This window comes from Bos taurus, chromosome 15 (assembly GCF_002263795.3).
Source record: "Bos taurus isolate L1 Dominette 01449 registration number 42190680 breed Hereford chromosome 15, ARS-UCD2.0, whole genome shotgun sequence".
In the NCBI taxonomy this organism is placed as follows: domain Eukaryota; kingdom Metazoa; phylum Chordata; class Mammalia; order Artiodactyla; family Bovidae; genus Bos; species Bos taurus.
In genome coordinates, this window is record NC_037342.1 from 56,042,293 (window position 1) to 56,173,853 (window position 131,561).

A 131,561-nucleotide genomic window follows, 5' to 3' on the forward strand; every position below is an offset into this window, starting at 1 on the left:
CGGGCACCCACTCCCTGCCCTCTAGACTTTGCCTCAGTGCCCCCTCACCGGACTCCCACCCCCACCCCAGGTGAGGTGGCTCTTGTTGCTTCCCCTAGACCCCACAGCCCACACTCTCACCCTCCAATTCCCTTCTAGGAACCATGAATGTTCTTCTTCTGACCCCTCTTGATTTCTTCCAAGTTCAACCTTGAGCAGCCTGGCTGCTCACTCTCAATCCTCCAGCCCCTGGGAGATCTTTAACTCTCTAGCTGGGGAGGCCTTTGGGTGTCAAGGTAGCAGGGCTGGATGCTCAGGAAGGTCTGGGGCTGGAGACAGAGATGTAGGCATCATCAGAGTGATGGGGCAGCCACATCAGTGAGGGTGATGATGTTCCTGGGAGAAGAGTCCTTCTGATTGCCTTTCTGATGGCTTGAGGAAGATGAGCACACCGCGAAGCCCCAAAAGGAGTGGCATCTAGGGTCCTAGATGTCAGGGGAGTGTGATTGGGGGATAGAGGCGGGCCCCACAGTGCACGGGTCAGGGAGACATGGTCTGAAAAGCGCAACCTTGGTGACCTCAGCCCTGGGTTGGGGAGATTGCTGGGAGCAGCTGGAAGTGGCCTGGAATAGATTAGGATGGAGGGGAGGGAGGGGAAGCTACTTTACTGAGAAGTTTACCCATGATGTCCGGAAAGGAAGGGGAAAGTGGTTTAAGGGTCTTCGTACTGTTTTTAAGATGGGCAAGACTTGAGCACAGCTGAAATCTGCGAGGAAGACAGAAGCAGAGAGGAGAGGCTGAAGGGAGCGCAAAGTGAGAAAATAAATGAGTGAGAGAGGACAGGACATGCCCAGGACATGCTGCCTCTGGACAGGGTGGGGAGCGGGTATAGAGGAAGCACTCGAATGGAGCTGCAGAGAGAGAGAGGTACTAACAGGCTCCTGCTGGAAGTCACCGTTTTCTTCGCAGATGGGGAGCGGCGTTTGCCAAGTGTGAGGAGACAGAGGTGTGGCAGGGGCATGATGGTGGCTGAGGCACCAAGGGTCAAGATGGTGAGACCCAGGGCCTCAGTCTCCCACCCAGTGGTCCTCCGCCTGTCTCCCCAGGGGTCTGCCATGAGGCTTCAAAGCCTGGAAGGGAAGTAGAGGAGGGCAGGGTTCCAGTGGATGCAAAGATTCCCAGCAGCAAGGAGGAGGCCGGCAGGCTGCACCATTTCTCCAAAATCATTTTTAATACATTCATGTGGGTTAAACAAAGAGCGGGTCCTGAGGCCTGGGTTGTGGCCTGGCTCCCGGGAGGTGAAAGCAGCATCCTGTAGTGTTTTCAAAGATCAGGCGAGAAGGGGCCCACGCCTTGCCCTCAGGCCTGAGGAAGAGTGTTTGTGTGCACTGAGCACCTGTGGTCATGATCCCGAACAGGACTGGACCCACCAGCTGCCCCATTCGCCACCAGGGCCCCCGGCTGGGGCCAGGCCACCAGGCCAGGTTCTGGCCCTGCTCTGCCATGGACTCCCTGAGTCTTTGACCCTCTCTCAGCCTCAGTTTTCTCATCTGTGAAATGGGGTGGACAGAGGGCCATTTTCATCATCTCATACTTTACCGAGCACCATCGTGAGCCTGAGTGCAGGCCAAACACAGTAAGAAGGTGAAGACCATGACACAGAGTCCTGGGCTTGTCCCAGGGCTTCCTTTGTCCCCAGACAGCCCACGATTCCATGGGCTATATCTGCATGGGATTTTTCTATGCATTTTTCTAGGGGGAAAAATTCCCTGCATGACAAGGACCAGAAAGGGAGGTTGGAGCCAGCATCATCTTGTGATGTGACAGCTGAGAGAGAGAAGGAAACTGCCCAGGTCCAACCCCCAAGCCCCCCAACCCTGACTCCCTCAGTGAGGTCTGAAATCTGAATCTACCTTTTTTCACAGGCTCTGTCCTGACTTGAGCAGCTCTGAGCAAGTTCCAGTCTCTTCCTAAGTCTCAGCTGTTCTATCTATGTACCAGGGAGGTTGGACTCAATGGTCTCAAATTCCAGGCTATGTTCAACAGAGGGAGAAGGAGGGAGGGAATTCTAGGGCTAGATGAGAAAAGGAGAGCCCACCTAGTCAGCAAAGGATGGAATAAGAGAAACAGAGGCACAGGAGGAGGAGCGGGCCTGTGGCTGCCCGTCTTCTCTCTGCCCGCCTGGGAGAGAGGAAGGAGAAGAGTGGGTGGGTGTGCCCAGATGCTCCCTGGCCCCGTTCCAGCCATATGGGGCCATTTCCTGTCCTTCTTACAGCCTGCAGCCCCTGCAGTGGCCAAGCTCAGGCTCTGGACGCAGGAGGATGTGAGCCTGGAGCTCAGTTCTGGCATTTCTTAGCTGGAGATCCCTGGAGGGAGACTTTCAGAGCCTCTAGTTAAACGGGATAATATACCAACCTCAGAGGGTTGTCATAAAGAGGCAAATGCAGGCTTGGGTTTGTCACTGCTGCCAAGTGTGGTGTAAAACAGAACCAGAAACCTAAGGGTCTCACTCCTGGCTCACTGGCCAGGATGGGGCTGAGCTGGAGCAGCAGGCCCGAGCAGGACCTGGACAGGGAATGGGCGGTGGGGTGGGGCGGGGGGGGGGGGGGGGGCGGGGCGCGAGGCTAGGGCAGTTATCTGGACCCATGTGTGCAACCTGAGGGTGCCAGGTAGGAAAGCGCCTGTGCAGAGCAGGAAACAGACCAGTCCAGTGCTGGGCCAGAGCCCAGGGAGACTGCCTCTTAACTGACCCTGCCAGAGCTGCCGCAGCCTGCCTAACAACACTGGATCCAAGCCTTACTCAAGTGGCTCCAGCTTTCTTCCGGTCACAAGCTCTTCATGTTTCAGAGAAGCTGAAAGTCATTATCAGAAGATGTGACAAATAGTCTGCTTGGAAATGTCTCAGACAAATCCTCTTGGTCTTGCCCCTTTCTTGCCCTGGCCCAGCCAGGGAAGGACTATCCACATTCAGCCAGCTGGGGCTGCAGAACTTTGGAGCCCTGGCTTTCACACTCCACGTGGTGACCGCACACTCTGTAACCACCTGCCCACTCAGACTGGGCAATGCTGAGGGAAGGGATGTGTCTCATTCCCCGGCGCCCCCAGTGCCCAGGGCAGGATGTGGCACAAAACAGATGCTTGGCAAAGATCTGTAGATCTGATGGGATCAGCCTTACACTCTGTCACTCCTGAAACTGCCCAACTTCTGGCTTCCACAGCTGGACTACATGATGTGCGGCCTGAGAAGTGGGTCACCTACTGGTGCAGCAGGACACGGGGAAAGGAGCCCTGGGCTGGGACCGAGAGCCCGAGGGTCTTGGACCCTGGCTTACTGTGTGATCATGGGTCAGTCCCCACCCTTCTCCATGCCTCTGGCTCCCCCACTGCCCCAGCAGGGTCTCCGGACAGAGCCCGTGTGTGGCCTCCAAACTCTCTAGGCTTTGTACTGTTGGCTGAACTTCTGCCGCCGCACACAGCAGCAGGTGGCCAGCGTGGTGAGCAGGATGGCGGACACCACTGCAAAGGTGAGAATGATGATGAGGTTGATATTCTTGAGACCCCCCTTCTCACAGTCCTCGGGACGCACGTGACTCAGGGACACCTCCTCCTGAGAGCCAAAGCGGCAGATCAGGTCCTGGGTGGCATCCACGTCCACACGGCCCTGGTGCAGCTGGGCCGCCAGCCAGCCATTGCCGCAGCAGCTGAGCGGGTTCCCCTGCAGGTAGAGGCGCCGCAGGCTGTTTTCCAGGCCGCCCATGGCACTGCCCGGAAGGAGGCTGAAGCTGTTGTTCCTCAGATCCAGCACCTCCAGGGACACGGCCTGTGTCCAGGCAGGTAGGCGGCTCAGGCGGTTCTCAGCCAGATTGAGCCGCTTGAGGCAGCTGAAGCAGGGCAGGTCCACCTGCAGGACGGCCAGCCCATTGCCCTGCAGGGCCAGGACCTCCAAGGAGCCCTCCAGGCCCGCCAAGGCCCCTGGGGCCACATCCAGCCCAGGGTTAGAGGAGAGGTCCAGCTCGGCCAGTGGCGTGTGGAGGAAGGCACCTGCCTGCAGTATCTCCATCTCATTGTCCGCCAGGTTCAGGACACGGAGGGAGGAGATACCAGAGAAGGCCACGCAACCCGAGGGTCCAGGTTCAGCTGGGCCCCCGCAGGGGCTGAGCCGGTTCCCCTGCAAGTTAAGCCTCTGCAGACTGGCCAGGCTGGTGAAGGTGTACAGGGGCAGGTCCCGCAGGGCATTGTCCTGTAAAAGCAGCGTCCGCAGGGACCCCAGGGCCCTGGCGCCCAGCTCCAGAGTCTCCAGCGCATTGTGGCTGATGTCCAGAAGCGTCAGGCAGGGCAGGGAGCCGGGCTGGGCCTCAAAGGCCCGCAAACAGTTCCGGCTGAGGTTCAGGGAGCGCAGTGAGGTCAGGGGCTCAAGAAAGCCCTCCGGGACGAGCTCAATCTCATTGTAGCTCAAATCCAGATTCAAGAGCTGGGAGAGGGGTTGGGTGCTGGTATTGCGGCTGGGGTTGGAGAGGGGCAAGGATGACCAGCCCTCGGAAGGCGCATGGAGGCCCTCGGCTCCACCCCGGGGTGGCTCCGCAGGGAGCCGGATGAGGTTGTTGGACGCGTTCAGGTAAATGAGTCTCGGGAGTGCGCTCAGGTCGGGAAAGTGGAGCAGTTTGTTCTCCCGCAGGTCGAGCCAGGCGAGCTGGTACTCGGCCCTCGGCTCCGCCGTCTGAAAGGCCTCAATACTGTTGCAGCTCAGATCCAGGACGCGCAGCTGCTGGAGGCTGAAATCGGAGATGCAGGTGAGGGAGTTCCTGGAGAGGTTGAGGTGCACCAGGCGGGGCAAGGCCTCAAAGGCACCGTCTTCGATGTCCATCAGCACGTTGCTGTGAAGGTCCAGCCGCTCCAGCGCGGGTGTGCTCAAGAAGGTGCGGCGGCCCAGGCGCGTCAGGCTGTTCTCCGCCAGTGAGAGAGTGCGCAGGGCGGGCGCCTCCCCCAGCAGCTGCTCCACCAGGCCGCTGTACAGGCTGTTCCCCGACAGGTCCAAGGACGTCAGGTGCAGCAGGGGGCCCAGTCCCCCAGTATTCAGCGCTGTGCCCACCGCCAGGTGGTTGTGGGCCAGGTTGAGGTGCTCCAGGTGGGGCAGGGCCTGGAAGACCCCTGGCTGGAGGAAGCTGATCTCGTTGGCGCTCAGGTCCAGGTGACGAAGTGCCGTGTAGAAGCCCAGGGGCAAGGCCAGGATGCTCCGCAGCTGGTTCCTAGATAAGTTGAGGACCTCGATGTCCCGTGAGAGCACCGAGGGGACCTGGAGCAGGCCACGGCCCTGGCACCAGACCTCCTTGTCCACCTGGGGAGGGTGGGAGGGCAGGGAGAGCAATGGCATTAGTGCATGCCCTAGGAGGTAGAACCCGACACTCGCCTCTAGGAAGGATGACTTGAGCCCCCACCAGGCTTGGCTAGGACTCTCTTCTGTCCTCCCAGCATGATTCAGGTCCTCCACCCCAGCCTAACCCGCCTAGGTCTGCATGATCCCCACCCTGCTCCCTGCCGCTGTCTTTGGTACACGATAGAGCAGTGCTTCCCTGGTGGCTCAGACGGTAAAGTGTCTGACTGCAATGCGGAGACCCGGGTTCAATCCCTGGGTCAGGAATAGCCCCTGGGGGAAGAAATGGCAACCCACTCCAGTACTCTTGCCTGGAGAATTCTATGGACAGAGGAGCCTGGTGGGCTACAGTCCATGGGGTCGCAAAGAGTCGGACACGACTGAGTGACTTCACTTCACAGCAGTGCTGGCATCAGGGAGGGACTCAAGGAAGCTTTGATGGGTAGACAATACAGATGATAGGCAGAAGGAAAAATGTACTAACAAAAAAATTCTGTACTGACTATTATCCTATTTTACAGGAAACTAAGCCACGTATCATTTAGAGTGAGCCAGAGCCAGTGAGGAGCAGGGCCACGCTGGGACCCAGGCCTCCTCGTTCTACATCCCAAGTTCCTTCTATGGACCCACAGAGTTAAACTTACCCAGCTGATGTTAGATTAGAAACCACTTTGGGAGAAATGTTTCCAAAAACGAAAAATGCTCTTTCCACTCTAGTCCTCTGTTTTAATTCTGGTCTCGCACCCTCAGATCTCATTCGAACCCTCACTCCATGGGGCACAACTCTGGTTCCAGAGCCTGCCTTCCTTGCTGACACTCCCTAGATGTGACCTCTTTCCTGCTGCTCCATCTACCCCACCCCACCCCCACCCCATCAGTGGCTTCAGTTCCCATGGTCCAGTCCAGATGGGCCCCCAGAGATGGGGTTGGGGCCGGGAAAAAGATGACCAGAGTCCCAACCCATATTCTTTGTTAACAAGAGCTGATTTTGCTGTGTGAGCTCCATCTGGTTCTGATCCAGAATGTAACTCATCCTTCCCCAATGCCTCTTCAGCATTTTATATTTTATTTCACATTTTCAGACCCATAGTCTCATTGGATTGTCATGGTAGCCTGCCCATCAAACATGATCACCCCTCTTTAAGAAACTCAAGCTCAGAGAGGGGAAGAGAGGGTCTAGGATCACCCAGCTGGTGAGGAACAGAGCTAGTAGCTTTTGAACCCCAGTCTCCTAACAACTGAAGACCCCACTTTTGTCCTCCACCACATGTGCCTTCAGGGGCCAGAATTCTTTCCATGTGAATGCGGTCTCCCTCTGTCATTTCCGGCACACCAGGAACCCCAGCCTTTCCCAGCAAAGGCTCTGACTTCCATAAGCACCCAGCTCAGGCCCACTCCACCCCAGCCTCTCTGTCTTCACTGACCCCTTCTGACGGGTCTGCCAGCCGAATGCCTGGAAACTGTCAGAAACTCCACTCTGACCATGCTGCCCTTGACTTAAACCCCTTCCAGGCAGAGCCAGGACCCTAAGCAGGGCTCAACATTGTTTGTGGCCCCTGCTCATCTTCTCCCAACCCACCCTAGCCCAGCCCACACCTGACCACGGCCCACTGCACCCTCCCACACCCACCTCTCAGCCTCCTTCCCGCTGCTCCATGTGCTGGCTGTGCTCTGCCCAACCAGAGCAGGATCGCGAACTCTGTGTGCTGAGCACCAGGGTCTCCTCCACCCAGGAGACCTCCCTAAATGCTGGGCAGGTCAGGGCCTCCCCTGGGCTCTCACAGTCCCTGTGCTTCCCTTTGTTTCTCCCTGTGACTATCTGTGTGTGGACCGGCTAGAAAGTGAGCTCAGGGCAAAGGGTTTGATTGACTGGATATTTGGACCTGGCCTTTCTGAGCACCAGAAAGTGCTCAGTACATTTTTCAGTAGATGGAAGACATCATCAGCTTAATACAGGTCTGAGGGACTGACTCAATCAAGGGATGATCCATTCATTCAGGGTTTCCCAGATGGCGCTAGTGGTAATCAACCCGCCTGCCAATGCAGGAGATAGGGTTTGATCCCTGGGTTGGGAAGATCTCCTGGAGGAGGAAATGGCAACCCATTTCAGTATTCTTGCCTGGGAAATCCCATGAACAGAGGAGCCTGGCAGGCTACAGTCCGTGTGGTCACAAGAGTCGGACACGACTGAACACGATCCATTTATTCAGACCAGAGTCAAAGACTATTAGAGCGCAAAGGGTTCAGCCCACCCCCTTCCCAGATGGGGAGACCAAGCCTAAAGATGGCAGTAACTTGAATGAGGTCACAAATCAGCAGCTGGGCCGACAGGGTAGGAATACAGCCTGGGTGTTCCCTGCCTGGCCCAGCTCTCAGCTTCCTCCCAAGAGCCCAAGGTAGGGGGAGGGATGCGAGGAGGAACCGGCTGTCTTCCATCAGGCATGTGTGACTCTTCCAAGTCCACACGGCACAGTGACCGGCATTACTCAGAGGCCCAGGGACAACCCCTGCCATTGGGGCCCAGTGCAAAGTAGCATCCTCATACTCTAGCCACCTTGCCAGACCTGCCTGGCTCCTTGCTCCCCCCTCCCTCACAACTTCTCTGCCAGCTGGGGCTACTGGGCATAGACTCCTCATCCATATTCTCAGCTCCCTGAACCATCCTGATTAAAGAAGAAACAACAAAATGAACACAGACATAACATGTGTTGTGTGGGGTGGGGAGTGCTTACCCCATGTATAAGCCCAGCTCCATTTCACCTCTGGATACTCAAAGGTCCTCTGTGGCACCAGCCCCTGAGAGTTGAGCCAGGACACGAAGCTGGCCCAGTCCAGCACCCAATCCTGCTTTCTGCCCAGTGCCCAGAACCCCTGTCACAGAGGCCCAGAGGGGACCGCCACGAGGCAGGACTGCTCAGCTCTCCAGTTCAGTCCAGGAAGGAGCTTGAAGGCCAGGGCAGCTCTCAGGACACCATTTGTGAGGCACCCACTGCTCCCTGATCTCCGAGCCCCCAGCATGAGTGACTTATGTGGGGAGGGATCTTGGGAGTGTCCACCCTTAGTCAGGTTCTGAGCTTCCCCTGATGACCCCCTATCCACTCTCTCTGATGTGCCAGGATGCCATTGCCCAGGTTCTTTTTTTTTTTTTTTAGGAGGGAAGAGGGTGCCACTCAACCCCATCATACTATCTGCACACAGAAGGGAAGCAGAGCAGGGAGAGTCACCCGGCAGTGGACACCATGAACTTTGGGAGGGAGGGGTCCAAATCTGTTACTTCCTGTCTGTATGACCTTGGGGGTCACATCTTTTCTCTCAGCCTAAGTTTCCTCAGCTGAAAAGAGAAGTTCCGGGCAGGACAAAATGAGAGATGGTCCTTAGTGTAGAGCAGGCCCCTTGCTAGCCCTCGGCATGTGGCCATTTCTTTTTACTACTGAAAAGCATCATAATGCCTTCTGTGGGAGTTCAGAAAGTCCATTCCTGCCTGTTACCTCCTTTGCCCCAAATCCAAAGCTCACCCAGTTCCCTTCTGCCTGTTGCATGGCCCAGGCCCTTCCTCCCTCCCTCTGAGCTTTGTGCCCCAGGAAGGATGTGGGGCTGCATGTGGTGATGTCTGAGTCCTTCTCTGCCCATTATTCTGGATTCTGGGAACCCTGGAAGGGCTCCAAGGAGCACGAGTGAGGTGGCCACAGCAGACACTGCAAACCCCAGGGAAGTGCTGCTGGCCCTGGCTGCTAGCACATGTACCTCCCAAAGCAGCTGCCCACCCTGTGTCACTAGGGCTTCCCCAGTGGCTCAGCAGTAAAGAATCTTCCTGCAATGCAGGAGATGCAAGTTCGGTCCCTTGGTTGGGAAGATCCCCTGGAGAAAGGAAATGGCAGCGCATTCCACTATTCTTGCCTGGGAAAATCCCAATCCACGGGGTCACAAAAGAGTCAGACACGACTGGGTGACTAAAACACCACCAACTCTGTGTCATGAGCTCCCAGTCCCAGGTCCAAATGAGGCTACTGGAGGGCCTGTCCCTTCCCCAGCCCAAGCTCTGGCCTTGACCTCAGTGACTGTCCAGCTGTCCAGTTAGACTAGATAAGCTCTTTTCTCTGTATCCCACAGGGTCACAGTAACCTCAGAGCGTTTCCCAGACTCTAGGAAAATGGGACAAAATGGATCAAACCTTGTCACTACCCTTGAGGAACTCTTGGTCTGGTAGCTGAGTCAGCCGTGGACCCATTTACCAACTACCCCATGTGCTCAGTGTTGAGAAGGAGGGAGGCTTAGGACTGTGGGAGCCCAGAAGAGGGATGGCCTGGGAGGGGTCAGGGAAAGCTTCTTGGAGAAGGCGGCATTTGACCTGGGCAGTACTAAGTGAGAGGCATCACAGCAGGAATACGGCAGTTGGGCTCAAGTTAAGGAGCCCAGTTAGGGAGGGGATTTGTCCCCAGGAGGGGCCCAGGACAGAAGAGCCTTTCCCAGCTGCCCACCCCAGGTTCCCCACACATACACATGTTCTTCAGGGCGTCACATGTGGCACTAGTAGTAAAGAACCTGGCTGCCAGTGCAGGAGTTGTAAGAGATGTGGGTTCGATCCCTGGGTTGGGAAGATCTCCAGGAAGAAGGCATGGCAACCCACTCCGGTATTCTTGCCTGGAGAATCCCCATGGACAGAGGAGCCTGGTCCTACAGTCCATGGGGTCACAAAAAGTTGGACACGGCTGAAGTGACTTAGCACTCACGCACACATATTCTTCAGCAACCAGCTGGACCCACTGACCTGTGGGGATGGCCTGAGGAAATAGAGTCCCTACTGAAGTGAATGACCTCGGACAAGGCTAACTTCTCCAAGCCGGTTTCCAATTCTCTAAAACTGGAATGATTATACTTACCTGGCAGGATTAATAGTAAACAGGGCATTTAGACATTCTAGTAGGTGCTCAGTAAATGCGAGCTTTAATGGCATTAAGTGGATCCCCTTTCCTCTTCTGAGCCCTCTAGCCTCTGGCTTCTGGGCCAGTAGGACCCCCGGGGGCAGGGGATATGAGGAACTCTCCCTGATGAGGCAGAGCGTCTTACCTTCCTACAGGGCACCTTGTCTCGGTGTTGGGAGGTAGCCAGGCCCAGGGTCAGCACGGCCAGAAGCAGCAGAATCTGGTGGCTCATGGCTCTGCAGAGGGCAGGAAGAAAGGGGAAGATGGTAAGACTGCAGGCTCCTTCCCACCGCGGGCTCCCACTGCCCTCTCCTGTCTGCAGCTGCCCTCAGGGAACCCCAGACCACAGCGGGAGCTGGACTGAAGGTGCTGTGAACAGGGCCCCTTGTGAAGGTGGTGGGAAACAGGGCTGTAGCCCATCACAAACGGCCTTCAGTGCCAGATGGAGGGGCTAAGCCATTACCTTGGATAGGAGTTTTTAAGCAGTGGGTGACACGGTCAGATTTGGGCTTCAAAAGGCCCCATCAGGCAGAAGACAGCATGGAGGAGGTGAGCAGGAGGCAGACAGGCCTCAAGGGCTGCCCTGGGCCAAGCTCAGGACTCCAGGTCCACACAGGCCACAAGCAGGCCCCCCATCTGAGCTCAAGTTCCAAACGGAATTCCTCAATCCCCCCACCCGCAGAACTTTATTTTGCCCTTTCTCTTTTGATTTTCTGATCCCCGAGTCCCTGCCATTGTTTGAAGGCTGGGCCTGGAGCCTTGACAGGAAGCCCCGCCAGGAGGCCTGCCCTGCCCCCAGCACTGTGGCCCGTGGACTTCCCCAGGAACAGGCTGCCAGGCCCTTAACTTTCACTGAAGCCACCGCCTGCACAGTGGGACACCCAGGCCTGCTGGGCCAGCCCTTCTCTCATGAGCAGCCTGGTTGAGGTTGAGGGCGACCACAAAGCCCCCAGACAGGTCGCATCCCAGTGCTGCTAGGGGCTCATTCACTGAGAACCTGGGCCAAGTGCTGGTAACACACAGCTCAGTCGGTCAGTTTCATTCATTCAGTCATTCATTCACCCACATCTTACTGAATGCCTCTTCATGTCTGGCTCTGTACTGGGAACTGGGGACACAGATAAAGGCCCAGAAGTGACCATAATATAAATACCTACAAAACATTAACAAGGAGAGACATAATGCTCTCCAAGAGCACTGGACTCAGAGTCACCCACACCAGACTGCTTCCTCTGTCTCCTCCACTTACCTGCTGTGTGACTTTGTACAAGTCACTTCACCTCTCTGAGCCTCAGTTTCCTCTTCTGAGGCTAATGCCAACCTCGCCAAGTTTTGTTAAAGATCAAATGAGACATATTCTATGAAAGTGTCGCACACAGAGCTCTCATGTACTAGGCACTCTTCTCCACACTTTACAGCTATGAACTCTTTAATTCCTTCCAATAATTCAGTGACTTGGTTTTATGATCACCATTCCCACTGTGCAGACAGGAAAATGGAGGCTCAGAGAAATTAAGCAACATGCCCAAGGTCACACAACTAACAAGGGACAGACCCAGGAAGGTGGGCTTCTGGATCTGTGCCCTTAACCTCTAGCTATAAGGTCTCCTGCAGGTGCTCAATTAGTAAGTGCTGAATTGTGAATCTGAGGGATGCTTTAGAAGATGCATTTATAGAACCTTTATGGGCTGAGTCCTTACTGTTAGAACCTGTTAAACATCCTTGCTATGATTTGTAAATGAAGGCGGGTGCTCTGAGGTCCTTCCTTGTTCAGATAGGCAAAGAACGCAGTGGTGTCTTTTAAGCCCTGTTCCCTGGGTTCCCCCGGGGCCATGGGCCCCCTGCCCCACAGCTGTTCTTCCTCTCACCTGCGTTACAGGTTGGGCTTTTACAGGAAATTCTGTTCTGCTGTTTAAAAAGCAGAACATCACCACCCTTTCGAAAGCCAGTATACTCAGAATTGAGTGGAAACCCCTCAGCAGGCCTTCGAGGCCCTTGCGGAGCGTGCCTGCCTCGCCAACTCTTCCCTCCAGCTTCATTTCTCACTGTCCCTTCTCCTATTCTGTGTTCTGAAAGCCTCAAATTCCCTTCAGTTCTCTAAGCATCTTTTCACTGCCCCTAACCTTCACTTCCTCCCCTCTATTGTGCTGAATACCTCCTCATTCTTTGGGTCTCAGCCTAGATGTTACCTCCTCCAAGAAGCCCTCTCTGGTTCTCCGAGTCTGGGCTCTATATTGGTGCCAAGCGTCCCATCAGCCCCTGGTTCCCTTCCCTTTGCCCCCTCCCCCATCACCATGGGCCGCGTCCCCAGGGCAAAGGGGCCTTACTCTCCACTGGGCCCCATCTCACACTGTGCAGGTCGGGGAAGGCAGTGAGAATCGGCACGCGGTGGCGCCTCGCTGACATGGTGACGCTGGAGAAAGCAGTTTCTCTCCTGGACTCTCTCTTTACCTCCCTGCCACACTCCCTCCCCTCATCAGCAGGTTCTGTCTGCTCTTCCTAAAAAACCAGATTCTGGATCTGCCCACCGCCCCACAGACTGAGGCACCACCACGACCCTGGGCCTCGATCCCAGCAACACCTTGTTTCCACCTTGATCTCTTGCAGTCTGCCCTAAACATAGTAGCCTGAGTGATGTCTTTAAATCATGTATCAGACCATGAATCTCACTGCTTGAAAACCTCCCATAAAATTCAGATGTACACAACCTCCTCTCTAACTCCATCTACCATTTGCCCTTTCCTCACCGACTCCTAGCTTTCTCGCCATTCCTCAAGCAAGTGCCCTCCTGCCTCAGGGCCTTTGCCCTGCTTGCTCCCTCCACCTCCCCAGATCTGCATATGTTTTACTGTTTTCCTCATTTTGGTTGTTTCCTAATATTTATTCCTTATTCTGAGAACAGGGGTCTAATAAGCAGTACTCACTAAAGATCTATTGAATAAACAGAAAAGTGAGGAGTAGCAGTCCACTGCAAAGGGCTGAGTGGTAAGGATAAGGTAGGTAAGGATAAGGTAAGGATATCTTACCTTATCAAGGTAAGGATAAGAGAGGACCTGGGTTAGTTCTGAACCTTCTCAAAGGGGCTCTTGTTTCCTGTTCCCCTGCCAAATCCCATCCTATCTCCCAGGTGGGCAGCTGAACATCCAGGGGGGCCCTTCCCTGCAGCACGTGGAACTCTGCCCTGCCATCCAAAGGAGAGGGGCCCCTTGATGGTGGGCACCCTTCAGCAGTGCCCAGACAGTGCGTAGAATTTGAGGGCTACTCACTCTCAAAAGGGAGGACTGGGTTCACTGAGACCCAGGCTCCCATCCTGACTCTACTCCTCACCAGCCCTGTGCCCTGGGGCACGTCCCTTCACCTTTCAGGGTCTCCATGTCCCATCTGTAGAGCAAGTAGCCTGGTTCCTGTTTTGCCACTGTTTGCCTCCAGTGGTTGTGATGATCAAGCATAGAACGGCCGTGAAGGTACCCTGGACACATACTGTCTTTCCCAGCAGGGATAAACTCGCAGGGCTGAGCAGCCCAGGCGAGGCAAGGAGTGCTCAAGAGGAAAGCCCCCGGCCTGCAGACAAGTGGCCCAGGGAAGAGGAGGCAAAAAAACATCTTAGGACTCTGGGAGGAGAAGTGCCAAAAAAATGTGTAGGTGTGTGTGAAAGTGTGTGTGTGTGTATGTGTGAGAGAGGGAGAGAGAGAGATGAGGTGGAGGGGCACTACTAATATTAAGCCCATCTCTAGTGTTTAAGGATGTTAGATACTCTTCTTAGCACTTGACATATATCATTTCATTTAATTCTCACAACAACCCAGTGAATCAGTTACTATAATTTCCATTTTACATATGAGAACACTGAGACTCAGAAAGGTGAAGTGACTTACCCCAGAGTTACCCAGCTCATAAGTGTTTTGGGATTTAGCCCAGATCTGTGTGTTGTGTTTTTTCCAGCAGGTGCTGAGCTGCCTGCCTCCTAGAGAATTTGCCCACGAGGAGAACCAGGCTCAGGGAGATGACTTACCCAAGGTCACATAGGCAGTTAATGGCAAAGTCGAGATCAGAATCCAGTCTGTCTGCCTCCTAAAGCAAGTGTTTCCACAACACTAAGCCAAGATCTCCTTTCTAATCCACTCCACACATCCCCCAACCCCAACACACACAGCAGCAGACAGGCTCACAGTGCCGGGCTTCGGGGTGCTCCTCTCCCTCCTCTCAGCCTGGATCACGGGCAGAGTCGGGTCCTGGGAGAGCTGCTGTAGATGTTCCCAGCCAGCAGTGAATCACTAAGGGCAAGCCCCGTTCTGGAGACATGTGCAGCCCACGGGGGAATTAGACCTTAACCCAAAGGAATGTGTCTGTGATGGCGGAATTTCAGGCAGCTGAGGGTGGGGGTGGGGGTCCCTCACGTCCTACCACCCATTAAGAGGGCTGGCTGAGGAAACCCTAGGAGAGAGGTGGGTGCCTCACCCTCTGCACCCCTAGAGATGGGCAGGCTATCTGGTGCGGTGGGATGCGAAGACCCGCCCCCAGCCCCCGCCCCCTCGCCAGGGTTAGAGGGCAGTAGGAGACCAGAGACAAATCCTGAACTGCCCTTGACTGGCTTGTGTGTTCCCTGGGCAAGTGCCGGCCTTTCTGCGGTTGTTTTCCCATCTGTCAAATGGGAACGCCGGCCTCGCCCTGCCCTTCGCAGGAAAGATCCGCTGAGCTAGGAGCCTGGAGCCGAGGCAGGGTCAACCCTGGCCCCACGCACAAAGTATTGGAGGGGGATTGTTGAGGATCAGTTTCTCGATGAACCAGCCCCAGCTCAGCTCCGCGCCGGGTGCTCGAGAGGGGCTCGGGACCGCCAGTTCCCCGAGGGGCCGGCCAGCCTCGCCCGCTGGGCGGCTCCTACCTGGCTCAGCGCGGCCGCCGCTCCTCTCCCGGGCAGCCCCGGCACATTTTGCGCAAACCTGCCCTCCCCGTCCCACCCCGCGCCAGACCCCGGGGTCACGGCCCGAGGAGGCGCACGGCCGCTCCACCGCCCCACGGGAGCCCGACCCACGAGAGGGCGACCGGGGCTCCAATTTAAATACCTCTCCCGCCGACCCGCCCCACCACGCCCCCCCCTGGGCCCGGCCGCGGGGTCCTAGCGCCCGGCCGGCGCGCCCCCGCGTGACTCGGTTTATCCGGAACCCGCGAGGGGAGGAAGCATTTTCTCGCGGCCGAAACCGCGAGGCTGGGGAGGGGCGGGTCGAAGAGGACAGGGTGAAAGGACGGGGAAGGAGAGGGGTCCCTAAGGAAGGGCTGTGCCACCGAGGCCGCCGCCGCACGTGCAGTTCGTGGCCCCGCGGGGTCCGGAGGGGCGGGTGGCTCTAGCAGCCGCAGGTCCGCAGAGGAAATCCGGCCTGGCCCCGATTTCTCCCGCTGTTGGCGCCGCCGCACTTAGGGGAGGCAAACAGGAGAGGTGACGGCGGGGCTGAACACGGAAGGAAATGACCCTTCACTGGCCCTGGAGCGGCCACAAAGGGGGTTCCCCCACACCGCAGCCATCCCCTCTGGTGGGTCCACAGTCCCCTCTCTGGTTGTGCTGTAGTGTTCAGAGCCTCCTCCAGCGTCTCCTGGACCCTCAAGCAGCTGTGGAAAGGTACCATCTAAGTCTCCAGAATTCAGGTGGAGAAACAAGTTAAGGATGGGGTCGTCGAGTATAAATAAAAATCACCTGTCTGGGACTAGTAAGGTCCCCTTTTGGGGAAACTGAGTCTCAGAGAGGTTAAGTGGCACATCCAAAGTCACACTGACTCTAAGAGACAGGGATTTCAGCCCAGTCTTCACAAAGCTAGCTGTGCTGTGCTTAGTCGCTCATCCATGGCCTATCTTTGTGACCCCATGGACTGTAGCCCGCCAGGCTCCTCTGTCCATGGGATCCTCCAGGCAAGAATACTGGAGTGGGTTGCCAAGCTCTCCTCCAGGGGATCATCCCAACCCTGGCCAAACTGAATCCCCGTTTCCAGCACCACGTTACTCAGGTTGTCTTCAAGTGCTGTTCAAAAAGCAGCACAGTGGTATCATTGTCTTTTACACATCTTCCCCAAAGCCACCTCCTCTTCTAGATGCCTCGACCCTGCCAAATCACAGCTGCCCTGCCCTGCTGAGTATGGACCCTAGGGAGGGATGCCAAGCGGAAGAGGGTCACAGCTATCCTCCAGACCCCGGTTCCAAGGATCGTAGAGAATTCCTCTTCCACATGTTTCTCTTCCCTGATGGTCACCAGCCCTGAGAGTAGCACAGGGTGCCCCATTTTACAGATGGGGAAGGGACCACCCAAAGCCTTGTGGTAAATCAGGGTGAAGCTGGACTTAACAAGCTGAGTTCCTTGAATTCTCAATGGCATCTGCCTTTCCTTCCTCCCATCTGGCTCACTGTGGGTACAGGCCTGGGCAGATGGGGACAGCTCAGAGATGACAATCTGTGAGCACCAGGGGAACAGGGTGGGGATGGGGCAGGGCCTAATGTAGACTCAGAGGAAGAGATCGGCAAAGCTTTGCTAAGAGGGGGCCTGAGCTGCTAGGAGAGCATGGGTAGGAAAGGTCACAAGACCTGAAAAGGGTGTCCACACCTTCTTCTCCTTCCTCGCCACCAGGAACCTCAGATCTATGCTGACGGAGGGCCCTGCTGGTCATCACTAATATTCCCCCCACCTGCCCCCAGCTCTAGTCCTCATCTCATCCAACCTCAGTTTCCCCATCAGTAGAGTGAGAAAGATAGTAGCTTCTTCTCAGGTTGGTGCCTAAACTGAGAATAACGGACCCAGCCTGGGGCCTGTACCCAGTGGTTGTTGGGCAACTTCTGGCTGTCTTTATTGTGCTGATTAATGATGCTTCTGCCACTCCCTGTGGGCTTCCTTTTCCAGATCCTTGTCCAAGGGGCCAAATGCCCGGGAAGTACCTCACAGCAGCCCTGCAGCATTGGCAGAACATGGCTGAGCTGGAATCAGACAGTTCTCAGGCTCTCCCACCCAACCTGCTCCCCCCACATCCAGCACCACTTCACTTTTCTCTGAGCTGCTGCCAAGCAGAAACTGCTGGGCTGGCACAGAGCTTTGGCTGGGGCTGGGGTAGGGCGGGGCTGGGGCTATGGCGGGCTGGGGGAGAGCCACTCTCCTCCTCCCACACACCTCCAAAGACTGTGGTTGTGGTTAGTCAGTTCACAGGGGTCCACCTCACTCAGTGCCTAGATGGGGCTCCCCAGGAGTTGGAGACAGATGGGCAACCAAGCGAGCCTACCCGCTGCAGATGCCTCTGGGGACCAGGGCCTGAAAGCGGGAACCCCATGTGCTCAGTGCCCCTTCCTTCATCTCTTCATGTCTTCAGCGATCACATTGAGTGTGACTTTTGGCATATTGCTTGATCTTTCTGACCTCAGTTTGCTGATCTTCAAAGTGAGAATAATAGTAACACCTGATGTTCTGGCTTATTGTGAAGCCCAAATTGCAGAAACGTGTGTAAACATCTGATGGGGGCCTGGCCTGTGATCCTTGCCCAGAAAGCCTAACCTCCTTTCTATGGCAGGTCCCAGAATCAAAATGTCCAGGACCTACCCTTGTAGAGCCCCCAGACCAGATGAGAGGCAAATGAGAATGTAGGATGATGGAGTCCAGAAGACTCACAGGCCAAGTCCAGGAGTCGAAACTGGATCTGAAGGGAAAGGATAGGGTGGGACTGAGCAGGGTTGGATTTTCGTGGCAGCCATGTGGAGGGTGGTTTTCTTTTAAAGGCCACCAAAGCCAACATTCCATCCAATGTTGCTTAGTGCCTACTTGCACCCCTCCAGCAATTCTCCCAGACAGCCCTTCCATGGGAGGCTCAACTTCAGTGTGTTGGTATTTTTGTGGAAATGCTTCTGTTCCCCCAAGCATCTGTCAGTGAAGACAGGAGACACATCTTTTCTTGTGTCTCTAGGATTACCATTCTGAGATGAGAAAACTCTCTCAGGCAACAAGGCAGGATCAAAGTTCCCTGGGAGGGTTTCTGAGACCAAGGATCCCAAGTAGGAGTGAGTGGCCCAGGAAGGCAATGCTGTGCACAACCTGTGTGACCTTGGACAAGTCTCTAAACCTCTCTGAGCCTTTCTGGCCTCATCTAACCATAGAAACGGGGTGGGAAGGACTGTGGCACCCTGGACCCCCAACTTAGTTTCTGCTGCCCTTTTTACTGAACACCTGCTGCAGGCCAGTCCTTCATGTCCTGTGGCAAATGAGGGTAAAGATAACCACAGACAGCCTCAGGTATCTTTAGTCTCAACTACTGACTTGGAAACTGAGGCTCAGAGAGGTTAAATAACTGGCCCACGTCACACAGCTTGGGAGCCAGGAATTGAATCTGGATCTCCAGACTCCCAGACCAGATTTCAGTGCAAGAGTGTGGCTCTCCTCACTCTCTGCCCTGCCCAGCACCTCTGTGGGCCCTGGGGAGTCAGGGAGTTCCCTCATCAGCCCCTTTTGGGGCCTTGCTTTCTGTGGGAAAACCCTGGGTTCCCCAGTTCTTCTTTGCCCACCCCCCACCAGCTTCGTAAGGCAGCTAGGCTTAGAGTGTACCAGCTATGGGCCACCTCCCAGAGGGACAGTAGCATAGGAGAGAAAATGCTGGGGGGTGTCAGCTGTAGGGAGTCTGTGAGCCAAAAGAAGACGTAGGGTGCTTCGGAAACAAATCCTGATAAAGAGACAGCTGGAGTGTCCCTTCCGCTGAACACTAGCCTACGTGTTTAACGGGAATAACGAGGGCTTGCGGGGCCGGGCGTGGCGCCAGGTACTTTACTGTGTCGTCTCCTCCTCACAGCCACCTGGCAAAAGGAGGACAATGGTTGCTCCCTTTTCACAGAAGAGAGACCGAGGCTCAGAGGGATTCTGTGACTTGCCCATGGTCACACAGCTAGTAGGGCGGGGCATGACAGCCCTTCCCATCGAGTCCTCAGACTCCAGGGCCCCCTTGTGTGGCCAGCTGGGCTGCTTGTCTGCTTGGAGCCACCTGTGGGGGAAACAGGTGCTGGGAGCACCCCATATACTCTGCGGCCACCACACAGGAGGCTCCTGGCTCTGACTCCAGTCAGCGAGAACCAGGGCTGGGGATCTGGAGGCCCACAGAGACCCCGAGGAAGAGACGGGGATGTTAGGTGAGAAAATTTGAGAGTGAGTGAAGCCGGCAGGGCAGGATCAGCTGCCACAGCTTGACTGTGCTGCTCTGTGGACCATGAAACCACAGCTTTCTGCAGGCCTCGGGCTGCTGGGAACCTGAGGGTTTGTCCCTTTGAGCTTTTTCATCTGTTTTAACCGTTTGAAGGTTAAATCGCATGAACCCTTTTCTTGAGGATCCAGAGTTACCAGGACAGGCCTTGGTTAGGGTCTGTAATGTCATAAAGTGTCATGTCCAAGTTAACACATCAGGAACAGAACCAAGCCCGGGTGAGACAGCTGCAAACACATGAGTGCCCCAAAGGCAGCATTAATAAGTGGCAAGGCTGCTGTGGGGCAGCCCCCTCACCCAACAAGGGAGCTTGCAGTCATTCTATCTTGGCAGTCTCGATTTCTCATCTGTCAAATGGGGACAGTCATTCTGATCACTTCAAAGGGGTGTTGAGAGGATGACTTGTAGAAAGCCATGGAGTGGGGGCCGGGTCAACGTGACTGACATGGTCTTCCTCACATAAAAGTCTGTGGAAGATTGAAAGGATCTGTGGACCAATGGAGCACCCAGCGGTGGGAGGCAATGATGGGGAGGGCCTGCGTTGGAGGGACTACAGCACTGTGGGCTCAGGACCCAGGCAGAGGTGTGCCCCGACCCTCAGGTGTGCCCTGACCCCGACCCTGACCCACTGTGGCTAGGATAGGATGAGCCATAGTCGGGGAACCCTGCCTCTCGGGGTTCTCTGGAGGTCCCTTTCCAGATTTGCAGCTGTCTCAGACTTTGGGTTCCCCACTGTGCTGAACCCCTGCCGGCTGTGGACTCTCAACTTCCTCTAGGTGGTCAAAGTCCCAGGGCCTGGCAGAACTCAGAAACTGGCTCACCTGGACCCTGACGATTCCCACGGATAATGGTCACCTCCCGAAGTTTCAGAGAATTCTGCTTGCCTCCTGTACTATCACTCCTGGAAGGAGAGCAGATTCTAGGCCCAGAGAGTGTGAGGATGTGGGCTGAGGTCACACGTGAGCTGAGGGGGGTGATCCCCCTCCCCCACTCCACTTTCCTTCACTTGCCTCACGTGAGGTATTTCTGGTTCAGCAATCTCTTCAGAGGCCTTGCCCAGTTCCTCTTAGAGTATTAGAATCATCTCTGAGGGCTTGTGAGGAGATTGCCCCGGAGAGTCTGCTTCAGTTAGGTCTGAGCTGGGGCCTGGAACCTCATCTTGAGCCACCTCCCAGGGGTGCCAATACTGCCAGTGCAGGCGCCCTTTGAAAAGCCCTGAGTGGGCATGGGGCAGGCGGGCTGTCCCCTCACTGTGGTGCTACCTTCACCTCTCTGTGAAATGAAGGTAACACCAGCCCCTCCCCACTGAGTTGCAGAAATGAAGGGTTGAAATATAAAGGTTATGGTTAACAGGATTTTGAAGCTTTCTCACCAGGAGTGAAATTCTGAGACGGGTGTGAGGCCTCTGTACTTTTGAGAAGGGGATGGGCTGGCCCGGGCAGCTTTCTCAGGAAACTTTCATATTGTAACCCATTTAATCCTACAACATTCAGTGAGGTAGATATGGTTATTATTATTATTACCTCCATTTTACAGACGACATGTGAGAAAACCCAGAGAGGTTAGGTAATTAACTCTAATTTGCACAGCCAGTTTTGGATGAGTACACTCAGTGGGACTCTAGGGTCCACCCACTTAATACTCCATTGTATTGTCACCTAGTGGAGTGTTTATTAGCCAAAAGAGCATGTCATCTAGAATTCTTAAAATTTATCATGACGTCCCCCATGTGTGTCGAGTTATATATTCCCTCCTCTTGGGTGGGGCAAGGAGGGACGCGAAGAGGGCAGAACTGAGGAAGAGAAGCAGCCCAGGTTTCAGAGAGGGACTTGAAACGTGGGTTCCTGTCCTCACTGTTCTGTGCACGGCTGTGGGACTCTGGGCTCGTGGCCTCACCACTCTGAACCCATTCCATGTCTAAAGCGGAGCAAACGTGGATGGACAACTAGGGCTGTTGGGAGAGAAAGCCCCTTGATGTCAAGTGCCCGCCCCCCCGTGACACTCGCCCGTTTGTGGAACTACTTGTGATTCGTAACCGGGCGTTGTTTTCCATTAAGGGCAGCAGCTGTATTTTCTTCACACTAGTTTAGTTCAGGGCGGGAGTCAAGTGGTTCAGGAAGCTTCTCCAATCTGTGCTCGAGGGATGTGAGGAGGAGACCTGCCTAAAATGTAGCTGTGGCTGCCCGTCTGGGGCAGTGCAAGGAGGTGGCAGTCGGCACAGGCAGGGCCCCCGGGGGCTGGGCAAGGGGGTGGAGGCCTGGCCACATCCCGGGCTGTCACGGGGAACGTCCTCCTCCTCAGTATAAATCTATGTGATCCCTTCTTGTCCTGCTCACGTTGCCTTCCTCCTGAAGACCATAGGGCTTTCCTAAAATTCACCAGGTACTGGTCTTTAGTGGGAATCTTAGGCTTGAGGGGGCAGTAACTAGCTCAGGTCACCCAACCAGGAGATGGTGAACCGAGTGCTGGAACTCTGCCCCTTCTGCTGTGTAGGGCTGTCACATCTCCCCCCGTGACATCCCTCCTCACACACACTCCCTCCATAGACACAGACACCTGCAAAAGCACACTCTCCCTTCAACACACACACACAACCTTCATAAATACCCTCAAAGACAATACGGACGCACAGGGCCACAACTCCTGAAAACAGGAAGCATGCCTCCACCTCACACAAAAATGTTACACGGACACAAATATTTCAGACATTTCAGAGACACCCTCAAAAGTCACACAGCCACCACACCCAGGCACAACCCCCCACAAATTCAACACTCAGATATCTACCATGCATGCCACATCACAAGCCTGCACACTGAACATCCATGGTGTGTGCACAGCACGTGTACCTCCCGTGCAAACACCAGTCACAAGCACTCCACACACACACTTCATATCCCAAGTATACAGCTCAGAGTTGGAATACCCAGATTCCCAAACTCAGTGTGCACACACAGGACACAGTGCACAGATAAACACACCATATGTGTGTGTGGAGGTGCCCATACACAGACCCAAGCTCCCACGTGTGCATACACGCATGGAGCAAGACTGTGATCTCAAGTTGCTCACGACACTGATGTTCTCAGAAGCAGACCACACACAAGTCGAGTGGCTCCCAAGAGTGCCAGTTCCCGGGGGTGAAAGTGAAGAAGGGGAAAGGGTACGGTGAGACAGCCGTGGCGCCCCAGGGATCCTGTGACTCATCCCTGTGGGACGCTGTGGCCTCGGAGCTCTAGGAACTTGGAGGCTGGGCTGGGGCTCCAGCGTGCAGAGGGCTGGATCCTCTCTCCTGAGGGAATGCCCTGCCCTGTTTCCAAAGCCAGCCCCTCTCTCTAGGTCTGGAAACTTGGGAATGGGTGTTCAGCCTTATAGACTCCTGCTCTCTGGCCTTCCTCTGGGCTGTGTGGCTTCTTCCCGCTCGCCATCTCTATCCAGGCGGGTAGGAGAATTAGGTTTGAGAGCTCAACTAGACCCTAAAAATCAAACTCACCTCTCCTGCATCAGGGCCCATGTGGCCTCCTGGGGGATGGGCTGTGCTCTCTGCTGGCAGAGGCTGCCTCTTGGGAAATCTGAACAGCCCCTCTCCCTGCAGGAGTCCCATCAACATGGACACCCCCTTATTTCACAACTCCCTGTTCCAATCCAAAAGAGGGGCAATGCCAAAGAATGTTCAAACTACCATATATAATTGCGCTTATTTCATATCCTAGCAAGGTAATGCTCAAAATCCTTCAAGCTAGGCTTCAGCAGTAAATGAATAGAGAACGTCCAGATGTATAAGCTGGATTTAGAAAAGGCAGAGGAACCAGAGGTCACATTGCCAACAACTGTTGGATCATAGGAAAAAGCAAGGGAATTCTGGAAAAAATCTCATCTGCTTCAAAGGCTAAAGCCTTTGACTGTGTGGATCACAAGACACTGGAAAATTCTTAAAGAAATGGGAATACCAGACCATCTTATCTCTCTCCTGAAAAACCTGTATGCAGGTCAAGAAGCAATAGTTAGAACCTGACATGGGACAACCGACTGGTTCAAAATTGGGAAAAGAGTACATCAAGGCTGTATATTGTCACCTTGCTTATTTAACTGATATGTAGAGTACATCATGCAAGATGCCAGGCTGGATGAATCACAAGCTGGAATCAAGATTGCCGGGAGAAATATCAACAACCTCTGATATGCAAACGATACCACTCTAGTGGCAGAAAGAAAAGAGGAACTAAAGAGTCTCTTGATGAGGGTGAAAGAGGAGTGAGAAAAAAGCTGGTTTAAAACTCAGCATTCAAAAAACTAAGATCATGGCATCCAGTCCCATCACTTCAGGGCAAATAGAAGGGGAAAAACTGGAAACAGTGACAGATTTTATTTTCTTTGGTTCCAAAATCACTGCAGTGACTGTAGCTATGCAGTTAAAAGACGCTTGCTCCTTGGAAGAAAAGTTATGACAAACCTAGACAGAATATTAAAAAGCAGAGACATCACTTTACCGACAAAGGTCCATATAGTCAAAGTTTTGTTTTTTTCCAGTAGTCATATATGCATGTGAGAGTTGGACCATAAAGAAGGTTGATGCTTTTGAACTGTGGTGATGGCAAAGACTCTTGAGAGTCCCTTGGACAGCAAGGAGATCAAACCAGTCAATACTAAAGGAAATCAACCCTGAACATTCATTGGAAGGACTGGTGATGAAGCTGAATCTCCAATACTTTGGTCACTTGATGCAAAGAATGGACTCATTAGAAAAGACTCTGATGCTGGGAAAGATTGAAGGCAGGAGGTGAAAGGGACGACAGAGGATGGCATCATTGACTCAGTGGACACGAGTTTGAGCAAACTCCAGTAGATAGTGAAGGACAGGGAAGCCTGGCATGCTGCAGTTCATGGGATGGCAGAGTTGGACTCAACTTAGCAACTAAACAGCAACAACTACAGGCCTCTCAGATCCCTGCCAGCCACTGCCCACCCTTCCTCTAGTCTCCTCCTGGCTGAACCTATCAAGGCTGTTGTCTACTCTTGTGACCTCCATTTCCCCCACTCACTTCACTGCTTTCTCCACTGTCTCCAGCCCTATCATTCCATCCAGCTTTCCCCCAGCCTCCACATCTGGAACTGATACGGACATACACTCTTCTGTCCCCAGCTCCTTTGGTCACTTGGCTGCATTCTTCTCTGCTGCCTGCTAGAGTGGCTCCTTGTAACACCCTCTCCTGGTCCTCTTCCCGCCTCCCCATCACCACCTCCTGTATCCTTTTGTGGCAACTCACCCCCACCACCTCCTCCTCCTGGTCTTTAAATGGGTCTCCCTCCTCCTTGGCCTTGCTCATTTCTCTTCTCACCCTTCTCTCAGGAGAGCTTCCTGCCTCAGGGTCTCCTTTTCCTGTTCATCCAGCCAGCCATTCACCCGCCACATTGTGGCCAGATGGAATCTCTCTAAAACACAGGTTTGACCAGGTCACTCTGCTGCTTAAAACTCTTTGATGGCCCTGGGGATCCAAGCATATGTCACATTTCCCGTTTTCCTGTCTCTTTCACTACTCGTGAGGCCAGAGTCCCTATCAAGCGGCCACATACATCCTCCATTGTCCCCTCTCTCCTTTCCGGTTTTCCCAACTCTGTGTAGTCATCTGTCAAACTCCCTATCCTCGCCTCTCTCTTCTCCCTTCTCCCTGCCGCTTCCATCTCTCCCCTCTGTCTCTGTCTCCATTAAAGAGCTGGTAGAGGGGAGGACTATAAGAACTAGTTAAGGGGCTCCCATACAAAAAGAAGGGGCTTCCCAGGGGCACAGTGGTCAAGAATCTGCCTGTCAGTATAGGAGACGTGGATTCGATCCCTGGGATCAGGAAGATCCCCTGGAGCAGGAAATGCCAACTCACTCCAGTATTCTTGCCTGGAAATTCCATGGACAGAGGAGACTGGTGGGCTACAGCCCATGGGGTCACAAAGAGTCAGACATGAATAAGCATGCACACATGCATACAAAAAGAAAAGGGGAAAAAAAAGGCTAAGCCTTCTGACTGAGAGGGTGCTTCATGTCCATGAAATACAAGTCCAGGGGCCAAGAGAGGAGATATTGTGGCCACAGACGTGAGAAACCCATGCTCCCTTGGGCTGCTCACAAGGGGAGCCTTGAAGACATCCTGTCCAGTGACCAAACTGGCTCTTTAAAAGGCTTTTGGATGGTCAGAGTTAATTCACTCTCCCACTGCCCCACTCACACTGCAGGTTCCAACCTCGACCTCTGTCCACAAAACACGCAGCTCCTCCATCCACCATCCAGGCCCCTGGCTGTTGGTCTTGGCTTCACCCGGGTCCCCAGCCTCAGCTGCCTGCCCCTCCGGACCTCACCCCAGGACTCACACCACTTCCTTTGGTTGGTCTCACCCCGCGGCTGGTGGCTGAGGCTGTCACTGTGTGTGCGTCACTTTTTTCCGTGTAGTGTGTGGCTGCGGCTGACAAGTAAACCAGGATGGCGTGTGTTCCGGGGGCTTTGGAGTTAAGGTCCAGTCCCACCACTGACTTGCTGGGTGACCTTGGGCTGATTTCAGGAGCTTCATCGAAAATACGAGGGGAATGTGTCTATCTTGCATGACTGCCTCAGGTCCTTCTTTACAGTGAAGTACAGCATATTAAAAAGCAGAGACATTACTTTGCCAACAAAGGTCCATCTAGTCAAAGCTATGGTTTTTTCCAGTAGTCATGTATGGATGTGAGAGTTGGACTATAAAGAAAGCTAAGCGCTGAAGAATTGATGCTTTTGAACTATGGTGTTAGAGAAGACACTTGAGAGTCCCTTGGACAGTAAGGAGATCCAACCAATCCATCCTAAAGGGGATCAGTCCTGAATATTCATTGGAAGGACTGAGGCTGAAACTACAATACTCTGGCCACCTGATGCAAAGAACTGACTCATTGGAAAAGACCCTGATGCTGGGAACGATTGAAGGCAGGAAGAGAAGGGGACAACAGAGGATGAGATGGTTTGGTGGCATCACCAACTCAATGGCCATGAGTTTGAGTAAGCTCTGGGGGTTGGTGATGGACAGGGAAGCCTGGCATGCTGCAGTCCACGGGGTCGCAAAGAGCTGGACAATGAGCGACTGAACTGAACTGAACTGAAAGACCCTCCTATGGGCTGCCTGCAGGGGGAGCCTTGAAGACCTCCCCAGTGTTTAGAAGGCCTGAATCAGCCCTTCAGAAAGGCTCCAGGCTCTGGTCCTTTGATCAATCCTGCAGTTGCTCTTTGGGTAACTACCAATGGAGCAGGAAGCTGAGACTAGGTGCGGTTGACTGGGAGCAACAGAGGGTGACAGGGAGGGACAGCGGGAAGAGCAGGCAGCTGCCAGGGAGGGGCCTGGGAGAGAGAACTGAGGTTCAGAGGAGTTCATGAAGCTTGGCTGCATGAAGGGTGAGGACATACTCTCTTCTGTGGCTCCCAGGAAATCTCCCGCAAACTCCACATGTCTCATTGCTGCACTGGGAGGTTGGGCCTGATTTTAGGGCTGTATCAAGTACTGAGCATGGGCTCAAGGTGGACAAGCAGAAGAATAGAGCCTGTGCCATGACCTAGCTCCCCCCGCCCAGGCCAGGCACCTAAAGACAACTCTGGAAATGGGCCAAGTGGTTATTGTGATGTTCCTCAGACTGGAAGGGTTTTGCCCCTGGACACAGTGGTGACAGGGCAAGGTTACACAGTTTCCAGACTATTGCTCCCCAGTCTTAGGGGCATTATTATAATGATTAAAAGGAATGCGTTTACAGTAAAGATCCTCTAGGTTGAAAGTGGGGGTCTGAGCAGTTTAAGGGGACAAGACAGGACTGGGCATGGGGGTGGGAAAGTCTGGGCATTGGGGGAGGTGGTGGGAGGGTCCACTGGCAGGAGTTCAAGGAAGGCCCTGGTCATCAGCAGTGGGGGGCATGCTAAGTAGGAAAGCGACATGGCGAGGGCTGCCCGGGGGGTCAACTGGGGCCGGCACGGGCTAGTGGGGATGGAGGCCAGAGAAAGACGGGGAGGCTGCGGCAGTGCCAAGGACCTAGATGATGGAGCCTAGACTAAGGCAGACTTCATCATAGTAGGTGGGACTTGAGGATTGATTATGGGGGGTGAGGCAAAGGGTCATGGGAAGGACAGGGAAGCGAGGGTGGTCATCCGTGGTCCTGAGCAGGGAACAGGGAAGGGTATAGTCAGGGTGATCTGCGGCTCACTGGGGAGATGCCCAACAGGTGGCCAGGCACTAAGCTGGAGCTCAGAAGGAAGGCCTAAGTCAGCAGTGGAAGAGAGCTGCCAGAATTGCCACTCACTCTCATCTGAGGGCGTGGTAGGCTGCAAGAGGCCGCATCCAAAAGAGCCCTGGATGAGGTTATCATCAACTTTGTGTTATTTAACAAGAAATGCAAATGGCTAGAGACCAGACAAACCTCTGGCACATGCTGACTTGGGCTGGGCCTTTCTGATAGTGACAGATGCTGAGATCTGTTGTCCCGTCCATCCGTCCTCAAGCACGGCTCCTCGGTGTGGTGGCGCCCCGCCCATCACTCCCTCCTGGGCTGGAGAACTAAGCCCAGGGACCCTGAGGGCTTGGGGAAGGGCTAGGAATCTTGGGGATGCAGCAGGGGCTCTGGTTCTTTTGGGAACAGCTTGCCTGCCCCCTAGTGGACTTCTGAAGAGTCTTGAGGACTCAGGGAAACTTCTGGGAAAGGAGTCCACCTGTCCATGTCTTGACGGGGAGACTGGAGCCCAAAGTAGGAGTGGCTTCTACAAGCAAGTCTGGAGGCAGAGCCGGGACAAGAGGCAGCATGGCCGGCCCCCCAGAAAGTACCCGAGCTTTGTCATCCCACAGCCCCAGATGAACTCAACAGCCACTGTGGTGAAGGCACCCATTTGCTAGGGCTGCGAGGACAGCTCCCTGAGACAGTGCACACACAACAGGCCAAGTACGTGAGGCCCTTCCCGCCGCTCTGTCACTTCACCCCCCACCCCCTTGTAAGGGTGTAGACTCATCTCTACACTTTGAATGAATATGAATTTGCAGGCAGGTATATTTCCTTAAAGCAATGCTCACCCGCCATCACTGTGGCCTTCTTTACCTCCCCTGCCCTGTTATATTTCTTCTTCCACTGAAGTCACAGAAAGGGGTTTCAACCCAGCCCTGCCCTCAGGAGGCCCCCCATATGCAAGGACAGGGCTGGACAGGGTGACTTGAGGGGTGCTAAGAGGGCAGAGGAGGTGCCCTTCCTACAGTACACAGGGGTGGAAGGGAGGGTTTCAGGGAAGGCTTCCTGGAGGAAGTGGCAGAGGAGCAGAGGCATGGAGGGTTCAGAGGAGCTGACCAGAAGGGGTGGGAAGCAGAGGGGCTGGGGAAGAGCACCCAGGCCAGAGCAGAGGCTGGAGGTGGGGAAGAGAGACAGGGCAGCCAGGGAAGCCATGGGCTGACACACTGGCCATACCCACAGCCCAGAGGCAGAAAGAGCAGAGGAGAAACGAGGCAGGAGACTTGGGAGCTGGTATTGCAGGAGCAGAGACTGTTCATTGAAATCTTTGGGCTAACTAGTTCATTAGTTCATTCATTCATCAATTCAGCCTCCCAGTGCACACCCTGGCCATTAGAGTAAAGCAATGAGCTAGATAAGGTTCCTACTGATGTGAAGGTCAGGCGAGGCAACTACTAATTACATACAGAGGGAAGTTGGGAAAACGTTCTAGCTTTTTTTTTTTTTTTTGCCAGGCCACACAGCCTGTGGAATCTTAGTTCCCCCACCAGGGGTTGAACCTGGGCCCTCAACAGTGAGAGTGTGGATTCCTAACAACTGGGCATCTTGGGAATTTCCAGGAGATAGCTTTTAAAGGATGTGTTCACCAAATGTTGAGAAAGAAATAAGGTCATTTAGATACAGAAAACACGTGGTGGCATCGTGAAGGGTTTGGGGAGAGTAAGAGGCCTGATGTGGCCAGAGTGTCAGAGCACAGGGAGCTGATGAGCTAAAGGCAGCGTGAGGAGAGCCTTGAATGCCAGGCTAAAGCATTTGTTGTTTCCAAGGAGACCATCCCAAACTGTGCCAGCCTGAAGGACCATGAACTGAACCACTCCAGACCAGGCCCCGCAAGGACCTTCCAGACCCCTGTGGCCCTATCTGTCATATCAAGAACCCCAGTCCCCAGAGAGGCCAGGGGTGTCCCATTGCTGGGAACCGACCCCGAGGGACAGGAGGATGGCCCCAGTCTGGTGGAGGAGAGTAGGGGACTTCATGGGGACCAGCTGGCACTGATTCATCTTGAAAGTCATGACTTGAGGCCCCATCTCTGGCGTTCCATCTGAGCTTATGCACGGAAGCCCCATGCAGATGCTAGGCCAGCTCCTCAAGGGGGAAGGGCCAGCTCCAAGCGCCTCCTCAGCCTCAGCTCTTTCACAGAGACAGTCGCTTGCCCCTGAGGGCACCCCTTCTGCATGTTCTCTCCTGGCTTCTGTAGCAGCTGTGCAGCCGCCTTGAATCAGGAGACAGAGGTGGCATGGATAGGTCCTTTCACTCCTCTGAGCCTCTGTTTTTACTTCTAAAAAGTGGGTAAACACCTCCTATCCCAAGAGTGGCTGTGGTTAAGATAATGTGTGTGGAAGGTCCAGGCATAGGGGCTGGCCCACAGCAGGCAGCTCTTGACTGTAAAGTAAATAAGCCCCAAAGGCTCTGGGACAGAGGCCCATCCCAGGAGGGACCACAGCACAGGAGCCAGATGGGCACTGGCTGTCCCCCTGGGTGACCGCCTCCTCTACTAATGGGGGGAGGCTAGGGAGAGATGAGGACCCCAGAGTCGCGGGGTCTATTCTTAGACAGTGTGTTGGCTTTAGCACCAGAGTTTCTCCCTGGAGCCCCCAGGTTCTACCCTGGAGGGTCTGAGTAGAGGCCTCTGAGAACAGAGCCACCTTAGCCCTTCTCAGCACAGGCAGTTCTGCTCTTCTCACACTACCATCCTGGAGGGCAGAGCGAGGACACTCACCCACAGCCGGATCCAGACACCCCTGGACACACACCCACATACACACAAGGCAACACACACCACACCTGCAGACCCACATTGTGGGCATGGACACAAATATTGGAAGCTTGGCCACTATTCCCAGACTTTGGTGCCCAGAGAGACACAGACACATGATGTACATAGCTAAGGCAGCATACGTGCAGACATACCAAGGCGCACACATATATCAGTTCTCATGTACACGGATGCACAGCACACACACAGACGTCTGTAGACAAGCACACACATGCAGACACAGTCACGTGCATGGAAACACGGCCACCTGCCTGCTCGGGGCCCCCGAGCGCTGACATCCACACGATGTACACGAAGCCACCAGGTCTGTTCGCACACGTGCACCCTGAGTCACGGCTGCAGCACCCTCCCAGGGACACTAAGCTTTCACTGCTGCCTCCTTTGACCTTCAGCTGCCCTGTAAGGCAGGTGGGGCCACGAGCTGATCCCCAATGTGCAGTGAGGAGCTAGGGGCATAGAAGCGCCCACAGACCAGCTCCTGGGAGGAAAGTGGAACAGAATCCTGGTTTGAATTCTGGTCTGTGTCTGCCCACTGCTAGCTCTCCACTGACCACCTGTGTGCCCATGGGTACGCACAGAGGCTCACGCCGAGGGGCCTCATGGCGATTAGAGCAGAAGCTTTTTACAGATGAAGAGGCTGAGGCCTGGAGAGAAATCCCTCAGGCCTTCTGGTCGCTGTGGAGAGTTCAGTAGAGGAACCAGGGCCATGCTTCTGGCCAGGCCACAGGGGCACGGCACGCGGAGACACAATTATGCACAGAGTCCTGGGCACGTCCCAGGATGGGCACGTGGATGCCCTCCCTTCTCAACGTGGACACCACAGGCTTGCTGGGGCCCAGCTGTGGTGTTTCCAGTCCTTTCCATGAATCCTCACAACAACATGGGGGGTAAGGGTGACCCATCCCACTTGGCATTTGAGGAAATTGAGGAGTAAAAAGATTAGGCCCAAAGCTGTGCAGGTCAGGATGGCAGGGGCATCTCTCACAGTGGAGTCTAACACTTTCCACCACACAGCAGCTCATGGCTCCACACACATCACCCACACCCCTCTCACATCTACACACACACACACACACACACTCGGCACAGCCCCCAGTAGAACATTCTCCCCACTACTCCCAGTTCAGCTTTAGTACCAGCTCCGCCCTCCCAAGGGGTCTCTTGAAGAAGGACGAGTTTGTTCAGGGCTTAACCTGTCCCCTGGCCCCCACCCTCTCCCCTCAGTCAAGGAAATGAATTCCATGTGTGTCTGGTCCGGCTGCTCTGAAATCAGCCTCGGGGATTTGGAAAGTAACCCTTTGATGTTGGAAGCCAGTTTAATGAGCTAGTTGTGGGTTTTTTTTTTTTTTTTTCTGTAAGACAGAAGTCTCATTTTCCTAACACCCCAGGAATTATCACTCCCCTCCTTACCCTTCCCTGAGATCTTGGGAGCCCAAGACCTGGACTCTCAACACAGTGCTCACAGAGGTTAGGCCAGCTAGGGAGGAGAGGCGGGGAAGGAGGAAGCTCGCTCTGAACATTTGCTGTGGACGGAGCCCTGTGTTAGGATCAAGCCTCGGGTGGGCCCTCTCCAAACCCATTTTAGAGATGACAAAACAGAGGCTCGAGAAGTGATGACAGGAGAGGATGACCTCCTCTCTGGGCCCGGGCACCGCGACTGTACAACAGGGACAGCGTTCTCGATGGAAGGAATAGTGAGCTCTATAATGAGCTCTGAGAGTCAGAACCGTTTGTCAAGAACAAAGCACAACATGAAAGGAAGGGACTATTTCTATGTTTTTTATTGTTTCTGTGTCAAGAGGCAAGTTTACCCGTAGGATTCACAGAGGAAAGCATCAGTGACTATTGCCCTAGGGCACATATTAATGAGAGCCAGTTGGCTGCCAGAGAACTCAGCAAGGGAGCTTGTTGCAGGGAGTGGAGGAGGGAGAGGGCCTGGGAGTGTCCAAGCACAGGAGTCTCTGGGCTGGTGCTGGCCCCTGCCCCACTCCATCCTGCTCCTCAGGGCCTGGCCAAGGCCCTCCCCGCACCCCAGGGCCCCGCTGGGCTCTGGAGGGCTTTGGCAAAGGCCACCTTGATCTCTTGGTTTATGAGCTCCTGCCAGGCATCCCTAGAGGAAAAGGATAGACAAGAATAATAAATGCACCACCCAGAACAACAGTGGTGGGCATTCAGAGCCCACAGCTGATTACAAGGAGCCCCCTCACTGTCCTTGGAGTCTCCTGATTCCCGCAGCAGCCCAGCCACAGGCACACCACTGCTGTCCACACTTATATCTGTAGGGGACGGGGCCCAGAGAGGTGAAGAGCCGCTCACTCCTTTACGTGTGGGTCCAGAGGCCTCCCAGGAGTTGGGCAGCTAGTCCCAGCTCTGTGCCTAACGCTCTGGGGTGAGGAGCTCTGTGGCTCTGGGGTTTTAACACAAGTCAGAGCAGTGACACTGGCTCCCTAGCCTACACACACTTTCATTTTCTCACCGGCTTCCCACATATGCCCAGAGGAGTGTGGAATGGTGTTATTGCCTGTGCACAGAGAAGGGAGCAACGTGGTGAGTGGCAGCCAGGGCCTTACAGCAGCTTGGCAGAGCTACTTCTGAGCACAGTTGTCAGGGGCAGAGTGGAAAACGGGTCCCGGTGTGGAGTGTCTCTGTGACAGGTGACGGGAGGCCCTTCTTTGGGTTCTGCTGCCTAGGTCATGGTTATACCAAATCACGAGGTAGGGGATTCCCCATCCCCTGATCTCGACCAGCTTCCCCAAACAGCACTCAAAATAAAGATAAGTAACTTCAGCAGATATGGCAAATACAGAAAGTAAGGATAAAAGCATTGTTAGAAAACTTGACTTAAAAATCAAACTATTAAAAAAAGAAATCAAGTTACAGCATACAGTTCAAGCAAAGATTTGGTAACTGCCTCATAAACACAAGTCCAAGACAAGTTCCCACCCAGCTGGTCCTTCCTGCAGAGATTCTGTGTGTCTGTCTAAGCATCTCTCCGTGGGTCTATGGGTCTGTCTGTCTGTGATCTCACGCCCCAGTAAACAGAGGGGCACGTGGTGGTGTTTCCGCGTGCATACGTATCTGATGCTCATGCAGGGTGGAGGGTGTGTGTACACAGGCGGGTGCACTTGTGTGCTTGGACTCCCGTTCCCCCACCTGCTGTATCTAAGTCCGTGGGCCTAAGTGGATGTGAGATTCTTCTGTGCTTCCGAGAGTCCTGGGAGGCTCCCAGGTCAGGTCAAGCTTGCTGGGCCTAATCTCCGCTCTCTTTCCTCCCTGAGCCAAGAAGATGAAAACGTTGCTGGCAGTTTCTAAAGTTCCTGGCCTGGAATGGAAAAGTCATCAGCTGAGAGAGCTCGGGGTGACACATAGCTGCCAGACCTGCTGGCTCCCACTCCCAGGATGGGGCAGAGGGGTCGGGAGAGAGAGAAGATGAGAGCTCACCTCCCTGGGAGTCTGTCACCTGCAGACCTGCAGGCGGATCAGCCAGCCAGCCAGACCCTCCTGGGGGAGGTTCCATAAATGCATCAGCAAGGAAAATCAAGGAGTAACAAGTGCTTCAGGGACACAAGGCTGGGAGATGGGGTGGGACGGCGACAGGACTCTGATTAGAGTGTGTGGTGAGAGCCTCTTCGCGAAGGAGGCAGCAACAAAGCTGAGACCTGCAGTACAGGAAAGGACCAGGCACAGGGCACAGAGAGAGTGAAGGCCCTGAGGCGGGAAGCTCAGTCAGTGAGTCTTAAGGGGCAGGAGGGAGGCCCCGAGGTGGTAACTCACAGTACAAGGTGCTAGAAAACTGAGCCCACGGGGCAGGCCCAGGCCCGACAGAGCAGGGCCTCAGAGGGAGCATGAAAGAGTTCAGGTAGGAAGACCCAGAGGGTGTTAAACAGGGAACCGCCATGTGAATCACGTGTGTGCTGTTATTTAACGATCACGCTGGCTACTGGGCAAAGATGGATAAGGGTGAAAGCTGAGAAGCTCCTGCAGCGGCCAGGAGAGAGGAGGTGATGGAGAAGCCATCTGGCTGAAGTCTCCGGGACAGGGACTGGCTTTCTGACTGTGGATGGTGAGGCCACCCACCAGAAGAGAACTCTGGGGGAGGCCAGGCCTCCGGTGGACCTGGCGAGTCTGAGGTCCTCTGATAGCTCCAGAAGAAACTGTTGAGGGGGCAGCGAGAGCTCCACGGGCTTGGAGCTCAGAGCGGGTTGGGGGCCGAGGCCCAGAGGGGAGGGGGGCGTCAGTGTCAGGAGAGGAAGGGCCGCCTCAGGGAGGAGCTCTGTCCAGCCCCAGCGTGGAAGGGCTGGGGAGAGGAGAGGAGCGGCGGGGAGCCGGGGGAGGAGGAGATGGAGATCGGGGTGCACAGGCAGGGTGCTGAGGCCGCCTTTGGAGAGCCTTTCTAGGAAGAGGGAGGCGGGGGAAACGCTACTGCGCAGTCAGGTTGGGAACTAAAACTGCCCACGATGCTGGTGACACGGATGCAGGTCACCAGTGACCTCACGGAGCCTTCTGGGCGGACTGGGGCAGAAGTCAGGCTGCGGGGGCCGGCGGGAGTGGGCGATGAGGAAGTGAGGTCAGCGTCAGCAGACGGGCCTTCTGAGAGAAGTGTCTGCGCGTGGAAGCAGAAACGGGCCGCTGCTGAGGATAGTAAGCTCAGAGGACAGTGGCTCTTGGGGGCTGGAGAGGCGGCTGGAGTAGAGGACCTGGAGGGATTGAGCAGGGCCAGGGGGCTGCAGCCACTTGCCTAGGGGAAGGCCCTGGGAGGTCAAGAGCCTACTCCGGGTCACAGAGCCTGGCCGGAGCCTGGTCCTCACCCAGCAAGCCTTCTGCCAAGTTGAAGGACCCAGGGCTCTGTGGAGGCTTCTGTGAACACAAGCTGGTTTTGCACCCAGCAGTCTGGAGTGTCCTTATTATTTTTTTTTAAAGGGTACACCTGTGTGTGTTCTGCACATTGAGGGCTTCTCCAGATGCCACTGTGTGTGTCCCCCTCTTCCTTCCTCACTGGACCCCAGGGATGGAGATGAATGGGGCACTGTCTGCCCCCGGGCACAGCCCTGCCTGGGCTCCCTGGGGTCCCAAGACCTGGGACACCCCAGCAGTGGGGGTAGGAAATGGCCACTCTGACTGCCCTCAGCCCCTGTCCACACCAGTCCTTCCACGTGGGGGATGTGCTGCTGAGGCTGCTTGAGCACTGGTCTTTTCCCAGGAAGCCCATGTCTGCCCTACATGGGGTTTCTCATCTTTGAGAGATAGCAGGAGGGCAGCCTGGGATGGGGCCTGTCCTGGAAATGCTGAGAGGAGCCAGTTGGAAGTTTTAATGAAGGAAAGGCCCCACTCAGGAAGCTCTGATGTGGTTGTGCTGTGGACCCCTGATGGGGCTCTGTCCATCCCCAGGCTAGCTGCCCACTTGTAGAATGAGCCCATGGGCCCCTATGGTCCCTAGGTCCTCCTCATTTCTAGGAAACTAATTCTCAACAAGAGGCAGCACTTCCTGCAGATGAGGAAGTCTCCAGAGGCTGCAGAGGCTGCAGAGGCCTCAGTCTGCAGAGGCCAGGTTGGCATGCTGCCCTCCCCACTCCCACTCTGCGTCCCCTCCCGTCATCAGAATCCTCCGCTCCTCAGGACTGCTAGCACCCACTCCCCTGAACAAGACATGCCTGCCTTACTCCAGCTCACTCTCTCATAACCTCAGCCTCCAGAGCAAAGTGTTCCACTTACACTGGCCCTCTCAGGCTATGTGACCCTGGGCAAGTTACTGCTCGTCTCTGAGCTGCACTTTCCTTCTCTGACATCTCACTGTGTGATGAAGTCAGTCCCGTGGGGCACCCAGTTGGTGGGGCCCAGTCACAGCCCTCAGCCTTTAAATGCCTTGGCTGCTTCAGTCACTCAGTAGGCCCGGCCGTACCTGAGGAATTGGGGAAACGAAAGAGGGTAGGGTAGGAAGAAAAGTCATTCATAGGATGGTACCATTATTAAATGTGATATTAAAAAAAAAAGGAATACAGAGGTGACAGAACAATCCCTGCCTTTTCAAGGCTGAAGGGCAGGGACACCCAGCATCACTCTACAACAGCAGAGGGTCAGCCATGGGACTGGTGGGTGCACAGAGAAGACAGGATAGTTATTGTTGGGGGAAAGGAAGAAGAAGAGTATTCCTGGATCAGGGCAGGCTTCAGTGAGAGCTGAGGTCTGCGCTAAGGTTCTGAAGGATGAGTAGGAGCCCAACAGTGCTATGGAGAAGGCACAGGCTTTGGAGCCACCAGATCTAAGACCAACTCTGTGACTTTGGACAAATCTCTTTGCATCTCTAATTTAATTTCCTCAACTATACAGTAGGGATATGGAGCCTCCTTTCATCATTCCTGTGGTAATAAATATGTTAATATCTGTTGGGCATCAGTATGCTGCCCGGGTAGGCCATCAGTAGAAGTAACTTCTCTGCCCTGGCACTTATCCTCATGAGGAGCCAGATGAGGGTGTGGCTCCCAGGAAGAAACGTTTCCGCAGAACTAGGGGAATAAGGAGGACACGGAGGGCGATCAGCTCCCAGGCTGGCCTTGCTTCAGCGACATCAGTCAGGTGAGAATCTCTCCCACTGCCCACAGAAGCTGGACCTCTGAAGACGTTTCCAGTCAATCCCAGGAAAGCAAGTCTCTCATCTTTATCTCAGTCTGCCCTCTGATGTCAATTTTGTAGCCTTCATCCAGGCTGAGCAATGTCTGGATGGTGCTCCTGCTGACATGAATTCTGTACGCTGAGGAGAAAGGAAGGTAATAGTCAAGTTATTACCTGGAGAGAGCATACCTAGTGTTTGGTAAAATCACTGAGCGCCTGTAACAGCCCCCAGTTCCAGCCAGCAAGGCACACAATTCTGATTCATGCAATGCCCTTTGCCTGGCCTTCTTGTCCCCCAGTAGATTGTTGGGCACTAAAGCAACAGTTTCAAGGCAAAGCAAATTACATGGATTGAGGTTAAGAAGAACAGAAGCTGAAGTCAAAACACAAGCTGAAGTCTGAATGTAATCTCTACTTGTAGGGAAGTCTTTGAAGGCTGATCAATGCAGATAAGCAGTTATTTTACCTTTAAGGGCAGGACTCCCCACTAAGGCCACCACATCTGGTTAAGCACGATATGTATGGAGCAACATCAGAGAGCACACCATCTGTGCAGCCAGAGCAGAGGCTGAGCTTTTTCACTGCTATAATCAAGCCATCAGAGTGGCTCCTGCTGCCAGCAAGTGGCTAACATGGCATTTTAAAAATTGAAAGGGGTCCACTCACTGTGTGTGTGTGTGTGTGTGTGTGTGTATGTGTGTGTGTGCGCGTGCGCGCACGCGCGCACTCAGTCGTTTCTGACTCTGTGCGACCCTATGGGCTGTAGCCCTCCTGGCTCCTCTGTCCACAGGATTTCCCAGGTAAGAATACTGGAGTGGGTTACCATTTCCTTCTGCAGGGGATCTTCTTGACCCCAGGATCGAACCCACGTCTCCTACAGCGCAGGCAGATTCTTTACCACTGAGCCACCTGGGAAGCCCATTCATTTTAAAGATGGGGAAACCAAGGCCTAGAGGAGCATTTTGGCTCAAGGACACTGAGGATGCTAGGTCCAGCTGGGGACCCAGGTTTCCTGCCCCTCAAGCCATTGTTTTCCCTGCTAATTCTCTCATGAGATCATGACAAAAGCCCTGTGCTAAGTTGTTTTTTTTTTTTTTAAATAAGCGACATCCATCATCTCCTTATACCGCAGTGGCTTTACTGGTGACTAGGGCACGCTGCCATCAGGTGGTGGCTTGGTTACTAAGCACTGGTTCAAACAGCCAGGCTGTAGCGGTTATTGAGAGAGTCCCTCCCTGGACAGGATAGAAGTATGAGACACTCACGCAGCCCTGTAGACTCCATCCAGGATGCGGTGTTAACGGTGTCCCCAAAGAGGCAATACCGAGGCATGGTGAGACCCATGACCCCTGCCACGCAGGGCCCTGAAACTCAAATGTGCCCAGTGAGCTCCTAGACCCAAGAGAAGACCCTGCAACAGTCTCGTCCTTCTCACCCTTCCGCCTAAACTGCTGTCCCCACCCTACATTTTGGGCTCCAGCTACAGGGTGAAGATGAAGCTGTATGGCATCTCCAACAACACCCAGAGAAGAGGTGACATCTGTGCCTGGCTCTGGGCTGGGGGTAGGAGGACACAGAAAAATCTAGGCTCTGCTCTTAGGGAGCTCTCAGCCTGGCAGGGGGAGATGTGTAAACTATAACCAGTGTCATGAAGAGGGAAGCACCAGAGCTGTGCCAGTCCAGAAAGGGGACTCTGACCCAACCCTGAAGACTTCCTGGAGGAAGCGGTATATAAACTGTGTCTTGAAGGATAAGAAAATGAGTGGGCAGGGAACAGCAGGTGCAAAGCCACAGAAGCAGAGAGCCCACATGCCTGTGGGAAACTGCAAGTGGCTGAGTATGGATGGAATACCAAGTGGGAGATGAGGCTACAGAGATTAGCAAGGGTCTTGGAGGCTATGTGGGGCTGAGGAGTTTGGACTTTATGGGGTAGGAGCATGAGAAAGATATACTATAGTAGAGACCCCAAGGCATCTCCTAGTCCCCAACCCGCAGAAACTTAGTTGTCTGCCTGACCACAGAAGGTGTCTGTCCTGCCTCTTCTGTCAGCTTCTCACCAGGGACTTAGATGCCCTTGACAGATGCTGAGACCGAAAAAAAAAAAATGTGAATCTAAGCAAAACAGATTGTTTGATTTATAATATCTTAGAAGCTTAAAATAATAGAATAAAATTGTTTAAAAATTATATTATGGAGTTTTAGAATCTCAGAATTTCAGAATCCTTTGGGTTGCCCCAGCCAGCACCTTAGGCAGGGCTGGGAGGCTCCCACAGCCCCAAGTCCTTACCTGAGTGCAGGCCAGCCCTGATGCGAATGGGCACAGTGGGCACATGCCTCATCCGGAAGTCACCCACAGAGCTGAGGATGTCCAGGGCCATGTTGACCATCTCAGCAGCGTGCCGGCTCCCGTTGTGCCTGGGCACTCCCGAGGCCACCATGTAAGCATCTCCGATGGTCTCCACCTAGAAGTCATAGCCTTCATGCTCCAGTACAAGCACTCCCCTCCCTGGACTGATCCACGTGCCACACAAGGCTGCCTCTCAAGAACCCCTGGCCCACCCCTCAAATCTCTGGCCCACAGTGGCATCTTTCCTAGCCTCTCTAACAATGATTAAATCTGCATGTTTAAGATCACCTTTGTCTGAATTGAAGGTAACCGTGCCTGTCTCATCTCCTTTGAGCCCAGGCCATGAGCATCTTGGCAGCAGAGCTGGGTGTCCCAACTGCACAACGCTGCAGGCAGATCAGGGCTTCATCTGGAGAGAAGCGCAGGTATATTGGATACATTAGCCTACTTCCCCAACCCTTGATCTTCCAAGGTGTACTCCAAGAATGCAGAGTTTGAAATCTGATAGATGGATATAAACCCTGGGTCTGCCATTTACCCTAGTCTGGCCGCTTCACTTGTGTGAGCCTCTGTTCCTCTTACATGAAATGCATATTAAAGATACAGTAATAAAGAGCCAGTTTCATCATAGATGTTCAATAAGCAGAGACTTCAGTCTTTACCATCATCATCATCACCACCATCATCATTTCCTGCACTAACAGTTTTGGAGACAACAGAATCCCAGAGTCTTAGAACCAGGAGGGACTTTAAAAGGCCACCCATCTGCCTTTCCAGTGGCTGTCTGGGCCTGTTCACATCTCCTTCTTGAGGTGGCTGCTTCTCCCTCTAGGCAACTCTAATTTATAAAAGTTGAGTTGAATGGCAATTGCCTTTCACCTGCTGGCTCCAGCTCTACCTTCTGAACTCAAGCCGCAAACCTTTCCTATTCTCAAGCTCATTCTCTATTCTGAAGACATCTTTTCAGTTCCTGGGGACACAGATGTGTGCCATGGCCTTCTCCCCCCTCACAGGCCAGGCCAGCCAAGCTTGAAGGTAGCAACTCTACTTCTCAGTCTTCCCATTTGCAGGTTAAAGAGCCCGGCTCCTGCACTGCCCCTCCTCAGCATCACTGGACCTGAAGAGCAGAACCTTCTCTTAGGCCAAGTGTGTGCACTCTCCCTTAGAACCTGGGACATAGAATAACAGACTGGTTCCAAATCGGGAAAGGAGTACATCAAGGCTGTATATTGTCACCAGGCTTATTTAATTTATATGCAGAGTACATCATGAGAAACGCTAGGCTGGATGAAGCACAAGCTGGAATCAAGATTGCCGGGAAAAATATCAATAACCTCAGATATGCAGATGACACCACCCTTATGGCAGAAAGTGAAGAGGAACTAAGGAGCCACTTGATAAAAGTGAAAGAGGAGGGTGAAAAAGTTGGCTTAAACTCAACATTCAGAAAACAAAGATCATGGCATCCAGTCCCATCACTTCATGGCAAATAGATGGGGAAACAGTGGAAACAGTAAGAGGCTTTACTTTTGGGGGCTCCAAAATCACTGCAGATGGCGGCTGCAGCTGTGAAACTAAAAGACGCTTACTCCTTGGAAGGAAAGTTATGACCAACCTAGACAGCATATTAAAAAGCAGAGACATTACTTTGCCAACAAAGGCCCATCTAATCAAAGCCATGGTTTTTCCAATAGTCATGTATGGATGTGAGATTTGGACTATGAAGAAAGCTGAGCACCAAAGAATTGATGCTTTTGAACTGTGATGTTGGAGAAGACTTTTGAGGATCCCTTGGACTGCAAGGACATCCAACCAGTTCATCCTAAAGGAGATCAGTCCTGGGTGTTCATTGGAAGGACTGATGCTGAGGCTGAAACTCCAATACTTTGGCCACCTCATGTGAAGAGTTGACTCACTGGGAAAGACCCCGATGCTGGGAAAGATTGAGGGCGGGAGAAGAATGGGACAACAGAGGATGAGATGGTTGGATGGCATCACCAACTCGATTGACATGGGTTTGGGTAGACTCCGGGAGTTGGTGATGGACAGGGAGGCCTAGTGTGCTGCAGTCCATGGGGTCACAAAGTGTCGGACACAACTGAGCGACTGAACTTAACTGAACTGAGACAGTGATAATAATGATGATGCTTCTCATGTCCACAGGGGGTGCTGTAACTCAGTGCATCTCCTTCCCCATCATTAGCTGTGGACTGTGCCCTCCTAGCTCTGTCCCCAACTTTCCCTCTCCCTCACTTGGGATATCTCTGCCCCAGTACCCAGAAGTGATCTGCCCTAATCACGCCTTACTGAGCTCAGATACTTAAATTTGCTCCCTACAGCCAATGGCTTAAAATTCACTCCCCATGGAGCTAGCGATCAGGGATTCCCATGATTTCTAGAATTCCCTGACTTACTCCTAACAATTGCTACTGGTTTTCCATGCTTCAGCCAAATGGGAACCTTTTGCTCTCCACAGAGACACTCAGCGCTTGCTCACCTCCAGGCCCTGATCGCCCCTGAAATGTTCTCTATCTGTTGAGATCTGGGCCCTCCATCAGCCCAGTTCACGTTGTATTGAGACCATAAAGTCTCCCTCATCATCAGCTGGGAAACACGTTTCCTTCTTCGGGGCTGTGCCCTCTATCTCCCTTCCATCATTCACTGTCGCCCACCCAGCACTTACTTGTGGGCTGGCATGAATGCGCCAGGGACAGTACACAGCTGCCCCCCTACTGTGTACATTTCCACAGAGGAGAGCCCTCCCACCTCACAGCCCAGAGGGAAGAATACGAGCAAGCCCTGGCTTTCCCTCTGCCCACACACTTCTTCCTCACAGGAGGATGAGCACATTATCTGACTGGCAAGATGGGAAGAAGCACTAAGTAAGTGCTCCTTTAAATACTTATACAGCAGTCATTACATGCCAGACACAATTCCAAACCTTTTACAAATATTAATGCTTTTGATCTTCACAAAAATTCTGTGAGGCAGCTATTGCCATTTTGCAAACAGAAAACTGGGCCAAAGAGGTTAAGTCACTCGCCACCATCACACAGCACAGATGTGAGCTTGTTCAGAGCAAATCCAGAGCCCATGTTCTATGCTGCCTCTTGATGCACGCGGCTTGGGCCCTTTCTCTCTCTCTTGTGGGGAGAATCTGCCTGCTACGTGGGGTTCCCTCTTTCCTGCCCTGCACATGGTTAGCACATGTGTCTGGGCCAAGTCCTGCCTCCAGAGGCAGCCCAAGAGTCCTACTGCTCGCTAGCCCCACTCCCAGCTCACCAGGTGTGCAGGGGCAGTGCAGGAACAGTACACTCGCTCTAGGCACCCAGCGCTGCCTCAGATGGGTGACCCAAAGTCCAAACTGGCGTGGAGGAACAGGAGAAAGCCCCAAGGTGGCCGCACATCCAGACTACCTTCTCCAAGTCGCTAAGCTAAATTCTAGCCCTCCACCTGCCTGCCACCTGAGCAAGAAGGGAGAGTTTGATGTAATTAATAACCATCCTACAACCCTAACAGCAGAAAGGTGACCAGGCACAGGCTCTGCTCTCTAGGAGCTCAGACTCCCAAAGATGATCACCAGAGATTTCTGTCGCAGGGGGCACTCAGCTGCAACTGAGAGCTGCAGCTCCTTGTACACAGGTGTAGTCCTTTAGCAGTGGAGAGAACACAGCCAGAGGAGAGGCTTCCATACTAACAGACACAGACATGAATTGCTGTGTGACCTTGGGTGAGTCATCTACCTCTCTGAGCCTGTATCCTTATCTGTACAGTCAGAATAATAATCCATCCCTCTGAGGGGCACTGCGAGGATTAAATGAGATATCCTGTGACAATCCCTAGGCCAGGTCAGTCCTCTGTTGATGCTTAACTGGTGCATCTGCGTGAGTTCAGTTGCTCAGTCATGTCTGACTGTTTGTGACTCCATGGATTACAGTCCACCAATCTCCTCTGCCCATGGGATTTTCCAGGCAAGAATACTGAGGGCATGGGTTGCCATGCCCTCCTCCACAAGATCTTCCCAATCCAGGGATAGAACCCACATGTCTTGCATGCCCTGCGTTTGGCAGGCAGATTCTTTACCACTAGCGCCACGTCCCCCTATTCTGTACTTTCAGGAGGAGGCCTCAATGCCAGTACATGCTGTGCTCATCATTGTGTTGGTGTGAACGTCAGCACCTTCTCTCACATTCTGCTCAATCTGCTGGATCACCCTAAGCCAGAGTCACTTTCACCTCTCTTTTACAAATGGAAGCTTGAGGCTCAGAGAGGTGAAGTGATGTGCTCAGAGTGGCTCAGCCATGTGGGTGGGGCCAAGCTCACCCTCTGGGTTGAGAACTGGAGTAAAAGCCCTTTCCTCCCCACTCCTCCTCCATACCTCCGCATGCAACCCCACCCCCACCCCCCAGCCGTCACCCCCTACCCGGCAGCCCAGAGGGCCCTGCTGTGGAGCTCTGTCCATGAAAGTGCTCTCTCAGTATCTGCTGGGAGGGAATCGCAGACCCCTTGGGAACCAGGAAATGATCGCCTGGCTGCCTCCCAGCCCAGACTGGATTAAAGAGCAGTAACCAGATCCTGCTGGAATGGAGGGGAACCCAAGGCAGCTGAGTGAGCGACGAGAGAGGCGCCTGCACTTGGGAAGGACCCGGCCTCCGGTTTCCCCACATCTGGACGGGTGTGCAGGCCTTGTTTTATTTCATTCCGTTCTGCCAGAAAGATGCAGACCTCCTGGCCAGAGTTCAGAGCAGATCAGAAAGCGTGATTCAGAGCTGAGAGGGACACATGTGTGAGAAAAGACTAGCAGGAGAGGAAGAGACAAGGCCAGGGGTGACTCAGGGCACATCAGAGCTGCAGGGCCCAGCACGAGGAGATGAGGAATCTTTTCCTAGGCTCTGGAGGCAAGAGGGGAACACAGCCAGCATGACAGAGAATGCCTCAGGCCGTGGGCTGGGGCAGGAACGTGGGAAACCGGAGGGAAGCTGAGTGCTAGGAATGTCAGCAGCTCAGGTCTCCGCTGGTCAGTGTGGGGCAGTGAACAGATCTGGGCAGTGGTGGTGGCCTTGGCAGGCTCCTGTCCTGGCTCTGTCACCTATCGGCTGTGTGATCTCGGGCAAGTCGTTTCCCTCTCTGGGCCTTAGTGAGCTCCTCATTTAGTCAACACGTATTTTCTGAGGACCCACCACACGTTGGACATTGGACATTGCCAAGCACTGGGGACAGAGTGGTTTAGGTTGGAACCGACCCGTCCGGGGGTTGTTATGCGAGCATCACACAAGAGCTCCTAACCACGTGTGCGAGGGCAGGGCAGCTAACCTGACACCAGGAGGGAGCAGAAGAGGAGGGTAGGCAGGGTTCCAGGAGGAGGGAACAGCATGTGTGAAGACCTCAAGGCTAGAGGGAGCAAGAGAGCAAAGCCTGTGTGAGGAACGCAGAGGGCGCAGAGGCAGAGTGAGAGTCACTGGGGAAGAAAGTGGGGCCCACTCCTGGAGGGCCGGCTGTGAACCTGTGGCTTTATCCTGAGGAGGTCTGGGTCCTGGGAGGACCATGACCCCTGAGGAAGCTAGTTTTCAGAATGTCCAAGTTCAAGTCTCAGCTTCATGTCCTGCTGAGACCAGCTGCTCAACCCCTTGTTTCTTCATCCGACGGGGTGCTAGTACCTACCTCACAGCTTGTTATGTTGTTATGATGATCAAATGGCACGATACATATAAGGCATCTAGACTGCATACCTGGAGAAGGCAATGGCACCCACTCCAGTACTCTTGCCTGGAAAATCCCATGACGGAGGAGCCTGGTAGGCTGCAGTCCATGGGGTCGCTAAGAGTCGGACACAACTGAGTGACTTAGCAGCAGCAGCAGCAGCAGACTGCATACCAGTGTGCGGTATACAGTAAGCACTCAATAAATACTGGTGACTACTGCTGCCTGGATACTGTGTGTAATGCTATCAGCAGGTTACCTGGCACCTCAAAGAGTTAGTTCTCACCTCTGAAACTTCCTGCCCATGCACCCTTCCCTTCCTGGCTTCAGCCCAGCCCAGGGCCTGGCCCTCTCCAGCCCCAGTCTTCCTGGAGGGCTGTGGCAGGAAGGGGGCTGGCAGGTCACAAGTGAAGGTGAAGAGCAGGGGAGCCAGGGTATGGCTGTCTCCTGGGAGCTCCTCCCCACCTCCTCCACCATGTCTGAGGCTGATCTGGGACCCCCAACAATGGGATCAGAATAGGGGCAGGGTTGAGTTGGGAAGGCCCCCGTGGCAGGCAGAGAGGGCAGAAGGCTATTCACTTTCACAGGGTCACAGCTTTACACAGAATTTCTACCAGGGGGAGAAAATCTGCCCATGGTCTATGAATCCCCTGGGACAGGAATCATTATTCCTGTTTTATATTAATAGATAAGGAAACAGAGGCCCAGAGAGGGGAAACCAAAGTGACACAGAAGCTGGTGTCCAGGGTGGGACTCAAACCCAGGATTGAGAGGTACACAGGGACTAGATCATGGAGGGGTTGATGGCTCTGCCAAGGCCCCTGCTGCCCCCTCCAGGGTTTCCCACCCACTTCCACTGATGGCCCACTTCATGTCCAGCCATCAAAGCACATTTAGCATTTCTCACACTTACTAGGGCCACCCTCTCAAGCCTCAAAATTTAGTACATTATTACCCCATTGCTTGCTCAGAGCAACCACACCCAGGATGGACAATGCTAGGAAGACAGCACCTCTTCCAGGAAGACTTCCTTGCTCTTTACTCTAAACATCTACTCCCAGCTGGATTAGAGGCCCTCTCAGCCTCCTCTGCCTCCCCAGATCATCAATTTCATAGTTGTCTTCCTCTTTTACAGACAGCACTGAGAGCTCCCTGTGGGCAGGCACAGAAGCTGATTCATCTGTCGACCCTCACCTGGAACAAGTAGACTTTATTTTCCTACCTCTTGAATCTGGGCTGGTCTTTTGACTTACTTTGACCTATAGAATATGTCAGAAATAATGTACCCAATTTCAGCTTAGACTTCAAAAGACTTCTGAACTTCTGCTTTCTCTCTCAGAACTCTGCCACACCTTTTAAATAATACCAACTCACCTGCTGGAGGGTGAGGTACCATGTGGACCAGAACTGAGTTGTCTCAGCCAAGGCACCCAGAGTCCAGCCAAAATCAGCAGAGCTTCCTCTCACCCACACTGACCACAGATGTATGAGTGAGCCCAGCCGAATCCAGAGAATTTTCTAGCTGGACCTATAGGCTTGTGAACAAGAATAGATGTGTATTGCTTTACACTATTGGGTTTGGGGGTTGTTTGTTACACAGCAATAGCTTACTGATAGACGATGCATAAGCAAATGACTGGAAATACAGGTGTGATGCAAACACGATGTAGAAGAGAGAGGGATGGAATGCCTGCCTCCTGGTCCTCTTACCCTATACATGTCACGGTTGCCCAGAACCTCATCAAACAATGTGTAGAGGTCACTGAGCAAGCCCACCACCTCAACGGGCTCACTCAGGGCTGCGACGGTGGTAAAGCCCACAAGTCACTGAAGTGTATGGTAACCTGATCAAAGTACTCTGGCTCCATGGCTGCCCCCATTTTCAGAGCTTCAGTCACAGACCCGAAGGGATAGGAAGGGCCAAAGTCACAAGTGGAAGGACCCTCTCTCCACAGTTGGAAGTGAGGGAGGGGTATCTGTGGGAAAGTCCTGGGATGAGTGTCTGGGGGTCTGGGATAGGTGTGCTGTGTGCTGGTTCCCCTCTCTGGACGTTGCTTCCTCAGAAGTCAGATGGGAACACTGTACCTTGTCCTTGTTCCCAAAGGAAAGAGGCAGCAGAAATTCAATACTCATGTGCACAGCACAGTGCCTAATGCATGCAAGGGCTCTATGAAAATATGATGGGTAAATAAACAACAAATGAATCAATTCATGGAACCCAGCTTTACCGAGTACCTGCTTTGTCCCAGCTCCCCAGGTACCATGCTCAGAGGCACTGAGGCCAGAGGCACAATCAGGTCCACTCACGGGGGCAGCATCCGAGAGAGCAACCTTTCTGTCCTGTCTCTCCAGCTCCAGCTCCTCAGTCCGCTCCTGGGTCAGGTCCTCCAAGCTTTGGGAATACTTCTCCAGCATCCGCAGCATAGGGTCAGCAACACTGGTCTTCTTGCCTTGGTTGATGCTTTCGAACTGAAAATGGAATGAAAATCCCAATTTATCCATGAAGATCAGCAGAGCACTTGGCCCTCACGTTGAGAATCTAGGCCATGGGAATGAACCAGATATAGTCCCTGCCCAGAAGAGTTGGATGGTGGGGAGTAGGTAGGTAATAGGCAAGGGGTGGCAGCTCTGACAAGGGGAAGCAGAGACAGCAGGGAGGAAAAATGGGCTAGTTCTCTGTGAGGCAGACAGGCATGGAGAGGACTTTGCAAAGGAACCCATTCCCAGCATTGTATCACCATTAACAAACACTTTGGTTCTTACAAAAACACTGTGGAATAGACATTCTTTGTTCTCAAAGATAAGTTGGTTGGGTGAATGGATAGATGGGTAGATACACAGAAGCATTATATGTAGACTGCTCATATATATAATCTATTTCTACCTCTTTATTTCTCTCTTTGTTCAAAAATTTTTTTTACAAAACAAAATTATAAATATGTAAGGGCACTGAGACCAAAGGAAAGCAAAAGCTAAAGAAGTCAATCCAGGAGTGAGGTCTATATGTAAAATGCAGGCTACAACTTGGTCACAATTTTGGATATGAGCTCTCTAGCAACAAAGAAAAGAGGGAAACAGCGATTACATAATATATGGAGTCCATGAGACAATGGAGCATTAAACTAGTTTCCCAGAAGGAATACAAACTGCTGGTGCTGAGCAGAGATAAGTACCTCTCCTAGGTCTTTGTAAGATGATGTTATAAACTGTACCTTCAACAATAACCTTAGCCTTGTTTTCTAAAGAGACTTACTGGAACTTTTCCCAGTGTGGTTTGTACCTTACCAAAGTGCAATCAGCAGGAAAATCAAATTAATGATGATCAAAGTGGAGGAGTTTATTCCTGTCTAAATCCAGCATCTTGACCTGTATGTGTGTGTGTATGTGTGTGTAGGTGTTTATATCCAACCTTCATTAATACTGCTTTTCTCAGGCAAATGTCTGTAAGGTGGGGAGTGTCAGCAGCCCCTGAAAAGCACATATTTTGTATTGCCCATTAGAAGCAGAGGCACAAGCTTCAGGGCAGCTGCCATGGGTGTGACAGCTGCTGACCCTGAGACAGCAATATGGACAAGAAGAGGACTGTAAGATCGACTCTGCAAGGAGGGCTCCCATTTATAATGAAGAAACAAGGGATCTGAGAAGTGCAACTTGCTGAGAACGACGCAATGGTGGAACTGCATTTCAAACAGGGGTCTGTTATATATTAATTCTATCACCAGCCACCCCACTGAATTATTTCATCATTTGGAGTGTGTTTTCCATTGCTTCCCTTGAATTGCCCAGGAACGAAATCATAGAATATGCAAACACAATTATTTTTTTCTTTGTTGTTGCTGTTTAGCTTCTCAGTCACGTCAGGTTCTTGCAACCCCATGGACTGTAACCTGCCAGGCTCCTCCATCCATGGGACTTCCCAGGCAAGAATACTGGAGTGGGTTGCCATTTCCTTCTCCAAGGGATCTTCCTGACCCAGGGATCAAACCCAAGTCTCCTGCATTGGCAGGCAGATTCTTTACCACTAAACCACGAGGGAAGCCCATTTTCTTCTTCCTTTACAACTTTCATTTTCTTGCTTAATTACACTGGCTGATACTCCCAGAACAATCTTATATGAACACAGTTTAAGTCTTTCAACTTCAGGGTCAGTGCTCTTTCTCCTCATTCTCTCCTCAGAAAAAATACTTTTTTTTTTGCTTAGTTATTTCACTTGATGGTCACACCAGTGTGTCCAGTTGGATCAGAGTTAGTCCTTTTAGACATCACCTAAGGAAATCTGAGGCTCAGCAGTGGAAGTGATTTGGCCAAGGTCAAGTAGTAGGTAAGTGGCTCTGGTTTTTCCTGTGGTCATGTATGGGTGTGAGAGTTGGACTGTGAAGAAGGCTGAGCGCTGAAGAATTGGTGCTTTTGAACTGTGGTGTTGGAGAAGACTCTTGAGAGTCCCCTGGACTGCAAGGAGATCCAACCAGTCTATTCTGAAGGAGATCAGCCCTGGGATTTCTTTGGAAGGAATGATGCTAAAGCTGAAACTCCAGTACTTTGGCCACCTCATGTGGAGTTGACTCATTGGAAAAGACTCTGATGCTGGGAGGGATTGGGGGCAAGAGGAGAAGGGGACAACAGAGGATGAGATGGCTGGATGGCATCACTGACTCGATGGACGTAAGTCTGAGTGAACTCTGGGAGTTGGTGTTGGACAGGGAGGCCTGGCGTGCTGCGATTCATGGGGTTGCAAAGAGTCGGACACGACTGAGCGACTGATCTGATCTGATCTGATCTGAAGTGGAAGCATAGATCTGAATGCAGGCTGTCTGACCCTTAGCCTCCCCACAGTGTGATATGGTTCTCATCTTCTGCATGTGGAGTCCATCATGTGCCAGTCTCTGCCTTCTCTGCCACTGAACCTGAGGCAGGCTTTCCCCACAGTCGCCCCTCACTCAGGCTAAGATCCTTCTTCCCCACCTCATTAGCCACGGCAATCTCTAACCCCTGGAAAGATTCTAGGCTGGTGTTTTAAGAACTGATTTTTTGGCCTAGCTCTGCCACCCACCCTCACAGGGGCCACTGAGAGCTCATTCACTCTGAGGTCCACATTTCCCATAGGATGCCTGTATGTTTCTCCTGTCTTCCTATCTCCCACTCCCTCATCACCCGTCTGGATGCCCCTCTGGCTCACTGAACCTCCCCTTGGCAAAATTCCACTGTGGCTGGGGAGTGGAGGGCAGGAAACGGGAAGCACAAAAGCTGTCACCACAGGCTCAATGAGTCGGCCCTGTGAGAGCCGTTAGCCAGCTCAGTCAGGCCCACACACAGCACGTCCGCCCAGCAAACCCGTCCAGGCTTGCCTCACCCCTCCCGGTACAGTCCGCAAGGCAGGCCGGGGATGGGAGCGGCAGTCCCCCTCACACCTTCCACTCCCTGATGCAGGAACCAGCGCTGCCTCCATGACCGCAAATGGCCCCTCTGCTCTGGTGCCAGGAGGCCTGGCGTGGGGTCGGGGTTCCTAGCATCAATGCTGCAGAGACAAACCTAGGTCTGTGTTCCAGCCCCACATTTCACTTCCTTGGTTACCTTTGGCAAGTCCCATCACCTCGCCATGCCTCAGTTTCTCTCTTGTAAAGCCCAGATAATAGCAATGCTTCCTTGGAGGGCTATCAGGAGGGTTAAATATAAGCATAGGACTTAGCATGGAGCTTGGCACTCAGGAAGGAAGTGTCTATGAACCCAGAGTTCTAAGAAAGATTCCCGCAGATGGTAGGCCTCAGGTTCCACCCTCAGGGGTGATGATGCTGGCCCATTGCCCCCTCTATGCACAGGGTTTCCAGGCCCCTGGGATAGGGGGGCCCCCACTGGGCAAAGTGAGGTGAACTGATTCGCTGTTTCTTGTGAGTAGCCAGCTCCTCTGGTGGCACTGGCCTGGCTATAGATCTGGTCCAGATTGGGTCTGTCCTCTGGAGCCTCCTCCCAGCACTGCTTCATTAGCTGGATGCACTCAGGTGGCCCATGGTCAGGGGACACCAGGGGCTGGCTCAGGGGAGGGGGGGATACCACCTTCCTGATTTCTGCAACAAACACAGACGCGCCAGTGGGGCTGAGGTCCCCAGGATGGCTGGTGGTGAGGCATGGGCCTGGGATCCTGAGATGGAGGGCAGGCTGGGCCTGTGGGGTGTGGATACCAGGCCACGAGAGTGTTCCTCAGCCTCTTGTTCTCTGCTCCAGGGCATGCTGGCCAGTGGTCCAGGATTGCTGTTTTCCTGGGCCCATTCCATAGTGTGGCGGGGAAAAGGGTCTCAGCTCGGAGCTTGAAGAATGGGGCCTGAATTCTGGATCCACCACCACCTGTCTGTGAGATGGTGAACAACACAGCCATCTCTCTGAGCCTTGGTCTCCCCGTCTATGAAGTGAGCTTAACAAACTGCCTTCGTGAGATGAGTGCTGAGGAAGGAAATGACAGATGCTAGATTTGGGGGTGCTAGGTTCACCCCAGCCCGTGAACCCTGCACAACTTGCTGCTGCTCTGTTGCCAGCAATGTCCAAGAATGTGCTCACAACCTGGGCACTGCAGATCTGTCTGGCAGCCCCACCACCCGGAGGCCATCTGGGGTCGACTCTGCACAACTGTGAGGCAGGACTCTCTGCTTTGCATGTTCGCCATCATCATGACTCTTTTCCCAGGACAGTCCCTGCTGTGGATCTTCCTGTGCCCGTTCCACATGATAAAGACCACAGACTGAGTCGAGATCTGATGGATCAGCGATCCAGCTCCATCTCTGTCACTTGTCATCACTCTGTGCCTTGGTTTTCCCACCTGGGTCAGCCCTAGGGGTGCCTCAGGGAGCTGAGAGATTCATGGGCACACCAGGAGGTTGAGAGGCTGGGTACAAAGCTCAGGCCTTCAGCGGCACAGGAGGAGATGTCAAGATTATCCTTCTAATCCTGTGCAAGCTATGCTATGTTCTGAACTTCAGTCTCCTCACCTAATGATAATAGGACAGACCTCACAGGGCCATTAGGGGTGGAACAGGAGGGCTGGGACCCTCCTCAGAGGAGGCAAAGAGGTGGGTTCCTTGGAGAGAAAGTTCCCTGGAGAGTGAAGAGAAGCTTCTCTCTGGATTTCCCTTTGCCGACCTCCTTGTTGGGGGAAGCCCATGATTCACTGTCCCATTTTACAGACAGGGAAACTGAGGTTCTGAGGAGGTGGTAACATCGGTCAACTGAGCCACAGGGCCAGTAAAAAGTAGATGCTAGAACTGGGCTTGATAGCCTCCCAGCCTGCACTTTTTTCTCTGCCCAGAGGATCCCAGTCTGTAGGCGTTAGGCCCTGAGGGCCTCTGAGTAGAGGGTCTAGGAAGCTATATATGCTTATAAAGGAGTGTGCACAGATGGAGCTCATAATATATCTCACACACACACACACACACACATGTCCAGCTCTTTTTCAAAAGCATTCTAATGGTGTGATGAATAAAATACAGATCCATTTCAAAGCGTTGCTTATTTCAGAGCAGGTTTTTGTCTCTGGGTATTTTCTCAGTCACCAGATACTAAAAGTCAGATAGTAGCATGTGAGGCTCCAAACTTTTTTGTCATTAAAGTAGAGTTCTCACAGGTGGTCATGTTGGGAACCCATAGCCCAGGCCAGGCCAGATCTCCTTTTCCCTCCCCATGCTGAGCCCACTGTCCACATCCAGCCCATCACTGGGATGGATCAGTCCTGCTGGCCGCTGACCAAGAGCCTGTACATCCAGCTCCATGGAAGATGCTTTCTGGATGACTCCAGGAGATTTTAGGCCAATACCATTGAGCCCACTGGGATCCCAGACCACAGCTTCCCGCTGGGAAGTCCTGCCCCTCTCTGAGCCTCACTGCTTCATCTCTGAAGAGTGCACTTACCACCTCACAGCACTGTCCATTGGCATAACACAGATGACAGTGCTTAGGAAACCACACGTGTCCACCCCGCCACAGAATCTTAAAAAGATGCTACTTCTGGGACTTCCTTGGTGGTCCAGTGGTTAAGGATCTGCCAGCCACTGCAGGGGACACAGGTTCCATCCCTGGTCAGGGAAGATTCCACATGCTGCAGAGCAGTTAAGCCCAAGCACCATGACTGCCGAGCCCAAGCTCTAGAGCCCATGAGTCACAATTACTGAGCACCCCAACAAAGAGTAGTCCCCCACTCACCACAGCTAGAGACAAGCCCACTCACAGCAACGAAGACCCAGCACAGCCAAAAATAAATAAATAAAAATTAATTAATTGTTTTTTCAAAGATGCTATTTCTTAGAGCAAAGAGGTCCGCTTCTCAGTAGGAGAGTGGGAAAAACCTGGGCTCTTCCCCAGTCGCATACCCCTAAAACCACCCAGGGTCTAGCATGTGCCAGGCTCTTGTCTAAAGCATTTCACTGAATCCTCACAAATACTCTTGGAGCTAGGCATCATGGTCCCTGTTTTACAAATGAACAAACAAGCTCAGAGTCTGAAAGAGATTTACTCAGAGTCATGAGGTGAACTGGTGTAGAGCTGGGCTCAAGTCCATGTCCCCCAAAGGCTGTGCTCTGGACATTTCACTCCCTGAGACCAGGAAAAGTGCAGCCAGGGAGTAGCAGGTCCGGATTGACAGCCCAATGCAGGGGCGACCCTGGGGTCCCTGAAGTCTCAGGAGCACTGGCCTGAAGGGCCCTGCACAGCAGCAAGACTCACAAACCCCATCTGGCTGTTTGCCTTCCCACCCCCTCAGCAGGCAGATGTCAGCAAGTTGGAGGTGGGGGGGAGCAGCCAAGGAGAGTTGAACAAATGGTGTGACCAAGCCCTTCCCCTTCCCACTCCTCCACCCCATAAATTTGGGACCTGGAATGCTCATGATTCATGGAGCAATACTTTGGTGGAGAAAAGAAGTGAGGCCAGGCCTCCCTGTGAGGTACAGATTCTCCATCTGGGGTGGGAGGAAAGGGGGCTCCATCACTCCATTACTGCCTGTGCTGTGGGCTGAAATGCAGGGTATCCGTGGGACAGGTCCCCGGGATTGGACAGAAGCAGCCGGGGGGCAGGGGGGCACAGGCTACTGAAAGAGCAGCACAGAGCCCAGGGAGCCCTGAGAGAGAACAGACTCAGAGGTGGTGTTTCTGAAGCTGGGCCCTGGCACTGGGGTCTGAAGAGAAAAAAATGTGTAAGACCAGGTGCTGATGGGGAAGGTGTGAGTGATTACCCCAGAAGCACAAAGATGTGCTTCGAGGAGCCCCACTCAAGCAGAAGACCAAGTCCCCAAACACCCAGAAGATTGGTGACATCTGACAGGGATTGGATGCCTGACATTTTAAAATTTAATCCTCACTCTAAAGATGGGAAAACTGAGGCCGAGAGAGGGTAAGTAATTAGTGTACGGTCATGCAGTAAGTGATCCAGGGGAAGAACTGAGGTCTCCATAGATGCGAAATCTGTGCTGGGCAGCTGGATGGTTAGGGCATAACCACCTCTGGACATGGCAATAACATTGGGAGAGGAAGAAAGGGGTTTGGCTTTCACCCAGAAACCAATGTTTTTAGTTCTAGAAATGGTGAGCTGCCATTTTGGTAGCTGCTAAAGGCTGCTTGGCTTAAGCCAAAGAAACCCATTTCTTGTCATCAAATCAGGCATGTGTGTCTCTGTGGTTATTTTCAGGCCCTGATTTCCTGATGCTCACAGAGCTACTCAACTATGTGGGGACTCTGCCAAAGACAGGCCGAGGAAAGAGGAGGAGGATGATGTACCTTCCTCTGGGAGCCCCGAGGAACCGTAGGGCAGGCCTCGAGTCAGCACCTCCTGCAGGACAATGCCGATGCTGAAGGTGTCTCCTCTGAGGGTGCCCCGCCTGGGTTCTCTGGGTCCCCACAGTAGCTCTGGAGCTGTCCACAGCAGCTCTGCAGTCACAAGGCAGGACCACACGGCCGTCACTGGCGGACCATCCAAGCTGGCCAAGCTGGGTGGGTGCTTCACACATGTTGTGCCATTGCTCTGTCCCTACAGTCTCAGAGGAGGGAGGTGCTTCTGCCCTCCCCCATTCACAGGTAAGAGTCCTGAGGCTCAGAGAGAAAAAGCCATCCACTCCAGGTCACACCACAGGAAGTGCTGGAGGACCAGGCATCTCCCCCTCTCCCCTTCCCTCCAAGCGCCGGGCTTAAACAGAGGCCTCAGCACCTACTGGCAGCCCCCTGCCCACCCCTGAGCTGACCTTCTGGGGCTGGCTGGGGGCGGGGAGCCCTCTGAGCATCCAGGAGCTCTGCATAACCGTGGTCAGTGACCTTCAGCACAAAGCACCCACCCACCACGCAGTTTTGGGACTTGAGGCGGCCATGAGGGAAACGCTGATGGTGTAGATACCGCACCCCTAGTAGAGTGGAATCATGAGGGTCCCTTAGGACTGTGGTGAATGAGAAGGACTCCTGCTTCTCTCAGAATTCCCAGGAAATCTCCCTGCGTCCCTTCACCCTTTGCCACACTGTTCAGATTTTTCTCAATAAGACAAAGTGGAAAATGAGGCCTGGGAAATGAGCCTCTCTTGTCTCCCTTCCCTCCCTGTTGCCCCCACAGCTCCAGGCCTGGGAAGGGGTCTCACATGGATCAAATCCAGCAGCAGGGAGGCCTTGAAGGTCCAGTCCAGCCGCAGAGCCTCATTCCTCAGCAGGTCCTCCAGGTTGCCCAGAGCACAGTGCTCCAACACCAGACCACTAACCCAGGGGCCACGAAGAAGCCCTGGAAGGTGGTGATGTTCTCATGCTGCAGCTCCCACATCTTCCAGCACAAGGGCACCTTAGCAGCCCCTGGGGACTCTCAAAGGGTGGACATCTGGCCCCCTGTATTTAGAACCCAGCACAGGGCTGAACACAGAGAGGCCTCAGAAATGTTGGATGGAAGTGATGGGTGGATGGATGAATGAATGGATGGTACAGATAAAAGATGAGTGGATGGATGATGGATGAATGACAAATGTGTAGACTGATGATGAATGTGTGGATGGATGATGGATGGAGGGATGGACAGATGGATGAGCCAGTGAAATGAGGGCGTGGAAGCATCATGGATAAATAACTCAATACACCACAGAATATGGATCTAGGCCTATTCTCCACCTAAGTGACATTATGGCCTGTAAAACTGTAAAATCTCTCCCCAAGACTCAGAGACAGATGAGGAGAAGAACCGAAGGGATCAGGAACAAGCAGAAAGCAGCCCAGCAGGTCAGAGAACTCAAACCCCGCCAGCTAGGCTAGCATTTGCCCGAGCAGGAAAGAGGGAAACATTGTCTGGCATGGCTCTCCTCTCAAATACAGTTCAGGGATCAGCTAAGTGAGGGAAACCTGAATACTCTCCCTACCTCCTTAGGGATTTGCATGCTTATTAGTATATGTGATGAGGTAAGAATGGCTTCAAATCCTTTAACCCTGCTGCCAGCAAGAGGTTGGGCCTCTGACCCCTCCCTTTGAATCCGCGTTGGCCAGTAGAACATGGTGGAAGTGAACTTGTGTGTTTTGGGTCTAGGTCTTAAGAGACTGACAGCTTCCATTTCCTGTTTCTTGGAGCCCTCTTTGTTGGAGGACTAAATGTTCATAAAAAGTCCCTCCATCCCAAGTCACCCCACGGGTGAGATCATATGGAGAGGCCCTGAGACTATACTGAGTGGAGAAGCAGGTTCTGTTGAGTACGCTTTTCCAATTGCCCAGCCAAGGCATCAAGAAACCACCGAGAAACCCCCAGTCAAGGCCAAGTGGAACAGAAGAACTGCTTGGCTGAGCCCTGCTCAAATTTCCTACCACAAAATTGTAAGATATTGTAAAATGGTTGATGTTTTAAGCCGCTAATTTTGGGATAAGTTGTTACACAGTCACAGATAACTGAAACAGACTTATTAAATGTTCTGAGAAGTTCTGTGCCTAAGCCAAGCAATTTCTAAACTCATTTGACCACATATAGGACCTTTTCTTTCAAGAAACATCTACACGTCTCAGTTGTAAGATTCCCACTGGGGAATGTCTAAACTAATCTCTAATCAATTAATCTCTCTGAATTTGATTTCAGATGACATGATGTTGGAAATATTAATAAAATTCACCATTTACTAAAGGTACTCTTCTTGCCAGAGACAGTTCTAGGTTATTCTATATACTCTCTCTGTGTGTGCTAAGTCGCTTCAGTTGTGTCCGACTTTTTGTGACCCCAAGGACTGTAGCTTGCCAGGCTCCACTGTCCATGGATTCTCCAGGCAAGAATATTGGAGTGGGTTGCCATTCCCTTCTCTAGGGGATCTTCTCGACCCAGGGATTGAACCCAGGACTCCTGCGTTCCAGCCCTCCTAATTCCCATTTTATTAGCTCCATTTTACAGGAAAACTAAGTGTCCCAGGCAGAATTCCATCTGGGATCTTCCTGACTCAAATCTTATGCTCTGCCCTCCATCCCACAGTGCTTCTCAGGATGGTGATAATCTCAGAGGTGAAGGGGCTTATGTGAGTAGTGATGACAAGTGGCTGGAAGTTCCCCGAGGGAAGGGATCCTGTCTCTCTTCTCCACTGCTGTGTATCCAAAGCCCAGAGCATAGAAGGTGCTCAAAAAACAGTGGACAGATGAACAGATATGTGGAGGGATGAAGGGTGCAAGATGAGGTCCTTTAGCGGTGCTGATTGTACCCTGTGATGATAGTGGTGGAGATGGCTGTGCCCTGGTTGTCACGATGATGAGCATATGGGGTGGGGGTGTGACATGGGGGATGCTGGTGTGGGATGGTGACAGCGATGGTGCATATCTGTCATGACAATGGGCCAGTGATCATGATAATAGTAAGTCCTTCCTTTTTGGAGGCTAGGAGCTTCTGCATTGAGTAGGGACCAATCCAGACCAGTAGAGGTCTCCTGACAGCACCCCTCCACAGCCCACCCTCCACGCCCTCTGCCCTACCTTTCTGAGGACTCTAAGGCAGCTTGGCCGCAGCTCAGGGGCTGTGTCACCTTCAAATCTCTTTAGCCACACCAACTCTCCCTGTTTAAGAAAAGACAGCAAAAGTTTATCCACTGCTGGTCCCCAACTGGAGTCAACTCCTCCACCGCTCTCAGCCTCGGCTTCTTCCCCATATGTGTGTTCTTTCTGTGTGCTCCAAGCCAGGAAGAGCCTGGCCATTGGAAACAAAAAGTTAGACTCTGTCTTCTTCAGCTGACAGACCCAAGATCCAGTCCTTACTCCACCACTTTCTAGCTCGGTGACGTTGGACAAGGGACTTCAGTTCTCTGAGCCTCATGTCCCAGCTCTGTAAAGCCAGGATGATATCCTCACCTACATGAAGAAGGCTAACAAGATCGTGGAGAGAAAACATGTTAGCTCCTGGCCTTGGGCACCTGCAACATTCCAAACCCAGCAAAGTGAGGGGAGCTCTGAGACCCAGAGACCCTAGGGGAGGAGGGGAGGGTGAGAGAGGCAGAGCCCCTCAAGCTGGGGCTCAGTCCTCGCCCAGAACTTTCTGTAACCTTCGCCCTCTCTCCTCTCATCACTGGTGGATTCCTGCCTCCTCAGTCTGGCCTGAAGTGCTTTCGTGGAGCAGTCAAAACATGTTTTGTACACCCTTAAAGCCTCCTTTCAGCAGAAGAGAAAAAAGATGGGATTCTCCGAGGGAGAAGGTGGAAAGAAGGAGCACGAGCCTCATGTGGCTTCCCGTAGAAGCTATTAACCTGGTTCATCCACCATGAGACACAGAACAGGAGAGTCAGAGATCAGTTAATTGCTGGATTTGAGAAGCCAGCTCTAGAGAAATCATAGTGTCCTCAGCAACTTTAGTATCTGACTGGTCTCACCTCTGTCCTGCAAGCTGGTGACCCAAGCTCTGCCCAGAGGCTGTCCTGGGCCTGGGTGCTGCCCCACACTCAGGGCCTTGGGGACCCCGGACCGCACCACCCCTTTCCAAAGCCCAGTTAGCCCAGTGCTGAGAGAGGTCCTGGGCCGGACTCATACCAGCACTGCCCGGGTCCAAGTGGCCGGGGACTGGTTGTTTCCCAAGGTCAGGTCACAAAACATGGGTGACTGGGAGTTGGAAGCCCTGCTTCCCACTTCTAGCCCTGCCACCGACTTGCTGTGAGACCCAGAAAAGTCACTGTCTGTCCCTCAGCCTCGGTTTCCTACGCCATAGCAGGAATGGGGCATACAGAGATGCTCTGGGTTCCCTCAGCTTCTCCCAAACTGACAAGAGCTCTCAAAACCTGGGCCTGGGGGTGGCAGGGGCCCTCACCTGGTTACAGAGCCATGTTGGCCGGCTCCTGGGGGGCCTGTAGGCTCCTTGCTGACCACTGGGCCATAGACCTCAGGCTCCTGCCGTCTGCCATACTTCTTGATTTGCTCACACTGTCCATGTGCAGCCTCTGGAGGCAGTAGGTGTGGTCAAGAGCTAGAGCAGCTCTGCCCACGCCCTGCCCACTCCCCAGCCTGGTGCCCGCCTCCCCCCAGCCTGGTGCCTGCACCCCTCAGCCTAGTGCCTGCTGCTGCAGCCTGGTGCCTGCCCACCCACCCATCTGCTGGATGAAGGTGAGCTCCTGGGCCATCAGCAGGATCCGGTGGGGGCCCCGCATCAGCTGCAGCTGCCGGATTCTCCATCTGGAGGTGAGCAAAGTGCAGGACAGAGAAGATGGAGCTGTCGTCACTCCCCCCATCTGGCTCCTCAGAGCTGCCTCTGATCCAGAGCCCTCCTGGTCCTCCCTGTTTCCCTGCCTGTCTGCCCCATCAGTCCCTGCTGGGCTGAGAAGGCACCACTGAGCACTGTCCCCTCAGAGCCCCTAGGTCCGGCTCAGGGCTGGATGCACCCCAGGCCTGATGTGTCTTCTGGTCCCCAGCTTCGGTGTTTCCAACCCACCTAGGGGCAGAGGGCTATCCCTCTTGGATGTCACTGAGACTCAGGGAACACAGAGGACTTCAGACCCAGATGATTGTTTTCAAAGCTGAAGAACTCTGAGGTCATCCTGACCAAGCCCTCAATGCACAGGTGTGTAGCCTGAGCTTCAGGAAGGATGGAGTCTTGTCCGAGGTCCCAGGCTTCTTCCTCAGGTCTCTAAGGACCTCCCAAGAGGCATGCCTACCTTGACAGGGCCCTGACCGAGGCTCTAGGATGGACAGGAGGGCGGGCGGTCCTGAGGTTGGGATGAAGGTTGGGATGAAGCTCCCTGCAGATGCCAGGGCTGTATACACAGCCAGGAGGCCCAGCGGAGTCAGGAGCACAGAGGGCAGATGAAGACTCAGGAGACCAGGATCTTACCTAATGAGGCAAGTGAGGGCCCCACCGGCCAGCACCCGGACACAGGCCAGGGCCAGCGTGAGGAGGCCTCCAGGGGGCTGCTGACCTGTGTGGGAAGCAGGGGCGGCATGAGTCCCAACAGTAATTAACAACCACACAGGAGCTCAGCCCCTTCACTCAGCTCCTGCACCTACTGGCACATGGGGACACTCTCCTGCCCAGTGCCAGCCCTCCCGGGGAAGGCACAGAATGGCCCCGGACTGTGGCCTGGCCATCACACACGCGTTTGATTCCCAGCACTGCTCTTAGGGTTCTCACTTCAGGCTCCTGGCCACAGGGGCCCCACAGACCCTGCACAGACCCCATGACTGTCTACACTCTGGCCCTCATCTGCCAGGATGCTGGGCTCTTCCCACTAGACTGAGAGCAGCTGGACAGTAGGGCCTGTTTCTTATTCAACTTGGGGCCCCTGGGCACCTTACACAGGGGCTAGACAGGCAAGATATTGAATAAAAATGGTAGATCCCTATCAATGATTATTCTGCTTCTTACATAACCCCCACCATGGGCTGCTCGTTATCTATTTCAGCAGCCATTTTCAGTGTCATTCACTTTGATTGTTAGAGGAACCTGAATCTTAACACTGAATGTTAATCTCTCTAGCTCTCATATCAGGATTGAGTGTGTAAAGTCTTCTTGGGACTGGTGGGCAAGGTGGGGAGGGCCACTTGGGCAACTCTGGCATCAGCCTGGGCTGGCAAGATGGCAAAATGCCAGGCCCTATTCTGGAGAGAGGACAATGATCTCCACTGTCACACAAGTGGGGGGATCATCTCTTCTTCCTTCCTTGCCTCCTTCCCTTCCTTCCTTTTGCTGAAGGACAGCACTGTCCGTCTGCCCTCTGATGAGATGAGCTTCCTCCAATTTTGTCCCGATAATAATAACAGCAGCAAATAGCTTGTAGCACATATTATTCTGTTGTTTAGTCGCTAAGTTTCGTCCAACACTTTCGCAACCCCATGGGACTGTAGCCTGTCAGGCTCTTCTGTCCATGGGATTCTCCAGGCAAGAATACTGAAGTGGGTTGCCATTTCCTTGTCCAGGGGAATCTTCCTGCCCCAGGGATTGAACCCATATCTCTAGTATTAACAGGTGGATTCTTTACCACTGAGCCACCAGGGAAGCCCATTTATTGTACTCCTGTATATTGTATTGCACTAAACACCTGTTCTAAGGATGTCACATATTTCAACTGAGTTATTCTGCACAGTGACCTCTGGAAGTAGGTATGATCATGATTCCATGGAAGAGGAAACAGAAAGACAGGCAACTGTCTCTGAGTGGCAGAGCCTAGGTTCCCAACCACCGCCCGCCCTGCCCCTCACCCAGGAAGGAGGCTTGACTCCTGATCTGGAGGAGGTAAGAGAGGAAGCATAGACAAGAAAGTAGTCAGCAAACACAAAGAAACAGGAACGTGGCTGGTGTGTTCAATGGGAGGAAGACGGAGGGCAGGGAGCCGAGGGTGGCAAGGGTTCTGGCTGTACTCTGGGGAGGCAAGCCTCTGCAGGCTCTGAGCAGGGGAAAGCCCGCTCTATTAAAATATTTTCCAAGGATCTTCCAACTGCCATGGTGAGGTCCAGAGACAAGGGCGGGAGCACAGAGGCCTGCTGGGAGGCTGCTGTGGTAATCCAGCAAGAGATAATGGGGTCTGGACCAGGGAGGAGGCAGGGGAGTGGTGAGCAGGGCTCTGCTTCTGGGCAAATTCTAAAGATGGAGCCCCCAGGGTGTTCTGATAGGCTGGGCCTTGGGTGTGGGGAGACGAGGGTGCCTGAGCCTTAGGGAGGATGGGGTTGCTGTCACCTGCAGTGGGAAATGCTGGGGAGGAGAATGGGAGGAGGCTGGGGGCAGATCCAGAGTTCAGTTTCAGACAACGTCAAGTTGAAGACGCCATCTAGGCATCCAGGCAAGAGGGGCTGCTGAGCGGTGGCAGAAACCTGAATGAAGCCTCGTCCCTCCCTCATAGAGCAGATGTTCTTGAAGACCAGCCCCAAGCTACACTCTCCGGGGGCTTCTGTCTGGTGGCAGAGACAGGGACAGCAGAGATAACACCACACAATGTGGCCGAAACTGTGACAAGGGCAGCCAGAGGCTGATGGAGGTCTTCATAAACACCTCCACCAGCCCTGGCTCACAGACTTTACCCTCTGACAGGAGTTTGCTCATTCATTCAATGAATCCCTCCGCAAACATTTCTAGAGCACTGTGTGCTGAGTTCAATGCCAAGAACTGAAGATACAACAGCAGATAAGATTCAGAGTCACTACCAGCATCGTGATGGAGCTCACCGGGGGAGGAAGGCAGGTGCGCTAAGCCAGTGCAGGGACAATGTTTCATTCATTCGTCCTTCCCTGGGGCTGAGCACAGTAAATCTTCAGTCAATATTTGTAGAAGAAAGGAGGCAAAGAAACAACTGGGTGAAACTTTCTTTGTTGACCTCCTATTATTAGCCTGGGGACAGATGGCACTGGTCTCCCCAACACAGGACACACACCCTAGGAAGCTATGCCCCCAGACACTGTGGGGAGCACCGCGGTAGCACACACACCCCGCCCCCTCCACCCGCCATGGCTCAGACTGGAGAGTTATTCTGGAAGGAAAAAAAGGATTTAGCCAGGCAAGGCCAGAGCATTCCAGGATGAGGAAAACACACATGTTTAGGGAGGCTGGAAAGGGTGGCATGTGTTTAGGGGAAAGACAAAGAGGAACAGTATCAGGAGATGGGGCAGGAAGGACAGCAGGGTCTGGGTCGTGGGGTAGGGGAGTGGCTGCTGAAGGTTTGGGGCAGGCAGGGATGTCAGCAAGCCTGGTCAGACCTGAATTTACCCCCAACAGCAGCCACTGCAACTAGGAGTGCATGAGGAGCTGCGGGTGCACTCGGTACACACGTAGGAGTGTGCTCATCTCCACCTGTGCGCTTGTGTGTCAGTGCAGTTTCATCAGCGATCAACGCCTGGGTGGGTGAATCTCAGAAATGAGAATGTGTGGGTCTCGTGTCTCACACTCCCCAGTGGTCATAAGGTAAAGGGGATCTTGCCCTTGGAGGTGATGGACTTGGGGCCCCCTGTGTAACCTTAGGCAAGTTACCTAAACTTTCTGAGCTTCAGTTCTCCACTGGGGCCCATAGAGGATAGTGTCCCTGTCACAAAGCTGTGGCGAAGTTTAGGAGAGCTGAGAGGTGGGAACGTGCTCTACACATGCTTTAGCTTGCTGGGCTGAGGGGTGGCCTTGCTAGGCTTCCCTGGAGCTTCACAACCCCTGGTTCAGTCTTTTCAGTGGCTGTTCAAGTCTCTTCCTTGTTCCTGCTCCTCACATGACTGTCCACATGGAGAGCCTTGATGAATGATGGATGAGTGAATGAATGATGGATGGATTGTGGAGAAATGGATGAATGGATGGACAGATGGATGGATGGGTGGACAGATGGATGGATGGGTGGATGGATAGATGATGAATTACCTCTTATGCATAGTGCATTAGGGTCAAACCAGCAGTTGGAGTTGTGAGCTGGAGGGGCTCCTCCTGGAAAGTGGACAGCTCAGTTCAGGGGCTTCACTTGCCATGGGTCTGTGTCCAGGATGTGGGTGGGAACCAGCTGGCTTCCCTGACCATCTGTGTCCAAAATGACGTACTGAGCCAGCCTCCTCCCCTTCCCATCTATCCGGATCCTCTGGCTAAAGCCAGCCACATCCAGAGGCCCTGTGTGGTCCCCCAAGTGGGCCCTGAGAGTCCTGCCCCATGGATCTCAGAGCGGTTCAGGGCGTGGGCCAGCAGGACAACAGCATCAGAGATGGTTCCAAAGAGCAGGGACACCTGAGGGAGAGACGCTCTTTCAGCTCCATAAGTCCCCGTCATAGCCTCCCAGATATTTCTGAGTCCTGGCCCTCCTGCCCTCAGCAGTTGTTTGAATCACCATCCCCTTTCCCCATCCACAACACAGTCCTCTCTTCAGTCCCACCATTACCTCAGTCCCCACTCAGAAGCCTCAGCATCTCCATGGCCACCACCATCATGCCGGCTGCCACCACCACCCTCGCCACTCACCTAATACTTCTAAAACAAACTCCCAATTCTGAACGGTTCTTCATGGCCCTACTGCACCAAACCCCATTCCTCCCAAATTTGAAGAACTGGAACTACCACCTGTCCAGTTTCTCAAGCCTAGGCTTGATTCCCAATTCCTGTCTCTTTCTCTCTTCAGTTCATCATCAAATCTTTTTAGGTTTATATCAGAATTTGTTTCCAGTCTAACTGACTTTTCACCACTTCTACTCCTGCCCTCTGGGTCCAAACCCCCTTCACTGTTTACCTGAACCACACAGGAACCTCGTAAGGGCCTCCCAAGGGCCTCCCTGCTTCATCCAGCCCTCTTCAGACCACTCGCCACAAAGCAAGCAAACCATGTTTTCTTACTTAAACCTTGCTGGTTTTCTCCCATTTCACTTATGATAACTTCAGATGCCTTACCCAGTTTACAAAGCCTCACACGATTGGGCCCCAAGCTCACCTCGGAGCCCTCTCCCCATCACTCATGACAGTCCCACCACTCCACACTCCCACAACTGTTCCTCTGGCCCCTGATGCTCACTCTGCCTCTGGGCCTTTGCACTTGCTGTTTGCCCTGCTTGGTTGCTTGCCATTCAGATCTTCACCTGACTGCCTCGTTATCATTCAAAACTCAGCTCAAGTGCTCCTCCTCACGTGAACTTCTCTGCCGGTCCTGTCTCTCGTTGCCACTACTCCATCCCAGTTACTCTCTGTCACTCTATCCTGTTTTACTTTCTTGATGACACAGTCACTACTTGAAGTTGTTTATTAAGTTGCTTGGTTAGTGTCAGTCTCACTCTAACAGAATGGAAGCTTCTTGAAGGCCAAGGCTGTCTACCCATCCTCACAGCCTTGATGCCTGGCACAGAGCCATGTGAAAGGGACTCAACCCACATTTGTCAGATGAATGACTGGTTGAATGACCCTCCATCATCATCCACATTCCCATCACCACCTCCAGGCACTACTGGCTTCTTATCACCAGGAAGTAGCCATTCTGGGAGAGACTCAGGCAGCTGAGTCCTAGGAACCAAAACTGAGCCGGCAGCCACGTCCCCAACCACCCATACTCTTCAGATCCACAGCAGTGACTTCAGAAACCCTTCCCGCTCTCCCATACTTCCATCACTCTCTCTTTCTGACCTCCACAGTGTGTTAGAGAAATGTGGGGAAAGGAGAGGAAGAATGTGTGTGAGAGAAAGAGCAGATGGGCTGGAGATGGGAATCAGAGAAACCGAGTTGAAGACAGAAAAATGGAGGCAAGAGAGACACAAGAGAAGGAGAATCAACAAAGTGGCCAAGAGAGTGAGAGACACGAGAAAGAAATGAGATGGACAGACACACACACACACGCTCACACACACACACACACTCATACACACACATGCACACACACGCTCACACACACACACGCTCACACACACACACGCTCACACACACACATAAAAGAGATAGAAAGAGACAGACAGAGCAAGACATTTTGTCAGATAAGGGACAGGCCATGTGCCCACAGTGGGGAAGGAACCGGTTGGCCGGGTGGGTGAGGGACATTCGCGCCGGCCTGCACCCTTGCCCCTTGGATCCCGTGAGGGTCTGAGCCAACCAGCCTGCTGGCTCCAGATACACAGCTGCCTCTCCATCTGCCCCAGAAGCTTCAAAGGCCTTGTCTCTGAGGCTGGACTCCAAGCTGACGGTCAGCACTGCATCGCACGCCTCCTGCAGGGGCCCACCAGCGCCCAGGGCCCGATAGGAGCGGTCACAGGCGGGCAAGGTGAAGAGCAGCGTGTCGTAGGACAGGAAGACCAGCCTCCCCGTCTGTCAGGCCCTGGGCCCACGCCCTGCTCAGCAGGGCAGTCTGCTCAGAGCCGCCCAGGAGCGCTGAGTGCATGCACAGCACCACAGCTGGGGGAGAGGCCGGGGCTCACCCTCCAGGCCTTCCCCAAGCTTCTGTGGCCCTGGAGAGCAACGGCAACTCGAAGATCCAGCCGGCCCCCCTTGCTGCCCCTCCCTTCCTCCCACTGCCTCAGTCCGGTGCTTAGTTGCTCAGTCATGTCCGACTTAGCAACCTTATGGACTGTAGCCCGCCAGGCTCCTCTGTCCATGGGGATTCTCCAGGCAACAATACTGGAGTAGGTTGCTATGCCCTCCTCCAGGAGGATCTTCCCAACCCAGGAATCGAACCCAGGTCTCTTATACTGCAGGCGGATTCTTTACCGTTTAAGCCACCAGGAAAGCCTCAGTCTGGGGGAAGAGGGATTTTCCCTTTATCTGATGCCCCCGCAACAGTAACAGCTAAGACTGATAAATCCGGGTTTAATCTGGTGAAAAAAAATCCCCTCATCTGAGGATAAATTTATATTAATATGTACCTTCCAATCTTCCCACCGAGTAATTCTGATCAAATTTTCACCCTCCCTGTGCCACTGGCTCTGAAAATTGCTAATATTTATTGACATCTTGTAATGTGTTGTCCTAAAGTACTTTAACAAACATTTACTCGTTCAATTAACAACAAAACGAAGAAGTATGTTTAGGACTTCCCTGGTGGTCGAGTGCCGAAGATGCCGTGGTCCCAGTGCGACAGCCCAGGTCCTCATAGGCCACAGCTAAGACCCAGCACGGCCAAATAAACAAATAAAACTAAATATTAAAAAAAGAAGTATGTTCATCATTATCTCTACTCTCAGATGAGTAAACCAAGGCACAGAGAGGTTAAGGACTTTCCCCAGGATACACAGCTACCAGGGTGATAGAGCCAGTCCTGGAACTCAGGAAGGCTGGCTTCCAACTTATAATCTTTCTATATTTTAACATTTTCTAAAATTTTAGATAATTCATATATCATAAAATTCACCTTTTAAAAAGGGTATAACTCAGGAGTTTTATGCATAAGGTTATGAAACCACTGCCACTATTTAATTTTAGAACATTTTCATCACTCAGAAAGAAATCCTATACCCAATACCGGTTACTCCCTATTTCTCTTTCCTCCTAACCCCAGGCAACCACTAATCTACTTTCTCTCTCTATGAATATGCCTCTTCTGGACATTTCATGTAAATAGAATTGTACAATATGCAGCCTTTTATGTCTGGCCTCTTTCAGTTAGCATAATGTTTTCCAGGCTCACCCATATGATAGCCTGTATCAGTACTTCATTCATTTTTACTGTTGCACAATATTCCATTGTATAAACATTTTGTTTATCCATTTATCATTGGCTTGTAATCTCAACGGTGGATGAGGGCATCCTCAAGGTCTGAGAAAACATGAATACATTCCCCTTGGCCTGTGTAACAGAAACGAAGCCCATGATCATAAAGCAGGCAATTCCATCCCCAAGCATCCAGGACAGAAGAGAATCCTGCCCCAAATAAGGGCCCCATGTAGTTGCCCAAGTAAAGGTTTTTGCATCTTGGGTTCCTGACAAAGGTTGCAACCCCTGCCAAAAAAGGGCCACCACTTGTTTTAGCTGGGGCCAGGTTCCTACTGAAATTGCTTCTCCAGAAAAATCCAGGAATATGGAGCAATCAAGAAAGGCCAAGGGTCTCCATGGTGAGGAGGGATTCCTATCCAGGAATAGGGGGCCTTCGTAAAGAAGACGGAGCCAGGAACCCTGGACTCTGCTGACTCCTAGGTGGCCATGATATGTGGGCTATGGCCTCGAGCCACCCCTCTCTGCCCCCCAAATAGTGGGTAGGGCCCTGGGAGAAAGATCCACCAGGACTGAATGGAAACAAAACCGGGACTATCTTGGTCCCCTCCCCTCTGCCGTGCTTCTCCTTTCTCTTGAGGCGCTTTTCTTCATTTGGCCACAAGGGGGAGCTAATCCACACAACAGATCAGATCAGATCGGTCGCTCAGTCATGTCCGACTCTTTGCGACCCCGTGAATCGCAGCACGCCAGGCCTCCCTGTCCATCACCAACTTCCGGAGTTCACTCAGACTCACGTCCATCGAGTCAGTGATGCCATCCAGCCATCTCATCCTCTGTCGTCCCTTCTCCTCCTGCCCCCAATCCCTCCCAGCATCAGAGTCTTTTCCAATAAGTCAACTCTTCGCATGAGGTGGCCAAAGTATTGGAGTTTCAGCTTTAGCATCATTCCTTCCAAAGAAATCCCAGGGCTGATCTCCTTCAGAATGGACTGGTTGGATCTCCTTGCAGTCCAAGGGACTCTCAAGAGTCTTCTCCAACACCACAGTTCAAAAGCATCAATTCTTCAGCGCTCAGCCTTCTTCACAGTCCAACTCTCACATCCATATATGGATAGCCTTGACTAGACGGACCTTTGTTGGCAAAGTAATGTCTCTGCTTTTCAATATGCTGTCTAGGTTGGTCATAACCTTCCTTCCAAGGAGTAAGCATCTTTTAATTTCATGGCTGCAGTCACCATCTGCAGTGATTTTGGAGCCCAGAAAAATAAAGTCTGACACTGTTTCCACTGTTTCCCCATCTATTTCCCATGAAGTCATGGGACCAGATGCCATGATCTTCGTTTTCTGAATGTTGAGCTTTAAGCCAACTTTTCCCTCTCCACTTTCACTTTCATCAAGAGGCTTTTGAGTTCCTCTTCCCTTTCTGCCATAAGGGTGGTGTCATCTGCATATCTGAGGTTATTGATATTTCTCCCGGCAATCTTGATTCCAGCTTGTGTTTCTTCCAGTCCAGCGTTTCTCATGATGTACTCTGCATATAAGTTAAATAAACAGGGTGACAATATACAGCCTTGACGAACTCCTTTTCCTATTTGGAACCAGTCTGTTGTTCCATGTCCAGTTCTAACTGTTGCTTCCTGACCTGCATACAAATTTCTCAAGAGGCAGATCAGGTGGTCTGGTATTCCTATCTCTTTCAGAATTTTCCACAGTTTATTGTGATCCACACAGTCAAAGGCTTTGGCATAGTCAATAAAGCAGAAATAGATGTTTTTCTGGAACTCTCTTGCTTTTTCCATGATCCAGCGGATGTTGGCAATTTGATCTCTGGTTCCTCTGCCCTTTTTAAAACCAGCTTGAACATCAGGAAGTTCACGGTTCACATATTGCTGAAGCCTGGCTTGGAGAATTTTGAGCATTACTTTACTAGCATGTGAGATGAGTGCAATTGTGCAGTAGTTTGAGCATTCTTTGGCATTGTCTTTCTTTGGGATTGGAATGAAAACTGACCTTTTCCAGTCCTGTGGCCACTGCTGAGTTTTCCAAATTTGCTGGCATATTGAGTGCAGCACTTTCACAGCATCATCTTTTAGGATTTGGAATAGCTCAACTGGAATTCTATCACCTCCACTAGCTTTGTTCATAGTGATGCTTTCTAAGGCCCACTTGACTTCACATTCCAGGATGTCAGGAGGTCAGTGATCACACCATCGTGATTATCTGGGTCATGAAGATCTTTTTTGTACAGTTCTTCTGTGTATTCTTGCCATCTCTTCTTAATATCTTCTGCTTCTGTTAGGTCCATACCATTTCCGTCCTTTATCGAGCCCGTCTTTGCATGAAATGTTCTTTGGTATCTCTGATTTTCTTGAAGAGATCCCTAGTCTTTCCCATTCTGTTGTTTTCCTCTATTTCTTTGCACTGATCGCTGAAGAAGGCTTTCTTGTCTCTTCTTGCTATTCTTTTGAACTCTGCATTCAGATGTTTATATCTTTCCTTTTCTCCTTTGCTTAGGGGGGGTTAAAAAAATCAAAGTCCACGTTGATTACAGTCAAGCCCTTTACCTGCAATAGTCCATCTCATTTTCACAACCCCATGAAGTAAGGGCTTTCATTAAAGTCATGTCACTGACAAGGAAACTACAGCACAGAGAGGTTTAGTGACTTGCCTGAGGTCGCACAGCTGGTAGGAAATGGGTCCAGGAGAGGGATCTCGGTAATCTGATATCAGAGAATGTGCACCTAACTGCTCTGGCTTCTGGTTACCACCATGGCTGGAACTCAACCCCTACAACAGGGGTGGAACAAGAGTCTACTGAGGTTTCCCCCATCCACTTCCGCCATGCTCCAGCCACACAGAAGAGAACTTGCTCGTCCCCTTAACCCTGCTACCAGGCTACCTCCATTCCTCTGCTCTAGCCAACCTCTCTGTCAGTAGTTCCTCTGCCATCAACTTCCATTTCAGGCCCTCCCCTGGCGTCACCTCCTCTGGGAAGCCCTGCCCACACCCCTGCAGATCATTCCCCCTAGGCTCTGGGCTCCTCTGTTCCCGTATGCACATCTGTCTTCCGCCAGACTCAGCTCACCCTGCTGGTGCCCGGCCAGTTCCTCTCTGTGTCCCCAGAGCCCAGCGAGGATCATGCAAAGTAGTGCTCTGTGACCGTGTTGGAATGCAGTGGGTACAGAGCACTCGACCCTGTGAAATAGGTCTCATTAGCCCATTTCCCCTCCTGTCAAACTGGGCTCAGTTGAGGGGCGGTGGGCACATGTGGGCCAGGCCTCCTCCTCCACTCATCTCTAATTCACTACAGGCCTCACGAGCTCAGAGGCTGCCCACCCTGGCCCTCCTCACTGGCACTGGCCTCGCATTCCAGACAGAAAGAACCCAGCGCTTGGTCTTTGTGGCTCTCAAACTGTTGCCAGCGCTGCAGTAAGAAGCGCATTTTAGCTTGGCGTGCTCTGAAAGCTGGGTATAGGAAAGGAGCGGCCCAGGAAACTGGAAGTTTCACAGAGTGACACTTTCCCCAGCTGTCTGCCCGCCGTTCTCACCTTCAGCACTTTTATCCTCCCCTAGTCAGTTCCGTTCTTGTCCCTCCCTTTCTATTTCAGTCGCTTCCTCTTTTTTTTTGTAATGCTTGTCTTTTTTTTTTTTTTTTTTTTAGATTTTAATTAATTTCTATTAGATTCACTTTGTACTATATTTTTTTTAATTCTTTTTAAATTTTTTTGTGATGCCACATGGCCTGTGGGACTAGGGATCAAACCCGCATCCCCTGCATTGGAAGCACTTAATCACTGGACCACCAGGGAAGTCTCCTGCAATGCTAGGCTTGATTCACTAAACTGGTTTCTTGACCAAATGGGCCATGACCCACAGTTTGGAAAAGCTCTAGTTCAGATGAACACTAAGCATCTTCTGTCTTCCAGAGGCTGCCACTCCCCTATACCCCACCCCACTGTGACTCTCCATGCCCAGCTACTTCCTTAAAGACAGGTCAAATGCCACCTCCTCCAAGAAGCCTCCTCAGATTCCCCCAGGGCCCAGCCGCATACTCCTGTTGCTCTCCAGGCCTCCACTCCCTGGGGTGACCGTGACCTCTATCATAATCTCCTGCTTATACACCTGTGTCTCCATCACTCAGTCATCCCCTAGAGAAGGCACTATTTATCCCGTTCATCAGGCAGCCCAGCTCCCAGCAGAGCAGGGACTTGATGAATGCAGGAAGTCTTCCATCAGTCAACAAATCCATGAAGGTTCTGACTCTAACTTCAAGAAACTAAGAATGGCTCTAACACCCTTCCTGGGGCTCAGGTCCTACTACACTATCTTTTTCTTCACTCTACCAGGAACCAAGAAAGCCCTTGGCCCCCACTCCTCAACTGACACATACACTGGAGCTCAAAATCCAGCTGTGCTGCTTGCCAGCTGTGTGACTTGGGTCTGCTACATACTTTTTCTGAGCTGCAAAGTGCAGACCGCAGCAGAACTATTAATAGCTCACAGGGCTGCTCTGGGGTAAAATGTGGGCCTGTTGTCAAGGGCTCAGCCTAGTGTCTGATACAAGAAAACTCCCCATCACCAGCCATGTGCAGTCTGGGCTAGGGTAGGAGGAAGGCACCCACATACACTTACTTTTTAGGCCATCCACACTGCAAAGCTGCTTCAGGACCTCCGTGGCCCCCTGCTCCCTGAGTCCCAGAGAGATCACCAGCCCCACGGGCAGCCCGTGTGTCCTGAGAGTCATGGCCACCTGCCGGGCAGTAGCCAGCTAGATGTCCTGGTGGGAGGACACAATGGCCACACGAGCCCAGGCAAAGTGTTTCATGACAGAGAGCAGCATGTGGGCAGCCAAAGGCAAGGTGGGCACCAGCCCACCTCCTCCCCCTGCATCCCCACACGCCCAGGAGAAGAGGGTCTTGCCGCAGCCTTGGGCCAGCAGAGCTGCAGCTGGGCAGTAACCAGGATTGACAGGGCCCACAAAAGCAGCCGTGGTGTTCTTGTGGGCCAGGAATGTGGCCAGGGCACTAGGGCTGTCACAACCCATGGGAAGAACCATGGAAGCCAGGCGTGAGCCCAGCATCAGTGAGGGGTCCTAGTTGGCTCGGTCCACAGCCAGCTGGGCAGCCACACTGGGGAGGGCCTGGGCAAAGATGGAGTCGCAGCCCCAGGGACACAGCACCCCCAGAGTGAAGGTCTCTGTCCCCTAGGCCAGATCAGGGAGGGAGCCAGCCCACAGGAGAGCACCCCAAAGTGGCACAGAGAGAAGTGGCAGGGAAGGGACTGTGCTCAGAAGGCTGAGAGTGGACCCCCACAGGCCCGGGTGGGGTTGGTGGGCCTTTACATGCAGCAGCATCTGAGACCAATCTTCAGGATAAGGCCTTCCCACAGTCCTGGAAAAGAGGGGTAAAGTCAAGGCTTGCTTTCTAGCATTCTCTGCCAGTGTTTCCTGCATGGCTTTGAGGCAGACACCCCTCCTGCCCCCAGAACCTCATCCTCTTCATTGGTAAAAATGAGGGATTCAGATCCTTGATGCCCAAAGACCCCCAGATCTGGGGACCTAAACCTCCTTCCCAGAACTGGCTCACAGTCTGCAATGCTCACACTCAGTCCTAGGCTGGAGTGTGGACTCCGGACTCAGAGCCAGCCAGACCCATTCACTGTTTCCCATCCTTGTGGCTAGGCCAATCTCTGAAGTTCCTGAGCTTCATTTTTCTCTTCTGTAGAATTCGGATAATGAAACCTACCTTGTGGAGTTGTTGTGATGATTAAATGATGCAAGGTGAGGCATTTAGCACCGTCCCTGGTACTTATATGTTCAATAAATCTTACCTCTTTCAACCTATTATTATTTCTTCCTTCACTCGTCCTCCAAAGCGGGCCAAGTTCTCCCTCTGAACCTCCCCTGCCTCTTACCTCTCAAACCCAGCACCATCCATAGCACTTAACTCTGCAGGACTCCGAGGGCCCCACAGCACAAGCAGCGCCTGGGTCTGGGTAGCATCCCCATTGTGTGTTTGTGGCTCGAGGGGCTACAGTGGGGATGGTCATGGCAGTGAGTAGGTAGGTGAGTAGGCACTTATTAAATGGAATAGTTGTCATTATCACCACCACTATCATCACCATCGTTGATCTCTGAGGGGAGGCAAATGTACCATGGGGTAGAGAGAGTTGGGCAAAGGAGTGAAGGCCTGAGTTTCAGTCCTGCCCCTGCCCCATTCAAAACCTCAGCCTCGCCATCTGTAGAAGACAGTTGCCAGGTGGCCAGCTCTGAGCCCTTCTGGCTTGTGATGCTACATTTCTCCCATCTCAGAGGCTGGTGACTCGGGGACGGCTGCTCGTCTGCCAGTCTCTGAGGGACCCTCTGTACACTCCCTCCTCTTCCGCTGTGATTCTCTAAGTGGTCTCTCTCTTAGCATCTTGCCCCAAGGGACGAACCCCTTGGAGCAGCTAGCTTGTCCTGGGCTCACAAACAGCGAATCATTTTCTGGTGGGAACATAGACATATGCTTCCAATACTGATGACAGGCACCTCTCCCTTCAATTTCTACCTCCCAAAGCACCTGTGATCCACTGCTTTGCCTGGTGCTTCTAGAGGCCCTGAGGAGAGATCACTCATCCTCCTTTTGGGCGGGGATGGGGGACTGACTCTGGGCAGGGCAGCGACTCGCCCAAAGGCAAAGGCAAAGCACACCTCGGTCGTGTCCGACTCTCTGCGACCCCGTGGACTGCAGCCCACCAGGCTCCTCCGTCCGTGGGGTTCTCCAGGCAAGAGTACTGGAGTGGGTTGCCATTTCCTTCTCCAGGAGATCTTCCCAACCCAGGGATCGAACCTGGGTCTCCCGCATTACAGGCAGACGTTTTACCGTCTGAGCCACCAGGGAAGCTCAAGCGACTTGCCCAAATTCTCATCAAAAGTTAAGACTGAGTTGAGACTGGAGCCAGGCTCCCAACTCCTAGTCAAAGACAAAAATCATCTCTTTTATTGAACACTTAGAACATCAGAGCTGAAGAATCCTAGAGATCTAAGCGTCTGAAGCAACTCCTCTATGCACAGACAGGGAACTGGGTACAGAAGGGGTGTGGACTTCTCCATCCCACAAAGCAGCTGCAGGCTCCCCTGGCCGTTCAGCCCTGTTGATCCTGCTCAGTGTCATGGAAATCCTGCAGCCAGTGGCCTGTAGGGGGTCACAGAAGGCTTAGGTCCTTAGCGAGGCCAGCCTCTGGCCAAGGCAGAAGCTGACTTTAGCCCCAGCTCCACCTCTGACTCATGAGATAGAATTCACATCCTTTTCTGTACCATCTGTACAGGGAGGGCTTAGTTAGATATTTAGGTCTCCAAAGATCCTTCATCTCCAATGTTTTAGTTGTCAGTAGAAACCAGGAAACAGGTGACTTTCATCTCTGAAGGTGGCCGCATCCCCTCTCCAGCCCTTCCCCCAGGAATGTGTGAGCTGCCAGTGCTCCCACCTCTAACACAATAGGTTCATGCACCACCCTCCTAGGGGAGACCATTTGTAGTTTTAGTCTCAAGGAAGTGGACACCAAGGATTAGCCACAGTGTGGCTCATAGAGCCAAGTGTATGAAGCTAGTAAACTCCATACTACCATAACCTAAAAAGATGAAGCTACCTTTAGCTACATTAACAGACAAGTGACCAACATATTCCAGGGAAGAGGGGTGGGTGATTCCTGTCAAAGCTGGGGTTTCTTAGACCCCAGTATCCAAAGGTCACCCTCCTGCCTCCCAACCTGGTCTTTCTTGCCTTCATTCAGGGAAACTTCCCCAAAGACCCACCTGCCATGCTGTGCTGTTGGGCATGACTCACTGTCTCTTTGCAGATCCTGAGGCTCTTGAATGAGATCCTCAGATGTCAAGCTCTCCAAGCAGACTCTGTCCTAGGACACCACCCCACCCCCACCCTCACCCTGAATCCCCTCCATTCCCACCTTGGCCTACACAGTCACACAGTCACCACTCTTGCTTCCTGTCATCTTTCCAAGACTTCTGCCAGTGGAGAGGGCCTCATATATGGTTCATTCCCTCCTGTTCCCCTCAGGGGCTTGAAGAAGTCACTTGGAAAATTCGATTTGTTCAGACCCTAGGGCTCTGGGGAGCCAAGCACAGAAAGGAAGGAGGGAATGCAGGAGAGAGGACCTGAGGGAGGGATGTACGGAAGGAAGCAAGGAGGTAGGGAGGATGTCTTCAGCACTCCGGACAGCTCCACACCTGGCCAGGACTCCCAGGAGGGAAAAAGGATGGGCGAGCCCTACAGAAACTGGTCTTATTGAGCATCCACCACGTGCCGAGCCCTGTACTGGGCACTATTTGCACAACGAACTGAGACAGGTATTATCATTATTATTTCTACTTTATATATAAGGAAAGGACAGCCTGGAGAGTTAATTTGACCAAGGCCACAGAGCTAGTAAGTGGTAGGGCTGCCTATGGGTCCAGGTTTCTGCTCATCATACCACATGGATTCTTTGGGAATTATAATAGAGGTTGTTCTATCTTCTGTTTTAATGTGGACCTTATGTGGAGATTCTTTACCAACTGAGCTATCAGAGAAGTCCTTGAGAATCTCCACATAAGGTCCACATTAAAAGAGAAGACAGAAAAACCTCTATTATAATTCGGGGCTTCCCTCATAACTCAGTAAAGAATCCACCTGCAAAGCAGGAGACCAGGGTTCGATTCCTGGGTCAGGAAGATCCCCTGGAGAAGGGATAGGCTACCCACTCCAGTATTCTTGGGCTTCCCTTGTGGCTCAGCTGGTAAAGAATCTGCCTGCAGTATGGGAGACATGGGTTTAATCTCTGGGTTGGAAAGATCCCCTGGAGAAGGGAAAGGCTACCCACTCCAGTATTCTGGCCTGGAGAATTCCATGGACTATACATGGAGTCGCAAACAGTCGGACACAACTGAACAACTTTTACTTTCACTTATGTGGAGATAGACACCAGAATCCAATGGACTTTTAGCCCTTCCTTTGCCACCTGCTTTCTCCTACCAAGGCAAAGTTGACCTTTATTAAGTACACCAAGTATCTACCTTGTGCTAGGGATTGAACATACCCCATACAACCTCTCTGGGCTGTATATGGTGGGATGCTCAGTGATGTTGATTTCCCTAGCGCTCATCCATTCTTTTTTCCTCTCAGGAGTGTCCCAGAAATCATTGTTTCTGACGGTTAAGTGCTGCCATCTACCTGGCCTCCTGTTATCCACACCACCATCCCCCCCACCCAATGGCCATCTCTGGCCTACAAAGGACAACCAACATAGAGGTCTTCAAGGATGGGGAGTCCTGTGAATGCATTCCTTAATTCTTGAGTAAAAAGAGTGTCCTCCATGGAGAAAAAAATGGCAATCCACTCCAGTATTCTTGCCTGGGAAGTCCCATGGACAGAGGAGCTGGCGAGCTACAGTCCATGGGGTCGCAAAAGAGTCAGACACAACTTAGCGAGTAAACAGCAACAACGCTGAAATGTTTAGGAGTGAAGTGTACTGATGATGAAAATTTCTTTGAAATGTATTAGAAAATTAAATGGACTAGTAGAAAGATGGATGATTAGTGATAAAGAATAGTAAAGAATAGAACAGTAAAATGATCATAGGTAGAATCTAGGTGATAAGCATATAGATGTTAGCTGAAAAATTTTTTCAAGTTGATATCTGAAAACTTTAAAAGTAAAATCTTGGGAGGAAACAAGAAAGAGAAGCAAGCTGGATATTGCCTAGACAAAATATGATTAACCACTTTAACGTATACAATTAGATGACTTTAGTGCATTCAAAATGTTGTACAGCCACCACCTCTTTCCAGTTTCAAAACTTCATCACCAGTGGGATTTTGATAGAGTTACATTTATTCCTAAGTATTTTAATCTTTTTAATGCTATTGTAAGTGGAATTGTTTTCTCAATTATCCTTTTGGTTTGTTCATTGCTAGTATATAGAAATGCAACTATTTTTGTTTGTTGATTTTGTCTTGGAACTTTGCTGAATTCATTTATTAGCTCTAACTTTGTGTGTGGGGGGGTAATCTTTAGGTTTTTCTAGATATGAGATCATATCATCTCTGAATAGAGATAATTTTACATCTTCCTTTCTAATTTGAATGTCTTATTTCTTTTTCTTGCCTACTCACTCTGGCTAGAACCACTAAGATATTATTGACTAGAAGTGGCAAAATGGGTATTGTTCCTAATTCTAGGGGGAAAGCTTTCAGTCTTTCACCACTGAATATGTTTGCTGTTAGTTATGGGTTTTTTATATATGGCCTTTATCATAGTAAGCTTCCTTCTATTTCTAGCGTTAAGTGTTTTTATCGTGAAAGGGTGTGGGATTTTGTCAAATTCTTTTACTGCATCAACTGAGGTGATTTTGGTTTTATTTTTTTTCCCTTAATTCTGTGGTGATATATCATGATGATTAATTTTTGTCTGTTGACCCACTCTTTAATACCAGGAATAAATCCCACTTGGTCATAGTATATAACACTTTTAAAGGGTTTGCTTTTAAATCAAGCCTTGGTTTGCTCATATTTTGTTCAGAGTTATGATGTCAATATTCATAAAGGTATTTGTAATTTTATTTTAGTGTCTTTGCCTGACTTTGGTATCAGTGTAAAAGTTTTCAAAATATATTTGGGATGCAAATTCCTTTTCAGATCTATGAATTGCTCCCATTTTGTGGATTGTTTTCTCACTGTCTTCACAGTGTCCTTTGAAGCACAAAGTGGTTTTTAGTATTTTTTTTTTGGCCAAGCTGCCTGGCATGTGGGATCTTAGTTCCCCGACCAGGGACAGAACCCAGGCCACACCAGTGAAAGCACAAGTCCTAGCCGCTGGCCCACCAGGAAACTCTCCCAAAGTTTTGATTTTGATGGAATTAGTTTTTTTCTGTTATCACTTGTGTTTTTGGTGTCACAGCTGAGTAACCATCACCTAATCCAAGATCACAAACAATATGCTTATGTTTTAAGTTTGATACCTTTAGCTATTGCATTTAGTTCTATGGTTCATTTTGAATTAATTTTTTATATGATTAAAGGTAAAGGTCCAACTTCTTTCTAAAAAAAAAAAAAAAGAGTGAGAGAGAGAGTCCTCTGGCTTCTCCCAGGGGTATGGGCAGGTTGCATATAATAGATCTACTTCAGTGTGCCCACTTTCCTGAGGCCTCAGACTCTCCTACACAGTACTCCAAGGAAGTTCTGGACTCCTTCAGTGAGGCCATCATTGTTTCCAGGCTTCAGTTAGTCAAATGATTAAAACCACTCCTGGGTGATTAAGTCAAATTATTAAATTCCATACCCTAGACTAGGGCACCCATGTCAGTGAATGTGGCCCAGTCGAATCCTAATTCTTCCCCTTGGTCTAACGCCTTTGGAATCCACTCCCGCAGGCTCTGGCTGATACAGACGGACAGAATCTTAGGAGTATTTCACTATCTAGATGATCTTCTCATAGTTCAGGTTTTGCATTTCACCTCCAGGCTACACTGGGACTGAGCACTGGTCATGGGCTTGTAGGCAATGAAGCTGATGAGAGTGTTCTGCAGAGCATAGCTATTAACTTACAGAGTTACTGCTCCCAGGGTGACCACTGAAAGGCTTTCATGGAGAGGAGGGGCTGCCTCTGCTGGTGAAGGAGGTTTAGGGGAGTCAGCAGATCAAAATTCTCAGCCCCACCCATGTCTCCCCAAGTCTCCACCTTCTGTCTTGGAGTCCCAGTCTTTCCCTATTAGTGTCTCTCCTTCAGTATAAGAGATTTGGGGCAGAGATTCAGCAACCTTGCAACTTTTGTCATCAGACCCCAAGTGTGGTCTCAGTTAGACCTTCTTAGCACTCACAGGACATGAGGGGCTCCTTCAAGTTCTCATGGACAGCTTCTGTTGTTCACACACATTTTCAATTTTATGATCATAATTTTTAATTTATGGCATATATATATGTGTGTGTGTATATATGCACATACATTCTCTCTCTCTCTCTCTCTCTCTCTCTCTCTCTCTCTCTCTCTCGCAGGCTATAGGAAGAAGCCAAGTACCTCCGCTGTCTTTATAACCAGTACTGTTGCCACCGAGCAAAGCACCACAGCCATTTGCTATGCCGAAGTATGGCCTTCCAACCTGCACTGAGTCCCCTGCTACTACCCGTTGATCAACTGAGTAACTGTGCTAACTGTGCTACTACTAGATGCCATGAATTACTTGCATCCTGGTTCCCCCAGCAGGAGATTATCCCCATGTTGCTCAAATACAGTGAAAGTGAAGTCTCTCAGTCGTGTCCGACTCTTTGCGATCCCCACGGACTGTAGCCTACCAGGCTCCTCAGTCCATGGAAATTTTCCAGGCAAGAGTACTGGAGTGGGTTGCCATTTCCTTCTCCAGGGGATCTTCCCAACCCAGAGATCAAACCCAGGTCTCGCACCTTGCAGGCAGACGCTTTACGGTCTGAGCCACCAGGGAAGCCCTGCTCAAATACAGGACCAACCCAATTCCAGAATCCTATTTGGAGGATCAGGTTCCTAAGGCCACTCCTGGCACCAGACAGAGTCCCAGCAAGAAACTGAGGGCAGACTCAAATTAGGATAACTCTGGGAGGGTTGGGAGTGTTGGGGGAGTTGTTTACAAAGGCCTGTCCTAAAGGTGGGAGCAGAGGTATCTAAAGAATATTGCAGCAACTTGAGAGCAATGGTAGCAGAACTATTGTCTCCCCAGGCCCAAAGAGATGAGGAAAAGAGTATTCTGGAGCCCAGAAGGCAGCTGACTGTCTTGAAAGCTGAAAGGACACATCCAGACTATGGTGTCCCTACAGGGAGGAATCCAGGGAAGTGGAAACCCCATCCCACATGTCTTACTCTCTGACTGCCGCTAGGGCTTCTCATGGGCCAAACCCAACCAGAGTCCAGACTCTCTCCAGGGATGCTAGATGTTTCTCTGCCCCCTGGAGAAACAGAAGCTCTTAGTGAAGAAGGAGACTTAAGTTGCTTCTGTGCCACCTCTCAGACAGGACAGGAACTCCACGTACCTCCAACCACGTTTGCACACCTCCACTCATTATTGGCCACTCACTGCTCCTTGGGCCACTGCCCTGCTGTGAGCCACTCAGCTGCTAAATCTCCTGTCCTGTTGCACTGAGAAACCCATGTCCCTCTGACCTCCACTTCCCTGTTCTACACTCTCTGCCAACAGGGCGAGCCTGCCCCCTCTGGTGGTCATCAAATCCAGGCAGTCAAGTTGTTCAGTAGATAAGTTCTGTCTGACTCTTTGTGACCCCTTGGACTGCAGCATGCCAGGCTTCCTTGTCCTTCACTATCTCCTGGAGACAGTCAAACACAAAATACTGGTAAACATCATCCACAGAGCCTTTGCAACAACTCGAGATAGTCATAATAGCAAGCACGTTACGCTCAGGACCATTATAGGTGTCTGGCATATAATGATTCATTGCATCATCATGTTCCTATGAAATAGGACAGGCCTTCCCTGTCTTGTTCATTTCTGGGTCCTTAAGACTCTCCCCGGCACTTATTAGATATGCAATAAGTATGTGTTGTATCACTATCTCCATTTTGCTGCTGCAGGTCACAAAGCTCAAAGAGGCAGAGCTGGGACTTAGAACCAGGTGATGAAGCTCCAGACCCTATGCCCTCAACCCCAGAATGTGCAGCTTTTTTTTTTTTTTGTAATATAATGTCAAGGATTTCCTCATCTTTATTTTCCCCAAGAAAGCGTCTCCAAAGCCTTTCACATTTCTCCCATAGGCAATGACACGAAATGACATAAAGGGCACTTAGGTGGCACTGTGGTATATTCTCACTTCATTTAAGCCTCTTTATAACTTCACAGTGTAAAGCTTGAAGGGGCAGATGCCTCTTCAGTCTGATTCATTGCTGCAGCCCCAAAGCCAAGACTGGCACAGAGCATATGCACGTTGAATATCAGTTGGGTGAGTTAACTTCACAGAGAAGGAATTGAGGTTCATAAAGCTTAATATACCTGCTGAGGGTGATGCTTCCAGACATTGGTGAAACTGAGATGGTTGGAGGTGGGTGCATGGGTGGATGGGTAGAAGATGGGTGGATGGGTAGAAGATGGGTGGATGGATGAATGGAAAAAAATGCCATTTTGGAAAAGATGTTAATTTAACAGTGTAGACTTGGACTGGTCTTCCAGTCTTTATCCAGCAGAGGGCACCAAGGCTCCAATAATTGGCTTAGACAATACTTTGGCCACCTGATGGGAAGAACTGACTCATTGGAAAAGACCCTGATGCTGGGAAAGATTGAAGGCAGGAGAAGGGGACGACAGAAGATAAGGTGGATGGATGGCATCACCAACTCAATGGACATGAGTGTGAGCAAGCTCCAGGAGTTGCTGATAGACAGGGAAGCCTGGCGTGCTGCAGTCCATGGAGTCGCAAAGAGTCGGACACACCTGAGCAACTGAACTGAACTGAATGGAAAGCTTCCTGGCAATAAAAAGCCTCTTGTGGGGTCGGGGTGGGGGTGAACTGTAGCCAGCCCTGGTCGTGGTCTGTACATCTTGGCAGCTCTGGCAGGTGAAAGAATAGAAGACCAGGTCAGAGACCATGGGGTTCGGGGTGAGGCTCTAAGCGCACAGGCTTAGAGACAAACCCTCACACCTGCATCCAGTAATAACGGGCCTTGGGGAGAACACTTCACACACAAGAGCCCAGTTGCCTTTTGTGAACTTGGGAAATAAGTATACCTTTTAGATTTGTCATGAGGATTAAATGAGGTATAGCAGAGAGTGCTCAGTATGCTGGACACCCTCAACACTTACAAAGAATGTGTTCATTGCCCAGAATAGTTGTTTCACTTACTCATGGCCACCCAGCAAGTATGAAATGGGAAAAAAACATGATCTTTAAGGACCTTGGGCTTCCCTGGTGGCTCAGAGAGTAAAGAATGTGCCTGCAGTGCAGGAGACCCAGATTCAATCCTGGGTCAGGAAGACCCCCTGGAGGAGGACATGGCAACCCACTCCAGTATTCTTGGCCTGAGAATCCCATGGACAGAGGAGCCTGGCCGGCTACTGTCCATGGGGTCACAAAGAGTCTGATATGACTGAGCAACTAACACCAAGGACCCTGATGTGACTACAGAAATTTCTGTTAGGATCAATGTGGTTCTGGGGGATGGAGACAGTTCCAGTTGAGAGTGGAAGTCTTGAGGGTGGAAGCTGCTCTGAGGCCGAGGAAGATTCTTAGAGACAAGGGCTGAGTTAAGTGAACTGATACTGCCACCTGGGGTGGCATACCAAATAACCACTTACCAGCCTGCCCAGGAACTCCTGGTGCACCTCTGTAATGCAGGAAATTGACATTTTAACGTGGAACTTGACTCGCGTCTCCTCAGGCTGCTGGGTGTAAATGTGCCATCTGTTTCAGAAGGCTGACTTTTTCCCTAGGCATTTATTTTATGTGTTGTTGTCATTTGTGATCCTTGCCAGGGATTTATCACAGGGACCAGGCCTGGCTTGAATTACCCTGGAATGAGCTTGTCGGCTGGCGGCAACCTGCAGAAAGCCAAGACCTTAAAAAAATGAACAGAAAACCAATGTCGTGTTTCGCTGGAGCAAGTGGAGAGTTCTGCATGGAGCACAAAAGAGTGAGAGGTCTTTGATCATGAACTGGTCCCCTGACCCTGATCCTGAGGAGGAAGGTCTAAAGCAGTGCTCCTGTTTTAGAAAGTGACTTGTAAAGGGTGCGGCTTCCTTGAGACTGGACGAGGACCCCAAGGAGAAGAGGGGGTGATTTATTTGCCTTTTTCCTTCCGGTAAGGCAGTATCTAGAACCTGCCAAGATGCTGCAGGCCAGTGTAGACTTGAGTGGGGCCATACTGAGAGAGTCAGTTCCTAGGTAGGTTGATAAGAAGTCTGGAGTCCCAAGAAGGAAACAGGGGTCTGGAATTCTTAAGGAAGAGGAAAAGACAAACCTTTGTTTCTACATTGCTTTGTCTTAGTCAATATAGCAATGTATCTTGCTTGAGGACATGTTTCTTCCTAAGACCCTTTTGACTAATCCTACCAGACCACCTGATCTGCCTCTTGAGAAATCTGTATGCAGGTCAGGAAGCAACAGTTAGAACTGGACATGGAACAACAGACTGGTTCCAAATAGGAAAAGGAGTTCGTCAAGGCTGTATATTGTCACCCTGCTTATTTAACTTATATGCAGAGTACATCATGAGAAACGCTGGACTGGAAGAAACACAAGCTGGAATCAAGATTGCCGGGAGAAATATCAATAACCTCAGATATGCAGATGACACCACCCTTATGGCAGAAAGGGAAGAGGAACTCAAAAGCCTCTTGATGAAAGTGAAAGTGGAGAGGGAAAAGTTGGCTTAAAGCTCAACATTCAGAAAACGAAGATCATGGCATCTTGTCCCATGACTTCATGGGAAATAGATGGGGAAACAGTGGAAACAGTGTCAGACTTTATTTTTCTGGGCTCCAAAATCACTACAGATGGTGACTGCAGCCATGAAATTAAAAGACGCTTACTCCTTGGAAGGAAGGTTATGACCAACCTAGATAGCATATTGAAAAGCAGAGACATTACTTTGCCAACAAAGGTTCATCCAGTCAAGGCTATGGTTTTTCCTATGGTCACGTATGGATGTGAGAGTTGGACTGTGAAGAAGGCTGAGCGCTGAAGAATTGATGCTTTTGAACTGTGGTGTTAGAGAAGACTCTTGAGAGTCCCTTGGACTGCAAGGAGATCCAACCAGTCCATTCTGAAGGAGATCAGCCCTGGGATTTCTTTGGAAGAAATGATGCTGAAGCTGAAACTCCAGTACTTTGGCCACCTCATGCAAAGAGTTGACTCATTGGAAAAGACTCTGATGCTGGGAGGGATTGGGGGCAGGAGGAGAAGAGGACGCCAGAGGATGAGATGGCTGGATGGCATCACTGACTCAATGAACGTGAGTCTGAGTGAACTCCGGGAGTTGGTGATGGACAGGGAGGCCTGGCGTGCTGTGATTCATGGGGTCACAAAGAGTCAGACACGACTGAGCGACTGACCTGATCTGATCTGATCATCTTAAAATGCAAACTGTGGGAGTGAGTCTGGTAAGATCTTTCTATTGTTAGTTCTAATCCCGTTATCTTAAAATGTAAATTGTGGGAGTGGGTCTGGTAAGACCTTTACAACCTTGAGACATTCTTTCGATTTACTGTAATAACCAATTGAAAAAAGTATATAAAGTCCTTGCTAAAACTAGCAAGGGGGGCACACTCCATCCCCCTTCTGATGTCTATGTCAGAAACTTTCTCTCTCCTATTTTACTTTAATAAAACTCTGCTACACAAAAGCTCTTGAGTGATCAAAACTGCTCCCTAGTCCCGAAGCTAAATCTTCCTTGGAGATCATGAATCCAACATCTTTCACTGTAAGCTGTCAATACCCACCCTGGTCTAAACCCACTTCTGCAGCCTCTATAGCTGCTCCCAGGATGAGTGACAGGCTCTGCCACCTGAGGGTCTGCCTCTTTCACCAGCAGCTCAGGGCCCCACTCCTCGTCCTGGCTCGTGCAGGATCTTTGCATTTGTCCTTGATAAAGCTCCTCCCATTCATGAATCCATCTTGTTCAGATTCAACCCTTCATCTATCTGTGACTTCAACTTTTCCTGAGCCCCTACTCTATGTCAGCTCTGTCCTTGGTACCAGGGGAATCTAGGCTACTAAGTCAGGGCCTTTGCTGTAACCTAGTGGGGGAGGCAGAGGTTTGCAACCTAGTGGAGGGTGTGTGTGGAGATGGGTACAGAAACCCACTCCATTATTCTTGCCTAGAGAATCCCATGGGCAGAGGAGACTGGTGGGCCACAGTCCATGGGGTCCCACAGAGTCAGAGATGACTGAAGCAACTGAGCATGCATGCATGCGAAGGGTGTATCATAGGGAAGAACAAATCTGACTCCATATTAGATCTATTTCTTTGACTTGAACCTTGTATTCCATTGCTCTTGCTTCAAATGAATACAGCCTGAAATAAGCAGGACAGCCCATTCTCAAGGCTCTGACCTTTAAAGGTAAAACACTTCATGTAGAAACAGAAAGTTGTAGTACAGAGAATAACATTTGTCTTGTTGTGGTTTACAGGAACATCATGACCTGACCTTCACGGAGAGCTGAGAACAGAGAATTCTGGCACCAAGACGTTTGCAACAACCAACCAAGCCCCTCCCTCACCTTGCCTTTAAAAGTGCTTTGCTGAAACCTTTCAAGGAGTTCAGGGTCTCAGGGGTGTGACCCAGCCGTTTTCCTTGCATGCTGCTGCTGCTGCTGCTAAGTCACTTCAGTCGTGTCCGACTCTGTGCGACCCAATGGATGGCAGCCCACCAGGCTCCCCTGTCCCTGGGATTCTCCAGGCAAGAACACTGGAGTGGGTTGCCATTTTCTTCTCCAATGCATGAAAGTGAAAAGTGAAAGTGAAGTCGCTCAGTCATGTCCGGCTCTTTGCGACCCCATGGACTGTAGACTCCCAGGCTCCTCCGTCCATGGGATTTTCCAGGCAAGAGTACTGGAGTGGGGTGCCATTGCCTTCTCCGTCTCTTTGCATGGCCCTGCAATATACTTTTCCCTCCTCTAAACTCTGATGTTTCAGGTTGTTTGCCCTCACTGTGCTTCAGGCACACAAACTTGTGTGTGGTAACAAGTGGAGGCACAAAAGGAGGTGGAAACAACCCTCTCTGGTATGGATCCCATGGTCTGGTGAATCTCAGCCCCTCCCTTTGTCGCACATGTGCAGGTTGACCCCGGTCTCCAGCAAAACGCTTGAGCAGGACAGAGGCAACAGAGGGCGGGTTGGCAGAGAGGTGTCAACCGGTGAGGAGCCAGCAGCAAATAGCAAAGAGTAGTTGGGATAAGCCAGAAAACGTGAACAGCAGCCTGATGAAAAACTGAGCCATGCTTGTCAGATGCCCTGGCAGCAAGCACCCTGAGAGTTTGCCGTCTAAAGTGCTGTCAGTCTTCTGCATGGCCCCAAGACCCCAGACAGGGCCAGCCGGGTGCAGTGTCTGCAGAGCTAGCCACATTCTGGGAGTGGGGCTGAATGCACAGGGCTGACACCAGGCCGTGGAGGCTGCCTCCATGCCAAGGGTCCTGGCAGTGAGTCGGGGGAGGAGGCGGCCCCTCCCTGTCCTACCAGACCACCAGCCAGCACCTCCAAATAGGCAGCCTGCCACTTCCAACTCTGACATCTGAGGCCACCCTGTGGGGACATCTTGCTCCCTTTAAAATTGTGCTATTGATATGGCCTGCCCCTCAACTTTTTCTGCCATGCGCCCTCCCAACCAAAATGCAGACCTCAAGCCTCTGGTCAGAAATCTGGCTATAACATGACACCTCCTGGGATAGAAGATCTGAAACTGTTATGCCTTTTCCAGAGCTGGAACCAGCTGCCAGTGGTCTGCTCCAGCAGGATCTCTCAGCTCCTCCTCCCACTGTCAAATTTTCATCATCGGGTTCTTACAGTGGATGGAAGACACTGTAGACAGGTCAGACTCACGCTGGGCTTAAAACTCTGCCTCTGAACTGACCTGCGATCTTGGGAACCAGTCTCACCATCTATGGAATGAAGGACAATTGTGCCTGCCCCCCAAGGTTGCTGTGAGGCTTGTGTGGGGTGGCCGGTGTGCCTAGCAAGGGTTGGGCGGTGGGAGGTGTCCAGCAAATGTATGTTAGGTAAGGGTTCTGGAAAGCATGGGGCCAGACTGCAAGGTGCAGAACCCGTGGGTCTGATAGGATGGAAGCCAGATCCTAACCCCTGGATGGGTCAGAACTCTCTCTTCCTACAGATCCTTGATCTGTGTCTCTATGGGGAACATTCCAAGGGCTGAAAACTTGCAAATAAGGCCAGAGTGAAACTGCTAGGAGGTGTTTCGGGGGCTCCGAGGAGCTCTTGTCCTTTCTGATAAGAATTCAACAAGAGGCAAAGTGATAGATAAGAAGTGATTGATTAGAATAAGATGCTTGTGAGGCTTACAAATAGGCAGACAAATGGGTACCACACCCTGAGAACTTATGGGCTACAGTTTTATAATCAAAGGAAAAGTGGGGAGGGGGGAAAGACCACCTTCTTCCTCATTTTTGAGTAGACATCACATTTCCATCATCAGTTCCTTGTCGGGACTATCATAGCACTATGGAAAAATTACTTTAGGTCTCAGTACAATGAAAGTCTTTAAAATTTCACCTTTCCATAAATTACTGTTTTTTATGTGTGCAGAAAGCACATCCTGGGGTCATTAACTTACTGAGCTCACTGGGCAGGATGTGGGTCTCACACCACCATTATTTTATTGTTTTGAGGCATGTCTCCTACTTCTGCTGCATGGTTTTGTTGCTAAGCAAGCCCGCTTGGTTTTGTGGTTAAGCAAACCTGCTTTCTCGAGTGATCTTTAACTTACTGTGGTCTCCCAATGCCCACTAAAGTTCCCTCTCCATTTACAGTCCCTTAAATGGGGTTTCTGAGCTATTGATTATCCAACTCTATCCCTATCAAGAGTAGACTCCAAGGAGAGGGACACTATTCAGGCAAACCTGAATGCCTGCTCAGTGAGAGATGACTGCCTGTGCTTATGTCCCAGGTGTGTGTGTGTGTGTGTGTGTGTGTGAGTGTGCATGCATGTGCACACACTTGCATAAACATGAGATGGGATTGCTTGTGCAGCCAATGCCTACTCCCCAGGTTTGAGCTGTGGCAGGACCTGACACCCCATCTGAGGGCTGTGCCTGACTTTGGGGGCCTCCCTTCAAACAGAGGCAGCCAACTGGACCCAATGTGCCTGCTGGAGCCAGCCTCACAGCTGCTGCTTCCATTACAGGGAGGAGCCTGGCTCCAGTAAGGACCTCGTGGCATCAGCTGGAGGTTCCAGCCCCAGGCCAGGGCATGAATGGGAAAAGGGATTCTGGGCGGAGATAGGAGGGGAGGTGGACCCAGAAACACTGGTATAGGGATAGGCTGAGAAAACAATGCTGGGCAGGGAGTTATGGAGCGGTGATCAAGCAGCGATGCGGTAAAAAGGAGAAACAGTTCAGAACAAAGTTGTCACGGACAGGGAAGAGGTAGAAAGCCAGGGCGAAGGGCAAGAGGGAATGGAGACCACAGCGTTGGAAGCAATAGAAACAGAGAAAGGGAGAGAGGGAGAAAGAAACAAAGAAATTCAAGAAAGAAAAATTAAGGTAGGAAGTAGATGTTCAGAGATGCGAATAAAGTCACAGAAAGAGGAAGTAGATAAACTAAGAGAATCAGAGGCAAATAGGGAAATAGTTGTTATACTTCTGCAGCTTTGTAAGCAGCGTTTTCATGATTGTGTAACTGCACTAGTGAACGCTGCTTACAAAGCTGCAGAAGTATAACACACATTTTAGAAAAATGGTCTCAAATCCGTAGTCCAGCAATGAATTCTGAGGGTACAAGAACTCTCTGAGAATTTTTAACCATGCGTTTTCCTCGTTGCTGTTGTTCAGTCACCCAGTCGTGTCAGACTCTTTGCAGCCCCATGGACTGCAACACACCAGGCCTCCCTGTCCCTCACCATCTCCCGAAGTTTGCCCAAGTTCATGTCCATTGCATTGGTTATGCCATCCCACCATCTCAGCCTCTGGCACGCCCTCTTCTCCTTCTTCCCTCAATCTTTCCCTTACTTGACATTATTTTTTAAATTATCTTCCCAGTTACAAAAGCAAATGATTTCCTTTTCAGTGACAATTCAAAGTTAAAAGAGGTTTTCATAGATTAAGACTTGAATTTATTGGTTGCTGTTAAGGGCTGACCATTGAGTGGGTCAGCCAAACACGTGTTGACCTTTACTTCCCCTTTGCCAGGCCTGGAGTCCACATGGGGGCTGGCCTAGCATAGGGTTTTATAGGACAGAAAGGGTTAGGAAGTTACCCACATGAAGGAGCAGGGCAGCGCCTGTGATGAGAGACTGGTTATATATGATCAGCTAAGTAAATATATTCAGCATAATGAAAGTCAGTTTTCTCACTGTGGGATGAGGGAGTTACAAATATGGAAAGAGAAAAATAGAATTTTCTGTGTGGTATTGTAGCGGAATTTGAGGTAGTGAGATGAACGCATGGTTTTCCGGATAGATAATGCTCTCTAGCTCTCTCCACTGAGAGGAGATGGGAGCAGTAACATTTCAGTAGCAATGAGAACACCCTTAACACTTAGCTTCTAAAAGGAACTGGGGCTCCTTGTAGAAAAGGCTGATTCCAAGCCTGGGACAAGGAAAGAACAAGATGAGCCCAGAACAGCTTGTTATTCTGGAAAGTAGAGATGTGCTCAAAGAATGATGGGGATATATCAAAAGGACACAGAAGTCACTGGTCAAATCTGGAATACTCTGCGTGTCAAAATAAGTCATAAGAATAACAGATTATAATTCGTTGAATAAAATGAGAAACCAGAAGTCTAGTCAGGGAGGGAGGGAAAGGAGGGGAGGGAGAGAGAATTTGATGTCCATGGGATATTGATATAGTTTCACAATACTTCCCCACAAAATATTTTTTCATCACAAATGGAGACGGGGTCATTTTCTGCAGCAATTTTCCTGTGGAGAAACTTGGCAAGCACCATTAGAGTAATCAAAGTGAACATCACCAGTAATGGAGCAAAAGAAATCCACCTGATGGAAGGCACTGCGAAGAACGCAACGTCACTTCTGTGATGTTTCTGCTCAAAATGATAACCACGAGGGAGCATCAGATGAACCCAAGTTGAAGGGCATCCATCCTAGGAATAACTGGCCTGTAATTCTCAGAATATCAAGATCATGAAAGTCAGGGAAGGGCTGGGGGTCCATTTAAGCCTGAAGGAGACAAAGAGGCACGGCACAACACAGGAGTTGGAACTGGATCCTTTGGGTCTAAAGGACATGATTGGTACCATTAGGACTTACCTTATGGTCCAGTGGTTAAGAATCCGCCTGTCGATGCAGGGGACACAGATTCAGCCCCTGGTCCGGAGGATTCCACATGCTGGAGAGGGAGGGGGCAGGGGTAACTAAGCCCACACGCTGTAACTAGAGCCCTCGTGCCCTGGAGCCTGTGCACCATAGCAAGAGAAGCCGCCTCGACGAGGCCGGCGCACAGCAACCAGAGTCGCCCCTGATCCTGAAGCTAGAGAAAGCCTGAGTGCAGCAACCAAGATCCTACACAGCCAAAAACACATAAATAAATAAAAGTTAAATATAAAAAATAAAGGACATTACTGGGACAATTAGAGAAAGATGAATCGGGTCTAAGGAGTACAGTAATGCATACATGTTCATTTCCTGATTTTGATGGTCTTATAGTGGTTATGTAGAAAAATGTCCTTATTTATAGGAAACATGAAAATATCCTTTCAGGAGAAAATAAATTATGGGTACTATCAACTTTTCTGTAAATGTGAGATTAAGAGTTTTTTTTAAATCTTTCTACAATGAAACTCCCAAATAAAGAGTTTTTCATATGAACAATGCCAAATTTTCAAGGAATAAATAACCCCGAATAAATTCAATACTTCCATACCAAAATCAAAGTTGATGTGATAAAGGAAAATTGTAAGCTTATAGAATATACAAACATGTATGTAAAAATCCCAAATAAAAAATACAAGCTTAATCTAAGGCAACAGACTCCAGGGCCTTTCTTGAAAGCCAACTGTCCGACCCCATGCCCCTACCTGGTGGGTCCTCCACTCCCTAAGAGGCAGGAGAGCCCTTTGAGAGGGGATACAGCCTGGGCCATTGAGGACTTCCCAGAGCAGGTGGCCAAACTACCCCTGGATTGGCTACTCCAGATTGGTATATGAGAAAGACATGAACTTCTCTTATGTTTAAGATGTTATTATTTGGGGGTTTCTGTCATTTACAGTTAAATCTTAACTAATATTGAGCAATAAATAGCAGATTAAAGGAGAAAAGCCATATTTTCATTAGGTAGACTTAAAGAAAAAGGATTAAGTAAAAGTCAATGTTTGTTCATAGTTTTAAAAAAAACTTAAAGCTGACTCAGAACAGACAAAAAACCTCCTAAAGCTAATAAATAATACCTATACAACCTACGCAAGCAAATATTATAGTCAGCAGTGAATTGTTTTTTAAAACATCCTCTTTAAAATTAGGAACAGAACAAGGATTCCTGCTGTCACAACTTCTACTGAATCCAGTTCTGGATTCCCAAGGCAAGGCAATACAATAAAGAGAAGAGAAGAGAAGTGTAAAGTTATGAAAGGAAGAAAGTAGGGAATTCCCCGGTGGTTCAGTAGTTAGGACTCCGCACTCTCGCTGCTGAGGGCTCTGGTTCCATCCCTGGTTGGGGAACTAAGATCCCACAAGCTGTGTGGTGCAGCCAAAAAAAGAAAGAGAGGAGGGAAAAAACAAAATTCTCGTTGTTTACTGATGATATTATTTTCTACATGGAATCTACAAACAATCCTGAAACATAATTAATATAGTTTAGCAAATGGGAGAATATAAGATAAATACATTACTTAAATTTAAGATAATTTAAATTTAAATATAAGATAAATACATTATTATAAAAATCAACAGCAGTTTTATATACTGGCAACATAAAACTCAAAAATGTAATTTTTTTAAAAGATGCATTTATAAACAACAAAACAAAATTTTATGTGTACCTTGAAATAAATTTAACAGAAGACATCAAGCTCTTTTGTGAAAAAATATTTTATTGAAAAATTTTGTTGAAAAACATTTTAAAAGACTTTTTAAACGTGAGGGATAGTGAAGAATCATGGATAAAAACTCATCATTAATTATCAGTGTCAACTATCTCCAAATTAATTCATAGATTTCATACCATTCCTTTCAAAATTCCAGCAGACCTTTCAGAGAATTTTGCAAGTTGATTTCATTGTGTTTTTTTAATAGGTAAGCAAAAAAGCCAAAATACTCCACCATCCCCCCACCCCGGCAAAATAAAATCAAATGAGGAGCCTGCTCTACTGGGTATTAAGACATCATTAAACCATAGCAATTAAGAAAGTGTGGGTGTTGACACAGGTGGTAAACAACTAGAGCAATGAAACGGAATAGAGACCCCAGAAACAGGTCCTTGAACACAGAAACTTGAGCTATGACAGCTGCATTGCAGACAAAGAAAGGACCATTCACAGAGTGGGGTCGACACTGCTGGTTAACTTTCTGCGAAAAAGGAAGTGTGAGCTGCACCTCACACCATACACAGAAATGAATTCCAGATGGATTCAGAACCTAAATTTGAGTGCCGACTTTTCCGTTAATTTTTTGGAAAACATATAGGAACATTGCTTTATGAACTTAAGAGAAGGACGTTTTAAATAAGATGTTAAAAATACAAACATAAATGGAAAAGTGCAATAAATTTTATTGCTATGGAATTTAGAACTTATGCTCCTCAAAAGATACCATAAAGAAAGTGAAAAAAAGGAAAAAAGAAAGTGAAAACATGAGTGCAAAGTGGGTGTGGCAAATTTTATTTTCCAAAGATGACTGCAATGATGTCTCCTATCATCAAGAAGCAGAGTCCGCGTCCTCTGCCCTTGGATCTGACAGGTGTTTGTAACTGCCTTGACCAATAGGGCGCAATCAAAGTGGAGATGTGTTGATTTCCGGGTCTAGGTCATAGAAACACAGTATATGTTGAGCTCCTTCCCCTGCTTCTGGCCTCCTCCCCCACTCCCCACCTGTACTTTGCAGGTGACACATTGTTGCTTTTTGCTTCAGACCACTGCCTTCACCATACCTGATATGCTGATGTTTGCCTGGGCTCCATTTCTCCAGCTGTCCCAGCAAGACCCTCCCCAGGCAGCCCCAGGCCTGAGCCTTACTGTGGGTGTATACTTTCACAGTCTCCAACTTGAGAGGTGGAGAGAAGCACAGAAAACAAAAGTCAAAGGCATATCCAACCTCTACTCAGGTGAGATGGATGATCTGGAGTACGCACACGTGAGAACATGTCCCCACCACTGCCTGGCACTGTCCTCTGGAGTCATGCCCAGTAAGGGTGGAAAAGGTTGGGTGCCGGGGACCAGCCCCGGCTGATCCAGGGTATTCGAAGCGGGGACGGCGTCGGCGAGGATCAGGAAACAACTGCTTAATTAAACGTTAATTAAGGATATAAAGAGTAATAGAATGAGGATAGCTCAGTGAAGAAATTCAGTGGAGAAAAGAGGCTGAATAATTCAGCCAGAAGGTAAGAGAAAGAACGACATGGTGAGACCAAGTTTCGGTGAACAAGGCCCGCACTTTATTTTTCAAAGTAGTTTTTATACCTTAAGTTATGCACAGAGGATAATGGGGGAAGGGGTAGAGTCTTGCAGCAAACCAGGCTTTCTTCCTGCAAACTTATCATATGCAAAAGCTTAGGTGATTTGCATCATCTTCTGGCCTGGAGGCCTGTTAACATTTTAAGACCTTTTCTTCAGAAAACTTATTTTTCTCTAAAGGTGATTGGTCAGGAGCCACCCTCCAAAAGCATTAGATAAAGTTGCATTCCTACAGAGCAAAGGTGTGGTGGGCTACAACAAGAAAAAGAATTAACTCAAGGGTCCCAGGTTACAAACATTAAAGCTACTATTTACACCAATTATATTAACCAATACACTGCCAGGGACACAGCAGGTAAGGGATATGGAGACTTAGCAGCAAACATTGGCCCAACAAGTGAAAATCCCTTCACCAATACAATTTCTAATCAATCTTTTAACTACTCAAAAGAATCTGTGTTTAGACAGTTTAGAACATCTCCTGCCTCTCACAGTTGGGAGGCTCTGAACAATCACATGTGGCCGGAAAAACCTATTCAGGCAGGCTAGAGGATTTCCAAAGGAGTTTGTAGGTTAAACACTGTCACACCCAGGAATTATTAACTGGAGCTGTAAGCTAACTTTTTTCAGAGAGGTAGTGGGGGACAGCCCCCCGTAAAGTCAGAGGTGTAGGTGAAAGCACAAAGCAGAAAGTAGGCAGACTCTGGTTTTGGGGGTAGATTGCTCGAGAATTTCCAGGGAGACTCCTGAGGCTTGATCCCGCCTTTGCGTATGCCAAGCCTCCTTCCTCATGACCTTTGCCAGAGGCGGAGCTCGCTCCCCACAGTTGGGACTTAGAGAGTTCAGTCTTCTCTCTACCCTTGATGTGCTGTGTGACTCTGAACCTGTCAAGTGGCCTCTCCTGGCCTCAGCTGCCTTAACACCAAGTTCCCTCTCTCTGTTGTTTTCACGCATACAATAACTAGCAGGAGGCCTAAAATATAGAGCAGATGCTCCACAAATGGAGTTGAAGGAATGGCCTCTTGCTCTGACCCCAGCGTATTTCCTACCCAGAAAACTTCTACTCATTCATCAAGACCCATCTCACATATCACCCTTGCAGAGTGTCCCCCCAGTGACTCAAAAAGCTACCCGGGGCTTTCCACATTTCCCTCCGTCACAGTATGGAATTCTGTCTTCTATCTCAGCTACCCCTGAGAGCCTCTGCATTTTAATACACTGTCTAAGTTTGTCATAGGAGCAAGCCTCTTTTAATTGTGTGGCTGCAGTGCTTTTGGAGGGTGATCCTAGGAATAAATCAGGCAGTAGGGAAAGTGAGGAGAAAAATTAATAAAGCTCAGTCTCCCTGGGGCCCCTGAGGTGTCCATAAGGCAGAGCAGGCTCCTGGGAAAGTCTTTTTCCTGGGCAGAAAATAGAAATCATGTCTGAACCACCTCTGAGTCCCAGGGCCTGGCACAAACAGGTATCAGGAAATGGCCGCTGAACTAATTATTTAATCAACACATGATGAAATTTGTTCCTTAAAGAGGACCCAGAGGGGTCTGCTCTGGCTGCCAGCCACTCAGCTTGCTTTACCAGCCAGACTGGGAAGTGAGCCCCCGGGCTCTGAGATTCCTGTGAGTGAGGGCAGTCACCAGGCTTTGGGGAAAGTCCTCGGCTTCCAGACAGCTGTTTTCTCAGTTGATCTCATGATACACGTGAGTCTTTAATTTTCCAGCACTGGCAATATTCCAGTAGTGCCATACTTTTTTTTCAAGTAAGAGCAACAGATAAATTTATCCTCATATATGAGAATATTAATTATTATCAGTGCTGATTTAAGTGCATCTGTGTACTTTTCATGCCTTGGTCAAAATGCACAGGGTAAGCTCTCGATTATCTTCATGTGGATTGTCCATGGCAAGTGTGGATTCCCAGGGGTCTTGCCTGGGCCTCCTGAGCCACCTCCCCCTCTCATCTCATGCTAAGGACTCAGTCTTTACAATTTAACCTGAACCAAAAGAAATCTGGTGTCCTGAGGCTTGCTTAGTCCAGCCCAGCTCAGTCCAGCTCAACTTGAACTAAACTCAGACACAAGGCAGCCCGTGAAGCAAGCTGCAGCCCCTGAACGAGCCCCATTGTGGGAGCTAGTCTGTCCCAGCACCCCTCTGCCTGCTTCCTCATTCTCATACACTTCATCCTGGGACTCTGTGTTTCAGAAAGACCCCTGTGGCTATAGATGAGCCGGAGAAAGACAGACTGAGGCCAAAGACCAGTGTCTCAGTTGCTGTGATGTCTGGCCCTGGATCCCTCGGTCCACCCCCCAAGTTCTAGAGTGGGACACCACAGGACACCATTCCCATACCTGCTGACAGCTTCCCACTCCAAGAGACATCCTCTATTTTCTGCCCAGGAAAAAGACATTCCCAAGAGCCTGCTCTGCCTTACAGACACCTCAAGGGCCCCAAGGAGACTGAGTTTTATTGATTTTTCTCCTCACTTCCCCACTGCCTAATTTACTCCTAGGATCACCCTCCAAAAGCACTGCAGCCACACAATTAAAAGAGGCTTGCTCCTTGGAAGATAAGCTATGACAAACCTAGACAGCGTATTAAAACACAGAGACATCACTTTGCCGACAAAGGTCCTTGAAGTCAAAGCTATGATTTTTTCCCATAGTCGTGTATGGATATGAGAGTTGGACCATAAAAAAGGCTGAGCGCAGAAGAACTGATGCTTTCAAATTGTGCTGCTAGAGAAGATATGAGTCCCTTGGACTACAAGGACATCAAACCAGTCAATCCTAAAGGAAGTTAACCCTGAATAATCATTGGAAGGACTGATGCTGAAGCTGAAGCTCCGATTCTTTGGCCACTTGATTTGAAGAGCTGACTCATTGGAAAAGACCCTGATGCTGGGAAAGGTTGAAGGCAGGAGGAGAAGGGGGCGGTAGAGGATAAGATGGTTAGATAGCATCACCAACTCAACGGACATGAATTTGAGCAAATTCCAGGAGATAGTGGAGGACAGAGGAGCCCGGAGTGCTCCAGTCCATGGAGTTGCAAACAATCGGACATGACTTAACGACTGAACAACAACAACAGCAATAACAACCACATTCCAAAAACTGTGTGTACCCAAGTTCTTATATCAGGATCTGCTTTTGCAGGGACTGCAAAGAAGGCACCCTAGGAGTACACTGGTGCAGCTGCGCAGGGGAGAGATGATAAGGGCCTAACTAAGGAGAGGAGCTTTGAGAATGCAGAGAACTCACTGATCCCAGAGGTGTTTTAAAGATAGAATGAATGAGACCTGGCAACTGATTAGATATAGGGGACTGCGTGGGCAAAAGGGAGGAGGCAAGAGTGGCATCCTAGTTTCTAATTCAATCATCACCTTTACTGTGATAAGAAACGATGAAGAAGTAAACTTGGCAAAGAAAGGTTTGAACATATTACAATTTCAAATTTTACATATATTATAGCTAATCCTCATACCAACCTTGTAAGATATTCATAAATATATTGATTTCCCATAATGTCATAAGTAAAAACAAGATTTAAGGTGTCTGGGCTTCCCTGATAGCTCAGTTGGTAAAGAATCTGCCTGCAATGCAGGAGACCCTGGTTCAATTTATGGGTCAGGAAGATCCCTGGAGAAAGGATAGGGTACCCACTTCAGTATTCTGGCCTGGAGAATTCCATGGACTATACAAAGAGTCGGACACAACTGAGCGACTTTCACTTTAACTATAGGATATTATAAAAACACACGTGGGTGTATCTATAGTATTGAATACCAATGGGATGTTAAAGGCAGTTGTAAAAATGGTGATGTAGAATATTTAATGCCATGGAAAGATGTTCCCAGCATTTTATTAAGCTAAAAAAATCAGCCCATAAGAGTATTTATAGATGAGTGCTAACTGTGGGAGTATGTGTATGCATGGGTATATATAGTGGATTCCAACTGCAGACCACTCAGATCTACCAAAAAGGGGATAACTTTTTTGGGGACTAAATTTAATTTCTATTATGAACTCCCATTATGTGAGGTGGAAACTTAATCTCAGTCATTTCACCCAAACAAACCACCCCCATCTCCTTTCACCTGTTATATATATTAAATATATTTTAATATATATTTAAGATATATTTTAAATGTATATTTTTATATATATTCTGAAAGAGATACTACCAAAAAAAATTAAAAATGATTATCTTTGGATCATACATATATATATATATATATATTTATGGTGCTTTACATGTCTGTTTCCTAAAATATCTGACATTAATATGTAAATTTTTTGTAATTGATGAAAAACTTATTCTGAAGAAATTATTTAAAGGGCATAACATTTTAAAAAAGCTTTTAAAGTAGGTGTGGGAAGAACCAAGCACAGGAATAAAGCTGCAAGTATCTAAAGATGGACGAGTTTTCTCCGGGCAGGGCACGAGCTTTGCTTTTGGCTTCCCAGCAGCCAGTGAGTGTGAGAAGCCCATGAGATTGAAACAGACCAACTGCTCAGAAGGGCTGCTATTCTTAGGCCTAAAAGCAGACAGGCATTTCTGCCAAGATCTGTTAGACACATACTCTTCATCTGCTTTTATACAGAGAGGAAACTGAAACTGGGTGGTAAAATGTCTGGCCCGGTGATGCAGCTACAAAGAGGCGGAGCTGGGGTTTGAACTCATAGAAGAACCCTGCAGAGTGAGCCTTCTAAACCATGAGTCATAGAAGGTGGTCAAAGCTACAAGCTTCCAGCTACGGGATAAAAAGTCCTGGGGACATAATGTTACAGAATGGTGCTGCTAAGTCGCTTCAGTCGTGTCCGAGTCTGTGCGACCCCATAGACGGCAGCCCACCGGGCTCCGCCGTCCCTGGGATTCTCCAGGCAAGAACCCTGGAGTGGGTTGCCATTTCCTTCTCCAACAGAATGGTGACTATAGTTAATAATTTGTTGTTGCTGTTTAGTCACTTGCTAATAAGTAATGTCCCCCTCTTTTGCAATCCCATGGAGCCCTGCCAGGCTCCTCTGTCCATAAGATTTTTCCAGGCAAGAATACTGAAGTGAGTGGCCATTTCCTTCTCCAGAGGATCTTCCCAACCCAGAGATCGAACCTGCATGTCCTGCATAGACAGGTGGATTCTTTACTGCTGTATTGCAAATTTGAAAGTTGCTAAGAGAGTAAATCTTAAAAGTTCTCATCACAAGAAAAAAACAAAACTTACTGTTAACTAAACTTATTGAGATTATCATTTATTTTGCAATATATAGATATGTCAAATCATTACATTGTACAGTTACAACTAATACAGTGTCATATGTCAATTATATCTCAATAAGATAAACCACATCAAATTGTGTCATTCTTAGGCTCAAGACCTCCAAGGGCTCCTTTTTTTTTTTTTTGATGTGGATCATTTTAAAATTTTTATTGAATTTGTTACAATATTGCTTCTGCTTTATGCTTTGGTTTTTTTGGTCATGAGGCTTGTGAGATCTTAGCTCCCTGACCAGGGGTCAAACCCACACCCCCTGCACTGGAAGGCAAAGTCTGTTTCTTTTTCCAATAATTGTATTTATTTATTTATGTTTGGCTGTGCTGGGTCTTTGTGGCTGTGTGCAGACTTTCTCTAGTTGTGGCAAGCAGGGGCCATTCTGTAGTTAAGATGTCCAGGCCTCTCATTGCGGTGGTTTCTCTCATTGCCGAGCACAGGCTCTAGGGCATACAGGCTTCAATAGTTGCAGCACATGGTCTCAGTAGCTGCAGCTCCTGGGCTCTAGAGCACAGGCTCAGTAGCTGCAGTGCATGGGCTTAGTTGCTCCAAGGCATGTGGGACCCTCCCAGATCAGGGGTCGAACCTGTGTCTTCTGCATTGGCAGGCAGATTCTTTACCACTGAGCCACCAGGCTGGCCCTGGAGAAATCTTAACCACTGTGCCATCAGGGAAGTCCCTCCAAGGGCTCCTTAATCCATTCAGGGCAAACAAATCAAAGTCCTTACAATGGCCTCTTAAGCCTTAGCAAAGTAGCCCAGTAACTGCCCTGCCCTCATATTCCTGTTCCCCTTCTCCACCCCATCTAGCCAGGTAAGGCCCCACCTTATGGCCTTTGCCCCAGCTGCTCCCCTGGCCAGGAACACACCGCCCATGGAATTATGTATATGGCCAACTCTCTCACCTCCTTCAATCACTGGCTCAAATGTCGTCCTCTAAAGAGTCCTACATCAACCACCCTATTTAAAATTGTAACCCATTCCCCTCCTCGCACCCCACATGCCCCCTTGCACTGCACAATGTTTATCCATAGCGCTTGTCACCATCTAACACTCACTATGCTTGCTCTTTGTCACCTGCTCCCTCTGCTAGAAGGCAAGCTCTGCAAGGACAGGATTTGTGACTTTAGTTAACTGGTGTTACTTAGTGCTACCGACAGTAGAAGCTAACCACTTGTTGATGCTCAAGCGAATGCTCCTCACATTGCTTGGCACATAGTAAGTGCTCAGAGAGTGTGGCTCTGTATTAGGCGGGTCAGGGGTGGGGCCACTTCCTATGCATGTGTTGTGTTGGGTCAGGCACTGCGGATGCGAATTACGTGGTCCTCAGGGACTTGCCATTCTGATGGGGAACATGTGCCAATAGCATAAGGGGAAGAGCAAGACAAATGTTTTAGAATGTCAAGATAAGGGAGAATTTTCCTGTGGGTTTTCTCACTAAATGCTCATAAGACCCACAGCCAAGTATGAAAAGTATGCTTTACACCTGAATAAATTGAGGCTCCATGAGTCAGGTAACCTGCCTGAAGTCAGTTTAGTGAGTAAGTCATTCAGATCCTGGGAGATCTTGGAGGGTTGTAGCAGAGCCGCCAGTTGAAGGGTAGAGTAGGATAATAGAAAGAGAAGACTGGACTGCATATCCTAGGGTGGTGGCCTGCGGGTGTGGGCAGTCCAGAATTAGGTAGGGGCTGTTGTGTCTGGCTTGCCATGCTGGCCCATGTAGCAAGGGTCCAGGGACGCACCTGGAGACAGGGTGTGCCAGGCCACTATCAAGATGGGGTGAAGCCTGTAGTCATGGAAACGGCCTCTCCCCTGGACTCAGTCCTCACGGCCAGAACTGGCTCCTTGACCCCGCCCTCTTGGGTCTGCTCTCCATTGCAGCTTCCCTTGGTTCTGGCTCCTCCGTAGCCACCTCGGCCACTTGGCCAAGAGCCTGTAAAAGCAACTTCCAGGCCCCTTCACTCAATCTGCTTTGAGCCTGACGTCCACTGGGTCCTTTGCCCATGCTTCTTAGCAGTTTAGGCTTAAGTAGGGCAACTGGCCACATACGTAATGATAAGATTGATCCTCCTATGTTAAATTTTTTAATTAATTAATGGTATTAATTTATGGCTGTGCTGGGTCTTTGGTACTGCCCTTGTGCTCCCTCAAGCTGCAGTGAGCAGGGGCTACACCCTAGTTGCGGTGCACAGGCTTCTCGCTGAGATGGCTTCTCTGTTGCAGAGCACAGGCTCTGGGGTGCTGGGGTCAGTAGTTGTGGCCTGTGGGCTCTAGAGCGAGGGCTTCAGAAGGTGCGGCACTTGGGTCTAGTTGCCCCGAAGCATGTGGACTCTTCCCAGACTAGGAATTGAGCCTGTGACCCCTGCGTCAGGAAGTGGATTCTTAACCACTGGACCACCAAAGAAGTCCTTGATTTTTTTCTTTTATTTCTTGTGCTGTGATTGTTATAATTTATATAAGAGCTAAGATTTATTGAGCACTAACTATGTACTTTTAAATTCCTTATTTAGAAGGAGGTGGGAGGGGGGTTCTGGATGGGGAACACATGTGTGCCCCTGGCTGATTCATGCCGATGTTTGGCAAAAACCACTACAATATTGTAAAGTAATTAGCCTCCAATTAAAATAAATAAATGAATTTTTAAAAAATAAATAAAATAAATAAATTCCTTATTTAATTTCATTCTCATAATAACCTTACAAGATAGGAATTACCTCTCCCTTTTACTGAGGACCTGTGATTTATGAAAAGCCACTATTGATCTGCCTGAGATTAAATCATTCACTCCCTCATCTTTTCATTTATTTACTCTTTAACTCATTTTGGAGCATCTCCCCCTGCTCCCCAGCCCCAACCCTGCTCCCAGCCTATGTCAGTCTGAGAAAGTATAGGTGGCATTTGACACAGATCTGATTTTTTTAACAGGCATTCAGAGTCCACCTCTAGTAGTTTATTGTGAGCCTTCAGCGTTGGGTTTTATCCATGGCTTAGCATTCAATTCTTATAACAGTGCAGGAGGGAATCTTTTGTCCCATTTTACAAGAAAGAAAACAGAGGCTTACAAAGGGGAAGCGGTTTGTGTCAGACTACCCCACTGTGGGGGGCAGAGCCCAGGATCCAACGGGCAGAAGCTCACAGGTTCAATTCCCACCTCAGGCTTCACATTCCAGCCTCACCTATGCTCCTGGTTCTCTCACATCCCTCTGGCTAGGTCCTGGGGTCTGATCCCTCTCAACTGAAGCAGCCCTGAGATCCAAAAGCCCAGCTCCCAGCAGGCTCTGCGGGAGGACACTAGTGGAGAAAAGCGGCCCCTTGGGGAAGCCATGAGTGCAGCCCTTGTTTGGGGGCCGCTCCCTGGCCAGGGCACCCCAGCTATCAAGGAGAGGAGGGGGCCCAGGCTGCCCCACACAGGGTCAGGGTGAGGTGTCTCCAGGCTGGAAAACGAGGGGCAGCCCTCCCCATGGGTCATGGTTATGCCCCCTCCCCGTCCTGTCCCTCTCAGGAAGTCCAAGCTAGGATGCTGTGGGTCCAACATGCTCCCCGCTACTGTGCTGGGGTGCCTGCCTGACAGAGGAGCCGTGCGGGAACTCAGGCTGGCCAAGGCTTTGGGAAAAACTGAGACCACCCCTCAGCAGGGCTAAGGGGACTGTGGAAGGGGAGGGGCCTCTCAGATGGGAAAGGGGTCTGGAGAGAAGCTGGAGAGGAGAAGGCAGAAAAAGCAAGGAGCGAGGAACAGAGGGAAACACAGACGCAAAGAGGAAGCAGAGACAGAGAGAAAGGCAGGAGAAGAAAAAAAGACAAAGCCAGAGGCAGAGAGGCCAAAAGACAGCCATGGAGAGGGAAACAGAAGAGGAACACAGTGACGAAGGGGAGAACAGCACAGAGAGAGCTGCCCGAGCAAGAGGGATTCCTCCCTGCCCCCAAGTGCGGGGGCAGGGAGAGGCCTCGGGCAGCTCCTCAGCTGGAGCTAGCCAACCAGACTCCAGGAAAGAGGCAGGAAAGCCTGCATCTGGAAGCACTCAGGGTCCCTCCAAGAGGAGGGTGTGGGGAGGGAGTCAGACATGAGCCACGTCTGGAAAAAGAAACTGGCAGAATTTTGCAAAGGCTGAGTTGGCAGTGGGCAGGAAAGTTACACAGACTGGATTCTCTGGTCTGGGATTTCTCAGTGGGCAGAGAGGACAGAGGTCCCGCCCCATCCATCCCATTTGTCTTGGGCTCTGCAGGAGGACTGGGTGGGTCCAGTTGTCAGAGAGAAGCCTGCCCCACCTCTTTGTAGAAGGAAAACAGACCCAGGGTGGAGGGTGGGGATTGGGAACATCTGGCCTGAGGTCACAGAGTTTCTAGGTCTTCTATACAGGCAGCCCCTCTCCCTCATTCATCCATGTGGCCATTCATGATTCAACAGGCATTAACTGAACACCTGCTTTGGGCTAAGACTACGGTGCCAGGTCCTGGGGTACTTTGATGATTAGCAGAGGCCCCTGCCCCTCAGGCTTCCCTGGCGGCTTCCCTAGTGGCTCAGACAGTAAAGAGCCTGCCTGCAATATGGGAGGCCCGGGCTCAGTTCCTGGGTTGGGAAGATCCCGTGGAGAAGGAAATGGCAACCCAACTCCAGTATTCTTTCCTGGAGAATTTCATAGACAGAGGGGCCTGGTGGGCTATGGTCCAAGGGGTCACCAAGAGTCTGAGCAACTGAGCGACTAACACTTGAACTTTCTGCTCCCCAGAGCTCACAGTCTGATGGGGGAAGCAAGCCTGACAACACAGTGGGCTAGATGCTGGGATAAAGGGAAGCTGTGTGGTGTGCAAGCCAGTCTGGGGATTCAAGGGCAGCTCCCTGTGGGGGCCTATCAGGGCAAACTGAGAGGTGGGTAGGAGCCATCCACAAGGAGAGGGGAGGGAGAGTGTGCCGGCACAGGAAACTGAGCGAAAAAAGTACAGATGCATCCGAGTCACAAATTCAGCTCCCTGTGCACTCCGGTGCACAAGGAAGCTATAATTATTTTGTTTGTTACTAATCCGACTTTCCTCCCAAACCACTCCTGCCTTGGTCAGTGGGAAAACATTACATAATGTCATCTAATGTGGCTTCAAGTTGAATCTGATCTGATCATTAAACAGTCTCTTTTTGGTAATATTCAGCCTGCCTTGTACGAAAACATTCTATCCCTCAGGCAGCTTTCACCTCCACCTGCCTCCCCAGCTGTGTGGGGAGGTATGGGTGTGCGGGCTAAGTCGCTTCAGTCATGTCCAACTTTTTGCGATCCTATGACTGTAGCCCTCCAGGCTCCTCTGTCCATGGGATTTCCCAGGCAAGATTACTGCGGTGGGTTGCCATGCCCTCCTCCAGGGAATCTTCCCCATCCAGGGATCAAACCTGTGTCTCCTGCGGCTCCTGCACTGCAGGTGGATTCTTTACTGCTGAGCCACGGGGGAAGCCCATGTGGTGAGGAGAAGGACTCAATGTGAGCAACCAGGCAGCTATAGGATTGTCAGGAAGAGGCAGTCACCATCAGTACTGCTTGCTTCTCCAGGGCAAAGCTGGGTTCCTTAAGGGAGGTCTCCAGCCCAGGTCACGCGCCCACTGGTGGCCCTGCCTCATCTGGCTCCACCTTGGCTTGTGGTACCTGCAGAATCACAGTCTCTGCCTTGTTCTCCGTCTAGCCCCCTGCCCAGGACTCTATCCTTCCAGGCCTTTTAGTTCACTGGGTCTTAATTCAGTCTCCAGGTCCCTTGGAGTTCAGGACAGCCCAGGGAAGCACATGCTCAAGCCGTACTCTAAGTTCAAGTTTACGAGTGCACATGCCTCTTGCTGCATGGTATTGCATGGAATGAATGAATGCACCATCTCCTATCCTTGTGCATTTCCCTCCAATTTTTCACTATTATGAACAATCCTATAACAAATATCTTTGTGCCGTCCTCTCTGTGCACACGTGCTGGTGTTTCACTGGGGTGGATTGCAAGAGGTGAAGCGTCGGGTCAAATACACCAAGATAGTGTGCTTTTATAGTCTGATAGAGTCTGTCAGTTGGGCTCCAGAAAGGCTACACCAGCTTACACTGCCAGCAACTCTCATTAACTCTGGATATCATCAATATTTTTCAAAATTTGTCACCTTTATAGGTGAAAATGAGTTTCCAGGTCAGCATTCATTTTGAACCGGGGGAGACTGCCCCTGGGGCTGGAGAGGGGGATCTGGGAGGAGTTAGAGAAAGGAGGATGGAGGGTATGTGGAGTGGGAAGGGCTTGGACCTGTCACGGGACAGACACCTGGACACAGCTATGGTGGGGGATCCTTGAGAAGACGGAGCCTCGGGAAGAGGGAAGAGGCAGCTAGGTGAGGGAAGCCGATCACTGGCATCAGGTGGGGTGTCTGAAGAAGGAGGGTGTGTCTAGAACACTCAAGGTGATAAGAGGGCCAGCCAGTCAAGACCGAGTCAGAGGTATTTGGCGAGGAGCTCACCGAGGACCTGTGGAAAGCGGGGTCAGTGGCATGGTGTGTGCGCTAGACTGCACCAGGACAAAGCAGGGGAGAGATCAGGGACAGTAAAGCACTCAGCTCTGCCTCTGTAAGCAGAGATTGGTCCTATTGAAGTTCATCCACCTGCAGGCTGGGCCCCACCTCCTGCGAGAAGCGGAAGCCATCCTGCTTCTCCCTCCATCCTCCCCTCTCCCCAGCACCCTCTCAATCCCCAGGGTGAGTGGGAGGTGCCCTGCTGCTCCAACTAATAGGGTTTCTCATGGCCAGCATTGTGGAGGAAGGGTATGGAGTAGAAGGTGATGATTCGAGATGAAAAATCTGAAGAGCTAGCAATTCTCCCAACAATTCCACTCTTTATCTGAAAGTTAAAGGTTATTAGCGGGTATAGAAGTGGGAATAGCTTCACCGGGAAAGAACAAGAACAAAGAATTCCCTATGTGTTGTTCCTGACACAGAGCAACTTTGGTCACTGTCCAGGTTCTCTCTTACCTGGGGATACTCTCCTCTTTGCTCTCCCCAGATGTGGCACCCTCATGCCAACCCTGCAGAGATGGGACCTCCTTCCCAGCACCAATGATGACAGCCACACAAGAATATTGGGTCAGGCCCAAATGCTTCTCTCACAGTAGCTCTGTTAACCCTCATAACAATCTGATGAAGAGAGTAAAGGGTCTCATTACCCCCATTTTACAGGTGGGAAAACTGAGACTCCGGGAAGTAAAATGATGAGCCGAAGATCACCCAGCCAGGAGTCTGCAGACACTAACTCCAAAACCTCTTGTGCTTCTAAATCCCACCTGGTCAAGCTCCCCTAAACCAGGCTCTTCGAATCTTGGAGTCCTGTTAACTGCCTGCTCTGTCCTTGGGGCAAGCCCAGGCCTGACCCCTTTCCTCCCCACTTCCTGAGGCAGAGGTTCTGTTGTGCATTAGGGAACAATGTGGCAACATGATAGAATGGAGATTTTTTTTACTGTCTGCATGACCTTGGGCAAGTCATTCTCCCTCTGGGGCAATCACTTTTGCCTCTATAAAGTGGGCGTAATAATCTAACCTGCTCGGACCATGGTGACAAGGAACTGAATTGCACAGGAAGGACCAAGTGACGTATCTCATCCCAGAGAGTTCCATTCCTTCTTTCCTCCAGTTTCCATTACTTCCCTCAACCATTCCCTGCCACAGAGCTGGTCCTCTGCATGAATCTATCCTGTGATGGTCTTTCTGTGAGGTCTGAGCAAGGACTCTTGTTTGCTTTGCGAGACACAGAATGTCTCCTTGGCTCCTGACATTTGACTCTCCCTAACCTTTCAGCCTGAGGAAACCCTCACCCCAAGATGCTGATGGAACCTGCCAAAAAAAAGGGCTGGAGTCTTAGTCAACTCCAGGCTTACTGCTGGGGTCTTCATCTGAAATGCACACCTTGATTTAAAGGCTGATGGGCCAGTAGCACTTGCTGGGTCTTTTTTCAGTGTTCTCTTGTTCATTTCAAGGAGGTTTCTCACGTGGGCACACATTCTAGCACAGAAGCCTCGTTCACACTCTTACACACACAGTTAAGCCCACAGTCACACATACTCTTTGCCAAGGAGTCGCCTACTACCAATTGAGCAGCGGCAGGAGAGGGTGATTGCTGTCACAGCGGTAGGCAAGGATGCAGAATTTCAGCCCTCACTCCAAAAAGGGTGAGATGCTTTTAGCTGGAAAGGGCTTTGAGCCATTACAGAGGAGAAAACCTCAACGATACAGGCTTGAGCTGGAGAGAGGGATGGCCTACCTCAGCCATGCTCACGAGTGCAGAAGTGTAGAAGCAGAACTTCTGCTGTGGGTGGACACAACTCGGGTCAGCTCCGGGTTCTCTCAGACACTTGAGGGTTTTCCCCTTCCCCTCCTACCTGGGGCACTGGAGCTCTGGAAGTAGGTAGAATTCACAGTGACATGCAAGGATAAGGGCAGCTGTCCTTGGTCACTTTCATTCCACAGTAGCAGTCCCCACGGTCCCTCATTCCCACTAGTGGCTCTGGTCACCAGCACCTCTCCCCACTGGCATCCGCTGAAGGGTCCACATTCCCATCTGAACAACGACCATCGTAAATCTGGGCAAAAGGGTCTCCTGCCTGGGTCGCGCACTCTAGAGCCTCCTGCGTATCACAGAGATCGAAATGCAGGATGTCTAGTCTGGTAAGAAATGATTTTGGAAGCCTGCTAACTGAGCAAACAAAAAGACCAGACATGGAAATAAGAGACAAACTGCCCCCATCCCTGCCAGGCCAGGCCCCAGTGCCACAAATGCATCACTGGGTAAGCGTCAAGCATTCCTGTGTCAGGCACACTGAGGTGTCAGGAGACAACGAGGCACCAGAGAGGCAGACCCCTCTGCCCGCTCTCACACACCCTGGTGGGCTCTCAGTTCGCCCCCAGCATGCCTGGACCCCAGGATCAGCACTACTGGCACCATTAACTTCACAGCAAGCCTGAGTACCCCTCAGAGGGGCTTTGATGCGGTAATTAAATCAGGACCAATGGGAGGGATGGTAATTGAGTGCAAGGAAGTGAGGCGGCAGCTTCAAGGTCTTGGGGGGAAACAGAAGTACAGAGGCATTCACATGGGGCCTGGCCAGAGCTCCAGGGACAGCACGGGGAAGGGGACAGGAGCCCCAGCTGTGGCTTCTTCCCAGACTCACCAAAACTCAGAGCTGGAGGTCCCAGCAGCCTCTGTATAGCTGGGAAGGCCGGTCCAGAGGGAAGCGGGGACTCCTTCAAGAGCACACAGCTGAGCTGGTGTAGCAGCCAGACCTTCAGTAAGTGGGCTCTGCCTTCCTCCCCAAGCACCATAAGAGCCCTAGAAGTTCTAGGGCAGTGACTTGCTCCCCTGTGGCCGGGCTTTGTTTCTTCATCATAGCATAGCAATGTTAATGAGACTGAGTCTTGGCCCTAAGCAAGGCCCTTCATTTCTGACTACAGCTCCCATCCGCAAAAGACGAGTACAATCTGAAGAATACTTGGTCAAACTAGTGAGTCCAGCACATAGGTTTCCTGCTGGTTTGTCTCCTTCTGTCTCACCTGACCCATCTCCCTGTATCCCCAGACCCACACAAGGGAGCAGGCAGCCCAGGTCACATCTCAGTTTGTGATAAATTCAAGGGCAGGATCTGGGTTCCTCTCCTCCTTGTGTTCTAATATCCAGCATGGAGCTTCTCACAGAGGCCTGCACAGCACTTGGTGAATGAATGAATCAAATCTCTTTTGCCTGGAATAATCTTCTCATGTACAACAGGGCACAGCGCCAGGAGAGACGTGTAGGATGGAGAGTTGGATGGTATAAAGGGTGTCCTCCCTTTGTCCCTCCAGCTCTGTTTTCTACTTTTCCGAGCCCCCTGCCCGGGCCCCAGACCTGAAGGGACTGCATCACCAGCTCCAGTGTCCTCTGGCCTCTGGTTGGGCCAGCTGATGGGGAGCCCAGCAGGAGGGGGAGGCAGAGGAAGGGAGGAAGCTGCTGGGGGCCTTACTCCTCACTGCAGGAGCCTCAGATGGGTGGGTACATCTCTTGACAAAGGGCATGGCTTCTATCAGGTCCCCTCTTCCCGGATCCCATTAACATTTCATCCTACGTCTCCTCAGGCTCCAACACTAACCATCCCACTGTTCCTAACTCTCAGGCATGACAGGGTCCTGTGTGGTTTCCCTTCATTCCGTCTTTATAAATAGTCCCTTTATGAAGCCCACCTTGAATGATCCTGGCTTTACATGTGTATCTCTTTTCTACTGGCACCTTGTCTGATACAAATGGGTAACTGGGGAGATGATTGGATGGCTCGATGGATGGGTGGATGGAACTAGTATAATGTAGCCATTAAAAGCCCAAGTCTTGGATTTCCCTGGTGGTCCAGTGGTTAAGAATCCACCTGCCAATGCAGGGGACACGGGTTCAATCCCAAGGGTCCAGGAAGATGCCACATGCCTCGGAGCAACTAAGCCCATGTACTACAATGACTGAAGCCCACATGCCCTAGAGCCTGTGCTCCCCAAGAGAAACCACCATAATGAGAGGCCCACTTGTCGCAACTAGAGAGCAGCCCCTGCTCGCCAAAACTAAAGAAAGCCTGTGTGCAGCAATGAAGACCCAGCACAGCCATAAATTAAATAAATAATTTTCTTTTTCAAAGTCCAAGTCTTGTGGCCTGGATTTGTATCTTAACTCAACCATCTACTAGATGTCTGAACTTGGACAAGTTATATAATAGCTCTAAGATTTTGTTTACTCAGCTGCAAAGTAGGAATAAAAGCAATCAGTTACAGGGCTGTTGTGAGGTTTGAATATGATGATAAATGCAGAGAGTTGAGCATCTTGCTTGGCACATAGTTGGTGCTCAATAAATGGTCACTCTTGCTACCATGGCTGGCAGGTCAGGTGATACGAGGAGGGCTCGCATGCTGCCCTCGGCTGGAGCCACCTGAAGTTCATGAACAGGGAGGTCAAGGCAGGTTTTGGCGTGCAGCACCTGTGAGTTCTCTCCCTGGGAACCGCCAGTTTCCCTCCCTTCCCCGAGGCTGGCTGTGGGCACTCCTAACTTGGTTCTCCCTCCTGTCCTCAGAGCTGGGTGGGCAGACAGCTCTCTTTTCCAGGTGTGCCCATGACTTGGTCTTCTTCCTCTGGAGTTGGGAGCATGGATGAGTCCTCAGTGACATTAATGACTATGGCAGTTCAGAGGAAGCCTCTAGACACTGCAGTCCCTTGCAAGCTTCCCACTCCCACCTTCAGGAGGCCCAAGAAAGGTCAACAGCGGCAGGTCTTTCTGTTAAGGAGCATCCCAGAGTACGAGTCCCCCAGTGAGGCCAACAGGGGTCCCTAGAGCAGGGCCTGCCTGAAGCAGGGAGCACTCCTCCCCATCAGGGAGACTCCTACCCTGGAGGAATAGTCCTAGACCCCCTTCCCACTCACTTGGAGACTGCGATGCCCACCCACGGAGCGGCCACACATGCTCCCTCCCACCCCAACAGTCAGTGAAAGTTCACCATGGCCCCCTCTGAGCCAAGGACCACCCCGGGTATGGAGAGTGCAGAAGAGGCAGGCGTGGTCCCAGCCCGCCCTGCACACGGCACAGATCCAAAGGAGGCCACAGCGGAAACGGGTGCATTCCAGCCCTCCCTTCAGAGATGTGGACAGAGTCCCAGGGAGGGGCAGACCTGCCACCCAGCACTTGGGAGCAGAGCCTGTCGCAGCTGGCTTTCCAACCACCAGGCCAGTGTCTTTCCACCTCTTGAGTCAGTATGAGTTGCAGGGAAGGAAACAAAGTGGTCTGTGGCTCAATGTCAGGAAATTGAAGAGCTTTAGAAACTGACCTGAGTTCAAGGCCTGGCCCCACTACCGACTTGCTGGTACGTATTATCGGGTCGCCTAATCTCTCTCAGTTTCAATTTCCTCAGCTTTGAAATCAGAATAATAACTCCTTCCTTGCAGAGGATTCCCTTGAGACTATAGAAAGAACATTCTAGGTTGTGCCTGAATAATGTCTTAGGAGGAACTGTATGAAATTGCCAGTTTTTCAAGTAAGAGTTTCACCTCATAATTATCGTTTTGTTAGTATTAGCATCATTAACTCTGTGCATCTTCTACAGATTATTTTATCTCTCGGCCTCCTCACCACCAAAAAACCGAGATGACATACAGAGCTATTGAAACCTGGCACATAGGCGCTCATTAAAGTTTCCTCCTGCTCCTTCCCCTCTTCATGCAGTTACTTCTTTCGTGGGAGGCTACATAGGAAGCTGTCCTCCTTTCTGAGTATCATAGCCCCACGGGGATAAAGATGAAATCGTGACTGAGACATGGGAAAAGAGTCAAGATCTAAAATCATCTTCGCAGAAAAGTTTAAACAGTTAAAATAAAACAAGAAACACACACGCCAGGTCATTTTTAAAAAGTGGCACCATGCAACCTACCAAGTTGTGATGGCCTTGGGGACAGGAAACCAGAGCTCTGTGGCTGGAGCTTCTCTCTCCTCTTCTCCCTCGGCCCAACCCTCTCCCAGCCTCCCCGAGGAGCATTTAGCCAGAAAGTCAGTTCACTGTGTTCTAGGTCACAGCTGAGCAAACAACCAAAATGTCCTTTTGGCAGCTGGATGCCACTTGGATCCAGCAGAACTGAAGATTCCAGATTGAGAAGGTCCCGGCATCTCTGAGTCCAGCCTCCTGCCTCGATAGGCGTAGCTGTCTCACTCTGCACTCTGAAGGCAAAGGCTGGTGTTCTCCCAGGATGGAGATGCTCCCCCTCTTCTAATGTCCCCTGCAAAACTCTCTCAGGCCAGTCAGGAGCTCCTTCCATTTGTCCCATCACAGCCAGCGCTTGCTTCCATGATCCATTAATCCATAGCTCCTGACAGCATCACTGTGTTGGTTCATATGTGCTAGTAAAGAGGACCCAGGTACCAACAGAATGGACCCTGGACACTCCCCATTTGTCTCACTGGATTGTTTAGCATCCAGCCTCCCCACCAGTCTGATCCCAGATGAGGCTGGACCCAGGTGAGGCTGGACCCAGGTAAGCCTGGAATTGTGAAATTGTTAGTCACTCAGTCATGTCTGACTCTTGGCAGCCCCATGGACTGTAGCCCACCAGGCTCCTCTGTCCATGGTATTCTCCAGGCAAGAATGCTGGAGTAGGTTGCCATTCCCTTCTCCAGGGGACCTTCCCAACGCGGGGATCAAACCCACATTTCCCACATTGCAGGTTGATTCTTTACCATCTGAGCCACCAATGGTTCAATGTTTAATGAATGGATAAATGAATAAATGAATAGCTATGTGCCACAGGTGGAAAAGGCAATGGCACCCCACACAAGTACCCTTGCCTGGAAAATCCCGTGGACGGAGGAGCCTGGTAGGCTGCAGGCCATGGGGTTGCTAAGAGTCGAACACGACTGAGCAACTTCACTTTCACTTTTCACTTTCATGCATTAGAGAAGGAAATGGCAACCCACTCCAATGTTCTTGCCTGAAGAATCCCAGGGACGGGGGAGCCTGGTGGGCTGCCGTCTATGGGGTCGCACAGAGTCGGACACAACTAAAGCGACTTAGCAGCAGCAGCAGCATGCTCCACAGGAACAAGATGCTCATTGCTTCACAGGGAAACCATGTCTCTGGAGGAACAGGTTGGAGGTGGTGAACAGCTGGCCCTCTAGGTCTCCTTCTGCCTCCCGGGAGGCACCGTCTATTGGAGAGGCCATGAGCCTTCCCACACACGCCTGGGCTCCAAACCAGTTGCTGGGGGATCCCCGGGTCTGGAAATTCCCTGGTGCCTGGCTCTGGGCTTTCTTGTTCCACCCTACCTCCCCACGAGTCTGGACATTCTCAGCACCATTTCTTGGAAGGAGATATTGGCTCGTGAACACAAGTTCTGGAATTCAGTACAGGAAGTGGCCGTATAAACAAGGGGGTAGGACCCTGACCCAAGAGCCAAGATCTGCAGGTTCTGGTTCCCACTTGAGCAATCACAGGCATGGGCTGCAAGATTAGACAGACCTGTTTTTGACTCTAGCTCTACTGTTTAGGAGCTGTCATATTTTTGGCAAGTCATTCACCTCCCTGAGCCCTGGTTTCCTCTTTTTAAGAAGGGATTATAGTATCTGCCTCAGTAGATTCCTATGAGGATTATATGAGGAGCCAGTAGGGCTGATATTCAGCTGACCTGCAAAGATTCTAACTTACTGCTTGGTAAACAGTTGCTACTCAGAGTCCCCTGAGTGCCCCTCCCACCCAGCACATCATCAACCAATGTCCCCATGATTCAGCAACTAAAGGACTAACATCTGGCCCACTAGAGAGTCTCCAGGGCCCTGGTGACCCTTCTAATTGGTTGGTGCCCATGTTAAACTCATGGGTGTGAGTAAATGCTTTGTAAACTGCCAGATGCTGGTTAATCCACAGATGTCTTATGGGCAAGGCATGCTCCCCACTCCCAACCTGAGCTGAGTCCTATTAAATCCATCCCAGGAATTGGCTCCGCCTCTGCCCAGATGCTCCAGGCAGCCTCCGTACCCAGTCTGTCCCCAGTCTGGCAACTGTCTGACTCCCCTGATCCACCCCTCATCATTCCTCTGTGAAGTTGGCACAACCTCCGCACTGGCCTCTGGACTCCGATGTCTCCCTCCCTTTCATTCTCACACTGAGCAGAGCCATTTCCAAAAGCGGGGGTCTCTCTTTGACCCCTAGACGAGATGTCCACTGTCACTAACCTCACTCGCTGATGGCTGTCCCGGGAAGGGTTCAGGGGGAAGAGGTTCTGAGATGTATATCGGTTAGCAGGAGGTTTCCTGGGGATTGATCTCCAGATCAATACCTATGAGGGGAAGGGGTGTTGTGAATGAAGCAGAACTGAGCAGAGGGACAAGTTAGACTGTTATTCAGACCCCATGAATGTCTCAGCCCACTCTCAGGAGCTTTGGAGCTGGAATGACTTTTCACAGATGTGCCAAATTGGAGCCAGGATCCCTTTAAACCTCCAAATGGACCAGTCATTGGATACAGGCTGGTCCTGGGAAGGGGAGTGACATTAGATAAAGAGGGTTTCATCGGCCTAACATGATGGTGGAAACAGGAGTCTCAGTCTCGGGGGTGAGCTGTCAGCCATCAGAGGGATGAGTGAATACTCCAGTCTGAGGGGGAAGGTGCCAGTGTTTGGGGAGTGCAACACAGCACCCCCTACAAAGGTGCTCTGAGTCAAGTAGATCCTCGGGAATGCTTTTGTACACGATGAAAAGAATTACCCTTCGCTGCCTTCAGGACAAATTTGGGATGTCTATTTAGGACAGTAGACTCTTCGCGGTCTGCTCCTGACATCCTTTCCACCCCACTCTCTTTTCGCACCCCTCCCCACTTGCTCCCAACTTTCTAACCATACAGTGCTTCTTGCAGTTTCCCGAGCTCAACATGCTATTTCACACCTCTCTGCTTTTGCACGTGGTATTTCATCTGCCTGGAATGCCTTGAAGTGGAAAAAGAAACCCTTTCCTCTCCTTCCAGCCCATCCCTACTCCTCCATTGAGACTGGTGAAACTCTCCCTCCCCAAGAAAACTTCTACTAACTTCCTGCAAATCTCATGCCCCCATTGTGCCCAGGGAGCAGGAGTCAGACATTGATTTGCATGAGATCTTCGTCCAAGGTCAGATCCACAGGGCCGGGTACCACCAGAGCCCTCAGTTACTCCAGATGCCTTTGTGGCAACCGAGTAGAAGAGTCTCTGGGAAGTCACTTGGCAACCAGTAAGTGCCAAGCCTTGGAAGAGAGAAGAGAAAAGTAGCAGCGTGTTGAGAGAGGGCCCCGCAGCGTCTCACACTGCCCAGCATAACTGTGTTATTCTCCCCTTCACCACCATCATTACTATTATCATGTTGTCATCAAGGCCACACGGTTGAGCACTTACAACATACCAGGCTCTGAGCCAAGTGTTTTACAGACGCATTTTTCTTTAATCCTTATTGTATCCTCACTATTAATAACCCCCAGTAGTAGATACTATTATTATCATACTTTACAGATATGGAAATTGAAGTTCAGGAAAGTTAAGGGTTCTGCCCAAGGTCACACAGCTGGTTAATGGCCTGTCTGACCCTAGGACATTATTCGGCTCACCAGCAGGCTGCCACCACACTGACCTCATTCTTTCCTGCCCCTCCCGTCCAATCACTGTCTGCGGAAACCCCTCCCCTAAATGAACGGCCGTCCCACTGAGAACAGGGTAGGCCTAGCTGCCGCCCCTAGAGACTTGGGAGGAGTCTTGGGAGGGGCTGGGGGAACACATTCAGAATCACATGTGCCCTTCTAGATCAGACCAAGACAGCATTTGATTCAGCTGCAGTTATGAGTGTTGCTTGGAGAGCTTGTTCCCCTCCTCCTGTCTGTGAACACAGAATCTGAAGCCCTGAAGGGGAAGAGTCCCATTCAAGGTCACTCTGCGTGTCAGGGGCCAGCCAGGATATAGCCTGGACTGACTCAAGGCTCCCAGACCAGAGCCCTACCAGGCTACTGCAACAAAGGCCACCATTAAGGGGGAATTTAAGAGGACAAGAGAGAGCCCCTCCTCACCCACACAGAGGTGTACCTCCTAAGGCTGCAGGCTATACCTAGAAATCCTCCACCATGATGAGCCTCCTGACTCTCCACTCAGGTCCAAAATCTCCACACCAGCTGGGAGCCTCCCACCCCACTCCCTTGCCTTAGAAAATGAACTAGCAGCCAGGGTCTGATTCTAGTCCTAACAGACCCCAAACTCGGTCATAACAGGGACAGATGGACAAATAAGAGGCAGCAAAGCCTAGAAAGAGGCTTTTAGCCAGACTCATTCTAATCAGGCTCGAAGTATACTGACCATATGAACTTTTAGGGAAGATACCTGGTTGCTCTGGGCCTCAGTTTTCCCATCTATGAAATGGGAATAAGCATTACCACCTGTCAGCATCATTGTGATGATTCGATGAGCTAGTTACTGAGGGTAGTTGGTAAGGCAATGAGGCCTGGTACCCAGGAGATGTAGATGGCAGCCAGGATTATTATTGAACCTGGGGCTGAACAGAGCTGATGGATGTGTATCTCTGCAGTCCTTGCTGGAGAAACAGAGAAGTTTCTTGGCCTGGTACCCGAGACACCCAGCCTGCCTTTTCACTTCTCACTCACTGGTGCTTGTCTCCAGTGGTCCCAGCATTCTCTTTCATGCCCTAAGTTTTTACTGAAATTACAAGTTTGTTTGCTGGTCTGTCTCCCCAGCTTGACAATGACAGCCTGGAGACCCATGATCATTTCCAATTCCTCCATGTCTCTGGAATCCAGCACAAGGCCTGGTCAGGTGCCCAGGGCCTAGTCTGTTGAATTGTATGGAGTTTTGTAGCCTCCAGAGGCAGGACTGATCCCAGTGTTTGAGAGATGCAGAAGGGAAGAGAGAGTATGAGAACTAGAACTGCTAGAACTCTCCGAGGCAGAAGGAAGCTGCAGGAGATGTGGTGACTCAGGGAAGCATTCAAGCAGACTTGGGCGAGTATACTCCAGTGGTGTGATCACTAAGAACCGACTCATCCAGAGAATCTATGAGCCTGGGGAGAATATCTGAGTAGGAAATCCTCTCCCCTGATGACCAATTCCCTCGGCATACAGATGAGAAGACTGAGGCCCCAGAAGGGGACAGACTTGCCCAAGGTGAGCCAGCACCAAATCCAGGACGAGGAGCAGGTAGGTCTCCAGGCTCTTGAAAAAGAAGGCAGGCACTGTTATAACCTGTCTCACAAAAGATGAGTTTATGCTCGCGCTCAGTTGCTCAGCTGTGTCCCCATGGACAACACCCCGCCAGGCACCTCTGTCCATGGGATTTTCCCAGCAAGAATACTGGAGTGGGATGCCATTTCCTTCTCCAGGGACAAAAGAGGAGACCAAGGTCTCAAAAGAGGGAGAAACTTGCTGGGGTCACCAAGAGAGTCTGTGATAGATCCTCTCTTTGGCTTCAGGGCTCCCCCAGGACTGGCTGTGCCCAGAGGCTTCTCTGGAGAGCAGCAGTGAGGAGCCTGATCCCCACCCCTAGCGAGACCAGAATGAGTCATGCTTCCTGGGGCCACTGAGGAGGTCTCCTGACTGGAAAAGCCACCACATTGTCCCCAACCCTGCTCCATCTGTCAAAATCCAAAACTCCAGGGAGGGAGGCCTGGAAAGTACTTATTATCCAACCACTGTGAGTTTGAGTAGGAAACTGGGCTCAGAAAGGGGAGCAGCTGTTCCAAGACCCCATCCCCACCCCACCCCACCCCGCTACACCGCCTGGCCTTGATGGGCAAGCCTTGACCCCAAGCCCATTCTTTCTCAAGAGAGAGACAGAGAGAGGTGGAGACAGACACCAGCTCAGCGGGGAGAATGCACTCACCTGGAAGTCAGGCAGTAGGGAGGAAACAGCCACAACCCCCTGGCTAGCAGTGGCAGCCCTACCTCACAACAGGTGGGAAGGAAGCCTTGAGAACTGAGAGGAGAAACAGCTTGGATTTACACATCCCCCAGCTGTGCTTTCAAACTGTGGTCCTAGAGAAGACTCTTGGGAGTCCCTTGGACAGCAAGGAGATCAACCAGTCAATCCTAAAGGAAATCAATCCTGAGTATTCTTTGGAAGGATTGATGCTGAAGCTCCAATACTTTGGCCACCTGATGTGAGGAGCTGACTCATTGAAAAAGACCCTGATGCTGGGAGGGTTGAGGGCAGGAAGAGAAGGGGGCGACAGAGGATGAGATGGTTGGATGGCATCACCGATTCAATGCACATGAGTTTGAGCAAACTCAGTGAGACAGTGAAGGACAGAGAAGACTGGTGTGCTGCAGTCCATGGGGTCGCAAAGAATCGGAAAAGACTTAGCAACTGAACAACAACTGCTGTGCTCCCACCAGACTCCGCTGTTTCCTCGGGTGCCCCACCCTGCCCCCAGCATCCATGGTCCCAGTTCCAGTACTCCTCTGCCTTGCCTGTCTCCGCACCAGATGCCTCTAACTCCATGTGACCTCTCCTGCCTTTGTGCCTTTGCACGTGCTGTTATTGCCTGGAAGGCTGTCCCCTCCTTGTCTCTCTCTTACTGTCTTTTATTTCTTTAGCAGAGGCTGCTCTGAGAGCCTTCCCAAGTCCTCCTACGTGGCCTTTCCTTCTCCCTGAAGTGGATCGATGTCCCTGCTCCAGCTTCTCCCAGCCCAGGCACCTCCTGGAAGTGCAAGTCACACCCTGGTCACAGCCTGTGTCCGCCTCCCCATAAAGGCTGGAAGCCTCCAGAAAACAGATTGGGGTTCTGACTTGAGCAACCTCCACGAATGCAGAAAAGAGCTGACCACAAATGATCACCTCATTCATTCCTTCCACACATAATGACTGAATATTACATGCCAGGTACTGTTTTAGGTGCGGGAGATAGAGCAGGGAACAATACAGACAAAATCCTGCTGTGTGACTATCATTCTATGAGGGGTGGGGAGGGGGAAGGGGGCAGGTGACAGTGAAAATATCGTAGTCCAAATAAGCTTGGATGGTGGTAGGTGTTATGAAGCTCACCAGGCTCCTTGGTCCATGGAACTCTCCAGGCAAGAATACTGGAGTGGGCAGCCTTTCCCTTCTGCAGGGTGTCTTCCCAACCCAGGGATCAAATCCAAGTCTCCTGCATTGGAGGCAGATTCTTTACTGTCTGAGCCACCAGGGAAGCCCGTTATGTATATTGAAGGGGAACTGCAGATACGGAGACAGGAGTTCCAGACAGGTACAGTGGGCTGGAGGAGGTAAATTCCAGACCCACCCGGCTATAGACCCCCCACCCCACCCCATTACACTCCCTCTCCAGCGCTGCTAGGGGCTGGGGGGAGGAGGCACGTAGGAAGGAAGGCTTGGGCCCCCCTGGAAGTGCCAGACGTCTCTCCCACCCACAGACACATTTCCTGGCTCTCCAGGAATTCAATTCAGCCACAGTTACTGAGCAGTTAGTTATGAAAAAGTCACAATAGCCATCATTTATTGTGGACCTAGAGAACTCCAGGGGCAGAGCTAGCCGCCCTCTCTCACGAAGCCTCTTGGCGCACTGGTGAGGCAGGCCCTTGTCCAGGGTCACAGCGCTGGTTCCGGACCTGGCCGAGATCTGAGCCCTGGCCCATGACTCCTGGGTCATGTGTTTCCCACACACCCCACAGACCCCCAAAGGCTTGGAGGGCAAGCGAGTGGTCCCCATGGTGCAAGGAGCCAGGGGTTGAGTCTGGATTGCAAGGTCCTAATCCCAACAAGGGTTTGTTGAGTTGGGAAGGACCCCTTAACACTTCTGGGCCTCAGTTTCTCTTTGTGTCAAGAGGAGCCATTAGCCAGCCCACCTCAAGGGGTTGCTATGAACAGCAGATGAAATACAATATGCAAGTATTTGGGGAATGCAACTGCAACACGACAGTCAGCTCCTTCACCCTGAGAACACCCCCAGGCTACCTTCCCTACCCCTCCAACCCTGCCCTGGTGTTGGGTAGGGCCTAAACCAAACTGGCCAACAACACACAGCAGGTTTGCAGCTGAACCTGGCCAGGGGCAAAAACCTCTGTGAACTCTGATCACCTCATAGCCTGGCAGCCAGAAAGCCAGTGTCAAGGCCAGGGGTGGGGCTGAGAGAGGGACTGCTAGTCTGCGGTCAGGTAAGGGTCAAGTCAAGAGTCAGGTGTCCCGCAGGTTCATGCTGAAGTAGGATGACTCAGGAACGTCGCCACCCCCCTCTCCTGAGAGAGCCAGCTGCCCTTCCCATGCACTGAGGGGAGGCAAAGCTAGCACTTGCTAAAAGCCTACTATGTGCTTGGGCTTTCTCAGGCAGTACCTAATTCAATGTACAATTGAAGCGCAGAAAGGTGAGGTAACCAGCTCCATGTTGCATAATGAGTGTATTCATTTGCTATAGCTGCCCTAACAAAGCACACAGACTGAATGGTTTAAACCATAAAAATTTGCTTTCTCACAGTCCTGCAGGCTAGAAGTCTGAGGTCAAGGTGTGGGCAGGGTTGGTTCTTTGGGGACTCTTCTTCTTGGTTTGTAGGTGACCATCTTCATGTCCACATGGCGCTCTTTCTACATGTGTCTGTGTCCAAATTTCCTCTTCTAAGAAGGGCACCAGTCATGTTGGAAATGAATTTGCCCTAATGGCCTCATTTTAATTTAATTACTTTTCTGAAGACTATATCTCTGAATACAGGCATTCAGAGGTACTGGGAGTTAGGACTTGAATGTACGGATTGAAGGGGAACTCATTTCAGCCTGTAACGATGGATAAGTGACAGAACCAGGCTGAATTTGGGTCTTTCTGGCTCGAAAATCTACCTCTTTCTATCATACCACGTTATCCTTCTTCCTCTCTCCCGAATCCGAGGTTGATTTCTCATGAGCCTGCCGAAAGGCAAGCTAGCACGCTCTCAGTGTCTAAGTGCTTTGCCCCCATGACTACATTTAATACAATGCTGTGAGGTGGGCACCTTGGAGAAACTGAAGCTGAGAGAAGAGAAGTGGCTGATGGCACACAGAGAGTTCATAGCTGAGGCAGGGCATGAACTCTTGTGTCTGACCTGCTCTACCCCACCACACTGCTGCTCACCCGGGGCGATAGTCACACTGCTTGACCACTGTATGGCCACAGAGCAATATGGCGGCATGGATAAATGGAGGTTGGCACTCCTGGCTAGGACAGGGGCTGCCAGGCACTAACCACTGAGCTGCTGGAGTGTCCGGCAGACTAGGGAGCACTAGAAGAAATGAAGGGAAATGGCTATTTACAAAGCAAATAGAAATATATCCATCTTTTCGCAGTCAGTGAAGCAGTCCCAATGCACACAATCTGAATGCCAGGCCTATTCTCTACCATCAGTCATTCCTATGGTTAGTTTAGTTAAGTTCAGTCACTCAGTTGTGTCCAGACTCTTTGTGACCCCATGGACTGCAGCATACCAGGCTTTCCTGTCCATCACCAATGCCTAGAGCTTACTCAAACTCCTGTTCATCGAGTCGGTGACACCATCCAACCATCCCATCCTCTGTTGTCCCCTTCTCCTCCCGCCTTCAATCTTTTCCAGCATCAGAGTCTTTTCCATTGAGTCAGTTCTTCACATCGGGTGGCCAAAGTATTGGAGTTTCAGCATCAGCACCAGTCCTTACAATGAATATTCAGGACTGATTTCCTTTAGGATGGACTGGTTGGATCTCCTTGCAGTCCAAGGGACTCTCAAGGGTCTTCTCCAACACCACAGTTCAAAAGCATCAATTCTTTGATGCTCAGCTTTCTTTATAGTCCAACTCTCATATCCATACATGACTACTGGAAAAACCGTAGATTTGACTAGATGGACATTTGTTGGCAAAGTAATGTTTCTGCTTTTTAATATACTGTCTAGGTTGGTCATAGCTTTTCTTCCAAGGAGTAAGCATCTTTTAACTTCACGGATGCAGTCACCATCTGCAGTGATTTTAGAGCCCAAATAAATTAAGTCTCACACTGTTTCCATTGTTTCCTCATCTGTTTGCCATGAAGTGATTGGACTGGATGCCATGATCTTAGCTTTCTGAATGTTGAGTTTTAAGCCAACTCTTTCACTCTCCTCTTTCACTTTCATCAAGAGGTTCTTTAGTTCTTTGCTTTCTGCCATAAGGGTGGTATCATCTGCATATCTGAGTTTATTGGTACTTCCCCTGGCAATCTTGATTCCAGCTTGTGCATCATCCAGCCCGGTATTTCACATGATGTACTCTGCACATAAAGTAAATAGGCAGGGTGACAATATACAGCCTTGACGAACTCCTTTCCCGATTTGGAACCAGTCTGTTGTTCCATGTCCAGTTCTAACTGTTGCTTCTTGACCTGCATACAGATTTCTCAGGAGGCAGGTCATGTGATCTGGGATTCCTGTCTCTTGAAGAATTTTCCACAGTTTGTTGTGATCCACACAGTCAAAGGCTTTGGCGTAGCCAATAAAGCAGAATTAGATGTTTTCTGGAACTCTCTTGCTTTTTTGATGATCCAGAGGTTGTTGGCAATTTGATCTCTGGTTCCTCTGCCTTTTCTAAATCCAGCTTGAACATCTGGAAGTTCATGGTTCACGTACTGTTGAAGGCTGGCTTGGAGGATTTCGAGCATTACTTTGCTAGTGTGTGAGATGAGTGCAATTGTGTAGTAGTTTGAACATTCTTTGGCTTTGGTTAGGACCATCACTAAAAATCAAGGTGGAAAACTGCCTGGAATTCCTCCTGACCTAGAAGGTGCTTGACAAGAAGGAGTTTCCTTCCTTTGAAAACAAAAGCCATATCTAAGGAGTCATAGCTCAGAGAAGAGGGTACAGGGCTGGAAGGGGCCTGGATGGAAGGGGCCTGAGAAATCACACCGTCCAAGCCCCTTACTGGGCAGATGGGAGACTGGTGCCAGGGACAAGGATCTGCCTGGTGTGTGCGGTGAGCTGGGCCAGAGGCAGGGCTGGCACTTTAATCTCCAGCTTTCCTGACCACATGTGCCCAAGTGCCCTGACCCCACCAGAACCAGCTTTCCACACACACCCATGACCTCAACCCATAGGAACTGCGTGTAAGTTCAACAGCCTCTTATCTGCTGGTTTCCACTGGAGATAAGAAGCCTAGAACAGGGCACCAGAGTTCCTGCAGTGTCACAACCTGCCCTGACCCAAGCTGAGCTAAATAAGCCTGGCAACCATCCCTAGAAGACATGCCTCATCCACTTGCCTGTCCCAGGCCAGGCCAGCTGACCATGCTGTTGAACTTGGGGGCTCAATGAGCCCCTATCCACGAGTGAGAGGGCAGGGGCACAAGTGGAACTTCCTCCACCCTGAACCCCCACGTAAGTGAATTTAGAGGGCCTGAATTTAAGTCTGGCTCTACCACTTACTAAGTCCATGAATCAAATAAGTTATTTAACTTCTGTATGTCTCAGCTGGACTTACCTGGTGGCCCAGTGGTAAAGAATCCACCTGCCGATGCAAGAGACTGTGCTTGACTCCTGGGTCGGGAAGATCCCCTGGAGAAGGAAATAGTAACCCACTCCAGTATTATTACCTGGAAAATCCCATGGACAGAGGAGACTGGCAGGGTCACAGTCCATGAGGTCACAAAAGAGTCAGGCATGACTTAGCCACTAAACAACAACAACGTGCCTCAGTTTCCCTTTCTGTAAAATAGGAATGATAACATTAGTGCCTTCCTCATAGAGTTTCGAGGATTAAATGAGTTAAGATCTGTATCTTGCCCATTGTAAGTCTCAGTAAATTGTTAAGTCTAAGTTTTATTTAACAGAGCCACCGACACAGGCACCAAGAGCACAAAAACTAACTTTAAATCGCAGCTCTGCCTCTTTCTCACAGCACGGCCATGGACAACCTCTCTGAGCCCCAGTCTGTAAAGTAAGGGCTTTAGTCCCACTTTCCAGGGTCCCCACAAGCATCAAAGGTAACCACAGCAGGAAACCTGGCAATAGTCTGCTTGCGTGTGTGAGCAGTCGCTCAGTCATGTCCGACTCTTTTGTGACCCTATGGACTGTAGCCTGCCAGGCCCCCCTCTGTCCATGGAATTTCCCAGGCAAGAATACTGGAGCATCTCCTGTGTCTCCTGCATTGGCAGGATTCTTTACCACTGAACAACCTAAGAAATAGCCTACAGACATTTAACTCCTGTGACTACCCCCAGAAATTAAAATGAAAACATGTGAACAGACAAATATCCTTTTTGTGTTTGGGTAGGGGACTCACCCTGAAGCTTCAAAGAATAGGACTTGGAGCCTGTTGGGATGGGGAGGAGGCCCCCATCTCTGACATGGACAAGTCACTGATCCCGGGTGCTCACCAAAGGCCGAAGCATTCCTCTCTTGTGCAATTGTTTCCTGGATATTTGCTCTGGAAGCACAGAGCCTGCCGCTGATGAACTCTCTTCACCTGCCTGGGAAGGTACCTGAGTTCAGTCATGCATTGGCCCTGGGCACGCAACTTTATGTAAGAGCACCCTGGGTCCTGCCCTGCCCTTTCACCCTCTTCTCTCCCAACCCTCTCCCTTCCTTCACCTCTTCTTCTCTGCTTCCTACCTCCTCACCCTCAGATCATCCTGCTTCCCCGGCTCAAGCCCTGGTTTTATGGATAGACCTTGACCTCCCGGCTCCTAGGCCTTTACGACAGATACTCAGGATTTCATCTTCGGGTTTAAGGGGAGAGGTTACTAAGAATAGAGGAAACAGCCAGAGCAGACGTTTGGAGGATGGAAAGCATGCAGTGTCTGGGGGCCTGTGGCTGGTGCAGGTGACCATCATCTGTGTATGTGGGTGGGCAGATGTGTGGTGGGAAGGAGCCTGGATGGGCAGGCAGAGCCCCCCTCATGACCTCCCAAGAGCACTGAGAGACTGAGGGTAGCAGAGGTGATGGGGCAAAGCCCTAATGATCAGCCTGCGCTTCCCTGGAACCAGAGCCCCCTCAGAGGGTCCATTGTGGTGGCCCTGTGTGGGGTGTACATGGGGCGCCTCTCAGCAGGAGAGCTAGAGCTGACTCACCTGCTCTGAGGGAGGTTCTGGCAGGTGTGAGCCTGGAGGGGTGTGGCTGAGTGCTCCAGGCTTGCAAGTCCCCAGCCTGAGGTTTAAATCTCCATCTAGCCACATGCAAGCCATCCAACCCCTCCTTTTTCCTAAGCCTCAGTTTTCCCAGCTCTAAACTCAAATGAATGATGGCACCTACTTTGTTGTGCGTGTTCACAGAGGTGATCGTGACATTTAGCCCAGTGCCTGACACACAGAAGGAGTTTCAATCATATAAGTCCCTTCCCTTGCCCTCCACTCCTTTACCCTCTGCTCTAAGCTCTGCGGGCAGGTACGTGATCTGAGCACCCCAAATTAATCAATAAGACTTTACCAACCACCTCCTTCTAAAATGTTTATTGTAAGAGATGATTATTTTATTGACCATAATAAACACTTGGGCTTCCCAGATAGCACAGTGGTAAAGAATTCCCCTGCCAACGCAGAAGACACAAGAGACACAGTTTCAATCCCTGGGCTGGGAAGATCCCCTGGAGTAGGAAATGGCAACCCACTCCAGTGTTCTTGCTTGGAAAATTCCATGGACAGAGGAGCCTGGCAGGCTACAGTCCATGGGGTCACAAAGAGTTGGACGTGACTGAGCACATACACACAACATGCAATAAACATTTACTGAGCAAGTATTATATGTCCAGAATCATGTGAACCACTTTACATAAGTGAATCCATTGGATCCCTTCCACTACCTTGCAAGGTAATAATTTCCTTTATTTTACAGAAAAGGAAGTGGAGTCTTTAAGGGCTAAAAGGAAGCAGCAGAGCCCAAATTCCATCCCAGGTCTGTATGTCTAAGAGTTGAGCTCTTCCCACTTTTTCTGGCTGTTTCCACTGTACTCTGTGGTCCATCGTTTTCCCAGCAGCCTCCCTGCTCAGTCCATTTCCCAGGGCAGGAGGCAGTGAGTGCCTAAGGGAGGCAGCGTGATGCAGCTGAAACAGTGTGGGCCTCAGAATCAGAGAATCCGGCTGGAGTTCTGGCTCTTCCATCTGTGAGCTGAGTGACAAGCTGTTTTAACTCGCTAAGCCTCAATTTCTTCATTCAAACGACAGAGGTAAGATGATGTAATGGATGTGTGCCCTCAGCCCAGAGCCTAAACTAAATGCCCCTTTCCTTCTCTTCATCTCACACAGGGGTATGAGAACCATTTTGTGCACATGACCTTACTGTGGTCATGGAAGGAATAATTAACCAGAACTCTCTGCTCAGCTGGCAGACCCAGAATGTAATGATCTGGAACCATCTGAAGAATGAACCTGGAACACTGCCATCTGCAGAAACCCTAAGCATGGTTCCTATTGTTCTAGACCAAAGTGAATGCCTCCAGATAGTCTAGAACTAGAGAGATTGGGAATCTAAGAAGGAGATTCCCTGATGACTCAGAGCCCAGAGGAGTAGATTCTAGCTGTGGCTCTGCCCTAACATGCTGTGTGATCCTGGATAAGTTCCCACCCTCTCTGAGCTTCAGTTTCCCCATCTGTAAAATCCAGACTTCGAAGGCAGTTCAGCCTGACTTCATTATAGAGAATTGCTCCTGAAGGATATTTGTCCTCTCACCCAGGGCCTGACTCTGGGTACTGATGCATGCCAGTCAAGGGCAGGGGTTGTCCTGAGTCCCCAGGAAAATAAGCCCCAAAGCACAGATAGTTTAAGTAAAATAATCCAACCAGGTCTCCCCGTGAAAAGCCCAGGATAGCTGTTTGGTTGCAAAGAAACTCAATCAGATCAGAGGGAGCAATATGTGCACACTCATAGTCACGTTCATGGTTTCATGGCTTAAAACCCACAGACTGGACTGGCAGGGACTCTTATCAGCGCTTTATAAAAAATGAAACCAAAAATCAGAGAAAGGGTTTCATCAACTTGCTTGATATTGCAGCTGGGAAGTGGCAGAACTGAATATCCTTTGGTCCCACAAATCTGTATACTATAAGCCCAATCACTATGTGTCCATGATTCCAACATCCTCTGACTCTGTAACAGTTTCTGTTCCAAATGTTGGTTACTGTCCCTAACACTGTGGTGGTTCTGTTATGTTTCCAACATTCGTTCAGTCTAAAAACGCATTCTTTTACAAATTCTCATGGAGTGTCTATGTTATGCCGGAGACATAGCAACCAACACAGCAGAGTCCCTAGACTCACAGGGCTTACCATCTGGAGGCAGAAAGGAGAAGCATGAGCCCATTATGACCCTGTGAGGTGAGAACCGTGATGGAAGAGGCAGGGGATACTGCAGACCCACTTAGAGCAGGTCAGAGAAGGCCTCCTGAAGAGTTGCCCAGCTAAGCCGCACATGGAGACAGAGGTGCACATTAACCAGAGTCCTAGTTCTACAGAACTAGGTGCAAAGTCTGGAACAGGGGTAGGGGCACCTTGTCCAAGGAACCAAAGGTGGTTGCTACGTCTGGAATACGAAGACGCAGGAGAAATGTGAGGCAGGAGAGGTAAGCTGGGGTCAGATTACACAGGATGCTTTATATCACGCTGCTGCTGCTAAGTCGCTTCAGTCGTGTCCAACTCTGTGCGACCCCATAGACGGCAGCCCACTAGGCTCCTCTGTCCCTGGAATTCTCCAGGCAAGAACACTGGAGTGGGTGGCCATTTCCTTCTTCAGTACATGCAAGTGAAAAGTGAAAGTGAAGTCACTCAGTTATGCCCAACTGAGCCAACCAGGCTCCTCCATCCGTGGGATTTTCCAGGCAAGAGTACTGGAGTGGGTTGCCATTGCCTTCTCCTTATATCATGCTAGACAATTACAACTTCACGCTAGAAGCAATAGTCTTGGGAAGATTTTAAACCAGATAGAGACAAGATCACTATTGCATTTTAAAAGAAACCCTCTTACTGCTCCAAAGAGCTTGGTCTGGCGGGTGAAGATATGCAGGCAGGGAGACCTCAAGGTATCTCCACAGTCTAGGCAAGAAATGCCATCATCTGGACCAGGATCAGGTGATGCAAACAGAGAAGTGGATAGACTTGAGAGGCTTGGGCATGTACTGACTGTGGGGAGGAGGAAGAGAGAGGAGGAAGAGAGAGCAGGAGCCTTGGGGGAGTCACAGCTTCCTGGTTTATACAGGCGGGTGGGTGGTGGCACCTTTCACTAAGATGAGGACTCGGAGGGGCAAGTTTGAGTGAAAGCTAAATCTTTGATTCAGGCAAATGAAGTGCAAGGCCCATGGAACTCCCAAGTGGAGCCAACAAGCAAGCGGGTGGCCAGAGAGTTCTGACAAAGGCTGATACCAGAGATGCTGGCAAGAGATACAGATACGCATGCCTCAACATCGGGGAGCAGCTGAAGGCAAGGGGCAGGGGTGGGGTGAGCAGGCCCAGGAACCAAGCACAGAGTGAGAGGAGCAGGGGTTGCAGGGCAGAGACTGGGAAACAGTTACATATGGACTGAGGACCAAAGAAGAGCCAGCAAAGGAGACCAAGAGGGAAGCCAAGGAGAAACGGAGTCATCTTTGACAAATGTCAGGTGTTGAGGGCTGGTGAGCCATTGTCAGCAGCTTAGCAATAAGTAGCAAAGGGCAGTTTATGATTTTTTAGAAGGAATGAATGGGAGGTGGGAAAGTGAAAACAATAGATCCAGGCTATCATTCAAGAAGTTTGGTGAAAAGCAAGGAGCTCAGTAAATTCTCAGTAAATACATTTGTAAGTGAATGTATCAGAGACCAGTTTTGGAGAGAAAGTTTTGGTGATTATCATCATTATTCCTAATGGAACAGAATAGGAGGGAAAAGAAAATATCGTAGTGTACCATCTGTGGTAAGGGTAAATATTGTTTTATGAAACTGATTTTATCCATGAAGTGAAAAGTGAAGTGAAGCGGCTCAGTCCTATCTGACTCTTCAAGACCCCATGGACTGTAGCCTACAAGGCTCCTCTGTCCATGGAATTTTCCAGGCAAGAGTACTGGAGTGGGTTGCCATTTCCTTCTCCAGATTTTGTTTTTAGTCAATAGATACATAGAAAGGAAGGAAGGGAGGGAAGGAGAGAGGAAAGAAAGGATAGGAAAAGAAAGAGAAAAATCTGAAAGCCTCTTCAAAGAACTTGTTTGCTTATGGATTAGAAAGATGCTAAGGTTTTCTGAGAGTCAGTTTCTGTGGGGGTAGAATTCTGCAGCTCTGTTTGTCCTGGGACAGATGGTAATAAATTGAGCACACACTCCTTTGCACGCAATAACGTAATTATGTAACACAAGCCTTTTAACAAGTTCCCCAGAGTTCACTGGCCCTCAAGGACTAGACTAGCCAGAAAGGCTGCTGAATGGTGTGTAGATGAGCCCTCTTCCCCTGTAGAAGACGCTGTGGCAAGGGGGTCAAGGAGACAACAGTCCTCCGACTTTATCAGGGGGAAATGGCCGGGCAGATACGTTGTTGTTAACAACCTGTTCTTGCCCAGATCAGCTGGTGACAAAGCCAGGCCTGGAATCCCATGTCCTGACCTCCAGTCCAGGGTTCTTCGCCTGCAGAGTGTGGTGGTAGGAGACAGTCTGTTTCTTGTCAGGAAGATTGGACAAAGGGGAAAGGTGGGGAGGGCCCAGATGATTGATAAGGATTGACAGGCTAAAAAGAGACAGAGACAGGGCCAGAGGAGGGAAGGGGGAAGGGGGGAATGACTAGTGGGGGATGGGGAGGGACGGAAGGTCTCTGGAAGCTTTGGCCCCAAGGACTGTCACCTCAGCCAACCCATAGGGCCCCATGCCCTGCAACTTGCTCCCCTTCTCTCAGAACTGTCCCTGGCTGGGCTCCCTCAGGTGCTGTAGCCCAACAGTACTGAACCACTTATTGTTCTATACTCTTCCCTCTGGCCTTTGCTCCCACAGGGGGAATGCCCTTAACTTGCTCCTTAATCCCATATTCCTAATCTCTCTAAACCCAGCAGGGTTCTCTCAAGCATCACCTTCCTGATGACACATTTCCTCATTGCTCCGACTAGAGCCTGGCCCCTCTCTGTTCTGAATGCTCTGCACAGGTTTCTATCGGCATCCAAAACTCTTTAGGACCTCAGACATGTCTTTGGGACCCACTCCAACTGTAAACTCCGGGAGCCCAGCACCAGATCTGACATGTGTCAGAGGTTCAAGAGGTGAAGATTTGTTAGATAGATGATGGATGGATGGATGGAGAGTAAAGACATTAGGAAAGATGAATGGAAGGATGGTCTGGGAGAAGAGGAAGCACGCAGTTGCAGTGAAAATGCAGAGAGGTTAAAAGAACTCTTAACTGGGAGTCTAGAAACCTTTGTGTTCATTAGCTCAGTGACCTGGGACAAGCCACTCCACCTCTCTGGACCTCAGTCTCCCGCCTATACAGTGACAGAGGTGATAGGGTACAATGCCTGATATCTGATCCCCAAGGGCCCTCCACCTGCCTTGCTGGCTCTATGGTGGCAGATGCATCGCATTCTGTCTGAACACTCAGGTCCACTTGGCTCCTGGATACAGGGGTGGGGGCCAAGGTTCTGGGGTCAGAAGAAGCCTGGAAGCCAAGGTACAAAAGGGCAGCCTTTTGTACCCAGGTGTGGACCCAGCCTCCTGGCAGGAGACCACCTCTGGCAGCAACTCAGGAAATAATTTGTTCCTGACCTGCTACCACCACTACCACCAAACAGCAATTTGGAGGCTGAGGACTTGGCAGACTTGACCGATAGCCGTCTGCTCTTTGCAGGCCATGGTCTCCTTGCCCAAAGGATTAAACAGAGACCCAAGGCTCCAGTTGAGGGAGCCTCCTCTACTGTGTCCCCTCTCTTCACTCAAGATCAAAGCCACCTCCCATTTTTTTCTCTGCAGTGGGAGAAAAAAACCACTGTACCTGCCAAGCTTCCTACATCTCCCACTGTGTTCTCCTAGGCTATGCAATCAGGCTCCTGCCTCAGTTTCCTTGTCCAGTTTTACATGTGTTTTTCTTATGAACTAATAAATCATAATATTAGTTACCCACAGTCATCCAGTGCTCACTAGAGTAAGTCACTATTCTACACGGATTAATTCACTTAATGTTTGCAACAACCCTTGAGCTAGGGACTATTTTACAGATAAGAAAAATAAGGCAGAGAGAAGTTTCAAGAATTTGGCCAGTCTGAAGCCGGGATGCATACCTAAGCAGTTTGGCTCCAAAATCTGTGCCTTGCTAGAATGAATGAATTAATGAATAAATGAACAATCCTGTTCACGACAGAGGTATCCTCGCTGTACCATGGAAGCACAGAGGAAGGGCCTCCAATGGTAAAGTTAAGGGTTGGGAAGATCAGAGGAGGCTTCCTGGAGGAAGTGATAACCTGAGATGAATTTTGGATGATAAGAAAGGGACAGGGATAGGGCAAGGGGCACTTCCAAAGGTGGGGCAAAGACATGGAGGCAGCAAGGAATTGGCAGAATGCAGGGAACCCCAACAGCTAAAGATGCTAGGGAATCAAGTCACAGCAGGAGGCAGGGCTAGCGAGGGGGGCTGCACGGAGGCACAACCCAAGTGCTTCCAGGCTCAAAGGAAAGAAACTGTGGGCAATGGAAATGTCTTTGTGGAGGAGGCAGCAGAGCTTGGAAGCTAGCGAGGACTGCAGCTGGTAGATAGGCTGGGAAAGTCATTCCAGGCAGGGGACAAAGTATGGAGGTGGGAGAGTGGGAGAGAAATATTTAGGGAAGCATCTGATTTGGCAGGAAGGGAGGAATGTTCGTTGTACAGTGACTGCTGAACACCGGCAAAGCCCATGCACCAAATCTGGCCCCGCGGAGGAATGGCTGG

General features: G+C 50.8%; 1 protein-coding gene, 1 long non-coding RNA gene and 1 other non-coding gene across 7 annotated transcripts; all 3 read right to left on the reverse strand.

Moving 5' to 3' along the window:
• Positions 1 to 1,191: 1,191 nt before the first annotated feature.
• Positions 1,192 to 15,164, reverse strand: LRRC32 (leucine rich repeat containing 32). 4 transcript variants are annotated; one of them, XM_010812754.4, is made up of 3 exons: positions 14,442 to 14,984; positions 10,418 to 10,508; positions 1,192 to 5,314 (listed from the first exon to the last, which is right to left on the reverse strand). In XM_010812754.4, the coding sequence occupies exons 2-3, from the start codon at positions 10,502 to 10,504 to the stop codon at positions 3,413 to 3,415; spliced, it is 1,989 nt and encodes a 662-aa protein (XP_010811056.1). In that variant the 5' UTR covers positions 10,505 to 10,508; positions 14,442 to 14,984; the 3' UTR covers positions 1,192 to 3,412. The 4 variants fall into 4 exon arrangements, with proteins under 4 accessions (XP_010811056.1, XP_010811054.1, XP_024831305.1 ...); XM_010812752.4 differs by having other exon boundaries at positions 14,285 to 14,984; XM_024975537.2 differs by having other exon boundaries at positions 10,736 to 14,984.
• Positions 15,165 to 32,294: 17,130 nt separating this feature from the next.
• Positions 32,295 to 43,897, reverse strand: GUCY2E (guanylate cyclase 2E). 2 transcript variants are annotated; one of them, XR_003029495.2, is made up of 3 exons: positions 38,403 to 43,897; positions 33,970 to 37,276; positions 32,295 to 33,850 (listed from the first exon to the last, which is right to left on the reverse strand). It is a non-coding gene; the product is annotated as a guanylate cyclase 2E (transcript). The 2 variants fall into 2 exon arrangements; XR_009490685.1 differs by having other exon boundaries at positions 32,295 to 37,276.
• A 10-nt stretch (positions 43,898 to 43,907) lies between these two features.
• Positions 43,908 to 112,471, reverse strand: LOC112441534 (uncharacterized). Its single transcript, XR_009490686.1, has 3 exons — positions 111,670 to 112,471; positions 58,114 to 58,194; positions 43,908 to 47,653 (listed from the first exon to the last, which is right to left on the reverse strand). It is a non-coding gene; the product is annotated as an uncharacterized lncRNA (long non-coding RNA).
• Positions 112,472 to 131,561: the final 19,090 nt, after the last annotated feature.

Coding starts and splice junctions, on each gene's coding strand:
- LRRC32 (XM_010812754.4), bottom strand. CDS start 10,504: ATGAGCCACCAGATTCTGCTGCTTCTGGCCGTGCTGACCCTGGGCCTG. Junction 5,315..10,417: donor ACAAGGTGCCCTGTAGGAAG/GTAAGACGCTCT, acceptor CACCCTCCCCAG/GTGGACAAGGAGGTCTGGTG.